The 144,179-nt window shown below is 42.8% G+C and overlaps 2 protein-coding genes and 1 long non-coding RNA gene across 9 annotated transcripts; 2 read left to right on the plus strand and 1 right to left on the minus strand.

The window, feature by feature from the left end:
• The first annotated feature begins 15,466 nt into the window (after window positions 1-15,466).
• On the plus strand, window positions 15,467-52,589 carry GXYLT2 (glucoside xylosyltransferase 2). 6 transcript variants are annotated; one of them, XR_012678599.1, is made up of 9 exons: window positions 15,467-15,870; window positions 28,169-28,352; window positions 30,433-30,564; window positions 38,061-38,312; window positions 42,961-43,084; window positions 45,195-45,367; window positions 48,185-50,079; window positions 51,765-51,789; window positions 52,219-52,589. XR_012678599.1 is itself a non-coding variant. In XM_075183473.1 (7 exons), the coding sequence occupies exons 1-7, from the start codon at window positions 15,620-15,622 to the stop codon at window positions 48,365-48,367; spliced, it is 1,299 nt and encodes a 432-aa protein (XP_075039574.1). In that variant the 5' UTR covers window positions 15,467-15,619; the 3' UTR covers window positions 48,368-52,589. The 6 variants fall into 6 exon arrangements, 2 of the variants coding, with proteins under 2 accessions (XP_075039574.1, XP_075039575.1); XR_012678598.1 differs by having other exon boundaries at window positions 48,185-51,789; XR_012678597.1 differs by having other exon boundaries at window positions 51,765-52,589.
• LOC142099704 (uncharacterized) lies at window positions 42,149-55,599 on the minus strand. The gene is made up of 3 exons (XR_012678601.1): window positions 55,311-55,599; window positions 52,623-52,667; window positions 42,149-42,396 (listed from the first exon to the last, which is right to left on the minus strand). It is a non-coding gene; the product is annotated as an uncharacterized LOC142099704 (long non-coding RNA).
• Window positions 55,600-65,266: 9,667 nt separating this feature from the next.
• PPP4R2 (protein phosphatase 4 regulatory subunit 2) lies at window positions 65,267-83,947 on the plus strand. Of its 2 annotated transcripts, XM_075183462.1 has the most exons (9): window positions 65,267-65,562; window positions 71,037-71,118; window positions 74,942-75,112; window positions 77,330-77,423; window positions 77,977-78,014; window positions 79,043-79,117; window positions 79,271-79,411; window positions 80,483-80,736; window positions 82,060-83,947. In XM_075183462.1, exons 1-9 carry the CDS (start codon window positions 65,529-65,531, stop codon window positions 82,371-82,373), a joined length of 1,203 nt encoding a protein of 400 aa, XP_075039563.1. In that variant the 5' UTR covers window positions 65,267-65,528; the 3' UTR covers window positions 82,374-83,947. The 2 variants fall into 2 exon arrangements, with proteins under 2 accessions (XP_075039563.1, XP_075039564.1); XM_075183463.1 differs by lacking the exons at window positions 65,267-65,562; window positions 71,037-71,118 and adding an exon at window positions 72,466-72,539.
• The last annotated feature ends 60,232 nt before the right edge of the window (window positions 83,948-144,179 follow it).

Genomic DNA, 144,179 nt, shown 5'->3' on the forward strand with positions numbered 1-144,179 from the left:
TCCATTTACAAACATTTGTGATACAAAATGGGTCTTGACTTCAAGCGCGGTACTGTGATAGGATGCCACCTTTGTAATAAGACGTTTCGTGAAATTTCATCCCTGCTGGATATTCCACAGTCAACTGTAAGTGATATTATTAGAAAGGGGAAGCGTTTAGGAACAACAGCAACTCAGCCACGAAGCGGAAGATCACATAAACTCACAGAGCTGGATCAACGACTGCTAAGGTGCATGGTCCGTAAAAGTCGCCAACGCTCTGCTGATTCCACAGCTGAAGAGTTCCGAACTTCCTCTGGCATCAATGTAAGCACAAAAACTGTGCAGCCGGAGCTTAAAGGAATGGGTTTCCATGGCCGAGCAGCTGCATGCAAACCTCACATCCCCAAGTCGAATGCCAAGCGTCAGATGGAGTGGTGTATAGCACACTGAGGGATATATTTACTAAACTGTGGGATTGAAAATGTGGAGATGTTGCCTTTAGCAACCAATCAGATTCCAGTTCTCATTTTGTAGAATGTATTAAATAAATGACAGCTAGAATCTGATTGTTTGCTATAGGCAATATCTCCAATTATTCAAACCTGCAGTTTTGTAAACATACCCCTGAGACTGGACTGTGGAGCAGTGGAAACGTGTTCTGTGGAGTGACGAATCACGCTTCTCTGTTTGGCAGTCAGATGGGCGAGTCTGGGTTTGGCGGATGCCAGGAGAATGTTACCTGTCTGACTATATTATGCCAAATGTGAAGTTTGGTGGAGGAGAGATAATGGTATGGGGCTGTTATTCCAGGGTTTGGGCTAGGCCCCTTATCTTCAGTGAAGGGCAATCTTAATGCTTCAGCATACCAATCATTTTGGACAATCTGTGCTTCCAACTTTGTGGCAACAGTTTGGAGAAGGCCCTTTTTCTATTCTAACATGACTGTTCCCCAGTGCACAAACCAAGGACTACAAAGACCTGGTTTGATGAGTTTAGTGTGGAAGAACTTGACTGGCCCGTACAGAGCCCTGTCCTCAACCCCATCGAACACCTTTGGGTTGAACTGGAACGGAGATTGTGAGCCAGACCTTCTCGTCCAACATCAGTGCCCGACCTCATAAATGCTCTACTGAATGAATGGTCACAAATTGCCACAGAAACACTCCAACATCTTGTGGAAAGCCTTCCAAGAAGAGTGGAAGCTGTTATCACTGCAAAAGAGGGACCAACTCCATATTAAAGTATATGTATTTGAATACAATGTCATTACAGTCCCTTTTGGCGTAATGGTCAAGCGTCCAAATACTTTTGTCCATATAGCGTATATTTAGCTTGCAGCTCTATAGTATATGAATGAATGCAATGACCAGTGTGTATACACTGAAAGCTGTTACTCTCAGCAAGGACCAGGTCATATATTATGTTATGTATGTTATTCTATTGCTGGACCCATGCAAAAGTAATGGCTGTTGATACTGAGGACATTTCCCATCTAGAGGTCTATTTACTATTGGTTATCAGTGAATTGTGATAGGTAACATTATGTATTGCAGCATAACGTTGCATCGCAGGTATGTACCAACACTTATCTTGTTCCTGTGCGATAGAGGATGGGGCTTCGCATTGGTCTTTACACAGATACGACGGCTCTACTGACTTTGTAAATTGCATAGCTTCACAGTCCTCATATTAATGTATGGGGTCAGTGCTCAGCATGGTTAAATGACTTATGGCAGGAGAAGTATATGATTTCTCCTGCACCAGATAATAAGTAGACGCATTAGTAACATAACTGTTTCAAACAAACAAGAGACAATTGCAATAAGATAAAGACAGCGCAAGCAAACTGCAAAACAGAACGACGGTGCCACCTGCTGGAGACATCGGAAAGGGGTAGTTCTAAAGTGGTAGTAGGTTGGACTTTGACGTGACATTACCATTATTGCACAAATTCTCCAGAGAGTGGAGAGTAGTCGTGGACTGGGTGGACCATTAAGGTGCACAAGTACAAAGCCAAGGCGTTTTGTGGTGCTCTCTCTAATATTATTATTATTATTATTGTTATTATTAATCTTTATTTATAGGGCGCCACAAGGTATCCGCAGTGCCGTACAGAATACAGACAGTGGACCATACAGGGTAGAACCATACAGAACAATAAACAAAAAATACCAGGACTTCAAAGCTCTAAACATAGCCTACACATTGAAGATGGAGCAGAAGAATAGGCAGAGAGACAGGAAGGAAGAGGGCCCTGCTCATGAGAGCTTACATACTAAAGGGAGGGCAAACAAAGCTCACATGCAGCATATATCCAATGTAGACTTTTCATGTTGTTTTCATGTGAGGCGGTGGCATCATCGTGAGAGACCAGTATAAAAGGCCGCTATTGGATATCCGTATAACGCACTTGTGCATTTTATGAAGACCAGACAGCAGCTCAACGCACTGATCACAATTCTTCTTTCGGTTTGAAGATCAGAGGAAAGTTTTATTGTACGAGGGAGGGAATTCCACAAAGTGGGAGCAGTCTGAAAAAAGTCCTGTAACCGGGAATGGGGGGATGTGATGAGAGTGGATGAGAGACGCAGGCACACTGACATATATTAGGTTCAGTTTAGTCTGAGGCCAGTTAACCTATCAGTGTGTATTTGGGCTGTAGAAGGAACCTGGAGGTGACCCACACAAACAGAGATTGCACAAACTGCAGATAGCAGCGTGGTTGGAATCAAACTCCGATCCAGCATTGAGCTCAGGGCCAACGCTATCATTTGGCTCACCTAGGGCACCAATGTATAATAAACACCTAAAATACAGGTGGAGTGACATTATGTCACTCATACAAGTTTTTGAATGCCCCTGAGGACTATGTGGTCCACAGGGCTTGTGCCAGCCCTGGTTGAGAGGCAACAATGCAGTATGGGCAGCACGGTGGCTCAGTGGTTAGCACTTCTGCCTCACAGCGCTGGGGTCATGAGTTCGATTCCTTACCATGGCCTTATCTGTGTGGAGTTCGTATGTTCTCCCCGTGTTTGCGTGGGTTTCCTCCTGGTGCTTCGGTTTCCTCCCACACTCCAAAAACATACTTAGGTATGATAGGTTAATTGGCTGCTATTAAATTGCCCTTCGTCTCTCTTGCTCTATGTGTGTGTGTGTGTTAGGGGATTTAGACTGTAAGCTCCAATGGAACAGGGACTGATGTGAGTGAGTTCTCTGTGCAGCACTGCAGAGTTAGTGCCGCTATATCTATAAATAGATGATGATATATATTACCCATTTATCATTTTTAAATCAATAGATGTCTCTCACACTACGCTATAAAATAGACATGACTAAAGGGTGGAGAAATCTTACGTCCCAGTGACTTTTTTCCTACAACAGGTGACAAAAATTATGTTTTTAGCAATAACTTTTGAATGAAGCATGGCCAAGCCGCGGGATTACCCTCGTTGTACCCAACATAAAGAGCCGTACAACCTATATTTTCTTTTCATAAAACATAATACTTCCCCTTTAATCCCTCGTCTGCGCCATTCTGCCATCAATAATATGTACCATATGTAATAAAGACAACTTATTGAAAAAGGATAACGCTTCACATGGAGCACGGAATGTAATCCTGCATCTTAAATGCATTTGTGACTTTATATCCTGTGATTTGATATTTCCAAGATTAATTTCAAGCTAAAAAAAAAAAAAAAAAAAAAAAAGCGCCCTCTCTACGGTAATAAATCCACTTAAGAGCCAAATGTCGAACTCCAGCTATGGTTCACTCCAGGTTACTGTCGTTTAAAAGCAGAGCACAGTCATATTTCTGTCAGGCAGAGACTTCTGGGGATAATTTACAGCAGGCTTCACTTTGGGCCTCCAGGAAGACGTCCAGACGTTTATCATTTCCAGCCAGGAGAATAAATAGTTATATCTGCAATAATCCACAGGTAAATATCCAGATAGGTAACGTGCTAATTTTCTTTCGTATAAGCTTAAAGTCCTGATGTAGTCGGCGACAGCTGTTATACCGCGTCGTCTGCCCCACACTGCTCCGCAAACTATCTGAGCTGCAAAAAAAAAAAATACTTTAAGCGATCCAGATGTTTGTGGGATTCATATTTCTGTTGTAAAGCCAAAAAGGCTTCCTGCCTGCGCACAGGTTTTTATCGTTCTCTTTTTTTATTAGCTTGTTTCGGGTTTCATGGTTCATGTAAAGGCCAAGTGGGGTCTAACTCCAAATGAATTTATGTATGTGCTTATTATGTATAGTTGTGTGGTAAATATTGTTTTTTTATTTTACTTTGTGATATACTAGCCACACATTTCAACAGGTTATTTTATTTTCTATATTAAATTGGCATAGAGTAAATTTAGGTAACCCGTGGTCTGCCAGCAATTCATGGCAGATTAACATTACAATGAGGCCCGGGATGGGCTCAAACCAATGGGCCCCCACTGCCGACCCATTCACCATTCCAAAATTGTAACAAATACTCTGGTATGCCCCCTGTCTGTCCAGAGATGCTACCCATTTAGCCGGGGTCACTCCCCTTTCTCTCCTCAGAATCTGGGACTGTCCAGCAAAAATAGGGATTGTTGGTGGATATGCACAACGCATATAATTGTCTTTCTTGTGCACGGTTGCACATAGGTTAACATTGCTGGCTCACAGCGCTAGGGTCATGGGTTCAATTCTGACCAGGGCCCTAACTGTGCGGAGTTAGTATGTTTGCATGTCGAGGCACAGCTGAGTTTGCGGTACTGTAATCTGTACTTCTTTTGCCATTCAATACACATTAAATATACATTTTTTGAAAACAATATAGCCTGTGTTACTGTAGTGCTCAATAATGGAAAGGAAACACTCCAATAGGTCAAGTGCTGCATATTATATTTAAAAATAGGGATCACATTAACATTACATGGGAGGTGATCACAGAATTAGAGCATTGAATGTCAGGACTGTTTTCTATCTACTTGACACGTATCCCGATCAGGAGCAGAACGTGTGTCCTCCGTTACATACACTGCATGACCCCTATAGCTGTTTACACATTAATTTTTATCATAGCATTTACTACAGCCAGATATAGCATGACATTGGCTGTGGCCACCTGTGTGACAGTGCATAGGGCTGTGAGCACCATCACTGCTCACTAAGGCAGTATTAGGAAGTAGTGCCCAGCATAGGTGCCAGCTCTGTGGGTGAGCACACCCCATATTTGTGCTGCCACTCATAACAGTGTATGACATTGTTCAGTCATACAGGGAGGGGTAATTAGAGGACCCCTCATCATTTAAAGATGTAGACTCTTATTGTGTCCAGCACACAGAGCTATCTTTTCCATTGGGCACGATGGGCAGGTGCCCGGGGGCCCATAATGTTGTTAAGATGGCCCTGCCAGCACAGTTTATTGGTTGTCAAACTGTTCATCAAATATAAAGTACATTAATTATAGCTAACATAAGCTTTCTCTCTCTCTCTCTCCTCTCTAGCTCTCCTTTACTCTCTCTCCTTCACACTTTCTCCTACTCTTCTCTCCTCTATTTCTCCTCTCTCTCTCTCTCTCTCCTTTTCTCTCTGATTCACTCTCTCTCCTTCACACTCCCTCCCACTCATCTCTCTCTCTTCTACTCTCTCTCTCTCTCCCCTAATCTTAACCTTCACTCTCTTTCTTCTATTCTTTCTCTTTTCTACTCTTCCATCTTTCTCTAATCTACTATTTTATCTCTCTCACCTTCTCTCTTCTACACTCTCTCTCTTCTACACTCTCTCTCCTCTCTCTTCTACACTCTCTCTTCTACACTCTCTCTCTTCTACACTCTCTCTCTTCTACACTCTCTCTCTTCTACACTCTCTCTCCTCTCTCTCTCTTCTACACTCTCTCTCTTCTACACTCACTCTCTTCTACACTCTCTCTTCTACACTCTCTCTCCCTCTTCTACACTCTCTCTTCTACACTCTCTCTCTTCTACTCTCTCTCTCTTCTACACTCTCTCTCTTCTACTCTCTCTCCTTCACTCACTCTCTTCTATTCTTTCTCTTTGGGATACAGTTGCAGGTTAATCCTCCTGTTTTGTGAAGGGGGGGTCACTAATTCTGTAAAACGGGCCTCCATCTAGACTAGTGGCAGATGTGACGTGGCTCTTCAGCTGTTGTGGAACTATATCAGTCTTATAGACTGATCTTTTTATAACAGCTGGAGAACCGCAGGTCATCTAAGTTGCTCTAGACCAGGCCTGTCCAACCTGTGGCTCTCCAGGTGTTGTGAAACTACAAGTCCCAGCATGCCCTTCCAGCTATCAGCTGGTTGTCTACCAGCAAAGGCATGCTGGGGCTTGTAGTTTCACAACACCTGGAGGGCCACAGGTTGGACAGGCCTGCTCTAGACGGAGGCAAATGATGTGCAGCTTCAGGAAGACTTACCAACAGCGCCCCCTTGTGAGTATCCTGCACACTATAGGGCTGTAACTTCTGTGTGTATGCTACAGATAATCCTAAATTGGGCTGTTATCTGGACATTGTCAACATTATCCAGGCATATTTTTACAATGTCAAATATGGTAAATTTGAGGTCATTATCTGGGTTAGTTCCACTCTGGGTGAATTGCTCCAGTACTGACACGGTAGGAGGAAACTACCTTCTCTAGAACCCCAGTATGTGTACAACCAATTATGCTAATAAGATTGTCTGGATAATTATATATTAGTCTTTCTTACACAGCCACATACACATGAACTCCTGCAAGGGCAGATCTCTATTTTGCCTATTTAGATTTAATGTAATAGTGTCCAGTGCAGACAGTAATATATACAGCACGTAGCAAAAGTATTCAGACCCCAATTCTCTAATTTTATTAAATAACAAATCCTACACTTGAAATTTTGTTCTCTGTGATATGTTTATTTCAAAGCATTGAAACCCCAAATATTTTTTTTTTTTAATATGACAGGAAAGAAAGCTGAAATTGCTGTCAGGGAGTGCTGGGACTTGTAGTGCCATTTTGGAGTTTTTATGTTTACCTCTTGGTAAGTTATCTCTCAATTTGAAACATGTCCTTATATAGGAAAAATATATGACCATAATATATATCTGTCTGCTCTTTCGGGAATCCAGGAGGTCTCACTCTAACACGGGAGTCTCCCGAGAGTTGCAGGAGAGCAGGTAACTAAGACACTCATGTTATACAAATGAGCAGCATTCACTTGCATGAATATCACAATGACTGTCACCAGATTTTGGCTGAACAGTGATGGTCCCACCGGTGGACCCCAAGCTAACTTGAGCTTCTGACATGACTGGCACATGGAAAGGGGGCAGCACGGCGGCCCAGTGGTTAGCACTTCTGCCTCACAGCACTGGGGTCATGAGTTCAATTCCCAACCATGGCCTTATCTGTGAGGAGTTTGTATGTTCTCCCCGTATTTGTGTGGGTTTCCTCCCGCATCCAAAAACACACTAGTAGGTTAATTGGCTGCTATCAAATTGATCCTAGTCTATTTTGTCTGTCTGTGTATATATTAGGGAATTTAGATTGTAAGTTCCAATGGGGCAGGGACTGATGTGAGTGAGTTCTCTGTACAGCGCTGCGGAATTAGTGGCGCTATATAAATAAATGGTGATAATAATAATACTATTTATCTTAGAAAATAATACAAATATTCCTGAAACATCAGCCCTGCAACAAAATTGTCATTTTGTTGCAGGGGACGGGGCCAAAACGACACGATTTGTGGTGAATTGCATCATTGAGGCTCGTTGGGGGCAGGATGCGGGAGAATTGCCTGTTCTCCCGGGAGTCCAGGAGACCTACCTGGAATTCGGGAGTTTCCTGGACATTCTGGAAGAGTAAGTAAGTAGGACTGTCCCAGAGCAGGGCTTTTGATGTATCCAGACAGGCCACTGTATCAATATGGACCACAGCAAATGATTTCAATTAGCCCAAGTTGTTGGCAGGAATAGAGGAAAGACAAAGATTGGGGAAGACTTTAGCTTATCTATAATGTATCAAAATATTATCCAATTATTTTCTCTGAGCCTTACATTGGGGAGGGGAGTTCTGATATTAGAATAAAATAAAATAGTTACTTTACTTTTCTAATTGGATATGAAGCAGAAAAATGCACTTAAGTGGAAAAATCAAACTTGTCAACTTTTGGCACCTCCAAAAGACCTTGGAGAGGAAAGCGCAGGGGCGTGGCTACGCATTTTGCATTATTATGGCCTCGCACCACCACTGCGCAATACCGTGACTCGCATCAACTCAACACAGCTACAGCCCCATTATGAGAGGCAGTGCACACTTAGACAACCAGCGTATTGTAGATGTACATTGAAGGTGAAAAAAAAAGGTCTGATGGGGATATATTTTGATTCCAAACTTTACATTAGAATAATGTTAACAGGAAAAATATCCTAACTAAACTAAGCTCAGTTTTGTATTGTCACCGAAAAAAAAGTGCATTTGTTATTTTGCACATAAATCATAGGCAAACCTAAGCAGGTTACCTAGTGCCTGGAAACCCCCCTCCAAGTCTGAGGCACTGTATAATTGAAGTGGCTGGACTCTGCCCCCGCTTCACACGGCTCTGCTTTAAAAGGGAGAGCTGCGTGCACCTAACAGTAGTGCACGCATCATGGCCCATGTATATTATAGGGATAGGAAGAGTTGGAGAGCAGCCAAGCACTGTCTAAAATTATAGCCACGCCCCCATGTACGCTGGTCACGCCCACTGGCGGCGTGGTGTGGAAACCCCCCTCTACAAATCCTGCGTTTGCCCCTGTAAATAATTATCCACATATTTTTGCATTCATTATTTTGAAAAAGAACAGCTATATTTTTTTTGCTCTGTCTGGATAGAATTAACATCCATAGACAGTAATAGGATAGTGCCCCCTACTGGATCACTAAAATTAATAAATGACATCACATTGAGAGCTGTTTCAACACTGTACTGTGTGCCATTAAGCATAACAATTATAAAGAGGGTGCATTTATTCACACAGGAAATTGCAGGCAGAGGAAAATTTGCATGTTGATTGAAACCACAGCTTTGTGTAGGCCAGTGACAGCCAGAGTTTCACCAGAGTTGACTTTTTGTTATCCAGTTCTGTCTATTGTTTACATTGTTATGATCAACACTGAAGGCAATTACTGAACAAGAACGTTTTAAATAAGCAAAACCTTGGGTGTGTCAGAAACAATGTTTTCTGTACTTTTCTGGCTCCTAAGATGTTCACTCTCTGAAGTTCAAATTCAGGGTTGTACAGAAATGATTAGTATTTGTTAATACAGGCCCAGCCGGTCCTCAGACCGGGCATTAAAGTTACCGTAGTATCCTGTAATGGACCCAAAGCTTAGGTGGGACCTTGTTACATGTTCGCAGAATTAAAAAACTTGGAAAAAGTATTTATTGCACTATGAAATCACACAATCAAAGAACCAATAGGTTTGTATAAGTAATAATCCCCAAAGAACAAGGCATGACCAGCCAATAATGACCCAGGTCCGGTCTCTTGGTCAGTAATGCCCCGTTCTAAGGGGATTGTTACTATTATGAGCTGATCCTGACCACGCCTAGGGGTATATTTGCTAAACAGCGGGTTTAAAAAAAGTGGAGATGTTGCCTTTAGCAACCAATCAGATTCTAGCTGTCATTTTGTAGACTATACTAAATAAAAGATAACTAGAATCTGATTGGTTGCTATAGGCAACATCTCCACTTTTTCAAACCTGCAGTTCAGTAAATATACCCCCTAGACTTGTTGGTATATATAGTGCACCAGTGATATCCAGGTTTTACTAGCGGAGAGACCTCCTGTACAGTTTGACCTCTGCAGCATACTGTGAATATACACTGCGTGCCATTTATGGTGAAGGGGATCTTGGTGCAAGTTGCGCTGTGATTGGCTGAGAGGACTGAGGAAGAACTACAGGAAGTGAGCCGGATCCTCCCATGCAGATGCTGTCTTCCATTCAGTGACAGGTTACATGCACGGAAATTAGCCAATCATCTTTGAGAGCTGCTCACAATTACAGTCACATAGCCTATAATGTAGATTATTGTGTATTTATGGTATAAAAAATGTGTGCTGCAAAAATACATTATTTTGGACTCTACAATGGGCCATATAAACAGCATGTCCACAGCACTGCATACTCCAAGACAGTATTCCGGGCTGTGTAGAGAGTTAATGCTGTTCTAAGAATGCCAGTCCGCGTTTCAGGTGGTGTTTCCTCAGGAAACTTCTGTCTCCGGCAGCCATGTGCCCGATGTAGGGTGCTCACAATGCTTATGGACTCCACCCGAATATCTTGGAAAAATTGTGCTTTTTTTAATGTTTGTGTCACAAATAGCACAGCAGACTCTTGTCAGGATGACACCAGGCGACGCTCTCTCTATCTAAACACAATTCACCTGCCTAGTCACCGGCAACTAGCTGGCATCGGTCGCCTCACCCTCAAGAACAGACAGTCTTTTTATCCTCCACCCAAACACTACAAGCCACGTGAGAGACCGAGGGAATTTAACCCTGTCTGCAGCCTGTTGCTACAGACTCCTCGGGTTTTCATCTATCCCTATACAGGAGAGGTTTCATAATATATATGCATAAAAAGGTAATGCTTTTCCTTCTTATTAGGATTCCAAGCTGTACTTCCCCCTCTTTTAAAATTGATAATATACTTCCAGGGAATTCTAGTCCTCCTGAGAAGAATTAAAACAAATTCTGCTAGTTGGTAGATCTCACCCTTCTGTAGACTGCGTCAGGCGCCGTATCCGCACTGACACTTGGTGCAGGAGACGGACGTCTGCACCTTCTCGACAGCCGCATTCCGTTGCCTAGCAGCGGGACGCTCCTTGTTCCTTGCACGCAATGCGTGCGCTTGCTGTGTTCAGTCGTGTCCCGTTGCTAGGCAGCGGGACGCTATCTCTGCTCACCTAAATCTCCATCACCCAATCAGGATGCACCTTATGGTTTATATAGCGCCCTCTGACACATGTTGGGTGCCAGAGTATTGGTTCACTCCTGCTCCAGCGCTTCCTGAACTTCTGATCCAGTGTTCTTAGGTCCTGACTCGGATTACTGTTATTATTCTCCTGTGTTTCAATTTGGTGCCTTACTGCCCGGCTGGTTTGACTATTTGGCTTGACCTGACTTCTCTCTGGAACCTCCCTGTGTCCTCCACCGCTCGGTTGGCTTTGACATGGATTGCCTGACTAATATATGATAACTCATCCAGCACTTTCAACATGCTTCCGCTATTCCGCTAGGTCCTAATTCTAAAACCGTGAGAGTAACAAAATTAAGTACAAAATATTAATGTATTTTTAAATTGAGGCTCCCCAGAAGGTTCCCCATACTCTCCAGTAAGTACTAGAAGGAATACACCAAATAGCGCCTGCAGACCTCCTATAAATTACTATTCTAACACTCACATAAATAAAAAGTAAGTTGGTCAATCAGTTTACAAGTAGCAGTAGTGCTTGAAAGGGCAGGGTTAACTGTGATACATGTATTATATATAACATTATAGAAATATTTTCTGGCCCCATGGGAAATATTTACTGTTCATGCAAAACTGTAGCCAGACTTTCCTGCCACTAGGTCCTTGATCCTAAGGCCTTTTTGATACACAGCTCATAGTTACGGTTGGTCGGGTTATCCCCCATTACGAGAAGTTGTACATAGTTCAAGTTGCAAGTTGAAGTCCATGTTCTTGGATAGGAGTCAACAGTGAATATGTAAAGAGCTGTTCCAGTTTAAAAGGGGAAAAACAATCTGGGATGGATACATACTACTGCCTTTGCCTAGAACTATAAAGAGAGTTATTTGGGTCTCCTTCCAAAGTATAAGTTGTTGTCACAGACTGTGAGGTGTGGGGGGCTCTCTGCACTGTTAGTGATTGACACCTGAGGTGCAGAGTCTAACAGGCCCCCCAGGGAGAAGACGATGGTCTTCACGGAAAGTCCCCTTCGGGTCTCAGCCCTCAGATACGCACCGATGGCCAGCAGCTGACTATGGACAGACTAGTAGCTAGAGAACGAGACACAGACGTGGTCAGGGGCACACAGAAGGTCAGGGTCACCAGCAGACATGACACATCAAAGGAGGCGAGGTCAGGGTTACAGACGGACAAATGCAAGGTCAGAGGAGCTGAGGTCGGTAACAGCGTTTCAGACAGGCCAGCAGACAGCAGGGACAACCCGGGTCAGAGACAGAAATAACCATAGGGAAAAAAAGAGGAGCACCAAAGCTCGACATTTGCTCAAGCACTGCAGTGTGCACTAAGCTGTCCTTTTAAATCCAGTGACTGCTGACATCAGAAGAGGGGAGAGAAGCATCCATTATTTATAAAGCATTTAATACATACTTGCCAACTCTCCCTGAATGTCAGGGAGACTCCCTGAAGAAGGGGTGATATCCCTCACTCCCTGAAGATTCTGGCATTCTCCTTGATGCTGAGCCAGTACAAGACGTGGTTGGCTTCGCCATCTGTGGCATGATGACACAGTTCAGATATTGTGTCCTATGTCCATGTATTGATGCCTATGGAGGTGGCCATTTTCATGGAGACCAAGATTTAATCAAAGAATGACAGGTAAGACAACATGACTTCAGTAATGGAAACAGAAATGTAAAAGACACTTCAGTCTCTAGAGATTCATTAGCTGCTTTTCTTTAACGCATAGTTGCCTACCCTCCTGTAATGTCCGGGAGACTCCCGCATTTCTGGGAGACCATCCGGGAGAGCAGGGCAACCTCCTGGTTCTTGCCCCGTAATAGATAATAGGTGGGGCTTAATGAAGCAAATATCGCATCATCATAGCCCCGCCGCCTGCTGTAATTGTCCAAAATTGTGACAATCACTTAGGGGGTGGGGCCAAAATGATGCAATGCACAAGCCACGCCCCCGCACACCCACCTCCACCGGGATCTCCCTGAAGCCAACGAGGAAAAATTGGCAAGTAAGATTAAATTATTATTCCATAAGTATCAAGGAAGCTTATCCAGACACCGCAGTGGAACTTACAATCTAATTTCACAACCACAGTCACACAAATATACACACACCAAGGCCAGGTTTGTCAGAAGCTTCTTACTAGTATGAAACCCACGCAAACAAGGTATATTATACAAACTTCACTCCATAAGACCCTAATCTCCAGCACAAGACAACAATGGTAACTGCTGTGTCATCCAATGTGCCTAGCAATGCTAACCACTGTGCTACCCAATGTACCTTAGCACAGTCAACCACTTTGCCGCTGTGTTGTAAAAATTTACTGTTCTACATATTAGAATGTGAAATCTATTCCTTTGATAATTGCCACTGTGGAAATATTGAGACATCTTACTGGAATCAACTACAAAAAAAGCAGAAACTGTCGAAAAATCATGATGCTGTAAATTGCACAACACACTGGACTACATGAAAAAACAGTCAGTATTTAACTTATGTACAAAACAGAATACTAATTTGCACCCCTTGCATTGTAACATGGTTTAGTCCAGGAGACTGAAATAAGAAGTTTCTCAAGTTAAGATCCTTAATGAATCCGGCCCAAAGACTCTATCTTGAGATATTTATATAAAAACGTGTTTCCGCATCACACACATCTGCGTTCTTTTAGCGTCTCGTACATAGCTGCCACACATTTACACTTTCAGGAGTGCTAAAGTCATCTAAAATGAATTACTCACTATCCCAACCCCTAAAGCTTCTAGGCGGCCCCTGGCCACTGACTTGCTTTTCCATACCAGCACTTCTAATTTCCCACTCCGGTAATAACAGTTTTCAGTTATTCAAATAAGACTGTCGGGTATTGCATAATGCTTAGCGGCTGGGGGCTCCGGGACGGTCCCATAGTGGGCTACCTTGGGCTGGGTCACTGAGCCACCTGCATTTTTTTTTTTTTAAAATGTTCCTAATAGGCTGATGAGCCCAGTCTTGTCCCCTGGGCTAAAATTTGGCAGTCAGCCCCTGGTAACACTCTAGTACAGTGGTTCTTAAACTGCGTGCAGCGATCTCACAGGGCAGCCAGGGCCAGTGGCCAGCAAGGCGAGGGACAACTTGGTAATTATTTTGGCTTAGCGGTGCCTTGAAAAAATTATGGAGACCCTTAGGGGGCCTCGGACTGAGAAAGTTTGGGATCCACGGTTCTAGTACGTAAGTGAAACTACTGTGGCACAAGACAGTGGGTATTATACTGAGCAGGGGAGGGCTGGCAGATATTAGCCCGGGTGTCAAGACTCGACTCCGCAACCTATTAGGATCATACTTGTCAACTTTTCCTCGTTGGCTTCAGGGAGATCCCGGGGAAGGTGGGTGTGCGGAGGCGGGGCTTGACAAATCGCATCATTTTGGCACCGCCCTCTAAACAAGTGTCACAATTTTGGCCAATTACAGCAGGGGGCGGGGCTAAGATGACAATATTTCATCATCATCATTTATTTATATAGCGGCACTAATTCTGCAGCGCTGTACAGAGAACTCATTCACATCAGTCCCTGCCCCATTGGAGCTTACAATCTAAATTCCTTAATATAGACACACACTCACACACAGAAAGACAGAGAGGGAGAGATTAGGGTCAATTTTGATAACAGCCAATTAACCTACTAGTATGTTTTTGGAGTGTGGGAGGAAACTGGAGCACCCGGAGGAAACCCACGCAAACACAGGGAGAACATACAAACTCCACACAGATAAGGCCATGGTCGGGAATCAAACTCATGACCCATTGCTGTGAGGCAGAAGTGCTAACCACTAGGCCACTGTGTCATTAAGCCCCTCCCTCACTTATTTATTGCGGGGGGCGAGAACCGGGAGGTTGCCCTGCTCTCCCATGAGATCTCCCAGAAATGCGGGTGTCTCCTGGACATTCCGGGAGAGTAGGCAACTATGCTTAGAGAAAAGCAGCTAATGAATCTCTAGAGACTGAAGTGTCTTTTACATTTCTGTCTCCATTACTGAAGTCATGTTGTCTTACCTGTCATTCTTTAATTAAATCTTGGTCTCCATGAAAATGGCCACCTCCATAGGCATCAATACATGGACATAGGACACAATTTCTGAACTATGTCATCATGCCACAGATGGTGAAGCCAACCACGTTCTGTACTGGCTCAGCATCAGGGAGAATGCCAGACTCTTCAGGGAGTGAGGGAGATCACCCCTATTTCAGGGAGTCTCCCTGACATTCAGGGAGAGTTGGCAAGTATGATTAGGATTATTTTAAAGGGAAATAAATGCAGGTGACCCAGTGGCCCAGCACAAGGTAGCCCACTATGGGAAGATGCCCCCCTGCCCCTGATACTTAATTATACTGATACAACATTGGTGTCTTGTGAATGACACAGTGGCTGCCCCCTGTGTGACCCCCCTGACAGACAGCTCACACATCCTCCCTGAGCATCAATGTATCACCCTGGTCTGAGGGAGCTCCAGCTCCACACATTACGGTAGGATCCCTCCCACCTCTGTGTCTCCTCTGCCCCCTCCCCCTGCCCTGACAATCGGATACGTGGTGCTGCCGTCCCGGAGCTCTCCGTTGGAAGCTTCGCATAATGCTGCACAGGGCGGTAGCCCCCAGGGGTGAAAGCCCAGGATGAGCCCGAGACCCCCCGGCTGACCCTGCACCATGAGGATCTCCAGCAAGCTGGTGGTCAGCTTGCTGTGCCTCGGGGGGCTCCTGCTCCTGTACCTCTTGCTGGGGAATGAGCCCTCTATCAGGGGCACCCAGAGAAGCAGAGTTCCTGTCCCCTCTGGACAGGGCAAGGTGCAGCCCACCACTCCGGGGCACTTCAGAGCCATCGAGGATCACATGCCCAAGAGAGACCCCAGACTCAAAAAGAAGAAAAGCAATGCCAAAGCCAGCTCGTCCAAAATGAGGTAAGAAACTATTTAAATGCAATCCCCTCAATGGCTCAAAAGAGGCTTCTTAGCTCTTTCAAAATTGAGGGAACATCTGCTGCACAACATCTTGGCAGACACCCTAATCATTCAGCATGGTGATTGACAGATATGACATTTAACTAGTCCTTGAGGAAGATGCAACTTTGCACAGATGACTTTTTTTTTTTTAAGTTATTCTGATTTCATGCCTGGATATGCAAAAAAAAAAAGAGAGCAGGAATCCAGTGAATCTCCTGCAGGACATGCTGGGACTTATAGTTCTACCACAGCTGGAGAGCCCGCAGTTTGTTCCAGTTTAGTAGTATTTCTAATCCTCCTTTGAAATATGCTTAATGCGCTCTTCCCAAAGCCCTGAAGTGTGTTTGATTGTACTTGATGTTCAATTGCGGCGCAGAGAGTGATTAGAGTTGCATTAAGTGAATTATTTGCTTGGTCTATGAGGAAGTGTATTAGTTTTAAATGTCCCAGTAGTGCCATCATTTTAATAAGAGCACGTGTTTGTTTGTTTTTTATTTGCTCATTGCCAAAAAGTTGTGCGCTGGCATAAAGTCCACATCACAATGATGTTACCCCTTTTTTTTCTATTTTTGTCTGAGCCAGAGCTGCACATCTGTGGATAGAGAGTAGCACAGCTGTCTTTACCCTGAGACTCCTGGGGGCTGGTTAACTAAACAGCATGGAGAATTAGCATTATAATTATACACAAACAAAGGAGGGTTTAGTCTACATACTATCACCTAGCTCTTGCGCCTTATTATTTGAAAGTTGTGTTTCCAGTGGTCATTGTTTTATGGATGAGTGATTCCGAGATGACAGCTCACATTGTGCAATGTATTTATGTGACCTGTAAAGTAAAAAAACTATGGGCGTAACTGTGAAAACTCCCTAATATCTAAGGACAGATCTACTTCTCCAGGTGCATGACTTTGGAATGTTTATCCCTGCTTTTAATTTTGCATTTACATTTATATTGTATTTAAATGTAGAACTCCCAAGACAAAACATTTTTTTAGTAAATGGGTCTCTGTGATCCAAGTTGTGGAACAGCAGGTGTTCAGTGCTAGGGGAGATACCCCTCTATTCCAAGTACCTGTGTACCCAATATTTCTCCAGGCATAACAGCTTAGAGAAACTTAAATGTACACAATGCACAGTGGAATGTTATTGATGCAGCCGATTGGACCAGCCGTCGTGTCTGCTGCAATGACAACCTTCCAGTGAGCAGTGTTTTTCATTTCAAATATCTCCAGGCTGTTATGCCTGGATAAGGATCAGATGCTCCTAAACAGCAGAGTTTCCCGCGTTCTTCTATTTGAGGTATTTATAACACAGTCGATAAATGTTATCAAGTCTAGTGGCAAAGACGTAACTAACATAAGTGCGGTGGAAGAAACTTTTATGGGGTCCCCGGCAGAGGGGGGGGTGGGCTGCCATCCCCATATGTATGTGACTTTTTCACCATTGGGTGGTACATGGGGACCCTTAAAAAATGTTTCTATGAGGTCCACAAATTACTAATTATGGACAACTAGGAATAATTCTGTTCACACCAAACCTGTTCTAATTTGATACCTATCTGTATGTGTTTCGTTCCAAGTTAAAAATAGTGTGTGCGTAAAAAGGCGACTGCGCTGTAAATGGTTTGATTGTAGTCCCGCGACTCTAGAGATAAACTCTTGGATGTGACCTGAGCTGCCTAGTAGGATAAATAAATGAAATAAAGGAGGGGAGGTTATTGTAGACAATAGAGAGTGTCAAACTATGTTTTATCCTCTTCTTAATGAGTATTCAATTAAACAAAGCACTTTTCAACCACTACGGGTGCTGACTATACGCCCACCGCCATATCTAACAGCTGTGGAGCAGATTCAGTTCCCTGTGATGTTCTTTACAACACCGCGGGGTGCGCACTACTACCGTTGGTACAGTCATTTTAACGCAGATTTTTGCAAAATCTAAAATCAGTATTGAAATTACCATGCTAGGGATAATAATGTGCATCTAATACCGTAGTAACAGTTGTAATAGTGCATGGAATTTAATTTCCCCCTATGTGTCTACTACACCAGCGCTAGAGACTTTAATAAGATCTAACACCGGGGGGGGGGAAAAGTATCAAGCTGAGAGTTTTTTGGCAGGTTTGAAAAACCAATCAGATTCTAGTTATCATTTATTTAGTACATTCTATAAAATGACAGCTAGAATCTGATTGGTTGCTATAGGCAACATCTCCACTTTTCATACCCGCCGGAAAACTCTCAGCTTGATACATTTACCCCCAGTACACTGTTTGCAGGTGGATGGGTCTTACTTTCCACTTTACAAAGGCATTTACAGGAGATGGGCCCTAGTTGTATTCATCGTCGTCTTCATCATCATCATCATTTATTTATATAGCACCACTAATTCCGCAGCGCTGTACAGAGAACTCATTCACATCAGTCCCTGCCCCATTGGAGCTTACAGTCTAAATTCCCTTACACACACACAGACAGACAGACAGACAGAGAGAGAGACTAGGGTCAATTTTGATAGCAGCCAATTAACCTAACAGTATGTTAATGGAGTTTGGGAGGAAACCGGAGCACCCGGAGGAAACCCACGCAAACACAGGGAGAACATACAAACTCCACACAGGTAAGGCCATGGTCGGGAATCGAACTCATGACCCCAGCGCTGTGAGGCAGAAGTGCTACGTATTCCAGTATAATGTTCCCTTGTCTACCCATTGGACTGATGCTTTTTTTTTCCATTAGACATAGGTCTATAATGTTGTTTATTTGTTTTTTTATTCTGTTTATATCACACACATGTAACATATTTATTACTCAATCCAAATACCACTTTCTGACATTTTATTTGTGTTTTATAAGGCAGTATAGATCTGTTAGTCATTCCTTACCGGGCCAAATCTGTAAAAGAATATTCACTGTTTGCGTCTACAGAAACAGATCGCATCTGCCAAAGTTTTGGTGGAAGGGTCAGTCTGTAATTATTTGGCTCCACAGAATTCTGCTAAAACTTTATGCTGTGCTGGAAATGTTTTAAAATTCTAATCCGTGGTCTTTTAGCCAGGCATTCCTGTGTTGCGGGATGAAAATTGGCCAGCTGGGTATGCCTGTGTATCCAATTTTAGTCCGCGTGTGTTATTTATTATTTTAATTTACTTATTTAATTATTATAATTTAGCTGTATGTGCTCTTACACACTGTAAAAAAAAATTGTTAAAAGAAAATTGCACGTGCCACGCTGAAGAGTCTATTGCGACAGAAACGGGTGTCTATGACGGTCAACTCAAATGCTGTCCTACCCTTATTAAAGTAACAGAGCAGCAGATCTCTCTGGAGTGAGTATGTCAGATAGAACACACAGCGGACTATCTTCCCCAGAATTCAAGTTATGTCATCCATGCAAAACACAACACCACAGCTTAGCTTCAAGTAGTTCAATACTTGAAGATCAAGAGACTGGACCAGTGTCCATTTTGGCCATTTATATATGGTGCTGGTTGGATGAGTTCTGTTCATTAGGCCAGTGGATCCCAAACTTTCTCAGTTCGAGGCACCCCTAGGGTCTCAATGATTTTTCCAAGGCACCCTTAAGCCAAAAGAATTACCAAGTAGTCCCCCGCCTTGCTTACCACCAACCCTGGCCGCTGCACCCCTGTGAGATCGCCTGGCACCCCAGGGTGTATTTATTTTTTACGGCTAGTAAAAGCATGTCAATGGGTATAGGAATGGAACCCACTGGTTCTAAAGACCCTATACCCACTTGCCCTTGGGGTCAGGAGCAGGGTAGCACAGCATCGTTTTAGATGCCCCCTGTTGCATCTACATGCGTTCACTGCAAGAGAACGTCTTTAGGTGAACGGAGTATTCTCCATTGATCCCACCCCTCCGACTTCAAATGCAAGCACTAGTTGGCTCCTCGTGTCCAAAGCTTGGGGCATCCAGCCTTAGGCATGTGGACTGCAAAGTTGCATCTCGTCTTTCTGCGCTGGGTCCTGTTAGTATGGTCAGATAATGGCCACACATGGTGATAGTGGTCATCTTCAGACCACATTTACTGACATGTCTGATAATGATGTGATCGATTTTGATTGGATTATTATCGCATACCTGACAACGTGCCTAATCGAGAAACTGGGACACTGATACACCGTGCACCAGGATCACCCAAACCGTAACCATTTGAGTTGAATAGATCGTGCTTCCTGAAATCGGTACAGTCGCATGAAGATGTAATGACATCGACCTTGGAACGCCCTTGCTGTACATCTCCTATGTGCATACCCCCTTCCCTCTCCGTTACGCCCATAAAATAGTAGGCTGTCGGAAGTGACCTTGCGTTCAAAGATGTATTGGATGTACTTCTGTTCACTAACATATAGTCCGTTTCTGGTCATGCTCAGTGCAATTTAATGTAATATTACGGCACGTATAGAGCCTATGGGCCTGATTCATTAAGGAAAGTTAAGCAAAAGTAAGCAAGTAAGGCAAAACCATGTTGCATTGGAGGGGGAGGTAAATTTAAAATGTGGGGACGGATTTATATTTGGGGTAGGGCATGTCCTAGGTCAACTTTAAATGTCAGTTTACAAATAAGCTATCAAGTATTTGTATGCTAGATGAACAAATAGCGAGTATTTTTCTTATGTGCAAAATAATAAACTAATATGCACCTCTTGCATTGTTGTGACATGGTTTTGTCCAGGAGAAAAATGAGTACTTTCCTTAAGGAATCAGGCACTATGTGTGTGGCGCGATACCAGGAATATAAGGCTTTCCTAGCTCACATTCTTTACCATTTCTATCGATAAGTATTATGGGCAGCACGGAGGTTCAGTGGTTAGCACTTCTGCCTTACAGCACTGGGGTCACGAGTTCGATTCCCGACCATGTCCTGTGTGGAGTTTGTATTTTCTTCCCGTGTTACCTCCAGGTGCTCCGGTTTCCTCCCACACTCCAAAAACATACTGGTAGGTTAATTGGCTGATATCTAAATTGACCCTTGTGTCTCTCTCTGTCTGTGTCTGTGTGTATATTAGGGAATTTAGACTTTAAGCTCCAATGGGGCAGGGACTGATCATCATCACCACCATTAATTTATATAGCGCCACTGTTTTCACGGCGCTGTACAGAGAACTTATTCACATGAGTCCCTGCGCCCATTGGAGCTTACAGTCTAAATTCCCTCACACACACACAGACAGACAGAGAGACTAGGATCAATTTGCGGAGGAAACCCACGCAAACGCATGGAGAACATACAAGGTAAGATAAGGACATAGTCGGCAATTGAACTCATGACCCCAGCGATGTGAGGCAGAAGTGCTAACCACTTAGCCATCGTGCTAACTGATGTGACTGAGTTCTCTGTACAGCGCTGTGGAATTAGTGGCGCTATTAAAACTGATGATAACGATAAGTACTGATTACATTTTGTCTTATCTCGCAGCTTTTTACCATTTTTTCTGTCAGACATGGGGAAATATTTTCTAAACTGCAGGTTTGAAAAAGTGGAGATGTTGCCTATAGCAACCAATCAGATTCTAGTTATCATTTATTTAGTACATTCCACAAAATGAAAGCTAGAATCTGATTGGTTGCTATAGGCAACAACTCCACTTTTTCAAACCCGCAGTTTAGTAAATATACCCCTTAGAGGTTTTATAATGCAGGCTCCTGCTTAAATCTGGGCCAAGGGAAGTTCTTATTTTCTGTGTATTAAAGACTGTACTGTAGGTCTGTCCTAAGTCTTGCTTCAGCAAAAATAATGGTGTTCGGTTTCAGTCCTACATGACAGTAACGTTTTTGGCATACAATATTTTTTCTTTATATTGCGCTAAGTTATAACATGTTTGGCAGAACCCCACACATCTTTGTTATGCATACTTCAGATATTTTTATAGGATACTGGCAAATTTGCTAAAATAGACATTTATGAGGTTCAGTTGTGCTTCTGATTATGACAGATTAAAAAAAAAGTGATATTAACTTAATTGGGAGTGTAATTGTGGTTAGCGTGAATTGAGAGCTAATGAACAAGTTCAATTCTGATGGAGGTGTTAGAATATACATTACTGTGAGTTATGTGAATAAGGGTTTCGGAAAATAAATGGTAATTTGCTGCTCTGTGCTTTTCAGACACTTCAAGTTTCTGTTCCGCATTGTTACTAAGTTGGCTGAACGTGTTACGTCTCTGTAGGTTTTGGCAAGCGGTATAATAGAAAATTGTACGAGTTTCCAATTTTCATTTAATACATATGTTTTAAAGGATTTTTTGAGCTTTTCACAGCTTCATAAGAGGAAAAGAGAAACACATTTTCAGCACGAAATTTCAAGACACAAAACTGTGAATACTGGTAAAGAAAATCCAATATAACGGTGTTCTCTAATACAGTCTTGGTAATGGGCTGTTGAGGTGACAAGGGGCCAAAAAGCAGGTAATATAAGCTATCCTCTATTCCTCATTATTGGCAAAAGCTGGATTGCTGCTTGTCCCTGGACTCAAAATCTGCTTCTCCTACCCCTCTGGTCCTTCCATAGTCGCCACACTCTGATTGCAGAAGGGAGCCTGGTGCGACCAATCAAGAGGGTCATTGAGCTGGCTACAAGGAAGGGTTAATTCTTCTATATCTTCCGAGTACTTCTACTGATCTGCTAATGTGATGGCTACAGAAGGATACACAGGTGATTTGTGTCCTGCTGTGCTCCCGTCTGCAATGAATGATTCAAAGTGCAGGATCTCAGTTACTGGGATGAACGAGGAGGAAGTTCTTGGTGTGTGAGTACGTGTGCGTATTTGTGTACGTGTGGAGGTGGGGGAGGTGGGAATCTTGTTCTAGACATATGCCTGTATGGGGGTAAAAGCAACCACGACCCCCCCCCCATACTTCACTCTGAAATTCAAGCCGGAACACACACATAAATATCCCAGTAACAACGTGACTCCCAGCAAGGAGAATACCATCTGTGGAGTGGGTCAATATGTATGCCGATTTGATGTTTCATTGTTTTTTCTGGATTATAGCCGTGTGCCTTCCAATATCCCCAATTGGAAAACTGGGCAAACTAGAGCACGCCCCCAAATCCATCCAAACCTCCTACTGCAACCCAAAACTTGTCCAGATTCACACAAGCAAAAGCCCATTTTCAGTGGAGCTATAAATTTGACTGTAGTCTACACCTGTTTAGGGCGCCAAACTTGTAATTGTTCAGTGAAAGTCATGGCGGGTGTGTAGTTGATGCCACAACTACGGACAGAAGTTGGGGACAGTGTAGTAATTATCTTAATATTGACATTATTAATCCACATGTGGATAAACTATATCATTAAAAGATCCCGAGAATATTTTGAAGGTGATTTCCATGACCACCACCAGGGTTGGGTATAGGTGCCAGCTTCATTTTTCCCCTGGTTCAATCTGTGTTTCTTTAAAATTTCAGTAAAAACAAAAACAAATTTGGACATACGGGTTTAAGATTGTTATACCGCAACCATCATTGTCTCTGTACCCCATCTATATATTAAGTCTTAAAAAAACCTCTCCAAACTACTTGAGCGTTTAATGTACAAATGCCTGTCTCACTTTCCTTAACTTATCCCCGATGATACTATGCACCGTCACAACTGTCCCAATCTCCACTCTGAAGCACATTTACTCCTCTTGTTTCAGCTGTGCCCTGTCCCACTTAGAATGTAAGCTCTCTAATGAGCAGGGTCCTCCATACCCTTTGTTGTCATGTCTGCACTTTTTTTGTCCACCTTGTATGTCCCTGTTTTATGTGCTTCCTGGTTTCCCTACTGTACGGCGCTGCGGAGCACTGCGGCGCCATACAAATCTACAATAATAATAATAATTTAGTCTGCCTACCTGTCTGCTATACTCGACTGACTCACTGGGCTGTCTGCCTCGCCTGTCTGTCCTCTGGTCAACATATGGGGTAGACATCTTGGCCAGATAGTGCTCTTCCATGATGGACTGTAATAGCAGAAAGACTCATTTAACGTATGTATGTATGTATGTATGTATGTATGTATGTATGTATGTATACCTCAAAAGAACATCACAAGAGTTTGTTGTGTCCGTTTACACAACAATGTGACTATGCTCAATTCTTCTCTTTGAACATAATTCTCTTCTAGTTGTTGAATCCATAGACACAAATCACCAGCCATCCCCCGTTTACCCATGCAGGGATCAATACTTTGCTGGGCCGCCTGTGCTCAGTGAATGACACTTGATAAACAGCTTGTCTAAGCAGACATGAGGCTAGAAACTCTTTATACAGCTGTAATTGATTGATCTGCCACAGGGCAAATGGATACAAATGCGCCTTTTGATTTTTCCTATTCCCTCCTGGTAATGGTTAGAAGAAAAGACACCGCACAAAATTGTAGCAGATTATAGATTCTTTGTGTGTGTGTGTGTGTGTGTGTGTGTGTGTGTTAGAACTTTTTCCTCTGCAGGTAAATCTGGAATTGTAACCCTCTCATCAATCAATTAAGTGTAAGTGTTGACATAGGTTTGCCCGAGAGGTGCTTGGGATGAAAGGTTATACGGTTTTATGAAGATTCTAAGACACTTCATCTTGGTCTATTAGACCATTGTGGATGTGGATTATACAGATCTATTATCATCATGCAGGTAATTGAAATCAGGATTTGTTTAATGATCACAGCAGTTTGACAAGTCCTATCACAGTCACATCTAATTCATGTTCAGGCAACTTTAGATGGAAATGTTTTTCGATACTTCTGGGGGTAAATGTATCAAGCTGAGAGTTTTCCGGCGGGTTTGAAAAGTGGAGATGTTGCCTATAGCAACCAATCAGGTTCTAGCTATCATTTTGTAGAATGTGCTAAATAAATGATAGCTAGAATCTGATTGGTTTTTCAAACCCGACGGAAAACTCTCAGCTGGATACATTTACCCCCTAGTCTGTATTGCTCAATTTCCCCGGAATAAACACTAAAATTCAAAAGATAAGGGACACGTTCTAAATAATGGCAAATATATAAGGCTTTTCTAATCTTATAATGCTATGAATCAGTCAGGGTCATCTTATCCCAGTTAACATGTACTAGAGCAGGGGTAGGCAACCTGCGGATCTCCAGGTGTTGTGAAACTACAAATCCCAGCATGCCCTACCACCTATCTGCTGGTTATCTACTGGCAAAGCATGCTGGGACTTGTAATTTCACAACACTTGGAGAGCCGCAGGTTGCCTACACCTGTACTAGAGTGTCATCCGATATCACTAAGGATGGACAGCAAATTCAGCCAGACAGTGTCTGCATCTGGGTTTTGTATGCTGCCACTGTCTGATCAGATAATTAATGGCGCACGGTCTGATCTGAATCCTTCAGATTTGCCCATACATGTCTATGTAACAGAAGACCGACTGCCCGCTAGTCGGTCCAAGCGGACTGGCTGATCAGCCAGGGTATGGCCACTAAGTAGCACCAAACAACTCGCACCACCAATGTTTTTTGTGCTGTGGAAAATTTAAATATTGGTCAAGTCAGTAATCAAATAAAGTTTCTTGCAATGCTGTGGATGAAACGCTGCTCTGTTTAATGAGGACCTTGCATTTCATTTGTACTAAGCTTAAAGATCAGAAAAGAATAGAACAGCTTCAAATCGTGGCTCTATTGTCATTTAAGGTATTAACTAATTAACTGTTGAACTCCACACAAAGGGCTCTGCAAACTGTGCTTTCTTAATAGTTAATCTGTCGGTGGAATGTCATTTTACAGTTCACACTAGTTGCTTACTGTTGTATTTTCAGAGCCTAAAGGGATTTTCTGAGGAGCATCCGTTTTAAGTAGGATGTCTGACTGGATGGAGTCTTAATTGTTTCCTTGACACTCTGTACAGTAATCAAAATAAACATTTCAGACAGAGATAGGCAAACACTGGCTCTGAAACGGCGGTGGAACTACAAGTCCCATCTTGTCCTACTCCCACTCCTACAGTAATGAGTAACTTCACTGTGTCAGGTATGAGTGTGCCTACACATCTGCACCTTACTCAGCGACGTTCAGAGTTAGGCTGTCTGTGGCTCGTCAGCTGTTGTGGAATACAAGTCCCAGCCTGCTTTCCCCTACAGAATCACAGAACTTTTTCCTCTCAGGTGTGTGTACTGCACTCTACAGCCGTCAGAGAACTACAACTGCTGGGACTTGTAGTTCCTTCCCTACTGAAGAGCAATGCAATGCCTTCCTCTGATTCTAGCTTCTGTTGTATTTTACATTGGAAATGTGTCTCATGTAAAGAAATCTCATCCGTCCAGACTAAACGTTTTTCTATTGTACTTCTACCCATCTATATATATTTTCTTTATTTTTTTCGTGTTGCTTCCCCTTAAGGGAAGGATGTCGGGATCCCTGGCCAAAGATGTGCAAGTCATTATTATAGCAACCGAGAGTATAGGTTCTAACACGCAGAAGTTCCCTTTAATAATTCATGTGGTTACCCTTAAAGGCTGGAAGGTAAATACTAATTCGCATAAATGAGTTCATTCAATATTTATACTCCTCTGAAACTGGAATTTAATTAAGACCTAAGTCTTCTCAACCCTTATTGATATATGGAGCTCCGTGATAATTGGAGAGTAGTAACCTTTTATGTCCAAAAGGCAACACACACACACTGATGTGTGTGTGTATGTATGTATGTATATATATATATATATATATATATATATATATATATATATATTCTCATTCCACAGCTCTTGTATATGTATTTAGTATATATTTTTAGTATATTTTTATTTTTTGGGAATGTCCTTTGAAGAATGAATATCTCACACCCCTTATCTTGAGAAACTTCTTATTTCAGTCTCCTGTTACAATGCAAGGGGTGCAAATTAGTATTCTGTTTTGCACATAAGTTAAATACTGACTGTTTTTTCATGTGCACACAAATACTTGATAACTTATTTGTACACTGAAATTTAAAGTTGATATTTGTGTGTTACATGAAAAAAACAGTCAGTATTTAACTTATATGCAAAACCGAAAACTAATCTTCACCCCTTGCATTGTAACATGGTTTTGTCTAGGAGACTTAAATAAAAAACTTATTAATTTAAGTTCCTTAATGAATCAGGCCCTTAGTCATCAGCCAAACAGCAATTGCAACAGTGACATCTACAGGATAAAAGCAGGATCTGCACTCTGAGCAGGAACTTAAACAATACAGATTTCACTGATATTAAAAACACATATATTAAAACAAAACGTTATTATCTAATGAAATGGCAACGTTCAAATATTTCATTTTATATAACACATTGGAATGTTCTATCATAGGTGCATTGTGTGTTATTTTTTCCATCGTGTCTTGTCCTGCATACTCCCCGTCTATGTTTATGTCCCTAGCGCTTCTCATAGGGAATTAGCCCCATCCGAGGTGCATTTCTCCAGTGCTCCTTGCCAAGTAAACAGAAGAGAGCACAGACAGGCAGTGCAGGGGATTTACCTGTGCGTGCACCGTGAGTGATTTACCCTCTTGTAACTTTGTCTTCCTCTGCAGGTCAGATAGACAGGGTTAGTGTCATCTTCCGCACAGCTTTGTTTTCAAAGCAACCTCTTCCTGTTTGTAACACAAGACCTCAGTTAACTGATGCAGGAGTAGATTAAAATACTAACCTGAGCCTCTGCCAACTTGCAGAGGAAGCCACATCTATTGCTTATAGGATGATACATTGTTGTTGGAGAATGGAAACAATATGCTGAAATATTTGGCTTAGGAAGAAAGTATCTGGGTCTATATGATCTTCAGCCGGTGGAATCCTGTCTGCTGTGGGCTGAGAAGGGGGGTGGATTGTACTAATGGTGTGTTCTGCAGCTCATTGATGTGAGTGTAAAGTAATTATCTATGTGTTACTGCACAATTATTTTGAATGCAGTTTTTGTAGCAAAAAAAAGAAGGGATTAAAGGTGGTGTATTGTACGCGGGGACCATTTTCTTGAACATTGGTTAGATTTAAAATGTCACAGATTGGAGGCTTCCATTAACCAACGAACAGATATTCAGTCTATCAGTTCACTAAGAATTACTGAAAGCATTGAGGCATGAGGCACTGGGCATTATTTCTTTTCATGTGCGTAAACCGCATGACCTCCAGAGTAACAAAAATCCAATGTGGCTTAAGGGCACTGAGTAGCTATTCAATGTATTATATCCACCTCTAAGGCTCTGCCCCGAGCCTGGCCCGCGGTACTGATATTCAGTGGTAACTCTCCTCCAATCTTTCCACAGGGTTCCAGAGCGGAAGCAGAAGGCGCCGGTGCCCGAGGAATGGATGCATCTAGCGGTGGTGGCCTGCGGGGATCGGGTGGAGGAGACGGTCACCATGCTGAAGTCTGCAGCCATCTTCAGCATTAAAAAAATCCGATTTCACATATTCGCGGAGGATGCGTTAAAACCAGAGTTTGAACAGAAGGTCAGTGAATAGGATGATAATCCCTAAATCCTGGTCGGAGAGAGAGAGAGCCATGATTAAGTTATAGGGGGTTTGCACTTTAAAATATATTTTTAAATCCCTTCCTTATGTTCTTTGGTTGGGGTCCTTCCCCATGTACCCTCACTGTTGGTTCTTATGAACAGGGATCGGGCAGCAGCATAACTCCCAACATTTGAATTCCTACAGTTGGGACATAATGCGCAGCACAGTGGCTCAGTGGTTAGCACTTCTGCTTCACAGCACTGGGGTCATGAGTTCAATTCCCAACCATGACCTTATCTGTGTGGAGTTTGTATGTTCTCCTCGTGTTTGCCTGGGGTTTCTCCAGGTGCTCCGGTTTCCTCCCACACTCTGGTAGGTTAATTGGCTGCTATCAAAATTGACCCTAGTCTCTTTCTCTCTCTGTCTCTCTGTCTCTCTGTCTCTCTGTCTCTCTGTCTCTCTGTCTCTCTGTCTCTCTGTCTCTCTGTCTCTCTGTCTCTCTGTCTCTCTCTGTCTCTCTCTCTCTCTGTCTCTCTGTCTCTCTCTGTCTCTCTCTCTCTCTGTCTCTCTGTCTCTCTGTCTCTCTGTCTCTCTCTGTCTCTGTCTCTGTCTCTGTCTCTCTCTGTCTCTCTGTCTGTTCAAAAAGGAGGTGTGATCATGTCACACACAGAGCGTGGCCCCAGCACAATGGGGCCCTGACCTCACACCGGGGGCGTATTGAGCCTCCGCTAACACCCTCTTCTCCCCAAAAAATGTGCATGAATTTCCGCACATACCCGTGGCGGGGGTACCTGACGACCGTCCATTGCTGCGCAGACCAGCAGTAAACAAGTTATAACTCCCAACAATCGGGACAAAGGTACCGACTGTTAGGTCGGTGGGACAGACCCCTAAAAGCCGTATGGTAGTATCTACATTGGGACATTTAAGGATGTATGCACTTCTATATAGCCAGGATCACTGCCCCTCACCTGTCAGCGATCATCGGGCAGGAGAGATCTATGCAAGTAAATCAAAGCCAGCTGACGAGACCCAAGGACTGCCGAATGTGAGAGGCAGATGGTGCGCATCAGCCACCGGTGCTTCTTTGGAAATTAAAGTTAGACATTTGTAATAAGAAACTTTTTTTAATTTCTCCAGAGCATCAAGGGACATTTTAAATCCTATACTTCATTGCATTTAAATGTGTAACACTTTAAAGTACAACCATTGTGAAGTTTCATCAGAATTGTTTTGCTTACAGTAAACGACATTAATAAACTTTCCAAATTGAGTCACAATTGTTGCCCTTTAATGATTAACTCTCTATACAAGCAGCCAGTACTCTGAGTACAGTGTCAGACAGCTGCTGTGACCTTGTATGACCTTGTCATTTGCTGACTTTGCTTTGCAAAACTGATAGAGGACTAAGCACCAACTACAGAATGAGGTAGATACATGAGGAGCGCAGATGCATTTTATAACATTATAAGACGGTAACGATGATCTTTATATGAGCCTGCTAGGCAAAGGAAATAAAAACAAACAAACATCAAGGGGTATATTTACTAAACTGCGGGTTTGAAAGAGTGGAGATGTTGCCTATAGCAACCAATCAGATTCTAGCTGTCATTTGTTTAGTGCATTCTACAGAATGACCGCTAGAATCTGATTGGTTGCTATAGGCAACATCTCCACTTTTTCAAACCCGCAGTATAGTAAATATACCCCCAACCAGATCTCTCCGATTTGGTCTCCCAGTATATGGCCAAATTTTACATTTATCTCGTTATTTGGGCCCTTTTGTGAGGCTAGTTTTATTTTGCGTTCAGAAGTCTAATAAGAGTTTGTAACACATCTGTGTATTCATATACTGTACATCCCTCTTTGGCAGTTGGAAATATTAAGAGCTGTAAGATGTATTGAATCATTATCTCAGGATTCCGACAGATACTGTTAAATGTGATTGAGTTGATAATGGAAACAGATTGATGCTTCATTTGCATATTAACATTAAGCAGAAAGGGCCTGACTGTATATTTAATCATTTTAGTTCTTGGAAGCAATAACACTGTGGTTTTTCTTTCCCTCCCAATAGCTTGACGACTGGCCACAGCAGTTATCTCGAAAGTTTGACTACAAGATTTACCCAATTACTTTTTCAGTTGGAAACGCTCAGGAATGGAAGAAATTATTCAAGCCCTGCGCTTCTCAGCGTCTCTTTCTTCCGGTAAGAGCGATGGGATTCAGATTCCATGATCTCCCCTCTGCATCTGGTCAGCTTGGCTTGTCTTTTATCTGTTTTATTCTGTCTCCCTGCAGCAATGAATGTGTTTTATACTTTAGCTAAGCTCCCCTGGCCAGCATATGTTTTTCTGCTTCTGATCTTCTTGCTGTGGGATGTTTTGCTCTTTAAAGAACTAGTCACAAGTTTGGTTACTCTGCCAGGAGTGCAGAGAGAGAGGGAGAAGGGCCGGCTCCCAGCGTCACACTGCGGAATACTGATTCCGATCCTTGTGTTCCTCCACAAGTAAGAATAGTCAACTTATTCAAAGAAGAAAGTGTGTCCCCGTGAGAGCCGGTGGGGAGAACAATGGGATCATTTAAAAGGTTGTGGTGAACTCGCAGGCTTTCTTGTGCTAGTTTTCTCCTGATTATTTGTGGAAACTGTTTTACAGTTGAAGCAGATACAAACTAAGTTATATAAACAAATTTTGAAACTTTTTTTTTTTTTTTTTTTTTTAATCTTTTTAGATACAAATTTTAAGTCTTCTCCACATAAAATCTTATTGGTGTTTTGTGGGGGGGGAAATAAAAGTCAGGATTTCTGGAATAAATTTCTATCACGGTACGTAAGTGAATTTTAATGTGTTAGTTACCACTTAAGTTTTTACACCACGCTTGTCAGTAACCTTAATGAATAGACTGGGTTAGCACACTGGCTCAGTGGTTAGCACTTCTGCCTCATAGTACTGGGGTCATGAGTTTGATTCCCAACCATGGCCTTATCTGTGTGGAGTTTGTATGTTCTCCCTGTGTTTGCGTGGGTTTCCTCCGGGTGCTCCGGTTTCCTCCCACACTCCAAAAACATACTAGTAGGTTAATTGGCTGCTATCAAATAGTCTCTCTCTCTCGCTCTGTCTGTGTGTGTGTATGTTAGGGAATTTAGATTGTAAGCTCCAATGGGGCAGGGACTGATGTGAGTGAGTTCTCTGTACAGCACTGCGGAGTCAGTGGCGCTATATAAATAACTGATGATGATGACTACTCCGATACCTTATGTAAAAGTTTTACACTAAAGATAGGTACACACTACAGAAAATTACTGCAGATGCAATTTCTGTAAAAACGAATGAGCATGCAGATTCCTGCGTACACACCTACATGATTTACCTTCATATCTGTGATCTTCATCTCTCATAACCATCATCATCATCATCTATTTATATAGCGCCACTAATTCCGCAGCGCTGTACAGAGAACTCACTCACATCAGTCCCTGCCCCATTGGGGCTTACAGTCTAAATCCCCTAACATACACACACACACACACACACAGACTAAGGTAAATTTAATAGCAGCCAATTAACCTATTAGTATGTTTTTGCAGTGTGGGAATAAACCGAAGCACCCGGAGGAAACCCCCGCAAACACGGGGAGAACATACAAACTCCACACAGATAAGGCCATGGTCGGGAATCGAACTCATGACCCCAGTGCTGTGAGGCAGAAGTGCTAACCACTGAGCCACCGGTCTGCCCGCATGTGAACAGTTCTATAGGAGATATAATTACAAGGGTTCTAGACGGGAGATAATCCTAACCATAACAAATCTGCAGTAAGATGCAGCTGCTGATTCATCCTAATTATCTGTCTCTGCAGTCCCCTTCATAAAATCCTATTATTATAAGTTGGGGTCTACGCTGGGCCACTTAATTCTGCTGGCCAGCTCTTGGCTTCATCATATAGTTTCCTGCAGCCAGTCACTGAGCTAAAGCAAATGTGTGTCCTTGTCTCTCTCTGTACAGCGAGGAAGGATGTAGTTTCCCTGCTGCAGAAAGGGCTGGAGCTTAAATATACTGCACATTGCTGTCGCTTAAATTGCTGCTAGAAAGGAACTCCAAGACAGAACCCGTCTGTCTCCTCGTTCCGTTCAGTGATGTCGTACACTGCACTGTGTTTTTGTAAACGTCCATGTGAACGTGCTGTGTGCAGAGGACGGAAGTAACACAACCCCCGTGTGAACAAACCCTGCTAGACTACATTAGGTGGTGCGTGTGTGTTATTTTACTTTTTAATCCCCAGATGGAAGGGAACCTAGCAGACACCATGACACCGGAGCTGTGTGTAGCAACAGAGGGGAGTTAGTTGTCACACCTGTTCCTGTGACTTTTTGGCGAAATCCTGCTGGTGTCTGCTTACTTTCCACATCACCTCCGCAGATTAACACTTTCCATGCCGCAGCGAGCGATTGCTTTCACTCTGTCCTACAACACAGAGTCTCCTACTGGTCAGTGGTAAAGACAGGAGCGGGTGCTACCACTTGGTGGACCTAGACAGTTGCCCAGGGCACCAAAGGGTAGGGGTCACCTAAAACACTGACATAGTGTCACTCATCCAGTGTTTTTAAAGCCCCCGCGAAGCTGTCGGCTGCTGCTAGCTCCTTGTCTGTGATGGGCTGGCAGTGTGGCCAAGCGCCACTCTCCCACAGCGGACCAGTGGATGCCACGGCCACCTCCAGCCTGCTATGGTAAGAAGAGGCAGGGGGGGGTATTCTGATGGGCGCCTCCTATAATGCCCCCCAGAACTAGTGCCAGCTCTGGGTAAAAAATGATCTTGTCTGGGCATGCCAAACTGAAATTTCACTGAGGAAGGACCATATGGACTAAGACGACCCTCAGTGAGGGCCTTCTTAGTCCTCTCGAGGGCCACACACTTTGTGGGAGGAAATGTTGCATTTCTGTAATAATATATTAAAAATATGTTTGTTTTTTTTAAATGGAAAGCGTTGTTATAAATTATTTGCAGATTGATCCATTTAATAAGATATTATTTATAATATATTTATATATTATACATTTTAAACAGTTTTCCACTTTCAGAAGACTACTTTATTGGCTTCTTTATACCCTCTTGCAACTTTTACTAAATACTTTGCTTTATCTTTCTGGCTTCCTCTCTGTGCTTTTAGCTCTGTATTTATATAATCAGGGGGAGTGGTCTATTTTCGTTGCCCCGGGATACTGCACTAAGCTGCTGTCTAAATACAATTGTATCCAAAGCAGACAGCACAAAACACCAGGGTAGTACAATGACCCCTTCCTGATATAATGTATATAGCAAAAGTTGCAGGAACACTTGTGCACTCAAAGAATTAAAATCATCCAAACTAGAGAAAACTCATTTAAGTATCACTGGCCCATTAATAAGTAGATTTTTCTATCCAGATCCTGGGTACAGTAATCGTACATCACTGCACGGGTGATATCTTTACTGCTACAGTTCCTATTAAATACACAATTTAATTTGATCAACGATCTGCGACAAGTAAAAATATCCCAACGTGCGGACTATGGATTACGAATGAAATTAATAGGAGTCTTAAAATATCTCTGGTACATAAGAGTGGAAGCGCATCCTTCCGTTGGGGTGTTATTAAATGTTATGCGGTCGTCTGCCATCCAGGGATTGATGCTGGGAGAAGATTATAGCTGGTGGCGAGTCGGAGATAATTACGGATTGCATTGAAGTGTACTGCTTGGCATAGCAGCTGTTACGCTGAGTGCGCAAAGGTTAATTGCAGTGTTTCCCCAGTAATGTCGCACCCTTTTATCTGGCTCCATAGTAAAAAGGAAAAATGTGTTAGAATATCTCACTCGTCTGTCTGCTAAGCACCAAGAACTTAATGCGTTTTTCAAAATATTCAATTTAAGGTTCAAGGTGTTTGATTATCGTTGTCACCCTGTTCTAATGATAATTGTTGTTTTATATTTTTTTTATTGCTGCTGGGTGTCACATATATTTGCCAGCCGTCACTAGTTTCTAGGGACGTCCCCGTGTTTAAAGGATTTGTGCTCCCTATCTTTCAGTAAAATTCCTTTTATTCTGCATATTGGACTCAAGCCTTTAAAAATGAATGTTTGTTGAAAAGGAACATTTAAAATAGAAAAAAATGACAGTGAGATCAAGTCCCGGGGAACGTGTCATTATGAGATTTGTAGTGCCTCAAAGTTCTTGTACCCTGTCCTGTGAGTGACGCGGTTACAATTACCTGCTTAGAGGTAGAGTGTACCTGACCATTATTTTAACTTAGTAACTATAGACCTATATATTGCTGATAATGTAATTGCATAATAATTTGACATTTGTTTCCTACACCAGTATCCCTCAAAATATGACAATATAACAAAATATGACCGTTGCCCAAGATGCTATAATGCATGTGATTATAGTGAGGGAGAGGAGAGATGGGGGGAGAGGAGAGATGGGGGGGGGGAGAGAGCGAGATGGGGGGGGAGAGAGCGAGATATGGGGGGGGGGAGAGAGCGAGATATGGGGGGGAGAGAGAGCGAGATATGGGGGGGGAGAGAGAGCGAGATATGGGGGGGGAGAGAGAGCGAGATATGGGGGGGAGAGAGAGCGAGATATGGGGGGGAGAGAGAGAGAGAGATATGGGGGGGAGAGAGAGAGAGAGATATGGGGGGGAGAGAGAGAGAGAGATATGGGGGGGAGAGAGAGAGAGAGATATGGGGGGGAGAGAGAGAGAGAGATATGGGGGGGGAGAGAGAGAGAGAGATATGGGGGGGAGAGAGAGAGAGAGATATGGGGGGGAGAGAGAGAGAGAGATATGGGGGGGAGAGAGAGAGAGATATGGGGGGGGGAGAGAGAGAGATATGGGGGGGAGAGAGAGAGAGATATGGGGGGGGGGAGAGAGAGAGATATGGGGGGGGAGAGAGAGAGATATGGGGGGGGAGAGAGAGAGAGATTGGGGGGGGTGAGAGAGAGATGGGGGAGAGAGAGAGATGGGGGGGGAGAGAGAGAGATGGGGAGAGATGGGGGAGAGAGAGAGATATGGGGAGAGATGGGAGGGGAGAGAGATAGGGAGAGAGAGAGATGGGGGAGGGAGGGAGAGAGAGAGATGGGGGAGGGAGAGAGAGAGAGAGATGGGGGAGGGAGAGAGAGAGAGAGATGGGGGAGGGAGAGAGAGAGATGGGGAGGGAGAGAGAGAGATGGGGGAGGGAGAGAGAGAGATGGGGGAGGGGGAGAGAGATGGGGGAGGGGGGAGGGAGAGAGAGAGATGGGGGAGGGGGAGGGAGAGAGAGAGATGGGGGAGGGGGAGGGAGAGAGAGAGATGGGGGAGGGAGGGAGAGAGAGAGAGATGGGGGAGGGAGAGAGAGAGAGAGAGATGGGGGAGGGAGAGAGAGAGAGAGATGGGGGAGGGAGAGAGAGAGAGAGAGATGGGGGAGGGAGAGAGAGAGAGAGAGAGATGGGGGAGGGAGAGAGAGAGAGAGAGAGATGGGGGAGGGAGGGAGAGAGAGAGAGAGATGGGGGAGGGAGAGAGAGAGAGAGATGGGGGAGGGAGAGAGAGAGAGAGAGATGGGGGGAGGGAGAGAGAGAGAGAGAGATGGGGGGAGGGAGAGAGAGAGAGAGAGATGGGGGGAGAGAGAGAGAGAGAGAGAGATGGGGGGAGGGAGAGAGAGAGAGAGAGGAGAGAGATGGGGGGAGGGAGAGAGAGAGAGATGGGGGGAGGGAGAGAGAGAGAGAGAGAGAGATGGGGGGAGGGAGAGAGAGAGAGATGGAGGGGGGAGAGAGAGAGAGAGAGAGAGAGAGAGTTGGAGGAGGGAGAGAGAGGAGAGAGATGGGGGGGAGGGAGAGAGAGAGAGAGAGAGAGATGGGGGAGGGAGAGAGAGAGAGAGAGAGAGATGGGGGGAGGGAGAGAGAGAGATGGGGGGAGGGAGAGAGAGAGATGGGGGGAGGGAGAGAGAGAGATGGGGGAGGGAGTGAGAGAGATGGGGGGAGGGAGAGAGAGAGATGGGGGGGAGGAGAGAGAGAGATGGGGGGAGGGAGAGAGAGAGATGGGGGAGGGAGAGAGAGAGATGGGGGGAGAGAGAGAGAGAGGATGGGGGGAGGGAGGAGAGAGATGGGGGGGAGGGAGAGAGAGAGATGGGGGGAGGGAGAGAGAGAGAGAGAGATGGGGGGAGGGAGAGAGAGAGAGAGAGATGGGGGGAGGGAGAGAGAGATGGGGGGAGCGAGCAGGAGAGAGATGGGGGGGAGAGAGAGAGAGAGAGATGGGGGGAGAGAGAGATGGGGGGGAGAGATGGGGGGGAGAGAGAGAGAGAGAGAGAGAGAGATGGGGGGGAGAGAGAGAGAGAGAGAGAGATGGGGGGGGAGAGAGAGAGAGAGAGTGAGATGGGGGGGGAGAAGAGAGAGAGAGAGAGATGGGGGAGGGGAGAGAGAGAGAGAGAGAGAGATGGGGGGGAGAGAGAGAGAGAGAGAGATGGGGGGAGAGAGAGAGGGGGAGAGAGAGAGAGAGGGGGGGAGAGTGAGAGAGAGAGGGGGGGGAGAGATGGGGGGGGTGAGAGTGGGTGTGATGGGGGGAGAGTGGGGGGAGAGAGAGAGAGATGGGGGTGGGAGAGAGAGAGAGAGAGATGGGGTGGGAGAGAGAGATGGGGGAGAGTGGGGGGAGAGAGAGAGATGGGGTGGGAGAGAGAGTGAGAGATGGGGTGGGGAGTGAGAGAGAGAGAGAGTGGGGGGGAGAGAGAGTGAGAGATGGGGGGGAGAGAGAGAGAGAGATGGGGGGAGAGAGAGAGAGATGGGGGGGAGGGAGAGAGAGAGATTTGTATAGATAGATATGCTTGTGTGTGTGTGTATATATATATATATATATATATATATATATATATATATATATAATATATTCCAGTTGAGGATCCAGTCAAATGTAATAACAAGAGGTGTTTATTCCATTCCCAAAACACCTTCTGATACTACATTTGATGGGCTTAAATCCTTGAGTGCCGCTTCACGTGGAACTTCTGTTTAGTACTTCATATCAGAAATACTGAGAAGGGCAACTGGGTAATTTGCAACATTTTAGTGGTGCCTGGCTCCTGGATTTTTGTAGTGGTTGAATTGGAAATTTAGAAGTGGTGGCAGGGACATTGTAAGTGAACGCCCTGTAGGAGAAGCGGTGGTATGGCATAGTACTGTATTTCCCTTTCATACAGATACGTTTTCAGCATTACCTTAAAAAAAAAAATTAAAACACCATCTGCCCTAGTACTTTAGTGGGATTCATTCCTCTCTGATCTTTGCCATTCACCCAATTCAGCAGTTTCCAGGTTCTTATCAGTATGACGCCCAGCTTCTCTAAACATCTTCGAGCACCATGGGAGGGATCTGAGACACTTGTTAGAAGAGATAAGACAGATCCTCAATTAATCATTCAATCAGGGGCTGGCTGGAAATTACAGCCAGACTATCATATCCCTCCTCCGCTGCTCATAGATATGGACGGAAGTTGAGCAGATCTCCTCACCGATAGGAAGGAACCTGCTGAGTTGAGAGAACCCGTATGGGTCCTTACCAGTGTGTGATGGGATGGTAGTGGGTTTAAAAACAAAACAACACTAATGGTAGATGAAAACCCCTTTTAACTCTACATTGCAAATGCACATTCGCAAAATGAAAATCAACCTGTTTAACACAACTGTTCTTAATGAGCAGATGATCCTACAAGATGTGGACTCCTTGCTGTACGTAGATACCGACGTCCTGTTCCTGCGGCCTCTGGATGACATCTGGGCCTTCCTAAAACGCTTCAATGACACCCAGCTGGCGGCGATGGCTCCGGAACACGAGGTCCCAAAGATCGGCTGGTACAGTCGCTTCGCTCGACACCCTTTCTTCGGCACGACCGGAGTCAACTCCGGGGTCATGTTGATGAACCTGACTCGTATCAGGAAGCAGCAGTTCAAGGTAATAGGGATGAAAGGGATCTTACTCGGTACATCAAAGTGTACGAGATAAATCAGAGGCTTAAATAGGCAACAAAAATTGTTCATGCTCTCGTATGAAATATTCCCGGGACGGATGAGTGAGCTTAATATGTCTGTCTTGGAGGGGAGTAGGGGAGTATGATCGAAAATGTGACATGTTAATGGTGTCTACCACGGACAGGAGAGAAGGATATTTCATGGAAGACAAATAATGGAATCAGAGGCTTAATAGCAAGGACTGTTAGTAGAAGAAGAAATACATTACAAGGACTATAAAGTATCCAAGCCTCAATTATAGAGGTCAGTGTAGAACAGTGGTTCCTTAAAGGCACATTACGCCAAAAATGCTGATTTGGAAAACACTATAAACAGGATCTGCTTTTGATGATACGGTCATGTTTTACAAATATTGTGTCCAAAAGTTATTACGTAGTAATGCCAAGATAATATGTATTGATAACGTAAACAGTTTTTTTAGCGATTTGTAACTTTTTTTCCCCGCTAACTAGTACAATTTTCAGCAGTCCCAGACCTGACAGCGGTGATGTGGATGCTAAAGATGTGTATTCCTCAAACCTCGCTGCTTGCTAAATTTGATAGTCTGAGTCCCTCTTGTTAGTCTTAATTGCACCAAATTCTCCTGTCGTCCTCTTAGTGTGTGGGGAAGGGAAAGGCAAAGTAATTATAGTAATGGAGTATTATGGAGACGGACTGGAGCATTTCCAAATTTTCACCCCCAGCTAGTGTCACTCGGATGTAGATATTAATAGCTGGATGCCAGCTACGGCTTGTGGGCACAAATGAGAGTCAGTGGCTTGTTTAGTAAAATTGATGGGTGAGCAACTTTCTTGCTTTGGTCCCCTCCTGTCTCCTGCCCCCGGCTGCTCTCCTTTCATCCCAGTATATTCTGTTGGTTCTGCTCTGATGTCCACATTGCTGCCAGGTAAAGCCACGGCATTAGGGCAGTAGTTCCCAAACTTATTCAGTTCGGGGCACCCTTAGAGTCTCCATAACTTTTTCAAGGCACCCCTCCAAAATAATTACAGAGCAGTCCCACTTTATATCTAGTTGGGCCAAAATAACGTAATAAGTATTTAGGTCAAGGACAGAAATACTTAGTAAGTTGTTTGCAAAACTAATATACATAAATCCAAGGGAAAATAATATTTTTATATATTTTTTTTTAAATTATATTTCTGTCAAAGAATAATTTACAACTAATATTAATAGGAATAATATCAAACAAAATAAAACAATAACATGTACAAAAATCATCACAATGTGCCCGTTCACGATCACACTGCGCCCTCCTTCATCCGCACACTCTGCGCCCTCCTTCATCCGCACACTCTGCGCCCTCCTTCAATCTTCTGTCTCTCCATTGCTGTTTCCTATCACCATTTCCCCTCCGTTTCTTTACTTACCATACTTGGCCTTTTTTCTTCTATTTCTTCAGTCTTTTCTTCTGCCGTCTTACCAATCCAGCGGAGCCTGGGACCCAGCATCCTCCTCTCCGCTTCTCACTCAATATGCTGGTGACACACGCCCGATATTCAGTGAGGAGGGAGGAGGATGCTGGGTCCCGGGTGCCGCAGGAATGGTAATTTTTTTTAATTTTTTATTTCATGGCCACGGCACCCCTGTGAAAGCACCGCGGCACCCCTGGGAGCCATGGCGCACACTTTGGGAACCACTGCTTTAGGGGATAGCCTAGAAGGATATGAAGTGGGTGGTTTAGGGATCGGCTAAGTGGGGTACAGTTAGACTGCAGGACAGACCGGGGATAGGGTTAGGCTTAAGCTGCACTAAGTTAGGGCTAGACATGATGTAAAGCTACCAATTACATGCAGGCATCCAACAGGAACTCCTCCACATTCTAGTTAATGCCTAGCAATCAGATGACCCCCCCAATGCTTTAGAGCAACTGTCCTCATGCTAGATAGCAGGTCTTATTTAAAGCTATCATTTAATTAATGTCTGTTAAACACATGAAAACTAGCACGGCAGATAGCCTCCCAAGGATGTAACAAACTGTCTTTAGGTTGACATTCTGTGTTCGCACAAGTTCTTGTCATTCCTAAAATCCCATTAGCTAAAGTATTGACTAAAAGGGCTGCCATGTATTTGGTAGTACCCAAAAGTCTATTCTCCTTTTGCAGTGGTTTATTTGCATATAGTTCCTCGGGGGTGGAGCTTGCAGATCTGTCTGATTGTTATAATGAGACATATTTGTATGAGTGGAACCTGTTCAATCCAGTTACTAGACCCCAAAAGAACTAGTGTTCCCAATAGGCAATTTATCATGAAAAATGTATCTATGACTTCAATAAGTGGCAGCTTTTGTATAAAGTTTCTCAGACATCAGATGTCCACGTTTTTATTACAATACACGTTTTTATAAAACATTTTTGTGCTGAAAAGAAGTTTTGTTTTGTTTTTTCTTCCAGTTTTAACTATTTCTCTGCATTACACATGTACATTAGGACTGATTGTACAACACTAAGTAATATGTTGGCACTATAAAACAAAAGGAGGACAACTACTGCAATAAACCAATGTACATGATCCAGAAAGCCTGACTACAGAAGCTGATAAAGTACATACGCAGTACTGTAAATCAGAAGCATTGAGCAGGTCACTCAGCGCTACATTGTGGCAGCGATGTTCCGGATCGGTGGAATCCTCTCTCAAGGTGAACACCAGCGCTCAACAATAGGGAGATCTACAGCGCTTTGCTCTGCTCCCGTCACTGTTATTTACTGTTATTCGGAAGATAATAGTCTACTAAATGCTTCCGGCCCGATGGGAGATAACCAGTGTATATAAATCATCCCAGCCAATTACAGGCTCTATACCGTGGTGCCACTCTGTAATACATAAAGGGTTGTTTACGCAGCCGCAAAAACGCGGGACGCTTTCTGGTGTCATGTGCTGTTTTTGAGGCTATTTATAGGGACTATAAAAAGTATTCACCCCTTTGACATTTTTCATTATATTTTTTTTATAGATCATGGAATCACAATTGATTTATTCTGGAATTTGTACCATTGAGAAACATAAAACACTATTTGGGGTATATTTACTAAACTGCGGGTTTGAAAAAGTGGAGATATTGCCTATAGCAACCAATCAGATTCTAGTTATCATTTATTTAGTACATTCTACAAAATGACAGCTAGAATCTAATTGGTTGCTATAGGCAACAATCCACTTTTTCAAACTCACAGTTTAGTAAATGTACCCCTTAATGTCATATTAAAAACTTCTGAAGATTTTTCCTAATTACAAATAGATTACAGACGATTATTGATTGCATGATTCTTCCTCTGTATTAGTCCGTGGTAGAAGCACCTTTTAGCTGTAGTGAAAATACACAGTGCATATATAGTTTTGTGGGTGGCATTGTACACAAGCCTCATGGTGTATGTCACTGTGTGTGTGTGTGTGTGTGTGTGTGTGTGTGTGTGTGTGTGTGTGTGTGTGTGTGTGTGTGTGTGTGCGCGCGCGCGCGCAGGGGCGGACCTAGATGTAATTTTTAAGGGGGGTGGGGGCGATTTTGCATGATCACGCCCCTCCTTCATTCAGATTGGCTGGCCCCGGAAAACCCCGCTCACCACCCGCGATTGGCCCCGCCCCCTCCATCCGCCTTGATCGGCGTCTTGGACCTAAATTTAAAGGACTTGTACTGCTAGGGGGGGCGATTTCCCCGATCACCCCTCTGTATCCGCCACTGTGTGTGTGTGTTTACAAAAGCCGTGCACAGCAGTTAGGTCTCCATTGCTGATTTCTCTTGATGTGATCACAAATAACCGTTTGCACGGCCCCATTTATTAAACATACTTTTCTGCATATTCTGCTTTTATTAATACAACAGGGCAGCCATATTGTTTTCTCTGGTTAGATACAAAGGGCCTGAATCATCAATGCACACATACTGAGCATCCCGTGCGTTTGCTTTAAAACGCAGATAAATCAGCACTGGGTACTCCCGAATTCAACATGGAACAAGTCTGAAGATTCTGCTGTCCTCTGGTACACAAGACACAGCAGAATACGTCCAATACCTGTGTGGATTATAAATTGCGCAAAAAAATGCACAGAAAAAAGTATAGAATTAATGTCACCAGTTAATAATACAAACATTAATAATAAAACAGTAAAAAAATAATATTATTTTTTATTTTATTTTCTCCCATGAAATACATTTATAAGGCTGTTTTTAATGTCTACTGAACATAAAATAAATATTTACAGTTACACATGTTATAGCATGCATATGAGACTGTCATCACTAGTACTCAGGACTTAGACTAGCCCTGTAGCTGGAGCAAGAGATGCGGCAGAAAAACAAGTAACTTTGAGACGGCCAAAGCTTGATTCGGACTTGGCTGCATTTGGCTCTCCCTTACTGTGCTTTGACTACAGCTGAACGCCCCTTCCTCGCCCCGTTCGCTCCCCGAAATCGTAGGCTGTATTAAGTGTCATGTGCGCTGTAAGCCGGAGTGGACAGGCCCGCGTTTACTGGCGTACGGTCCGGTTCTGGGCTTGCGCAGCGTGGTTTTGCATACAATACGTTCAAACTATATGGATCCATTTTTTTCTTCTTATTTTTTTTTATTCTTTTGTAGAACGACATGATCGAAGCCGGTCTGACTTGGGAGGAGATGCTCCATCCGTTGTATCAGAAATACAAAAATTACATCACGTGGGGAGACCAGGATTTACTTAATATTATTTTTTATTTCAACCCAGGTAAGTGTTTGTGAATAGAAGAAGCACCTAACCGGTTTAAGAGTAATACATTTTTACAGTCGGCGTACGTTGAACCCTTAGCAAATTATCTGGATAGACGTGTCACAACCCTATAATTATGCATGGATAGTGGGCACCGGCAGACAACTGGCAGTATTGCCAACAAGCATGCCCCTGTTGTAAGATTGCTAGTAAAAAAACTAATGGAGTAATCAGCCATATAAGTTCCCTATAGACCATAGGAGTGATATTTGTATACAAAACCAGCAGCATAGGAATTTAAAGGGAATGTTGACACGATCCATCCATCAGCGTAGTACTTGTAAATATTTAAAAATTTAGTTTCTATACTAAAGTGTTACCATTTGTAAAATAAGAGTAGTTCTTTTGGCTGGAAAGCTTACTTGTTAAGTCTCCGCTGCTCTATTGCTGTGCTTCACCTAGTCTGACATCCGTGAGGTCTGGTTGCTATGGCCAGAAATGCATAGCAACAGGGCCACCCAGAATTTAATATTGATAGCGATATTTCGTAAGTAGTCAGTGATCAGATAAGATATATCATAACGGCCGGAGAGACATTAAACACTCGCACAGGTGGGATGAAGTATATGCTCTGAGTTTATCAAAACAAATCATCATCTATTTAGAATGTTTCGAGTCACGTAGACAATTTAGCACCGCGCCAGCGTGAAACACGAAATCCAGCATCAGCAAATATTACAAAGAACACAGAAAGATATGCATGTCCTGTGAAACCGTACATAACTGTTACAAATCATAGTTGCAGTTCTTGCGCGTCCTTGAAACTTGTTAATAAAACTAAAAGTCAATTGTGACTTGCGAAGCTGGAGGCCTGAACAATATTTTTCTGAACAAACCAAGTTAACTCTTTCAATATGTAATAACTAAGTGTTTCACATACTGAAATAGTTTAAAGTTTGCTATTAAAAGTTTAGGTGGGCATCTCTTTAATTAGGTATCAACTACCCCAGTATAACAATGAAAATGAAAGTATATGAAAATTATCACTAATATTGTTAATTTGTGTTTATTGTTAATTAGTGCAGCTGTCTTTGTAAATGATAGGAAGCAAATGTTCCCTCTAAACTGATCATTTTGGAAATGAATGAGTTATAAGAACTCCGCCTGAAGGGCTGATGTGAGTGAGTTCTCTGTACAGCGCTGTGGAATTAGTGACGCTATATAAATAGCTGATGATGATGAAGGGCGGGTTTGAGAATCCGCTTTTCAGTGCAATCCAGCAAATGGATTTTTCTGAATAAGTTCAGTTTTTAACACCGTCCCGTCCGGTTTCCTCCACTTAAGGCGGCCACACATGCAGCAATTACTTCCACCAGCATTTTGGTTTTTAGAGCAAATCAACTGCGGAACACGGTATGAACTGGATCTGTCATGTCGATGGCGACTCTCCCAATGGCCTCCCGAGTACTTGTGTGGGCAAAATGGACATTGATCTGCCTGTGTATAGCAATAACAGTGTTAGGAAGCGTACTTTACTACAGGAAACACCAGTGTAACTGGAAAAACAGAGGTTTCATTATTTTGTAGAGATTTATTTACAATATATTATTAGAAAGTGGAGAAAAAAAAAATATCCAGAATTTTTATCAATGGAAAAAACTAAGTTACGGTAAAGCAACCTCAGGGACAAATGCAGGATTTGTAGAGGGGAGTTTCCACACCACACCACCAGTGGGCGTGGCCAGCATGCATGGGGGCGTCGCTATAATATCAGACAGTGCTTGGCTGCTCTCCAACTCTTCCTATCCCCATAATATACATGGGCAATGCTGCGTGCACTACTGTTAGGTGCACACAGCTCTCCCTTTTCAGGCAGAGCCGTGTGAAGCGGGGACAGGGTCCAGCCACCTCAATTATACAGTGCCCCAGGCTTGGAGAGGGGGGTTTCCAGGCACTAGAAACCCCCCCTCGGTTTGCCTATGAACCTGTATTCAAAAGGATTGACATAGCCATTTTGTAAGGGCTCTTCTTTGAGAGGGGGAATTTGTCAGTATTAATGCATCTGTAGTTTTGGGTTTTTTTGTTTGTTTGTTTTTTAATTTTCTGCCATTTTTGTTTTGTATTTCAGAGAACCTGTTTGTGTTCCCGTGCCAGTGGAATTATCGCCCCGACCACTGTATGTACGGCAGTAACTGTAAATCTGCAGAGGAAGATGGCGTCTCCATTCTCCACGGCAACAGAGGCGTCTACCACGACGACAAGCAGCCGGCCTTCAAAGCCTTCTATGAAGTGATCCGCGATGTAGGTTTCCTTTTACGACCTGTTTTTGTACCATGGCTCCTCTCTCTAATCTCACGAGTATGACCTCTATATAAGTATATAAGACAGATCACCCTATGTTATGTACGTTGGATAGAATTGTATTTACGGAGCACTTCTCTGTCATACCCAAGGGCATTAAAAATAAACAGTGGCTTGGATTATCAAAAGGCCGTGGTAGTGATAGTTGCAGGAGGGTATGTTCAAACCAGTCTTTGATATTTATATATGTCAACGCTTGTGCAATACTGAACTGAATAATATACATGAAGTAACTGGAGTGTTTAAACGTAACTAAATATGTCCACAATGCTCTTTTACCTAGCTGTAGCAGGCTGCCATGTTGGGAGGGAGGAGCTACCCTAAGCAGGCAGGGAGTTACTGGCAGCTAGGCAGACTTACTTTGTAGAAGCATTGTGAGGATTGCTAGATTCATACACAGGTTTGGGCCAGTTAGATCACAGTTCTTCAGATTAATGCGTCCTTAGTTTTTTGTAGCTATATCAGATATCACTAACACTGTCCTAAAAGTGTTGGAGGCCTTTCAGCCGTCTGTAATGAAGTGGGAAGAGAACAATTTACTTTTTATGAGCACTGCAGAGAATGTTACCTTAATACTGAGCAATGTATTTTACTTTCATTGTTTATAACAGAAAAAGTCAATGTTGGGGGTTTTAGTGAAGATTTAGAATGAATCTGTTCGTTTACATTGATCTACATGCTCGGGGATCTATCTTATCTGAAGCACCAACATATTCTCTTCTGCTTTTCTACCAGCGCTTTGTGCATGTAGAGTTAATGATTACACTTCCCAGAGCCAGGAGCTTAACCAGTTTTGTGCGGATTAGGACAAAACCAGTTCACTCTCTTCCTCTCCTTGATCTCCTATGATGCACAATCTCTTAGCTAAATTGCTCATCTAGAATAGTACTGATGACCATTTGGAGGTTATTCTTCTTATTAAAACTGGGTACACACTACAGAATTTTCCACCAACTTTTTATGCCGATCGATTTTACACCCGATCGATGGTCCGATCGCTCGGTCCATGGACTGCATACACACTAGCCTTGGTTTAGGACGATAAAGGGAAGAGTGGACGTCCTGTTAGCGACTTTTTACAGCCACGTTGTCGTGAGCAATGACTGTAATTTCGTACTCACTGTCGTGGATCGGTGGGAAGTTTATACACACTACACAGCGGAAACGAGATTGGAACGAAAATATTTAACGGTACGACCAACCAAATGAGGCGACAATCCTCCATTTGGGCAGACTTTCCACCATCGTGTCACTGCACACACTGACCCGACTTTTGAACGAGCGGTCGTATGTCGGCTGGTTGAGCCGATTATTGGACGAAAACCCTGTAGTGTGTACCCAGCTTTAGTTAGACAAACTCAGTGTTTATCACAGAAAGGTACATACTTAGGGTTGATTTAAGATCTGTCTCTAGTGCAAAGTGTCAATGATCTCTTACAAATGCAGTGCATAGGGAAACAGCAAACAGCATTTGTCCTAATCATCCATTGATCACTATTTTGACATGTTTAAAATGTGCTCAATTCCTGTTGTGGATGCAGGCAATGCGTTAAGGGCCTATGTTAAACCCCCCCCAGGAGTACGTCGTACCTCTGGTTAAAGAATGACTAGTTGCTACATTTTTAGAAAAAAAAACTTGTATAAGGTTTAAAATGACTTTTCCACCTCCAGACGACTTTGACTTGTCTTATGAATACCCTTCTGCAATATTAAAAAAATTTTGGGTTTGTTTTGTAAACCTTTATGTTACTAATCAGATACAGTTGTTTAATTTAATTGACCTAGTATAGCACAAAAATGCTGGCCACTGGATACAAATGGGATACTACTGACAACAAACATAAACAGCTCTGTCTGATGGGGTAAATGCCAGGATGAAAAGCACAGCAGGAAGTTGTAAAGATAACGCATTATATTTAGTAAAAGTTGTAGCAAGACGTGCAAACTGATAGTAACATGAAGGTAGAAATATTAATCCTTTATTAATGGGGTTTTCTATCCAAATATAATAGTTTGTTTGAGGTTGATCGTTAAGTAACGATGCACTTGTCATCTTGTTGGGTGTGTAATACTGAGTAATTTTTCAGCAGTATCTTTAGATGGGTTAGCCATTGGGGTCAGGCACCAAAAAGCTGAGCTTCTCGGAACTTAATCAAATTGCCCAGACTGCAGTCCCCGTGGGGTACTATGGTGACTGCGGTTTAATGTGGTAATTTGCCTAATGCAGGAGATATCATCATCACCATTTATTTATATAGCGCCACTGATTCCGCAGCGCTGCACAGAGAACTCACTCACATCAGTCCCTGCCCCATTGGAGCTTACAGTCTAAATTCCCTAACATACACACATACAGACTAGGGTCAATTTTAATATCAGCCAATTAACCTACCAGTATGTTTTTGGTGTGTGGGAGGAAACCGGAGCACCCGGAGGAAACCCACGCAAACACAGGGGGAACATACAAACTCCACACAGATAAGGCCATGGTCGGGAATTGAACTCATGACCCCAGTGCTATGAGGCAGAAGTATACGATATCTCTACGCTGCTGTTTGTTTTAATAATGTGAGAAAGACTTGTATACAGTAGCTCCGAGCTATTGAAGTTTTTGTGGAACTGGCTGAACGAGCGAATAGCGCGTCAGTTCTATGGAAACTCTATAGCTCTTCTATAGTATCACTCGCCAACACATCGAAAATATCCGTTGTTCATTGCTCCGAATAAAAGTTGTTTCTTTTTTCTTTACCCGTGCAGTACCCATTCGATGGAAATCTTTTTCAATCAATGTATTACCCACTCCAGACAAAGTTCCTGGAAAGTGTCCACACGTTATGCGGCAGAATACCGCAGGTTTTCCTCAAGCAGATCGAGAACACGATGAAGAAGGTGTACGAGAGGCGGGTGATTGTCCACGCCGGATCGCGAGTTAGAATCTGAGAAGTTATCCCGCGGCAACGGAGACCGTTCAGCGATTACCGAGTGGAAGTCCTGGTCCTATGGACATTATTTCAAATAAATTGTATAAAGACAAAGTTTTTATTGGTGAACAGTGAAGTGGAAAACTATGCAAAAAATAACAAAATAAGTGGCATAAGTTTGGATTACAGTATTAAGAGACTTTACGTGGACATATATCAAGCAATCCGGCAGAATTTCCTCAGAGACCAGCAAAACCTGGGGACTGGCTGCGTCTTGCTTGACATACCAAAAATAAATCTGTCAAACAGAATTATACATTACAAAGAATTTCGATTCCGTTTTTAGGGAATGTATCCATTTTTAATACACTTTTTTTTAATATTTTGGTTCTCGTACGTAACAGAGCTGTGGTATCCCCACAAATGATCGTGCTGCCTTTATTCACATATGATTCTTGGCCCAATCTCGCCTGGATCCTGAGAATGGACATAATGGCTGCAGTTAGCTGAGTCAAAGGATGGAAATGCTGCAAAAAATTGGATTGTGACAGGGAAAGATCATAGTTTTATTAAACAGGAGCTACTATACTTATCAGTTGTGGATTACATGTCATTATTATAATGCATTATGCATACCATCCAGTGTTCCCAAATAACTATAGACAAAGTGGGCGTGGCTTTCTGGGGTGTGGGCGTGGTCTTCTGGCATGTGGGAGTGATCTGTTAGACTGTGAGTGTGGTTGGATAGGTCATGACCTGTGGTTCAAAGGCGTGGCACATTTTATCAAGGTTTTTTTTTCTTTTAGTATTCGGAAAGGTTTGGAGATATGCTAAAGTTAGTGTTTATATGGTCTAGAACAGTGATGGTTAACCTGTGACACTCCAGGTGTTGTGAAACTACAAGACCCATCATGCCAGTTATCAGCTAGTTATCTACTGGCAAAGCATGCTGGGGCTTGTAGTTTCACAACACCTGTAGTGTCACAGGTTAGCTATCACTGGTCTAGAAGCCTCCAGATTAAATCTTAATTTATGGAATAAACAGATTAACTCAAAAATGAGCTTTAATCAGGCTAGTACAAATTAGGTAAAGAAAGCAAATATCTGCAGCATTTTTGTTGCATTTGGACCATGTTATAAAAAAGTTCTTAATGAGATATAAATGTCCCTTGTTGAACTTTAAATAAAAATTAATCTAAAATATGGTTTACAATGAATTAATGGGATCATACGTGCAGTAACTGGAACTTCAACACTTTTTTTAGTTATCCAACAGAACCAAGGCCTTGTAACTAAGTCCCTGCCACCAAGGCAAAAAAATGTGGCTGTTTTTTATCGCGTACACTACTACGGACCCTCGTCTCCACTTTTTCACAGCGTGCAGTAATTGATAGTGCTGTGACTACCGCAGGAAATCCAATACTTTCTCACTTAGCCGACATTGTGTAATGCTGATGAACTGCGTTGTCCTGAAGGGAGGGCAGATTAAAATGTTTGTTGTCAAACAGGTTATGAATTAGTGCCAGTGCAGTCAGGAGCCTGGTATTGATCCACAGGGAGTTGGCACGTGCGGGTGAGATGCCTACGAGAGCTGTGCTTTAAATGTAATGGAATAACGCAGCAAGAAAACACTGCGCAGGGTCTGTAGCGGACACGTTACAAAGTAATACAGCCCATTGATATGAAAACCGTTTATAGCCACCGCTTATGGAAGCTGCGCCGCCTTTTCAGGTATTTGGGTATGATTTGGCAGTGAGCCATGTTGTCGTTCCCTACCCCTGTTTATATTTCATAGTCAAGGCCCGAAAACTCCTAATTCACATTGCAATATTTATCACAATGGCTGGGGAAATCGGAGCAGAGGGTGGTACATTGCCCACAATCCCCGGGGTAGTGATATGAGCCAATCGCAAAATATTTACATCCAGTTCTGGGATGGTTTCACCAGCCCAATGTGTCTGCTGCCTCGAGCACCCCGCTTAATCACAATATATATAGTGCGATGCGGAAAGTGGGTACCATAATATATTTTTACATTTTTTTTGTAATAGGCATTTTATTTGTTTTATTTTTTTCAGATTTTCTATACGTATCTAATTTCATGTCAGAGCATATGTAATTTTACAGAGAACAGCTTGTTAATAATACTTTAATTATGATGCGTGAAAGCTCAGATAAAATATTACCCATAAATTTCAATGCAACAGTGCCCCTAGTGGCTAAATTATGAAAAATGCCAAGATGAGTAACCTGGCAGTAACGTTTGAATAAAGCATCCCACAGTACCTCATTTTATTGAGAAATTAACTCTGTGAAGTACACAACATTTGCTGCTTTTTAAGCTCTTAAAGGAAAACTATAAGCGGTGGGCTTGCCAGCGTTTGTACCTGGGGGTAAGCAATAGGCCTATAGGCATGATTAACAGTCTAGTAGGATTAGACGGTCAGGGTTCTAAATCCACTGTTTAAGGCTTGCAAGAAAATCTGCTTATTATTAATGCTGCTCTGGACCAGCGAGATCAATTGTTCTATTAGTGATTGTACGTCCTACTGCAGCAATGAAATACGGTTTGACAGTGTCTGCATAATTTTCTCCCATTCCTGACAATAAAGCCCATTCCTGACAATAAAGCCCATTCCTTCCGGAGATCTGCAGCCTGCCTGGTTTCACCAGTGGACTTTTTTTTTTGCCTTATGTTTGAGAGAAACCGCTTATCTCGATAATCCCTAAAGAAATCAAGCACTGGATTAGGTCTTCAGCCGGAGCGAATAGTAAACTGACAATGAGATACTGGAACCTCAGTTAATGTATTTTGCAGAAGGATTGGGTGATTTTATTACTTAAGTGTTCCTGCCACTTAGCACATTAACACGTCATTAGGGGGTAGATTTGCTAAAGCTCTTAAAAGTGGAGGTGTTGCCCATAGCAACCAATCAGATTCTAGCTGTCATTTTTTTTAGAATGTACTAAATAAATGATAACTAGAATCTGATTGGTTGCTATGGGCAACATCACCACTTTTACTTTTTAGAAGTTGTAGTTAACTCTATTCCCCTGTCTCAATGGAAGTCAATCTGAGCCTAAAACAAAACACTTTAAATAACAAATGTAGTTTTGAGCATTTCTTCTATTCATATATTGAAGTGTTTTTAATTTAATTAATTTTGTCCATCATATTATCTGTCCTATAGAACAAGTAGGCATTTTCACAAAGTTTCTTAGAAAACAGGTGTATCTCTGTGTTGCATCACTCCGAATCAGAAGCCCCAGTCAGAGTGATTGGCTTGCAGTCTACTAGTTCGTAGAAATGTTTTGTACGGATTGGTGGATTCACACAGACAAGGGGGCGTGACCCATGATCGTGAACATAACTGGCATGTTTTGCTTTGCTTATTGAGCCTTTTGCTGTTTTTCAGCACCTGTTGATCACCGATAAAGAGGGTAAGATACTACTCAATCTAATTTTTTAACCAAGTTGCAGTGAAAAGTCGGTGTAAGATTGAACAGTGCCTTTTACTTCATACCTCGTGCATGAAAAATTAAATGTTGGGGGTTTGGTTGTCCTAGAAGTTAAGTCACGTTAGGGTAAGTTGTAACATCCACAAATGTACATGTTTTTATATTGTGTTTTAGGTTTCTTTAAGTACAGTTATGATTCATTTTAAGGTTTCAACATCAATATTCATTTTGGTAACTGGTAACAAAACAATGTTGCTATGGCTAGCAGCTAAATACAAATTAGCATGTTTTCTTTGTTTGTATTTTTGTTGCCTTGTTCTGTATTCACATGTAGTACATTTATACTGGATCTGTAAAACTCTTGTCTTGGCTTCCTGAGGTAACTCTGCACTAATTGTTTATGTCTCCCAGGGAGATAATCATCATTGAACTACGTAGACTTAAAGACTTGTGGGTCTGACGGATACAGCGCATTGCTGGCTATTGCATTGTGGATCCGGCCTGTACCAGATAGTGTACGTGAGGTGTACCAGTCACCTGATCACATTGGAAGCGGCCATTTTGTTAGCTGACCAAAGATTAATGAGATTGCTGCATATTGGTTCACTGGGAACTGATGTAAATTGTGACTCATGAATTGACAAAACGTCTAGCTCCATTGTATGTAGGTAGCGAGCACACGTTACATCTTTATTCTCCGTTTTGTTTTTCTACCATTTGCATTTTGTATAACATCTCATCCGTGTTACATATGGACAATAATACAAATGTTGAACAAGTAACGTTATTGTCTTGTGTTTTTTTTTTTTACTTACTTTTTGTGTTTTCTTGGCCTGTAGTACATACACCCCCAGGGGCAACTGAAACAGATTGAATGGAGATCTTAACTTGATACGTTTTCATTTATTAGTAAATAAAATTAGAGAACATCTGATAATTGATGAACGTCTAAAGGTATTCATTTTATGGCTATACAGTTGTATCGCATGTTGTATTATAAGAATATGAAGTGATATTGGGTGTTATGCTGAATGTTGCACCCAGCATGCAGACCGTGCAGTGGTACTGTGCAGCTTTACATGCTGAATGTTGCACCCAGCATGCAGACCGTGCAGTGGTACTGTGCAGCTTTACATGCTGAATGTTGCACCCAGCATGCAGACCGTGCTGCTTTGTGAACCTTTTTATCTTATTATACTCTCCCATCTTCGTGATCTCACCACACTGCCTTTTGTAGCTTTTAAAAGATTTGACCACTGACTCGGTTGATGCACCAGTGCATGTGGTTCCTCGTGGCCAGACATCTGTATCACAGTTGGGTACCAGTAGTTCTCTGGCCCTGTGCGTCAGTGCAGCAGTATGGCACTGGTGGCACCCAGGGCCAGCTGCCAACTCCAACATGGCGGAAGAGTGGGCAAAGCTGCCTCCGTCACCTACAAACTCGTGAGAGTTTTTCTGTTCTAAAACGTTACATTATCAAATCACAGTTAGTGTAAAGTGATTCATGATTCTCTAGTTGCATTTACTAGATCATAATGACTTCTTAATAAAACTGCAAGTAAAGGTTGTATTACGTTGGCGATAAAAATGGTGATAAACAGAAGGTAAAAAGTTAACTTGACTTTAACCGCAAGTTTACTACCAGTTAATTAAGTTTAAGTATCACCACTAGTATCGCTGGTTTATCGCCACTAATATCATAGTTTACTGCCTCTTTTATCACTAGTTTATTACCACTATTATCACTAGTTTACTGCCTCTTTTATCACTAGTTTATTACCACTATTATCACTAGTTTTCTGCCTCTTTTATCACTAGTTTATTACCACTATTATCTCTATTTTATCAACACTGGTATCACTAGTTTATCATCACTATTATCACTAGTTTATGGTTACTTATCACTAATTTATCAACACTATTATCACTAGCTTATCACCACTATTGTCATTAGTTTATCATCACTTATCACCATTTTATTATCACTAGTTTATCACCAATATCACTAGTTTATCACCAATATCACTAGTTTATCACAACTGTTATCTCTATTTTATCAACACTGTTATCACAAGTTTATTGTCACTATTCACTATCATCACTAGTTTTATCACCACTATCTCTAGTTTATCAACACTGTTATCACCACTATTATCACTAGTTTATCACTAGGTTATCGTCACTATTATCACTAGTTTTTTACCATATTTACATCCAGTTGAGTGAACTGCGAACAAGTGTGAGGATGTCAGAGGAGCTCAGTTCGATAGAATTTGGAACTTGCTCCTTTTAAAGGGCCTCTACTTAAAATCTTTCCATCCAAACCCGGTTGTAGTAAAGTCAGCATATCTGTATACTGCCTTAAGAGTTATATCATCCATCAGCATATAGGAATCTGACCGGTGGACCCATTCTACTGCTGTTGGGATGAGGAGGACCGCCAGCGGCCTTTGATCACATGCTTCCGTAGAGAACACTTCTATTTCTATATAGCTTTATCAGAAAGAAGAGAAAAAGAGAACATACAAACTCCACACAGATAAGGCCATGGTTGGGAATCGAACTCATGACCCCAGTGCTGTGAGGCAGAAGTGCTAACCACTAGGCCACTGTGCTGCCCATAATACTTATAGATAGAAATGGTAAAGGATGTGAGCTACGAAAGCCTTATATTCCTAGTATCGCGCTACACACATAGGGCCTTATCCAATTTAGGCTTTCGGCTGTAAAGTTCCAGGCAAGCGTTGATATTGGTCCAAATGTCCTTCACCACAGATGACAGTGCATATTGTGAGACCAGATTCAGGTTTGGGGTTTTATCTTTTAATGCATTGTACATAAGGGCCAGTGTGTGCAGTTGTCCCTTTATACAGCACTATGAACAGGAAATGCAAACTACTGACACAAGTATTGGGTAATAAGGAGAGAAACTCAGAATTAAAGACCCAGGTGATGGTCAGATGCTCAGCTGTGACTGATAAAAGTGATATTTATATGTTTAATTTGTAACTAGCTGCAGCTGCTTAAACACTGGTACTTTTCTTGCCAAGCATGTATTATGTTAGGCTATGTATGGCAGCATTCTGCAGGACTAAAATACTGAGGATTGTGTTGATAATTCACAGAAATTATTTTTGCACCTTAGACTGACTTGGACAGAGCAGAGGTGAGTGTGGAAAGTGTCCTACTACCTTATGAAGAAGGACGTTGCATACAAAGCTGGGGCTCACAGTAGGCAGACCCGGCAGCTGCCTTGGGAATGTGAAGGACTTGGGAGAAGGAAGTACTAGCTGCACAGTACCACTGATCCAGCATTGAATAGTGCAGGAATAACAGTATAAATCAGTCCCTTCAGTTCTGCAGACGTTGTAGCAATCTCCAGATATGCCCCAGCTCCATGTTCCAGCAGAGTATAGTGAAGTAGCTACACAAACACACTGAAAGTGGAAAAATGCAGTTCTGGGTGTTAATGTGACACAAAGTACACAAAAAAGTGTTCTTACCTGTATGTCCAACACAAAACACAGCAGCACTGCATTAGGCATACAAATCCATACACTTATGCCCCATGATAGAGTAGAGGAACGGCTTGACAGTGTTAATAAATGAGAGTCACATTATCATATACCTATACAATACAATGTAATTAGGTGTTATATATCAAAGAGAGAATAGTGTCCTCAGAAGGGCCACACAGAGGAAGGAGGGATAACACAGAGCACTCCCTCCTCCTCCGGGTATGCCATGTGACCTCTCTGCACAGTGCTCCCTCCTCCTCCAGGTATGCCATGTAACCTCTGCACAGTGCTCCCTCCTCCTCCAGGTATACCATGTGACCTCTCTGCACAGTGCTCCCTCCTCCTCCAGGTATACCATGTGACCTCTCTGCACAGTGCTCTCTCCTCTGGGTATGCCATGTGACCTCTCTGCACAGTGCTCCCTCCTCCTCCGGGTATGCCATGTGACCTCTCTGTACAGTGCTCTCCCTCCTCTGGGTATGCCATGTGACCTCTCTGCACAGTGCTCCCTCCTCCTCCGGGTATGCCATGTGACCTCTCTGTACAGTGCTCTCTCCTCCTCTGGGTATGCCATGTGACCTCCCTGCACAGTGCTCCCTCCTCCTCCGGGTATGCCATGTGACCTCTCTGCACAGTGCTCCCTCCTCCTCCAGGTATGCCATGTAACCTCTCTGCACAGTGCACCCTCCTCCTCCGGGTATGCCATGTAACCTCTCTGCACAGTGCTCCCTCCTCCTCCAGGTATACCATGTGACCTCCCTGCACAGTGCTCCCTCCTCCTCCAGATATACCATGTGACTGCTATGTTTTTTCTTTTGTTTTGTATTTTATTGTTGATTGATCTTTTTTAAGCCTTTACAAGGTGTGTGCTGATGATCATACATACCTCCAACCAGGGCCATCTTAACAACATTATGGTCCCCCGGGGCAAAGGAGAGCACTGGGTCCCCTACCTACACGACCACTCACAGGAATAAAAATGTAAATTATCGATAAAATTAAGCTTATATTTACTGTTACCTACAACAAATTCTGTGTTTAAACATAAAAAAAATGCTATACTACAGAGATTATTCCCAAGTAAATTTAATAGTAAATCGTATGTTTGGGTTCAGAGCATTTTGTACTATGTTGAATGGGACATATTGGAACAGAGATGTAAGTGAATTGGAGTAGGAGATGGGGCAGGAAGTTCAAGGAGCAGAGGATCTGGTTTTAGCCCTGGTTGGAACAAAGGAAGAGCCAGTGAGACTTGGGGCATATTTACTAAGCTGCGGGTTTGAAAAAGTGGAGATGTTGCCTATAGCAACCAATCAGATTCTAGCTGTCATTTATTTAGTACCATCTACAAAAATGATAGCTAGAATCTGATTGGTTGCTACCCAATCTAGCCCTTGGTCTTCGGCATGGACTTACTTTGTCTAATAGGAAATATTGATATTGAAGAATGTGATTTTTTACTGTTATTAAAACGTTGTACTGTATTCCATATTGCCCTGGATAAATATTTAATTCATCACTCAGATAAAAATATCGAGGGAGATTCACTACTCTGGAATAATTTTTCAGCGCTGTTTTATTTTTCTATTTTAATAGGAAATATTGCCCTAGTTATGTCTGAAATTATTCTATGTCACCATTTGAAGGATCTCATTCTCAAAATCTAAAATACAGTAAAACTTTATCCATTCAAGTAACTTACATTTCAACGTGTCCTCTTGTGACCAGTGTATTGATGGTCATAGATATAATACTTTCTATTGGTCTTATATATAATATTAAAATATTAATAAAATCCCAGGGTCTGATTTACTATACTAACTTGGTAGATGTATGTTTAGATCCATACAGTCCAACCAGGTGTGGAGAAACGCTGTTTAGTTTCCAATCCTAATTGGACAGAATTGAAACTAATAATGGATTCCACAAAAGTGTTCGATGGGGGGTCCTGGATCTGTCTACACATAAAGTACCCTGACTAAGCTAGCTCTTGAACTTCATCTTATTTGACTGACCCCTGCCATCACATGCCGTGCGGGACGACTTCTGATCTGAATAATTTAAGGTAATTTATTGAACTTACCTTCATCGCCTTGTTCTCCGATTGCAGCCCTCCTCTTCTTTATTCTTTTTCTCTCTCTTCTGAGTCCTCGCTGTGTCATTTGCTAGTTCTCTGCTCCTCCGTGCTGCGCTCCTCAATGAAAATAACAATTCAATGCGAGCGCAGCACGGAGGAGGGGACCAGGGAGGGAGCCGGATCACCACCTGACCGCGTGACCGCAAAAGGTAAGTTGTTTTGTTTTTTTTTTTCAGAATTTTCTATTTTACTTAAGAGCCCTGCCTGGGGCCCCCTTGCCTGTGCCCCCCCCCCCCCCATCCCAGTCGAAAAGACGGCCCTGCCTCCAACTCTACATGATCAAAAAAACAGCAATACTTTATGTATTATAATGAGGAAACAATAGTTCAGAATACTGAACAGAAGTAACAAAATTGTATTTGTTTTCCTTGATTTTGTACCTTTGTACTGTAATAAAGGAACTAATCATGGGCCTTTAGTATCCTTGTTATATACAGTAGGGGATAAGGGATAGATCCATCAAGTTGTATACAGCCAATATGAACTGTGAGCATGGCTTTGTCTAAATCGAACAGTGTTTGTCCGGGCAATAAAATGTATGAAATTTTTTTAAATCGCTATAAATTCAAAATACAACACAGCCCTATCTAACAAGTAACCCAATATAAAGTACATTGAGCACTCTGGTGACTGTTATAAAACGTATCCAAAATCCTAGGAGGCGGCTTTAATCACATTAAAAAATATGTGCAAATTGGGGCTTGGTTTATCGAAAACATAAATACTGTCTAAAGCAAGGTACAGAAAGTGTCCATAGCCTTCTAAAAAGGGAAAGTAGAAGCAACCAATCAGATTCTAGTTATCATTTTCTAGAGTGTACTAAATAAGTTATCATCATAAATTACAGCTAAAACACACAAATAAGTGTCCCGGTCATCTCTAACACTGCAACTCAGTAATCATCTGTGCTTTCTTGATCAGTATATTTTATACTTGCCAACTTTTCCTTGTTGGCTTCAGGGAGATCCCGGGGGAGGTGGGGGTGGGGGTTGACAAATTGCATCAGATTGGCCCCGCCCCTAAACCATTGTCACAATTTTGGCCAATTACAGCAGGGGGCAGGGCTAAGATGACACAATATTTGTGTCATTAAGCCCCCCCCCCCCCCCCCCCCCCCCCCGCCCGGGGGCGAGAACCGGGAGGCTGCCCTGCTCTCCTGGGAGGTCTCCCAGAAATGTAGGAGTCTTCCGGACATTACAGGAGAGTAGGCAACTATGCGTTAAAGAAAAGCAGCTAATGAATCTCTAGAGACTGAAGTGTCTTTTACATTTCTGTCTTCATTACTGAATAATTTAAGGTAATTTATTGAACTTACCTTCATCGCCTTGTTCTCCGATTGCAGCCCTCCTCTTCTTTATTCTTTTTCTCTCTCTTCTGAGTCCTCGCTGTGTCATTTGCTAGTTCTCTGCTCCTCCGTGCTGCGCTCCTCAATGAAAATAACAATTCAATGCGAGCGCAGCACGGAGGAGGGGACCAGGGAGGGAGCCGGATCACCACCTGACCGCGTGACCGCAAAAGGTAAGTTGTTTTGTTTTTTTTTTTCAGAATTTTCTATTTTACTTAAGAGCCCTGCCTGGGGCCCCCTTGCCTGTGCCCCCCCCCCCCCATCCCAGTCGAAAAGACGGCCCTGCCTCCAACTCTACATGATCAAAAAAACAGCAATACTTTATGTATTATAATGAGGAAACAATAGTTCAGAATACTGAACAGAAGTAACAAAATTGTATTTGTTTTCCTTGATTTTGTACCTTTGTACTGTAATAAAGGAACTAATCATGGGCCTTTAGTATCCTTGTTATATACAGTAGGGGATAAGGGATAGATCCATCAAGTTGTATACAGCCAATATGAACTGTGAGCATGGCTTTGTCTAAATCGAACAGTGTTTGTCCGGGCAATAAAATGTATGAAATTTTTTTAAATCGCTATAAATTCAAAATACAACACAGCCCTATCTAACAAGTAACCCAATATAAAGTACATTGAGCACTCTGGTGACTGTTATAAAACGTATCCAAAATCCTAGGAGGCGGCTTTAATCACATTAAAAAATATGTGCAAATTGGGGCTTGGTTTATCGAAAACATAAATACTGTCTAAAGCAAGGTACAGAAAGTGTCCATAGCCTTCTAAAAAGGGAAAGTAGAAGCAACCAATCAGATTCTAGTTATCATTTTCTAGAGTGTACTAAATAAGTTATCATCATAAATTACAGCTAAAACACACAAATAAGTGTCCCGGTCATCTCTAACACTGCAACTCAGTAATCATCTGTGCTTTCTTGATCAGTATATTTTATACTTGCCAACTTTTCCTTGTTGGCTTCAGGGAGATCCCGGGGGAGGTGGGGGTGGGGGTTGACAAATTGCATCAGATTGGCCCCGCCCCTAAACCATTGTCACAATTTTGGCCAATTACAGCAGGGGGCAGGGCTAAGATGACACAATATTTGTGTCATTAAGCCCCCCCCCCCCCCCCCCCCCCCCCGCCCGGGGGCGAGAACCGGGAGGCTGCCCTGCTCTCCTGGGAGGTCTCCCAGAAATGTAGGAGTCTTCCGGACATTACAGGAGAGTAGGCAACTATGCGTTAAAGAAAAGCAGCTAATGAATCTCTAGAGACTGAAGTGTCTTTTACATTTCTGTCTTCATTACTGAAGTCACGTTGTCTTACCTGTCAGTCTTTGATTAAATCTTGGTCTCCATGAAAATGGCCACCTCCATAGGCATCAATATATGGACATAGGACACAATTTCTGAACAGCGTCATCATGCCACAGATGGCAAAGCCAACCACGTCTTTTACTGGCTCAGCATCAGGGAGAATACCAAACTCTTCAGGGAGTGATGGAGATCACCCCTATTTCAGGGAGTCTCCCTGACATTCAGGGAGAGTTGGCAAGTATGGATTATATTTCTGATAGTCAGAGTCTTTACACCCACTGCTTTTAAAAATCACTCTTGCGTGCTCTGTGACCCCTTAGATTAACCTCAGTCACTATCTCTGGCAAATGAGGGTGATTGATGGTTCAAATAGTCAGCCTTCACCAGCAGGAATTCTGACAGCTTGTCCTGGCTTTTCTCAATTCACCCATGACGTGATCCAGCCACCTCCACTCACAGCCATGAGGTGTAACTGACAGGAGACTCGGGGAGAGACAGGCACATGTGAGGAGTAAAATTGAAGGGAAAGTGGGTTTATACAGATGGAGCCTCTCCTGCATGAATAACCCCTGGGTTATTTTTTAAAAAAAATCATTGATTTAAATCCTCATTAAAAAAATCCAGGGTTTTAACAAGTTTTTAATGGTAATTGGCATACTGTGCAATATGGACCATAGTCCTTTGACCTTTCATTAGCTGCTCTAGTAATAAAAGGTCTGTACCTATGGCTATTGCTTGCTGACCAAATTTAATTATAACTCATGATAAAAAGAGGTACAGGCAACAGAAAAGTCCAGACAAGAAACAGATAATTCCGGAATCTAGAGAGAATGACCAACACCGCACCATACCATACCACACCAGTGTTTCAAGTTCAGAGAGAAAGGACAGCTGAAAGAAGTAACTTATCACCGTAAAAGCAACCCCGTTTTATGACCTCTTGGTTGACCACGATGTTGTGTCAACAGTGGCACCAATAGACTGGTGAATAATGCACATTGGTTCAGAAACTGTAGCTGGTAATGAAAATATCATAGTAGCAGTAGAGCAATCGCTAACAGCCGCAGCATCATCAGCTTCAGTAGAAAGAATATTTTCCACATTTGGGTTGGTGCAGTCAAAACTGAGAAACCGCTTGGGGTACTGACAAAGCTGCAAAACTTGTGTTTCTTTTAAAAGTGTTCAGTATACCTAATGTGTAGGCTCATTCAGATTTACAAATCAGGCAATTGCCAACTATTGTAACTTTTAACATCATTGCTGTTTCTTTCCCTTTGCAGTTTGCTTTGTGATTTGTGTGTAGTTTGCTGTGCCATGCCATGATTGGTGACACTGTCAAGTCATTTAAATTTAATATATTAAAGATACAGTATTTTAAAAGAACTTTTGTATAATTGTTTTTACTTGGTTTATCTGTTTACTTGATCATTTTTTAAAAAAAAAAGTTAAAAAATCTGATTTAAATCAAAATAATCTGATTTTTTTTTTTAAAAGAATTTAGCATTGTAAGAAGCACACACGACTTGCTCAAGTTAATTTATTGTGAGCCAATGAGGAAGAAGATGTGTTTAATTTATATCCCTGAGGTGGTGCTCATTGTTGGGAAGATTGTAAGAAGAAACACACTATAGATAATTGTCACAAACGCCCAGCCTGTCCCAGATACAGCAATCTGAACAGCTGGACGTGACTTGCGTCACCTTAGTCACCTAACAATGAATACTCCTTTTCTGTCACCACAAAGGATTTATTATGGTGTCTTTACGTTCACCAGAACCACTTATTAATGTTTTACACTTAAATCACATACACATGTAGCATGAGCCTCCCGGAGCTTCGTACGTTCACAAAGAATAACGGAGAATACACTAGATTAAATGTATTTAATCTGAAAAATGTTTCCAAGGCTTATTTACAATAATGAATAACAAGACATACAATATGTTACACAAATGAGTTTCAGAAAATAAAATAGGAAATAAAATCAGAGTTACTCCTTACTAGTTAAGACCTGATGTGTGAGGGAGCACAATTGAGAAGGATGGGACATTTCAGTCTTGATAGACCCCCTCAAAGAAATGAACACTAATACAAGAGGTATTTAAACCATTTCTTGTTGGTTGTTCACCCCCCACCTTAGGAATTTAATTTTCACCTAAGTTAGATGGGTACCAAAATGACACAGGGCTTTCGAAGTAAATTATGGATCTCTTGAGACCTGGCATTTCATAAGACCTGAGTTCTCACCTCTGCTCATTTGGCCTGGCTAAGTCTAACTTCTCTGCATACACAAACTACTCAGAGATCTTATCTGTCTCTGGGCCTGGCTACTTTCAAAAGACCATTGACACTTGCTTAGGTCAGACTCAGGTCAGTTACCAAATACACTTTGAAAGGTTACATAAAATATTCACAGTGTTATACATAAATTCAGCAGAAAATAACAATCAGCGTTACGTGACCTCCTCTGCACAGTGCAGGGAGTCCACACATCATACCCAGCGGAGGAGTGGAGTGCAATGTGTTCTCCCTCCTTCCTCTGTGTCGGCCCTTTTGACGAGTTGAGGGCCGATCCTGCGGCTCCCTAGCTACTTCATGTTGCCCATTACTGATTACTGAAAATTCTAGCTAGAACCTTATTGGTTGTTATGGGCAACCACTTACCTTTTTTGAAGGTTTGATAAATCAACCCTTTTCTCTTTATGATAGGTAATGTACAAATAAAGGGCATTTTGGTGGTCAGCAAACATAGTAGTACACAATTTCGATGTTGAGGACAAAGCTGCAGCATAGCTAGTGAGAGCCCTATCTGGGTCACATTCTGTAGTATAATGTAGAGCAGGCCTGTCCAACCTGCGGCCCTCCAGGTGTTTGTGAAACTACAAGTCCCAGCATGCCCTTCCAGCTATCAACTGGTTGTCTACTGGCAAAGAGTGCTGGGGCTTGTAGTTTCACAACATCTGGAGGGCCGCAGGTTGGACAGGCCTGATGTAGAGTAATGTCTGCTTATAACATTATAACAAGCACTAAAACATTTTAGATAATAGTGGACTATCCCAACTAATATTTCCAGCAATGATTGCTGTGATTGTTGGGAAGCCACATATGGTTTCAGGAATTGAGTGATAGTCCAATCTAGCAAAGCTGTGATTTTGTCTTCCTAATTATTATTATAATCCTTTATTATTCATAAAGCACCAACATATTATGTAGCCCTGTACATGGTAAAGATGACATACAATAATATGAAAGAGAAGGTTAAAAGTGCCTTGCTCAAATGTGCTTACAATATAGAACATGTGAGGAACAAAGGATACATAGTATAGGTAGTGGATTAACAATTGTAGATGATGATGGGGAACTTTTGTGCGGGTACTAAACTGATGCAAACAAATATTAAAGCAACCATTGGCGACTGGTATTCCTGTGCAGCTACTGGTGTGGTTGGAATCAGGCAATGATGAGCAACAGCCATGAAGTGTATCAGGTTGCCTATCATGGGAAGAAGAAGAGACACTGGATGGAGGAGACAGGAAAGACAAATCAATTGCTTTAGAAATGTGAAGACAGTCAGCTCTTGGCAACTATAACTGTTCTTCACCATTCGTCGCAACTGAGCCGTTCTCTTTGGGTTCTGGAAAGACTGTTGCTATTGTGCTACATGGGCACTCCTGCTGTTACCTGCCAGCTCGGTGTAGCTGTGTGCCTAATATTTTTCTTGGGCATCGTGCTCACTGCTGGGCACAGAACCAGGACACTTGAGTGGGAGGTAATAGTAAGGCACAGAGCTGATCTAACATGCAGCCATCTGAAGCTGTCATATCCAATATCTACTGATACATACCTGTGAACACTACCACTAGGTAAACTGGTATTGTAGTGTAGTATGCCGTTGAAAATGGGGCTTGGGCACACCACAAGCGCTTCACCCACTCAGCTGGAGCGGAACACACCTCCCGACAATCCGGACAAAAGTTCTTAATGCACTTAGGGGCCTATTTATTAATTAACAGTTTTTTGCCCCGTTAATTATTATCTGTCATCGCAACAATGACAGACAACTGCTTGACTCCATTTATGAAAAAAGCAACTTGGGGAGTGCGGATCCGATAGGAGGCAGTCCCGGCGATGACTTTCCTAATCCGTAAACTCTGCAGTCCCGATGCGTGGAGGCTGGAGAGGCTGTAGGGGGGATATGTAGAGGCTGCAGAGGTTGTAGGGGGGATGGCATGGGTGCTAGAGAGATTGCAGGACAGCTTGGACGTTATGGCCACTTTTGCCCACCTGTGCCATGTCAGCACTTGCTGGTGTGGAACAGAATGCTGCCAGGGGAGGGACAGAGGACTGGTAGATATGTTATTAGTATACTAGGCAAGTCATACATATGTTCCTTTCCCAGGCAACGCGGGGGAACGAGGGGAAATAAATTTATAACACAGAATTTAATTGCTTGTATTAGACAAGAGGACCTCTTGCAGATGTCCAAGCTTTTCTCAAAATGATGGCATCACAGAGGTGACAGGTCCTCTTTAAAAATTAGGTAGAAACGATTAGTATCAAGAGGACTGAAAGGGTCCACTGAAATAAAATGAGTTCCCTTTAAGTTAGCACTGGTTCCCAACTCCAGTCCTCAGGGACCCCTAACAGTGCATGTTTTCCATATCTCTTTGCTGGAGCACAGGTGTATTCATTATTAACTGACACATTTTGAAAGATCCACTTGTGACCTGTAAAACCTGCACTGTTAGAGGTTCCTGAGGACTGGAGTTGGGAAACACTGACTTAGAGGTAAGTAACCTGTGGCTCTTCAGCTGCTGTGGAGCTACAAGCACCAGCATCAGAAGAATCAATAGCTGAGGAATCACAGGTTACCCGAGCCTGTGACTGGCAGAGCTTGCTGGGACTACTAGTCCCACAGATTACATAACATACTGGTTACTGAGAACCATTTGGATAGAGAAACAACTACAGATACTCCAACGTTCCTTATTCCATTACGTCATTTAAATCCCACCAATCAGAAGGCACCCGGCAAATACAGGCATCCAATCGCCAGGCTCCTCCAGCTTTCCCTGACATTTCGTGCGCGTCCCATCCCCCCCGTACGTGCGCGGCCCCGCGAAGCACCCGGTAGAGAAGCGCGTCGCCGCCTCCTCCCTCTCTCGCGCGCTCCCGGTGACGTCACGAGCGCCATATTGGACGGCGGCTCCTGTTCCTCGTACCCGAAGGTACTTCCGCCGCCTCTGAGGCTGATACCGGCTGCAGCGAGGTCCCTTGCCCGTATTCCTGCCGGAACTGAAGAGGAAGGTGCCCCGAGCCAGGGCAGAGGGGGACTCCGGGGTCTGGAGGTGAAGGTGCGGCGAGGAGGCTCGGGAGGCACCGGTGTGCGACATCCCCCTTCCGGCCATGGACGTCGACCTGCTCCAGGAGGCTTTAAAAGGTTACTATCAGCCTTGTGCCGCGGACTACGCTGTCATGAGGGAATGGGATGGTAGCTGTATGGTGGAGAGGCTGTAAGGGGGGATGGTGTGGAGGCTGGAGAGGCTGTAAGGAGGGGGGTGGTGTGGAGGCTGGAGAGGCTGTAAGGAGGGGGGTGATGTGGAGGCTGGAGAGGCTGTAAGGAGGGGGGTGGTGTGGAGGCTGGAGAGGCTGTAAGGAGGGGGGTGGTGTGGAGGCTGGAGAGGCTGTAAGGAGGGGGGTGGTGTGGAGGCTGGAGAGGCTGTAAGGGGGGATGGTGTGGAGGCTGGAGAGGCTGTAAGGAGGGGGGTGGTGTGGAGGCTGGAGAGGCTGTAAGGAGGGGGGTGGTGTGGAGGCTGGAGAGGCTGTAAGGAGGGGGGTGGTGTGGAGGCTGGAGAGGCTGTAAGGAGGGGGGTGGTGTGGAGGCTGGAGAGGCTGTAAGGAGGGGGGTGGTGTGGAGGCTGGAGAGGCTGTAAGGGGGGGGGTGGTGTGGAGGCTGGAGAGGCTGTAAGGGGGGATGGTGTGGAGGCTGGAGAGGCTGTAAGGGGGTGGGGGGTTGTGTGGAGGCTGTAAGGGGGTGGGGGGTTGTGTGGAGGCTGTAAGGGGGTGGGGGGTTGTGTGGAGGCTGTAAGGGGGTGGGGGGTTGTGTGGAGGCTGTAAGGGGGTGGGGGGTTGTGTGGAGGCTGGAGAGGCTGTAAGGGGGTGGGGGGTTGTGTGGAGGCTGTAAGGGGGTGGGGGGTTGTGTGGAGGCTGTAAGGGGGTGGGGGGTTGTGTGGAGGCTGTAAGGGGGTGGGGGGTTGTGTGGAGGCTGGAGAGGCTGTAAGGGGGTGGGGGGTTGTGTGGAGGCTGGAGAGGCTGTAAGGGGGTGGGGGGTTGTGTGGAGGCTGTAAGGGGGTGGGGGGTTGTGTGGAGGCTGTAAGGGGGTGGGGGGTTGTGTGGAGGCTGTAAGGGGGTGGGGGGTTGTGTGGAGGCTGTAAGGGGGTGGGGGGTTGTGTGGAGGCTGGAGAGGCTGTAAGGGGGGGTTTGTGTGGAGGCTGGAGAGGCTGGAAGGGGGGGGGGTTGGCATAGAGACTGGAGAGGCTGAAAGGGTGGGGGGGTGGAGGCTGGAGAGGCTTTAATGGGGGGGGTGGAGGCTGGAGAGGCTTTAATGGGGGGGTGGAGGCTGGAGAGGCTTTAATGGGGGGGTGGAGGCTGGAGAGGCTTTAATGGGGGGGGGGGGGGTGGAGGCTGGAGGGGGGGGGAATGGTGTGGAGGCTGTAAGGTGGGGGATGGTGTGGAGGCTGTAAGGTGGGGGATGGTGTGGAGGCTGTAAGGTGGGGGATGGTGTGGAGGCTGTAAGGGGGGGGATGGCGTGGAGGCTGGAGAAGCTGTAAGGGGGGATGGCGTGGAGGCTGGAGAAGCTGTAAGGGGTGGAGGCTGGAGAGGCTTTAAGGGGGGGTGGAGACTTGAGAGGCTTTAAGGGGGGGTGGAGACTTGAGAGGCTTTAAGGGGGGGTGGCGTAGAGGCTGTTAGGGGGGGTGGAGGCTGGAAAGGCTGTAAGGGGGGTGGGGGGATGGTGTGGTGGCTGGAGAGGCTGTAAGGGGGGTGGGGGGATGGTGTGGAGGCTGGAGAGGCTGTAAGGGGGGGGGGTTGTGTGGAGGCTGGAGAGGCTGTAAGGGGGGGGATGGTGTGGAGGCTGGAAAGGTGGGGGGGGGGTGGAGGCTGGAGAGGCTTTAATGGGGGGGGTGGAGGCTGGAGAGGCTTTAATGGGGGGGTGGAGGCTGAAGAGGCTTTAATGGGGAGGTGGAGGCTGTAAGGGGGGATGGCATGGAGGCTGGAGAGGCTGTAAGGGGGGGGGTTGTGTGGAGGCTGGAGAGGCTGTAAGGGGGGGGATGGTGTGGAGGCTGGAAAGGTGGGGGGGGTGGAGGCTGGAGAGGCTTTAATGGGGGGGGTGGAGGCTGGAGAGGCTTTAATGGGGGGGTGGAGGCTGAAGAGGCTTTAATGGGGAGGTGGAGGCTGTAAGGGGGGATGGCGTGGAGGCTGGAGAGGCTGTAAGGGGGGATGGCGTGGAGGCTGGAGAGGCTGTAAGGGGGGATGGCGTGGAGGCTGGAGAAGCTGTAAGGGGGGATGGCGTGGAGGCTGGAGAAGCTGTAAGGGGGGATGGCGTGGAGGCTGGAGAAGCTGTAAGGGGTGGAGGCTGGAGAAGCTGTAAGGGGGATGGCGTGGAGGCTGGAGAAGCTTTAATGGGGGGGGGGTGGAGACTTCAGAGGCTTTAAGGGGGGGTGGTGTAGAGGCTGTTAGGCGGGGGGTGGAGGCTGGAAAGTCTGTAAGGGGGGTGGGGGGATGGTGTGGTGGCTGGAGAGGCTGTAAGGGGGGTGGGGGGGGTGGTGTGGTGGCTGTAAGGTCAGTGGGGGGATGGTGTGGTGGCTGGAGAGGCTGTAAGGTCAGTGGGGGGATGGCGTGGTGGCTGGAGAGGCTGTAAGGGGGGGGGTTTGGCGTGGAGGCCGGAGAGGCTGTAAGGGGGGGGTTTGGCGTCGAGGCCGGAGAGGCTGTAAGGGGGGGGGGGGGGTTTGGCGTCGAGGCCGGAGAGGCTGTAAGGGGGGGGGGGGGTTTGGCGTGGAGGCCGGAGAGGCTGTAAGGGGGGGGGGGGGTTTGGCGTGGAGGCCGGAGAGGCTGTAAGGGGGGGGGGGGGGAGTTTGGCGTGGAGGCTGGAGAGGCTGTAAGGGGGGGTTTGGCTTGGAGGCTGGAGAGGCTGTAAGGGGGGGGGGAGTTTGGTGTGGAGGCTGTAAGGGGTGGTGGGGGTGGCGTAGAGGGAGTGAGGGGGGGTGGAGGCTGGAAAGGCTGTAAGGTTGGTGGGGGGATGGTGTGGTGGCTGGAGAGGCTGTAAGGGGGGTGGGTTGGTGTGGAGAGGCTGTAAGGAAAGGGGGTTTGGCGTGGAGACTGGAGAGGCTAAAAGGGTGGGGGGGGTGTGGCGTGGAGGCTGGAAAGGCTGTAAGGGGGGTGGGGGGATGATGTGGTGGCTGGAGAGGCTGTAAGGGGGGGGTGGTGGCTGGAGAGGCTGTAAGGGGGGGGTGGTGGCTGGAGAGGCTGTAGGGGGGGTGGAGGCTGGAGAGGCTGTAAGAGGGGCGGGTGGAGGCTGGAGAGGCTGTAAGGTGGGGGGTGGAGGCTATAAAGTGGCTGATTTTGAGGGTGAGCAGCTGAGGAATGGTTAGGAGGCTGGTTTGTGTGTTAAGTGGTTGAGGTTCTACAGGGTGTAGGGTGGCTAATAAGAATGCTAGAAAGTGGTAGATAAACATGGCTATTTGTGTAATGTTGGAGAGCCTATTATGTGAATGATTTAGAAGCTGTTGAGGAGGTGTAGACCTGTTGCTCTCCAGGAGTTTTGAACCCACAGTTCCAGCATTCATTGCCAGCTCTTGTCTAGCAAAGCATGCTGGGGCTTGTAGTTTCACAACACCTGTAGAGCCACAGGTTTTCCAGGCCTGGTGTAGAGCCTGAAAGGTGCACCTGTCAGAAGGTTGGGAAATGGCTGATGGTGAGGCCTGAGAACAGGTTTATATCTTCTGCAGTAAAACCATCATTTTAGTTTTAAGCTGCTACAATGTCTTTACCAGTTTATTTGTATTAATTATGTTCCTGACAACAGTGGAATGGAGACTGTAGTAAAGATGTCGGATTTACTCCTGGTTAGTGCTTTAAGTGCGTTTTCATAACTCTTGTGTATAGAGGTTGACAGGGCTTCAATTACGAGTAGTGAACGGACTAACAGGGGCCTCTTGACTTTCTTGTGCAAAGAGGGACATTTGCCTTGTTTCCTGCAAAGTAGTTGGAGCAGGGAAATGTGCTCTGCTGCTGTTTTCCTGTAGATTATAGTGCTATAAAGAACTTCCTTAGACTTTTAGTGTGTTGGGAGTCTGCAGACATCCACTTCATGGACTTGGTTGATTGACTTCCGGTGAGTGTTCAGCTTCTTGGAATGAGGAAAGGCAATATCTACCATGATGGGAAGGGGTGTGTTTCCCTTGGTTTTGTAAAATGTGTTCCATTGTTAGTGTGAAGTTGTCATGTTTTGTATGTCTAGATTGTCAGCTCTTAAGAGCAGATTGGGACCATTTGGTTGGCTCACACTTATTACTTACAATACAGTTATGCAGTAACGTGTAACTGAACTTTAAATACACCCTAATGATCTAATATATATAGATGTTTTGTAACGATCACAACATATATATGTAAAATTCCTATACCGCTATTTCTTGTTTTTAATTTTGCCGCCTTTTTTGCTGAAAAGCAATTTTTCAATAATTGAGTTTTCGCTGAGTACGCAATTATGCGTAGTGTAACATTTCCCCATGGTGCCTTGCCCTGCATTTGGCCCCAAAGTAGTGATCAATAGGTCAGGGGACAGCATGCATTGCTCTAGCTTCATAAGACAATGGCCAAAATTTTTGGCCTGTCCGATGCTTGACATAAGTAGCGTGAGAACTGAAAGTGATCAATTGACTCCAAGGCCTGTCCATGCTGTGTCCCCCATTCAGTACAATGATCCATGGGCAGTTGCCTGTGAATTGGGGGTAAAAAAAAACAAAACAAAAACCTGCTTCACCACCTGAAAGTTATATACAAACCTCAACATCTGAGGACATGCAGTGCCCACTTCTTGGTTTTTGGAGTCTATGAAAACATTCTGCATCTACTTATGAAGGTAGTCCGATAAGACACAGGGTGGGAGCAGTAGAAAGTCACATGAAGGTTCGACCTACCATTGTCTACTGACCACCCTCTCTGTTCTCTAGCACAATCCAGCTTTTTGCTGCCACAATGCCCTCCCGCAGCTCTGTTTGTAAGAAACTACTGTGGCTTGTTGTGTACATCGAGTTATGTCATGACTGTGACATATAGCCCTAGAACATGGCTTTTTGTGTGCTAGTATAATGGTGCTTTTACACCGGACTCAATGATTTACATTTCCTGGTTTGAATTATTCATGTCTTTTTAAGTCTGTTTAACTTCTTTCTATGTTTAAATGTTCCTTAGCCTTAATATTTACATCCAAGTATGTTGCTCACTTGGCCAGCTTTTAGTGTTATTGTATAGCTCCGTTTAGTCTTTCCAGAGTGAGCTACGTAGGGGGAGGGGAAGCAGATCTTTCCTCCTGCATTTCATTCAGACTCCATGTTTTCATGCACTCCTAGGACAGTCCATTTTGACAACAATATTACTGGGATTTGCAGTGCTCAAGGAAGCGTGGGGTGGTTATAATAACTTAATAAATCCTCCTTTACTACGCTATTAACACTGCAGTTGTGTATTTCACTTTATAATGCATTGTCTTTCCTGACAGGTGGCAATTGTATTCCTCTCTGCGTCCGGCTTTGTTATGGTGCAAACGTTTCATTATTTGGGCAGGGAATTGGTTTCTTAATCCTTCTTGTCCAGATAGCCATAAATAAGACTAAACTTTTTCTCTTTCTTCAGATTTTGAGAAAAAGGGGAAAAAAGAACCTTGTCCTGAACTGGATCAATTCCTTTGCCATGTGGCGAAAACCGGGGAAACCATGTAAGTGTGAGACCTAGCAGCTGTGTTGTGAGTATTGTTGGCGTTCAGCAACTCTCGCTGGGGCCTTTTCCTGCATAAGCCATGTCTGCCGCGTTCTGAAGCTTTGACGGGCGTTGTGGCTAAGAAAGTGAAATGCACGTAGCTGGGTCAATTTTTCTTTGCTCATCAATTGGCCACAAGCAATCTGTGTTTGCTTTGTTCTTGATCCTTGTGCAGCCTGTATGGAAAGCACGAGCGTGCAATTATAAAGTAAAGGTGGAGTGTAAACTGTTGGCCTTCTTGCCTATACCTCTATTATATATGATTATAGGTTATATAATATGGAAGCACTTTGGCCGAATTGTTCTGAAAATCAAAAAGAGAAATAACCAGGAAATAATTCCTGGTGATAATCTCCTACCTTCACTGAGAAACACCGCTAAACAATGTTATGAACGGAGTCAGGAGGAGAGTGCTTTTAAAATGTTAGTTAATGTTGCTGGGTTTAGGGCTCCAAATTATGGAAAAGTCCCTTATCCTCGCAACTCGAGTTACAGAAAAATATAAGCGAAGATTTAGGTCAGACATTGCCGTGAGTCCTCACGGCATAAAATTTAATTTCCCCGTAAAAGTCTTAAGTCCCAAGCGGAGGGATTGATAAATTGATGCCTGTATTTTTTTTACTTCTGTGTTTTGTTTTGTTTTCTCTCCCCTTTAAAATTGAGCTACATCTGCGGTCTGTATTCTAAATGCAACTTACAATATTAATCTACTTCTCTGGGTGTAGGCAGTGCCAGTGTGTGTAGTCGGATATTGCTTTCCAGCTCTGTCTTGGAGTCCTGCCACTGTCATCCAGAGACTGTAAAGATAATCGTTCTATGCCATTTTAATATTTAATCCAACCACGTAACCCTAACAATATATACTTTTTGTTTTCTTGCCTTTATGTGCTTATAAACTGCTAAAATAATTGGACAAAAAAAAACACTTTACCGCTTCCAAAAGTAATTTATCAGCAAATTAAGAATGTTGCACAAGCCAATACATTAGTTGCTTGTTGCGAAGGTGGATAAAGCCTTTTTTGGTTTATACCACAATTTTTTAAGTTAGGGGGATTTATTGTGTCATTTTTATGTATTGCAATTTCTTCCTTTCTTCGTCCCCCCTCAGACTAGCCAAATATTGTGGGCCAGCTTCTAAGGCCCTTGCTGTTTACAACATAGCACCCCCTGAACTCTGCATTGCAAAAGCTGCCTGGAGAATTCACTCTGTTGGAAGGAAGCTACAGGTTCCCGACTTGCAGAGCAGTTCTTGGGGACACACTAATGTAATACTGTTCATCTCGCTATATGGAATCGCCTGATGAGAATTGTGGTGTGACCTGCCACTCATTATTGGTTGGACCGTGGTGTCCATCCAATTGGTTGAATCCATCTAGCAAGGCAAGTTCCGCCGAACTCTCGTAAGATTCCTGCTAGTTAAGAGATGGTGCTTAATTATAATAACCCCTCTCCGAAATTCATGATGGGTTTGTAGCGCCCTTTAAAGAAGATTTCTGGCAGTCTGAGCTGTATAGAAAGACGTTAACTAAACCGGTTTAAAAGATGAGGTAACAGGTAAGTGACGGCCTAGAAGGGGGCTGTACATGTGAGACGCTGCTTGATGGAAAAGATTGAGAAACAGTCAATGGGTTTAGTTTGGGTGGACGACATGAGTGGATATACCCCGACCATGGCCTTATCTGTGTGGAGTTTGTATGTTCTCCCCGTGTTTGCGTGGCTTTCCTCCAGGTGCACCGGTTTCCTCCCACACTCCAAAAACATACTGGTAGGTTAATTGGCTGCTATCAAAATTGACCCTTGTCTCCAATGGGGCAGGGACTGATGTGAGTGAGTTCTCTGTACAGCGCTGCAGAATTAGTGGCGCTATATAAATAACTGATGATTTATTGCACTGTTCTAGAGACTGGTCTACAATATATGGCCGTAGTGGTGAAGGAATAGAGAAATGCAGATGGTGTGAAATAGGTGCTAGAAGAGCAGATCAGGGTTTTGGGTGTTTTTTTTAGTCCCCCCAAAAGTGTATATTCATTGATGTATGTCTTTTTTTTTCTTTCTTTAATCTGCCGTCTGCACATCTAGACGGCTGTATTTGTGTGGATTAAAAAAGTTTTAGATTTGGACTTTTCATAGTCTGTCTTGGGAACAAATATCCGGTTTCAGATATTAGATGCTATTTGGACCTTGAGACTAGTGAATTGCTATAAAACAGTTTATATAAACACTGTGCTAGAGATCTAAACAAGGGGAAGTAAGTTCGTAATGTTTTTAATACTGAGACTGAAGTGAGGTCTTCTATGCTGATCTCTAGGATGCTTGTGTTGTGGATTTGACTTTGAAATCGGGGTGCAAATTGCAAAAATAAAACCTCATTGTGCTTTGGAATGCTTTTTAATTTTGAAAGTTTGTAAGCCACCTCCATAAGTCCAACGTCTGCTACGGAGGGAGCTACACGGTAGCCTCTGCTGTATGTGAGTGCCCGGGACCCTACTAAATACACCCAGTTGAGGGACTCCCACCAACGTATTGGTATTTGGAAGGGAATTGGTAGAAATCATATCTTAAGTGGAAAATTCCTTTAAGCAATAAGAAAGGGGAGGGGGGTTATAACGTTTATTTGAAATGAACCTAAATGTGACACCTAATACGTTCTTCTCCTTAGGATCCCCCTGTGTTTTGGCCTTTCCATCAGCGCTCGCTTGCAGTGTGAAAGTTCATAGTCCTTTTGCCTTGACTGAGCTCTGTTTTGTATAGTGAAATGTTTTGGAAACGTTGTTGGCTGGATGATGTCCAGGAATTGCTTAGCAACAATGACTGTTGCCCAAAGTGCCGGACTGAGCTAGCCGGACGATGGGGAGGTCTCGTAGAGATCTGTCTGCACCCACTTAAGTTTACAAATGTCCTTAAATTTCCTTTCAGCAAAGCTCATCTACTTGGGTATAAGTAAATATTGATGCATACAACCTCACTGACATCACTGTTTGTGCAGTGATTCTTGGTGCAGACTGACACAATAGCTTTCTGTTTCTATATGTGGGTTTTATTTTATTTTTTTGTTTTGGAATGAGACATTAAAGTGTCCCATTAGTGCTATAGCTAGCATTCTATTTATGTGTAAGGCAAGGGGTCATTATTAGAATGGCCGCCTCTCCCTGTACCTCCTCAGTCGAAATCAAGCTTGCAGTGTGTATGCGCCAGATCACTTACCTGGGTGCTACTGGTCATTGCCATATTTGTGGTTTCACACAGGCTGGTGAAATCTGGCTGATTACAGTAGCAGAAAGGAAATCCTTAATTGTAGGTTGTAAGTAAATCCAGCGGTGTTGGGTGTGCGTTTGGAAGCTCCACTGAGTCATAAATATTTATGTTCTCTGCAGTAATTCCCCTGTAATATGATTATTTATTTATGGTTTTGTCAAAATAAAAACACTGTTTGAAAATAAACTACTTCACAACAAACAAGTATAACACCTTTGTTGTTACAATCAGTTGCTAATGAACATATTCCTATCACTTCTACATAAATACATTGCAGTAGATTTAACTAGTTGCTTTATGTGGGGCACTCTTTTGGGAGAAGGTGAACCGATGACCTTTTTAGGGCCAAGATGTCTGACCTCTAGGAGCAGTTTCTGTACGCTGTATGTGGTTCTTATGTTGCTTTATAGAATTGCTCTCCTTCCATTAGAACGAAAACAAGAATCCAACAGTGTGTGTGTTTGTTACCGTGTTCATATGTATGAGTTCTTTTGTGTTTAAATAAAACTTCTTGTTTGTTGTTGTAGAGTCCAGTGGCCCCAGTTTAAAGATTACTTCATGTTTAAGCTAGAGAAGGTGATGGATGACTTCCGATCATCTGCCCCAGAGCCCAGGGGACCTCCTAACCCCAACGTGGAATACATCCCTTTTGACGAAATGAAAGAGAGAATACTCAAGATTGTTACTGGTTTTAATGGGTAAGTTCATCGCAGCGTCCTTGTTTATCACTTCTCCGTATTTGAACCTTATTGTGGATTTGTTCTGGTAGTTGTACACATTAGCGCTTCCTAACGGGATTCTATCTAAAGCATTTTACCAGAACGGCTGCACTTGGAAATAATTATGTTGTATATTTACCCTTTTAGTGCTTTGCTTTTAAATATTTAATGGGTAGACAAAATCATCATTGTAACATGGAAGTTTGAGCCTCCTTCTTGATCTGGTATAATATCTGTATTATAGTAACAGGCTGGTCTGGGATTTTATGGTGTGCTATAGGCCTGTCCAACCTGTGGATCTCCGGGTGGTGTGGAACTATATGTCCCAGCATACCCTGTCAGTTATCAGCTGGCTATCTACTAGCCAAGCATGCTGGGACTTGTAGTCTCACGACACCTGGCGAGCCACAGGTCTGGAATGTGTGCGGCAGTCTTTGGAAGACATTAATGGAAATTGTTCTACAGGTAATGACTGTGTTGTCCACAGGAGCTAATTTGAGTTTTTGGGCATTCAGCCACTAACTTTGCATTGATTCACCTGTGTACAAGCAGTTGTTGAAGCATGAACTTCATTGGTCAGTGAGATTTGGACTTTGGCAACAGTGTAAATACTGCACAAGATGGATCTATCTCTGTAATGTTCTTTATCCTCCGCTGAGATATCACAGCTGTTTTTAAGCATTTAGTTTGAAACATTTTGGGTTTCGGCCAGGAACCCTGATTGCTTCTATTTCCATTTATCCTTTGCAGTTTTAGGGGACTGTTTTGGAAGACAGATAGTTACTTGCACTAGAAGAGAGAATTATGTGAAACTTTTACCAAGAAGAACAATATCCCCACAACTTCAATCCATCATATATTTATTTTACATGCAGTTTAGGTAAACATTTTTAGGAACTAGTGATATCATTGAGGCATTAGGTGTTTACTAAAGCTGAGTACACACTGAAGAATCAAACGATTGTACCTATGACTGAAGGTCCGATCAGTCTGACGATTCATACGTACACACTGACACGATTTACCTTCAGATCTGTGCTCTACATCTGGTCCTTCATCTGGTCCTCTAGTCTTCAGAGTGACAGCACAATATTCATTCATTCACTACTGTCACACTGATTAAAACTGCCTTGTTATAACTATCCACGTCCTAATGAATTTCGTTAGCTTCTGTGACTCTGAAACTAAACATTCTGTCTCAGAACGAACAAATAAATTATTCCTTCTACAGCTCTCTCTACATTTATTCACCGGGACATTCATCGCTAACATCGGCTGAAAAGAGCCCAACTCTGTAAACTCTATGGAGATCGTCAGCATGAGTACATACACACTGCATGATCGGTTGGTGATATTAAACAGTACGACCAACCAAATGATACGGTGATCGGCACTTTGGGACGACTTTAGATCATCGTGTCACTATACACACTCACACGATATCTGACCAAACAGTAGGATGTCGGCTGATTTGTTCAATTATTGGACGAAAATCCTGTAGTGTGTACCCAGCTTAAGGGTCTGGTCTAGACGGACATTCATACACTACTGCCGTGTATAATGAACTTGGCTATGACATTACATTCTTGTATGGTTTTTATTACACCGCAGTATTAACTGACAGAACAAAACAAACAATTACATGCAATACACAGAATAAGAGGCCTGTACTGTGCAGGTGGAACTCTTCATTATCACCTACGACTGTCCCTGCCGTATAGAGACCGTTGACCACTATGGTGTTAATGTTCTTATTGAATTGACGAGAAATATTTGGGACAGCCCTGAACATGGCCGCCTCTGCCACACGTGCCCTTTAATCTGACTGGATTAGACTCCTCCCATGAACAAAGCGGATTGTCTGTTTAGCTCTTTGTAAACTTGGTCAGCACAGTGGTTAGCATTGCTGTCTCCCTGTGTTTGCATAGATTTCCCTCAGGGTGCTTCTGTTTCCTCCCACAGTTTACAACCATACTAGTAGGTTACTTGGACTTCTGACTGAAATGGACCCGTGTGTGTTAGGGAGTTTAGATTGTAAGCTCCAATGGGGCAAGGGGTTGTGTGAGTGGTTGGTTACTCTGTGCAGTGCCGCGTAATATGATTGGTGCTATATAACCGATAATAAGTGTTAATTAGTGCCATACATTTCAATAAGTGTTGCAAGTAACAATATTTTCTTGCTTCCCTTTTTCCAAGGACACCGTTTACTATTCAGCGGCTCTGTGAGCTGGTTACTGATCCCCGCAGGAATTACACGGGCACGGACAAGTTTCTGAGAGGAGTGGAAAAGGTAATTTTAATGCTCTTACTACTTTGATAGATAAAACTCCAAATTTACATGTTCTTATGGGTCATGTGACACTTTATTCTGCAATACGCCAATGCCTATAAAGACTGACAGCTAGGACACTGCACACAGTTCTTATAAATACAATAACTGCATGATCACCAAATGACCAGATACTGAGTAGGTTTCCCACTTAGGTATAAATTGTGCTTACCTGGTGGTTCTGGCGCCAGGCAGTGCTTTAGACTGGCACGTTCACTTCTGGGCTGGACAATGTGCCCACACATTGGGGGGGGGGCAGCCGTTTAATTGTAGACCGCCCCCCCCCCCTCCCACATGGTATACAGTCTTACAGTATATGTTTATAAGAATACGATGAGGCTCCCATCACAGCAGGTACTGTCTATGTGACCCATCTGAAAACCACATGCGTATTTGCAGGCTCATTGGTTACCTGTGAGTCTTTTGAACTCCATGGGAAAAGATGTCAGGACCCACAATGTTGTCCCGTAACCTTCCTGCCCAGGACTTACAGAATGTCCTCTTTCTCTTGCAGAATGTCATGGTGGTCAGCTGCATATATCCCTCTTCCGAGTAAGTATGATGTGTTCTATTACACAGGGTATTGATGTTATCTGTCTATGTGACATTCATGTTGTAATATGTATGTGAATATTGGTTTCCACCTCTTGGAGTGGTTGAAGTGTTTGTGTACAGCACAGTGTATGTGCCTTGGGCTCTTCCGTTACCAGTATATTTTATAAGGGAGGCTGATGTAAAGGGACCTTTATGGACGTGTTCACACACAAATTATCTCTTTCCCAGCATTTGAAACTACTTTGTATTTGACCATACTTTTTTTATTTTCCTTCTTTAAATGGCAAGTTGACTTTATTTTATACTAGTACATTGCTGTCTTTCTGTCACTCGGTGGATAATAATAAACAATGAGTATTAGGCACCATGAAAATAGGATTATTGGTTTGGTTATGAAGGGGTGAAAATCCTTGAGTCATTAATGGCACTTCTTGGTAGACTCCATTGTGGGTGATATTAAATTAGTGCAAAGTACATCAGTGTCACGTGTGATGGGTGACGAGGGTTGGGAGAATGTAGGACGCTTTTTTTTGGTACTTTTTTTTTGTTTTTTTATTTTGTTAATTTTTTTTTGCATTAGGGGGATAGTTGAGAGGGTTGTGTGATCATGCCTAGTCTGTAATGGTGATATAATACTGGCTGGCCATCTTTTTATGCTGCTGTGGTGCGGTCATGGGTCTGTCTTCCTGCACTTGTCACCCTCTTACCTAGAGGCAGTCATTGGCTGAAGACTATAACTGTTATATACATGGCTGTATTGTGGGGGGGGTCTTTCTTATTGAATGTTGTGTTTGCTTTCTGGTACCTGGGAAACAAATGAACCGGTTCCCAGGCAAAGCGATGGGACTATAAACAGTCCACGACAGTGAGGTTCCAGCGCTGACCGGGCAGGCTGTGTATATACAGTAGGCAGTCAGCATTTGGTTAATAAACGACGCCATACATGCATAAAACCAATACATTTCAGGCTTATACTTGCTGTTTAAAAATAAGTAGAAGATTTAAGTATAATCATTTTCTCATAGGAAAAACAATTCAAGTAGCCTAAATCGGATGAACGGTGTGATGTTTCCTGGAAACTCCCAAAGTTACACTGACAGGTAGGCGTGTAGTGGACAGTAAGACTTGTATTAATACAAGTAGAGGTGTCTGTCTTGTATTATGACCACTTTTGCATTGTTTCAAGCTATTAATTCACACAAAGTTCATTAACCCATGAAAACAATTTTTTTTTTTTTTGTTTTGTCTCTTAGATCAAACATTAATGGTCCAGGGACCCCAAGACCATTGAGCAGACCGAAGCTTTCGCTCTCGAGCCCCATGACAACCAACGGTTTACCTGATGGTGCTGAAAACAAAGACTCTGATTTATTACAGAAAGACAAGACTCACAGGTTATTAATCACTTGTCAGATCTAAACCATTGTGTGATCCAGCATCTCCAACTAATCCTCCAGGGTTGTGAAGGGTTGAGGAATCCTCACATTAGATTACGCGTGGTCCCATGGAGTCCTGAAAGTCTGGTGCTTGTAGGTTCCTCCTGTGGTTTCAGAACCTCTGTTAGACATCAGATAGCGTTTTAGTGCTCTCTCTGATTACGGCCTTGTGCCCTCGTTATCAGCGGTGCCCTAGAAGGGAAAACTACGATTCCTCGTACGTTTATCCTACCGCTCTTAGTACCGATGGGGCATAGCCAAACCTATCTGCCTTGATATTATAATAATGTGTCTTGTATCCTCTGGAAGTACCTGGGGGAGGAGAAGAGCACTTTGTAGGAATTACACATAAGGAAGGTGAAGATTAGTCACTTGGCACTAAAATATCTTCAGACAAGTATGGGGTGGTGTTTTGTTTTTCTCTTGCCTCTTGTTTCTCCCTCACCGCTGTTCTATAGGAACAAGCTAAAAAATAATCCTCCCTCCAGAATGTAAAGTATTTACAGTACGTCAGAAACCCTGGTCATGCTTAGTGACCCCTGTGATGTTTTATTGTCACTTACTGGTTCGATCTTTGCAATTTAGTGCTAAGCCTATATTTAGCATTAATGACCTAACCTGGGCTGTATTCATTAATAGATGTAGAACAAAGCAATTGAGTCCATGGTAAATAATCCCTAAATGTTGGGAGTAGACTCTCTTGGATGGGAACGGTCAGTTTGATATCTTGGTGTTACAGATCTCCTACTCCCTATCTTCTCGTCCATGGTACAGCCCAGTGTTGGCTAATCTGTGACACTCCAGGTGTTGTGAAACTACAAGTCCCTTCATGCTTTGCCAATATATAGCAGTTTCTTGCTGGATGGGTATGCTGGGACTTGTAGTTTCACAACACCTGGAGTGTCATAGGTTAGCCAACACTGGCTTACGTGTGACTGTACTGGGTTAGAATACCACTCTATGCTCTTTCTATTGACAATCGCACACTTCCATATCCTGACAGTTTCTGCTTTTTTTTTCCCCTCCCAGTGACTCCCTGTCGCCCGATGATGGTTCTCCACCCAGCACTGTAAAGAACAAGCACTTGGAGGAAGATCCGGCAGAGGAGCACGAGGTGAAGAGACTGAAGTTTGACACCGAAGACGAGGAAGAGGAGCCCTCTGACAAGCTGGACTCCTCATCCAGCCAGTCTTCCAGCGACATGGCCGACGAGGCGGAAGCTGCACCGACGAGTGTGGATAAAGCAGAAGAGAGCTGTAATACGGAGCACTCTGCGGAAGAAGGTGGGGTCTCAGTCTTACGTTCTCCTTGTAATAAAAGGGTGAAATGTCAGGTGGCCTAAGTTGTACAGGCGCTGACAGGTGATTGGGGCTGTCCACAGCATAAGACAGTGTTACATGGCCCTATTTAAAATGTCTCGACTAGCTACTAGTTGAGCAGGCTCAGTGTGTGGCTGGCAAAGCATGCTGGGATGTGTAGTTCTACAATGGCCGGGGAGTCATCGGCTGCCTGTCTCGTACAGACTGAATGCATGTTAACTTATCCAGTAAAAAAGGAATAGTAAGTTTGTTTATTAATGACGTACTATAGAGCAATAATATACAATGGTAAAAGTAATCGAAGCAAATGTAAAATAGTTTATGCTCTAGATACTAGATTCTCAAAGTATGGAATATTGACCCCAGTGGGGCTGACTAAGGTTTAAGGGTTGCTACAGTTTTATTTAAATAAATCTTAAAATACATTTTCAATTTATTAGTATAATAAAAAAATGCAACCAACTAATCAGAAGGGTACTAAACTGATACTGAACTAAACCCAGACTAACTCTGAATCCGTTTCACTGAATCCAGGATCCTTTCTGGTGTTTGCCAAATACAAAGGGCTTTCAGGATTTAGTTTTCTAATATTACTAGGCTACTGTTATTTACAGAGCAGAACTGCAGTAAAAGTTTATATCCTTACAAAGAATGTCATGAAGTATATAGAAGTAACATGACGGTCAGTCCTGCTTTCTTACAGGACCCTTCCATCACACACACACACATCCCATAGCTCACAGCCAGGGAAAAGACAAAGATATAAATATCTGTTAATCCCGTCAAAGCTACATCAGTATAATTGAATCTGTACTGAGCATTTCCTTAATAGTGGAGACAGTCACTCTGATTATAAAACTGCTGCAATGTCTGTTCGTTCTCCGTCCCTACTATAGCCAGCATAGAGTAATATTATAAAGGTGCACTATGCAGACATCATGTAGACTAGTTTTAATTAAGGATAAACTCTAATGTAAATGTCCAGTGGGGCTTTAACTTGCCGTTTGAAAGCGTTACCTGTATTCGAAGGAGAGCGGCCCACTTGGAAGGAACACTTCCACTTGCTGGCGCTGTAGGGTATACGTCTTCTGATTGGACAGGATCTACGTCCAATCGGCTGCCGCATACATCGTACACACCTGTTCTAAGTGCTGAATGCAGGTTGCGATGTGGGGACTTCCCCTTTAAAAATAGCTTATAGTTAAAAACTAGGCTGAGCTGAAATGTTGTCTATAAATGGATGACCTGGCTTGTTTGTCACTGTGCTGTGTGTGTTCCTCAATGCAGAGTCTATAATGGCATCCAGCGAATCTGCGGCTGAAGCACCAGACAAGGACACCAGCGACTGCTTACCCACCAGCGAGGACCCCTGTGAGGAATCCAATGAAATGGAGGAATCGGAACAGCCCGAACCGCACAGCGCTTTACACCCCGAGGAGACAGCAGAGGTCACGGCCGCCACAAACAAAGCCGACACGGAGTGCAGTGAAACGGAGCACCCGGGAACTTTTGAGAAGTCCCCCGAAACCACCACCGAGACCCCTATGGAAAACAGTGAGGAAGCCTCAGATGCAGCAGAGGAACCTATGGAACAAGACTAATCCACGGACACCTATAGACACAGTATTTTCCAGACAGTTCTGTTTTTACACTGTATACAAATTTTACCTAATAAAGTGGACCTTTTAGTTTTACAAAAGGCAGGTTGTGAAACGCAAACTTTTCTGGAATAGAATCCGAGCTTTATTCCTCCCCAATTCAGAACTTTGAATCTCTACCCTCCAGGTTCTGTTCACCGCTGACTTGTTGGTTTGGTCAAATCAGTGGTTTGTGTATAGACTTTTTTTTTTTTTTTTTTTTTTTTTATTATTTTGAGAGGTTTTTAAACTGGAAGGTTATAATTTGGACGACTTTTTTTTTTTTTTTTATTTCAAGGTTTTCACATTTTGGTTAAAAAATTAAAAACAAATCCTATATGGCGTCTCGTCCCTCTTTCGTCATTTGACGTTCATTTCAGCTAAAGTTTAATCTTAATTAAACTTTTTTTTTTTTTTTTTTTTTTTTTTTTTTTTCTATTTTAAAGAGTCATATATGAACAATTTGTTTTCCTGTTCTCCCCACACTAATTTCTTTGGCAGTGAATGTGCTAGGCTATAACTCCTCCAAAACCTATGTTTTGGCTTCTCGACAACTTTTTTAAAGTGTACCCCTCCTTGCCTACTGACGGGCGCAGGCAGCCATTTCTGTGCCGAATCAGTCGGCGGAAAGGCAGCCTATGAATTCACTAGACATGACGTGGCCGAGGTGCGAGGCACGTTACGCCTCTATGCGACGTGACTTGATAGACTGCGTTCATGGTGCAAGTGGCTGCCTCCGCAAGGCTGGGAGAAGAAGTGCACTTTAAGAGTGAAAGACTTCTTCAGAAGATTAGTAGATGTTTAACATTCCAAGATACTGAATCACCATTTTTTCTTTTTATATATATTAATGTGTTCATTTTTTTTTATTTATGAGAAAATGCGCTTAGAAGCTACTGCATTTGATGCCGTTACAAACAGGTAGATACTTACAAACCTGGTTTCAAAAACACTCAAAGGGTACTATATCTTCTTTTTTTTTTTTTTCTTTTTTATTTTGTCGCTTGAGTTCAGAGATTTGTAATTACCAGAATATCTTGTTTCTTATCCAAGATTATACTGATGTATGCAATTACATTGCTCAGCTGTACGGAGAGGTAATATATTCATGTATGTACCTGGACTGAATGGCTGGATTTCTTGGGGTGCATTGAAAATACCCTGATTTGTATAAAATTTTTAAAATTAACAAATTTTTTTTTTTTGTTTGTCCTCCGCCTTTTGACAGCCAGTGATTCACCATCTTCGACCAGCTTGTGAAGCACAATTCTTGCTCTAACACGACGACATCTCTTTTATCGATCAGTTACTGTGTGTCGCGATTACTGGCTGCCAAGTTTCTACTGGTTTCTTTAACTTAATAGCTTTTTGATATTAGAATTTTTAAATTTCGGTAAAAGTAGATTTTGTAGGATGTAAACGAGTGTTCACTGCCTTTGTGGAACGTTATCTAATTGTATAATTTTCTGTGTGTAAAACTGAATGCTTTGAGCTTTCAATACAGTATTCATATGAAGCAATAAATATTTATGTTATAAGTGATGGAGTACATTTTTATCAAATATATGCACCGAAAAAATAAAAATAGATAAATCCTAAATTTGTAAAATGAGTGTAAAGTGCTTTATATCTTCTTAAATAGGGATCTGTTTATCTCACACAGCTGCATTTGGTGGCTTGTGATACCGCCTGAAATATGCATATAATAGGATTTAAGAACGTTAAATTCTTGAAGTTGACATTTATGAAACCTTATAAATCATTAATGAACCTAAGTAGGGGCTCATACCCACTTTTAAATGTGTTTTTAATGCATATAATGGGTTTGGGTTTCCAATGTTTATTTGATTATTTTAAACATTTTTTTGTTTTTCGTTTTCTTGTGTTACAAATACAAGTAAACACCACTTGGTATGAGGACTTAATCGGTGGTGGTCATATAGCATTGATGGGCATCAGTCAGCCCTCTCAGCCTTCATCTGCGGCCTCCAGCTCCTTCTTGTTTTATTATCGGATGTTTGTTATAGTGTGTAACATTTGTTTAAAATGCCTGTTGACATGTTATTCCAGATAGGTGTCTGTCTTTTATTAAAGTATTGTTTTATTAGTGAGATTAAGGGTAATGTGTGGACATTTTTGAAGGTTAGAGTGCCGTCAAAGTGGCCACTAAGTACATAGGCAAACCAAGGGGGGTGGGTTCCTATTGCCTGGAAACCCCCTCCAAGCCTGGGGCACTGTATAATTGAGGTGGCTGGACCCTGCCCTCGCTTCACACAGCTCTGCTTGTGAAGGGAGAGCTGCATGCAACTAACAGTAGTGCACACAGAATTGCCCATGTATATTATGGGGATAGGAAGAGTTGGAGAGCAGCCAAGCACTGTCTAATATTATAGCCACACCCCCATGCATGCTGGTCACACCCACTGGTGGCGTGGTGTGGAAACCCCCCTCTACAAATCCTGCGTTTGCCCCTAAAGTAAGTGGAGTATAGACTCATAATTCTCTAATTGTAAACATTTGAGTAACATCAAAGGCTGAACACATTTTTTTTTTTTTATATATATATATATATATGTTTGTAAAAGGATGTAAATTGTTTGGGGTTCACTCAATGACCCCATAACCACTAGCACTTATAGTCGGGAGCATTTCTGTTGCAGTTCTTCCGATGCTGCCATTTGCTTGTGTTCACGGTAAGTGAAAGCGTTGGGCTCAGTGTCCTCTGCTTAGAGAAGTTGTCACAAATACCATTCACAAATAGAGGTCTAGAACCAAGCACACTCACGCTATGATATGTGTGTTTGAGTTCTTCTCTACAGCTACAGAAAGAAGTGGTTTCCTGCCTAATATTGATGAGAACGGGGTTTATTTAATAAACTGATGTGAGTGTTGGAACACAACCACCAGATTCTGTCATGCATTTTATATAGTGTGGAAATTAAAGCGAAATTGCTTACAATGTGTTTGTTTTACATATGACGCTACTATTAAATGGAAAGCATTAGAAAGGCATTTATAAAATAGCTGTATGCCAACTTTATTGCTAAATGCTGCCACCTTTTGGTCACATTAAACCATAGGTCAGATATTCTTCCACAGAACATGTCTGAACAAGCTCAAATCACACATCATTGTATTTATATAGCACCACTGATTCCGCAGCGCTGTACAGAGAACTTGCATCAGTCCCTGCCCCATTGGAGCTTAGTCTAACTTCCCTAACATACACACAGAGAAAAAGACTAAGGTCAATTTGATAGCAGCCAATTAACCTACCAGTATGTTTTTGGAGTGTGGGAGGAAACCGGAGCACCCGGAGGAAACCCACACAAACATGGGGGAACATACAAACTCCTCACAGATAAGGCCATAGATGGGAATTGAACTCATGACCCCAGTGCTGTGAGGCAGAAGTGCTAACCACTGAGCTACATAGTGTTTTAGAGTGTTCTCTTTCCAATATCTAAAGCAAGAACTTTGTTTTGTATTTCTGATGCAATTTTTATGACTATAATTAATTGACCAATGTAGAAGATACATCATAGTGAGGGGGATGGGGGAAGAGTAATTAACTCTCCCAATGTATTCTGAACTTTGTCACTAATGTGATTATTTATTTATTTTTTAACTAAAGAACACAGAGCGTATGTTGAATATTGGTGCTGGTGTTGTATTTTGTTACACGGTGAGGCAATGTTCAGTACAATTGCTTATAATAATTGTCTAGAACAGTGATAGGCAAACTACGGCCCATGGGCCAGATCCGGCCCACTTAGAGGTTCTATCCGGCCCGCCAAAATATTTAAAAAAATTTCATTAAAATGTGCATAAAATTATTAGGGCCACCCCTGTGTGTCAGAACCTTCATTTTTATGCCTTCCCAGCTATTTCCTCCATTACACTTCATACTCCTTCCTAAATGGACACTTCATATGTCAATCACTCAAACACCTGCCCGCCCCCTAATGGCTGAAAGTCATGTGAGAAGAGATGGGCTGGGCCATATACTAAAGTGGATTTCGATTGGCTGCTGTGTTGTCAGTTAGTGGCTCACCAGAAAGACAACTGCAACAACCTGCTGAAATAAGTGGTGTCTGTACGTTCGCTGCACTTATAGAGGTAACACTGCTATATAACACCCTCCCGTCCCATTCAAAAAATTTGTATTATATATTTTGATATTTGAGTTTTTTATAAAATTATATTGGCCCGCCTAAAGTTTTTCTTTTTTATTTGGCCCGCTGATGAAAAAATGCCCATCACTGGTCTAGAAGGTGCCACAAAGCTCTGCAGCACTGGCCAATGAGAAACCAAACTCATAGAAACAACAAGGAAATGAGAGGTGGTCTGAGAAGGTACAGACCTGAAACAGCTTAAAGGGCCCTGCTGATAAAAGTTTATAATCTAGAAACAGGGCAATGTTGACTCCGTGGGAGCTGGAGGCACAGGATCTTAGCCCAGAGTACGTAGTATCTGGTGGGGGTAGGATAGCCTATATTGCAGAGGTGAGTTTTGAAACAATACTTGAAAGATGGAAGGGTGGGAGAGAGTCTGGTCAGGTGCAATAGGGCAGAGGGAGCAGCACGGGAGAAGTCTTGGAGGTGGGTATGAGAGGCTAGCAGAGAGAGGAAGCAAGGAGCATGTCAGGCAGATCTATGAGGGGGTGAATTAGAGTATCTCCTGATTAAATAAATGGGCTAGAGATCAGATTGGAGAAGGTTGCAGTAGTCAAGGTGGGAGATCATGAGAGAATGGATAAGTATTTGATAACTTCCTGAACATTGTGAGGGACTGAAGGTGTGAAGTAATGCTGAGGGCAGAGTCATGGGGGACTGAAGAGATGGTCAGTTGGGCACATGGAATAAAAGATGAGAGTGGTTAGGAGGGAGGAGAAGCCCCCCAGCACAGCCAGCCTCTATGTCTGCATACTTTTATGCATTGAGTTTCTGCCACATGATTGGCTGATTAGATATTTGCATTAACTAGCAGGTGTTCAGGTATACGTAAGAAAGTGGACAGTGAATGTTTATATATTAGGATCAATAAAGATACATACAATAGACAGTTTATTTATATAAATATTTATACATAGATTCAAGTTTTATTTTTATATTTATTTTTCTTAACTTTTCAGCACCCTGTACTTTGTTCAATGTTAAAAACCTGAAAATTAGCATTGTTCATGTATGTTTCTGTTAAAACACTTTATAAATATAAATAATAAACATTGTTTGTATTTTCGTCTCCCATGGTCAATAAAATAACATACCTTTACCTCTCAACTGTCCCCATTCCATCAGGATAGTCCTGATTTTAGGGGACTCTCCTGATCAGCCAGGAGCTTGTCACGGTATGAGGGACAGCTGGGACGTATTTCCACTCTTCACGTTACATACATGCTGTGTGAACCAGTTAGTGGTGGACTCTTTATATAAGGGAGGATGGGAGGGAGATGTAATTGGCTGAAGGGAAGTGCAAGATAGGCCCTCCAAGGTGCTGGCCACACCCACACATCACTGGCCACACCTCCGGTGGGACGGAACTTCTCACAATAAGCCCTTTATAATTTCAAGGACCTTGTGGCTCTTAATCTGGCCCAACCTCTGTTGATGAATACGGGTCTAGGTCCGCTCTGCTCTAACAGACAACACACTGCAGGATACGCCCAATACATATGTGGAATATAAAGTCGACACAGAAAAACAAAAAACAAAAGCAATGTCACCTGTTCTAGTTATAATTGACAAAACTTTAAAAAAATAAATATTTTTTTTCACTCCATAAACTACATTTATTTGGATGTTATTAATGTCTACTGTACATAAGATGCATTTATACAGTTGCTCCTGATTGCAAACACATGTTCTAGCAGCATATGTTGCTGTCATCACTAGTAATCAGCACTTACACCAGACTTGTAGATGGTACAAGTGATATGACAGAGTAACACGTACATTAGAGATGCCCAAAGCTTGAATCAGACGCTGCTGATTGCACTCCTCGAGCTTGGCACGCCCTTACTGTACACTGACTACGTGCATACGCCCATTTCCCTCACCGATCCGCCCCTGAAATTGTAGTCTGTAGTAGGGTCCTTTGCACTCGAAGATGATTTGGACGTTGCTGCACCCTGTGGCGTACGGTTTGTTTCTGGGCATGCGCAGAACCATTTTTCTCAGAATACGGCAGATATTAGCATTTCCGTTCCTTAATGAATCAGCCCTTTGTGTCTTATAGAGTAATATCTGAAATTCATCCCATAGTAAGGTATTTTCAGGTTTGTACCTAACTTAGTTATAACATAATTGTACCTAACTTAAATATTTGTCTCTCTCACTAACTGACCCAAGTGTGAGGAGGCCCCAAAGTCTCTCTATAACCTCTACCACTAACTGCCCCCAGGCGCGATTTGTCTGTTGGAGAGATGAGCTATACCAATATCATCATCATCATCATCATCATCATCAATCACTCCACATATCTCTTGTCACCTTCCTATAGTCCTTGATACAAATATAAGATAATCAGATACCAAAGGCTTTTGCAGTAATAGAAATAGAGGACTCCAGTTGTGGCTGGACTCTCTGCACTGATGGTCAAACAGAGGTTTATTGAGTTTGCTGGGACTTGCAGTACAGGAATATGGCCCATTCCTGATACAAAGTTACTGATTGAAGACAGTGAGAAAAGCCTCACAATTTGCTTAAAGTAAGAAATGGCTCAGTGGGTTAGTAGTCAGGTTCTTTACTTGAAATGATAGAGGAGGCTCTGGTTTGAATCCTCTGTCTAGTTTCATTTTAGTAAATTGAATGTTGCAGCAGCTGATTGAAGACAGTGAGAGAAGTATAAGTTATCTCAGCTGACTAGTAGTGAGGTGCCCATGGACAGTCATAGTAGAGGTCCTGCTTTGAATTCCGGGTGGTTTCTTTTCTAGCACGTTGCAACTGGTTGAAGTCGATGAGAAAAGTCTCTAAATATCACCAACAAATGTTCCATCCTGGTGGCGTAGTAGATCGGAGATCTGTTTACAGTGTATATGGATTCCTTGGTTTGAATCCCCAACCAGGTAACATTTAAGACACCTTTGATTTTACTCCAGGCCCCTTGATGGCATTGATAAAAGTCTCACTGCTCCTTACATCATGTACTAGCTCAGTTGGCCAGTGGCCATGATTGCTGACTGTGATGCTGGAGGTCCCAGTTCAAATCCCCAGACAGGTGTGATGGTCTTTCCTCTGCCATCAGCCTGCTCAGTGGGGGCTGGTTATTGGGTTCTCTCCTGGTGATGATGTGTTAAATTATTTGTCCAGCATTCTTTAATAAACATGGCTCTTGTGTCTAAAAGTACAACAGCCAAAGTTTGTAAAAGAGAACTCTTTCTTACAGTAGTCTATTCTTTTTCCAATGTTGATGGGAACTCTACTGTTAGTTGAGCCTTTTACCATTTGCCCATTATTCACTTACACTTACCTTCAATGTGAATAAAGACAGATCATCCTTCAGATAAGTAGGAAGACTCTTCTCAATAACCACCAGGTGCATCAACCAATGTACAACAGGGGATTTGAACCAGGACCTCAGCCATCTAACAGCAGGAGAGCACTTGGCTACTAGTCATCTGAGCCACCATATGGTGTCAGGAAGTTGGGAGACTTTTCTCAATGTCTTTAACAAGCCAGGTGTAAAATCCAAAGTACAAAGTACAAAGTACAAAGTACAAAAAGATACAGCTGTTTGTGCTGTGATTTGAACTAAGACCTGAACCATCTCTACAAGCAGAGAACCAGGATACTAGACCTCTGAGCCATCTTAAACTTATGTAAGCAGTTTTCCACAGTGTCATAATTTGTCCTTGTGCATCAGGCAAGGTAGTTAAAAGAAGCCTGTCTTGGGGTTCAAACCAGAGTCTCTACCATTAGCTGCAAACAGAGAACCTGGACATTAGCCTACAGAGCCAGCTTGCTTGCTGGGTATGGGAGGAGATTATGCTCAATGTCATCAACCAGCCTGGAACAACATCCAAGGTACTACCAGAATGCTGTCTGGGGGAACATAAACCAGGACTTCAAAATCTCTGTTAGTAGAGCACATGGGTACTAGTCCAGTGACCCAGCACAGTATCTTTAGGAGGTAAGACTTTCCTATATGTCATCTAAGTAAATGTCATCCTATATGTCATCTATGTGACATATCCTAAGTACTAAAATTATACCTGTCTGCAGATTCAAACCAGGGACTCTACCATCACTGGCAGTGACTTGCTAGGCCAGCTCCTACTTTTCTCACTATCACAAAGCAGCCTACAGACAAATCTTTCATGGTCATAAGAGATACCATCAATGAGCCCAGCTTCTCAATGTCATCAGAGACTAGTGCAACATACAAGATTCTAAACGGAAGTTTACCTGCAAAATCAAATCAGAGCCTCTACTACTGTCTGTGTATTCAAACTTGGACAGAGTTATCTTACTCCTTTCTGCTACTCAGCTAGTAGCTCTCCAAATATATATTATGCATTTGTGAATGGCCTGTATTAGTTTCTGCCACATGATTGGCTGATTAGATATTTGCATTAACTAGCAGGTGTTCAGGTATACCTAATAAAGTGGACAGTGAATGTTTATATATTAAGATCAATATAGATACATACAATAGACAGCGTATTTGTATATATATGTATATATATATATATATATATATATATATATATATATATATATATATATATATATTCCTTAAGTTTTCAGCACCCTGTATTTTGTTTAATGTTAAAAACCTGAAAATTAGCATTGTTCATGTATGTTTCTGTTAAAGCACCTTATAAATAAAAATAATTAACCATTGCTTGCATTTTTATCTTCAATGGCCAATAAAATCCCATTACCTCTCAACTGTCCCAATTCCATCAGGATAGTCCTGATTTTAGGGGACTATCCTGATTAGGCAGGAGCTTGTCCCGGTATGAGGGACAGCTGGGACGTATTTCCACTCTTCACTTTACATCCATCCTGTGTGAGCCAGTTAGTGGTGCACTCTTTATATAAGGAAAGATGGGAGGGAGATGTAGGTGTTTGGAGAGAAGTGCAAGATATACCCTCCATGGTGCTGGCCACGCCTACAAACAGCTGGCCACACCCACACATCACTGGCCACACCTCCGGTGGAACGGAACTTCTCATAATAAGTTCTTATCATTTTTAGCCTCAGGTCCATGTGGGCCATAATCTGGCCCTGTATTAGTTACTATAATTATTTTATGCAATGCTGTATAGCCAATATGTATTTAGTTCTTCACATCAGTCCCTATCTCATTACAGCTTACAATCTAAATTGGTAACATTCCAGGTAAAATTGTAGATACTTACGCACGAGGCTGTATGTTTTATCTGCTTGTGCGTGTGTGGTTTTAAAATTATAATTTAACCTGTATCTACACATTTTGGATTTCGGTAAGTTTTGTTAGACAACCCCTCTCCTGTTGTCTTTTTTTTTTTTTTTGCTGGCGGTGTTGTTCCCTGTGAGCTTCTTGTCCGAATATGCTTATTTATTTCATTTTTTAAGCTGAGCTTCCCATTTGGATGGGAATAAGCGTCCATCCAAATGGGGGGTACATGGGGAAGAGGCTTTGACCACCCTGCTCTATGCGTTTCCTCTCATAGTACAGCAATGGCAGTAAATGTGTTTGTGTGACTGCGGTAGTTAAATTAGTAAGTCCATTAGGGCAGAGATTTAAGTACCTGAAAGAAGCTCTAATTGCACAGCTCATGACAAATAACATGTATAAGGATGATTCTGCACAAATACCTAACACCACTAGAGGGAGCTGTGGGTTTGACAATACATAGAGGCTGGAAATAGTCACCTTATTCCGTAGTTTGTTTTTCCCTGTCTGGCTGACTGCGCTACTGTAGTCAATTAATGTAAATGTTACGGCACATTTAACCCTCCAGTTGTTGAACTACAAATCCCAGCACAAACAGTGACGAGCCACAAGTTTGTCTGCCTGTGGTTATGTGCTATAAGCATAACAGTGGAAAAAGAATATTATTTAAATGCCTGCAAGAAATGCTAAAAATATATTAATTTGTAACAAATATTATAGAAAGTGTGTTTTTGCTCTGCAATAGTATAAAATGGAATCAACTTTGCATTATAGCAGTGGCACAGTGGTTAGCATTGCTACTTGACAGCGCTAGGACCGTGTTAGATCCCAGTCAGGACACTGTGGAGTATATTCATATAGCCGCGATGTTCCCCCGACACATTTGCAGGTACTACATTTGCAGGTACTACATTTGCAGGTACTACAGTACCTCAACATTGTAGATTTCTCTTTGCCCCCTCTGTGGCGAGCGAAGACATATACGCAATGCTACATCGCCGTGGAGTGCCTTCGCGACCGTTACAGAGGCCTCCTGCGGCTAACTGAATATGCCCCTGTATATGGGTAGTTTGTTCTCCCCGTGTTTGTGTGGGTTTCCTTCAGGTGCTCCAGTTTCCTCCCACACTGCAAAAATATACACTGGTAGGTTAATTATCATTGGGCAAAACTGACCTGTGTGTGTGTGTGTATTGGAATATTTAGGTATAGATTAACTAATGCTTCTAAGAAGGAGACATGAAGTGTTGCCCATAGCAACCAATCAGATTCTATCTCTCATTTGTCTAGCACAATCTAGCAAATGGTTTCTACAATCTGATTGGTTGCTATGGGCAACACCTCCAAGTTTCCTTTTTAGAACGTTTAGTAAATCTTTTACTGTGATGACAAACACTTGCTCTTTGGTTCTCCCATCCGGTGCACATTTGAGAGATCAGATACATGTAAACAATAAACAGCATTTCTCAACTAGTTCAGAGTTTTTGTGGCAACTATCCTGTGCCCTTATGCCACTGTCTGTGGGGGAGGGGGAGCGGCTGCAGACCCCTCTGATAATTCTTATAAAAACATAACAAGCCAGTGACAGATCTCATCAAGGTAATCTCTATTGCTAATTCCCTGCAAGGTCTAATATAATAATGCCATACATGCCAACTCTCCCGAAAAGTCCGGGTCAGTCTCCCGGGCAAGCTGGCATTTCTCCCGCATCCCAATCTCACACCGAGAATCACGCCATTTTGGAGGGCGGGAGGGGGCGGGACGAGGCCAATCGCGTCATTTTGGCCTTGCCCCCGCGACGCAAACTACGTTTTCGCGGGGGGCGGGGCCAAAATGACACGATTGGCCTTGTCCCGCCCCCTCCTGCCCTCCAGTCACGCCCCCTCCGGGGGTTGGTAAGTATGAATAATGCCTAGCAAACTAATATAATGCAAAGATCTAATAAATTATTGATAATGCCACACTGTGCCACCGATTGCGCCCACAAGATGTAATATGCGATCATGTGCTCTGGCTGTCACAGGCAGAGCACATGATCGCAGGGGAATGATTCCTCCACCCCTGCAATCGCATTCTGGTGCCTGGCTGTCACGGTGACAGCCAGGCTGAAGACAGAGTAGCGGAGACCAGCGGACTGCAAGACAGCGGGCCCCCAGGTAAGTATGTGTTGCGCTGTTGTACCGGGCCCCCTGGTGAGCTCGGGCCCGGTACAACAGTACCCCCCGTATCCCCCTGATGGCGGCCCTGCTTACGGCATCTAGTACTTACAGCACATAAGTATTGTGGCATGTTTCAGGTTTTGCATCAGAACAGAACATTTTGCAGAACCGCAAAGTCTTTAAATTCTTTTTTTTTGCTTTGTCATTGCGCACCGTGTTTGGGAATTTGCAGTTCACTCGAATTATATGCAGTAGTTAAAAAACGAACTCGTCGTTAATTTAAAATCCGGCTTCGAAACTCAGCTCCATTTGGCTTTTCAAAAGGGTCACAACAATCTTTGTCACTCATTTCGTTATCACTAAAATCAGAACTGTATAGCAGAACCGTGGCATGAAACTGCGCTACTGAGGGTGAAGTGAGATGTCACACCTGCGCCCAGGATCGGACTGGGCCACTAGGGGGCCGGGCTATCCCCCAGTAGGCCCCGACCCTGATTGCTCCCCTCTTTGTTAGTGGGGGGAGCGGCTAACTTTAAAAAACAAAACAAAAAAAAAACACTCACGTAACCGCGGCGGTCCCCGACACCTCTCTGCTACGTTCGCACTGAATGTCGGGCATGACGTCATCACGCCCAACGTTCAGTGAGGAGCGGTGCAGAGAGAAGTCGGCAAGAAGAGGGAAAACAGAAGACAGAAGAAGAGAGGAGAAGAAAGAAGCCGATAGAAAAGGTAAGTGCAAGAATGGAAGCAAGTGGGAGCACAGACAGCATGGCAGAGAGTGAGAAAGGGCAAAGTCAGCATGGCAGAGAGTGAGAAAGGGCAAAGTCAGCATGGCAGAGAGTGAGAAAGGGCAAAGGCAGCATGGCAGAGAGTGAAGGGGGGGCAAAGCAGCATGGCAGAGTGTGAAGGGGAGGGCAAAGTAGCATGGCTGAGTGTGAAGGGGGGCAAAGCAGCATGGCAGAGTGTGAAGGGGGGGCAAAGCAGCATGGCAGAGTGTGAAGGGGGGCAAAGCAGCATGGCAGAGTGTGAAGGGGGGCAAAGCAGCATGGCAGAGTGTGAAGGGGGGCCAAAGCAGCATGGCAGAGTGTGAAGGGGGGGCAAAGCAGCATGGCAGAGTGTGAAGGGGGGCAAAGCAGCATGGCAGAGTGTGAAGGGGGGCAAAGCAGCATGGCAGAGTGTGAAGGGGGGCCAAAGCAGCATGGCAGAGTGTGAAGGGGGCCAAAGCAGCATGGCAGAGTGTGAAGGGGGGGCCAAAGCAGCAATGCATAGGGTGATGAAGGGGTGCCCGGAGAAGGGGGGGCGGAAAAGCAGCATGGAGGGCGCAGTGTGATCATAAGGGGGCACAGCATGGTGATGAAGGGGCACAGTAATGTGTGTGTGATGGCACAGCGGGCTTGTGGCAATGTAATGTGTGTGTGGTAGGTGGTGGCTAACTAATGGGTGCTATTTTGTTTGTGGCATGATGGTGGAGCAATTTAATTTTATAGTGGGGACTATTCATTTAAGATGGGGTGGTTTGGGGGCTATTAACTGAATGCAGGGCTGAGTCTGAGGAGCATGAGGTTTATTTATTAAATGTGAATATGAGTTATTTAATGGCAGTGACGGTTGCGGGAAAAGGTATATTTATTATACGTAAATGCAATTAATTTATTGCTGGGGCTGTCTGTAGAGAGGGAAATAGGTTTATTTATTAAATGGGAATACTATTACTTTAATGTTGGGGCTGGAGGAAGGTCTAAGTATTAATTGTGGGTCCTATTGATTTAACGCTGGGGCTGGTTGGAATTTTCTAAATGTGCTCATTTTTTTTTCCAAATAGGGCCCCCAACATTCCAGGATCCAGACAAGCGGCAACTAAAGAATCCAGCAATCACAGGTAGTGAAAGTGACAAGAACAGGTAGGACAGTCTGTCAAATGTTCTGAGTCTAGTGGGACAATCCCGATTTTTGGTGACTGTTCTGCCCAATCTAAGGGGCAGTTCAAGACTGTGCATTCTTTACATGCTACTCTATGGTGCTAGCTGTCCTTTGTGGGCTGACCACTCCCTCTCTAGTGTCTGGTCTCGCCTCTATGATGGCTTGCCACACCCCCTCTGGTGGGCCTCTAGCATTGCAATCCCCCGGTGGGCCCTTCAGACCCCAGTCCGACACTGCCTGAGCCTGTCGCCATCCTTGTCTTATCCTCATTCGCCCGCCCACGGAGGACTCGTTGTCTTCATCCTTTACCATGGGAATAAGTCAAGATTAAAATCTTACTACATTTTTCTATCATGATTTGTTTTTTACTTTGTAGAGCAACTATATTTTAAAATTAATTTCAGTTTATATCTCTCTCTGACACAATTTTGCACCCCCAATAATTTTGTGCCCCCTGAAAAGGGTCACGCAATAGGCTGCAGCCCGGTCAGCCTATTGGATAATTAGGCTCTGATTTGGGGCAGCATTAGGAAGACTTAAGACCAATTCCCAGAAGGCAACACGTGCAAAATTTTGCAACAGAATGACAGTAATGAATACTTGAATAATAATTGCATTAAGCTATTGTTTTTGTTTCCTTTACTGTTATAAATAGTAGGAATCCGGGCTGCTTGGAAAGTTATAAAGCTTTCAATTATTTTTTTTTAATAGAAATAATTGCTGAATAAAGAGTTTCTGGCAGATATTCAGCACGGTGGGGCCCCGGCAGACCCCGGAGGATTCCACGAATGTTTAGTGGCATTCCTATAGCAACATCTGCAAAGAACATTTGCCTGGAATCTGACATGATCTAAACGCTTGAATCGCTATGTGGAGGTCAAACGATGTCTATTCTCTGTATTCAAAATCAGGGAACCGAACAACGTTCTGCCGGCTAATGTGTCTTACCCAAAAGTGCTTTGTATTGTAGAGGGGTTTGTAATGACGTACAAATATTATAACGGCTTGGGAAACGTTATATCCACCAGTGTAATATATGACAGTTGTAACAGTGACTGTAGATAAACAAAGACTCCCAATCCTATGTTCATTTCTGTCAAGAGGTTGCCCAAAAATGTATCTATACATTATTAAATAAATATTATTATCAATATTTATTACCAATTAGTACAATAACATAGTTTTTACTTAGATTTTTTTTTTTTAAATAAAAAATCAATCTGTGTTAAATCTCTACTAAGGCAATCTATAGAAAAGAACGTATGGTAGTTATACTAAGGCAATCTGTCATTTAAAAAAGGTTCACAAGTTTAAAACAGATACCATGGGGTAAATGTATCAAGCTGAGAGTTTTCCGGCAGGTTTGAAAAGTGGAGATGTTGCCTATAGCAACCAATCGGATTCTAGCTGTCATTTTGTATAATGTACTAAATAAATGATAGCTACAATCTGACTGGTTTTTCAAACCCGCCAGAAAAATCTCAGCTTGATACATTTACCCCCATGACTTCAGAAATTAGCATGAAGGCTTTTGTGTAGTTCATGGGGAAAGGGGGGGGTGGGGTGGGCAACTGCCCCCTCTGTCCCCCTGGTTCCTACACCCCTACATGTACATACATACCTGTAACCTTATAGAGCCCATTCCCCTTATATTATGGTTTGGCCAATCACAGACAATGCAGCTGCACTCTTATAATACCTCCCCTCACTACCTGCACATTCTATCTTGGTGTATAAAGCTGCAACAATGTTCTGGGAGAGTGTTTGTGTCAGTTTGGGAAGAAGCAACATTTGGCTTCTTTCCCCTTATTAATGGTGCATGGACTGCTATGTACCGTTGCCTATCCATATTATAAAGGACTGCTTTGTATCTGATGAGTATCCATTGCCTGTACATATTACATAGGGACTGCAGTGCATGAACCAAGAATTTAATTATTTAAATGACTGTGTCACCTAACCAATGAGACTGAAAAGAATCACCTGCCTTAATGCTATTCTCAGAAATTATTTAATATTGTTTATTTTAGTACTCTGATTAATTCTAGTTATATCATTGTTATGGACTTCTACTCTGTGAATACTCCACAACTTTTAATTGATGAAATGTATTTTATCATCCGCAACAATGTTGTTATAGAGCTTGTTAATAAGAAATTGTTTAAATCAGTTTAGTCTCTCTTCCACTGTCATTACTTCCTCCCATTCTCGGTTACAGGACTTTTCTCAGGCTGCACTCACTTTATGGAATTCCCTCCCTCGCACCACAAGACTTTCCTCTAGTTTTCAAACCTTTAAGCGTTCTCTGAAAACCCACCTCTTCAGACAAGCGTATAATATTCCTCTACCACCCTCTTAATCTCCCTAGGTTACCCTACTACCACCCTCTACACAGCTAACACAAGATAACAACCCTCTGGCCAACATAGTTGTGCGACTGATCACACAGCCCACTAAATACTTTGCAACCTTTGCATTCTAGCTGGACAAATATTCAATGTGATGTAGCACTTACCATTGTGTACCAAACCATTGTCCCATAGATTGTAAGCTTGTGAGCAGGGCCCTCTTACCTCTCTGTCTGTCTGTATTACTCAGTATTGTTTTATAACTGTTTGTTCCCAATTGTAAACCGCTATGGAATCTGCTGGCGCTATATAAATAAATATTGATGATGTGATCAATATGAAATCAGTTGAAGACTGAATTAGCTCAGTGCTTGTCCATCATTTCTTGATCCGTTCCCTGTCTTTCATCAAATCAGAATTCATGGCAAAAGAACGATAACAACATCGCAATGTTGGTGGGGTCCTCGTTTAACCCAGAAGTGGGGAGCTCATGTCTGCGTTGCAACTTTTATTGGCCTTACGGCTATTACTAACCTTATGGTGTCTTGGTCAAGTCTTGAACATACCACTGTCCACCTAGAATGTTAGAGTAATATTTGAAGCCCCTGTTTTCCTTGTGGGTTAATGACAGTGTGTTATCCTGAACTCCTTTCTTGGGTCAACCCCCCCGCCTACAGCTCAGGCTCTTTCACCCAATGCTCCAATGGGTCAAACGTTGGCAAACAGTAAAATAGATTTGGGTCGAGCAGCGTACTGTACTGTTACCAGGGATGAGATAAATGGGCGCCAGATGACCCCATTTGGATAAAACAAACTAGGTAGTGTATTGACAGTCGCTTGTACACATCATCCAGCTTTTCTCTCCAGTACCTATCACTTAGTTACATGTGCCGGTAGAATCACTTGTCATAAGACTTGACATTTTCATGTTGTGGGACTGTTTCTCTCTCACTTCTCTGCCTCTACATGGGTGTGGTCACACTAGTATCATCATCATCACCATTTATTTATATAGCGCCACTGATTCCGCAGCGCTGTACAGAGAACTCACTCACATCAGTCCCTGCCCCATTGAAGCTTACAGTCTAAATTCCCTAACACACACACACAGACAGACTAGGGTCAATTTGTTAGCAGCCAATTAACCTACCAGTATGTTTTTGGAGTGTGGGAGGAAACCGGAGCACCCGGAGGAAACCCACGCAAACACAGGGAGAACATACAAACTCCTCACAGATAAGGCCATGGTTGGGAATTAAACTCATGACCCCAGTGCTGTAAGGCAGAAGTGCTGACCACTGAGCCACAGTGCTACCCACTATTATACTCATAGCCTCCAAGTACCGGCTTTAGCTCATTTGTTCTGCTATGAACTGCCGTCCTGAACCTCCTAAGTGACTCTCCAAAAGAGTACCCAAGCTCACGTCCTGCCCTGACCATACACTCGGTCTCAACACTTCATGACTCCCATCTTTCTCCGGCATCACCGATCTTTCTCTGTATTCCGGAGCCTCCCTATCGTAAGTCTCACACAATGAAGTATGAGCGGTGTTTGCTGGAGTGGCCATCACTATAGACCAGACTCGGACCCGTACAGCAGTTGCATTCACTCTCCATCTCTCAAATGAGGAAAGAGTTGAAGGGGTATCAATCTTAGACTGGCGAACAGACTCTCCCAATCCAACATCATCTACCCCTACAGAATCATAGCAGCAGTATAGGAAGAGTTTCTTGCTTGTGCTCATTCGTAGCCGGATATTAACCAGTGTCTGGTACGCTGATTTTCATTAATATCCTGAGGTTCAAGTACAACATTTGCATACTGTACTAAACAATAATAGTTTAACGATATCAGCTCGTTAGATTCATGTTTACATACACAGTTTTGTATATAAAGCAAATTGAGTGGAAAGGTGAAATTCTCCTAGTTAATGCAGCTTTGTGGCAAACATTTCTATTGTTAATGAGTATTAGTTTTTTAATTGTGCACAGGCAGCAAATTATTTACATTACATTCTTCCCTCTGAATTATCTTTACTGGTAACAGCAGCACAGCTTAACAAAAAAAGTAGTCTAATGAGTTTATTATAGTCTGCAGTTTAATTTTCTTCATGGCACAAAGTACACAATATTGTAAAAAATGCAGAATTGAAGGGTAAGATTACACTCTCTCATCCACCCCTCTCTCTCTCTCCCTCTCTTACTGTACAACCACAGTCATATGTAGCTGCCTCTTCACTGGTCAAGTGGTTTAGGGGCTGTTCTTAGTCTCCTATCCCTGTTACCCCCTCTGGATCAGCCACCAGGTTCTATCTTAGTGCTGTCAGACACAGGCATAGTAGCGCAGTACAATCTCCTGGTGACAGATGAATTGATATCGGAGCTCTGTTACCTGTCTCTCTCTGATGAATTAAACTTTAATTACATCTTTGCTCTCCATCTTAAGCTGGGTACACACTACAGAATTTTCCACCAACTTTTTCTGCTGATCGATTTTTACATGCGATCGATGGTCCGATCGCTCGGTCCATGGACTGCATACACACTAGCCTTGTTTTAGAAGATAAAGGGAAGAGCGGACTTCCCTTTAGCGACTTTTTACAGCCAGGTTGTCGTGAGCAATGATTGCAATTTGGTACACATCGGTAGGAATTTTATACACACTACACAACGGAAACGAGATTGAAACGAAAATATTTAACGGTACGACCAACCAAATGAGGCGACAATCGTCCACTTGGGCAGACTTTCGACCATCGTGTCACTACACACACTGACCCGACTTTTAAACGAGCGGTCGTATGTCGGTTGATTGAGCCGATTATTGGAAGAAAACCGTGTAGTGTGTACCCAGCTTAAGTTCTTGGTTCCATTAATTTAATTTGAGATATCAAATGATTAGTCTCCAGAGCTGACACTTTTGCCGACTGGAACTCCCACTCTGTCTACTCACCACCAGCAGCGTAGGCAGATATCTGTAGAGTGTGCAGAGTCACAATCTTTTCAGTAGATGGTTATGAGAGATGAAGATCACAGATATGAAGGTAAATCGTATAGTTGTGCACGCATGAATCAGCCTGATCATCCGGACTTTCAATCGTTGGTAAAAAACGTTTCAGAAATCGAATCTGAAGTAATTCTCTATAGTGTGTATACAGCTTTACTGTGATTATTGTACAAAGCTACGTCTGGGTGGCGTTATTCTTAAAATAATAGCTGTTATAGGGACACCTTTTGTCTGGTAACTTTGCATTGTTTAGTTGATAAAGTTGATCGTCATTCAAGGTAACGAAGTGAAAATGTTCTAGTAATCTCGATTCTCTTCCAAGTACAAAGTACAATTGTGCATCATTTGATCTATATCCTGCTGTCATGTACTATATTACATTTTCCCCATGTATTATTTTTGTTATATTAGGAAAATGGTCTTGGCAATTATTGAATAGTATAATAGTATAAAAACCTTTTTCGATTTCACAAAGAAAAAAAAAGTTATCTGCTTATGGCCAAGAGGCAACTGAGATGACATAAAACACACAGTATATGTCGTTACACAAAATAATTCAAACTAACAGGTTTTACTGAAGAGCTGAAGACTGGGTGGATGAGCTTAAATGGCAATTAAAGGAAATGCAATTTAAGAAAATATTTCCGGAAACACTTTCATAGTGAAGAGATCCTCACAAATAGCGGATAAGTGGGATAAAGAGATGAAAGAAGATGAGATGCTTTATTTTTTTTTTTATCCAGAAGAACTTTTATATTTTCTAAACTAGCCAAAAGAAAACGAAACACACACAATACGACAAAGAGGAAATGAAACGGAGATCATAAAACAGTTTTTAGACTATTAAGTCATAAAAGTAGGAAAAGCCAGAACTCAATTTAAATGTAACAATTTGCAATGTTTTCTTAAATGTATATTTTGAGTTGCGTGTACATTAATATATGTTTAGCGCAAAACACTGCAAGGGGGGAATTCATTTGACCGCGGTAACTTTAATGCAAATTTCTGCTCGTGGCTCTCACGTTACTGTAGAAACGGTAATAATGCACAGGCCGGCTTACTCGTGAGTTAATTTAATGCCCTCCTAAGACTTACGCCCCCGATCAACCGCTCCAGAAGTAGGAGAGCGCAAGTACAACTTACTCTACACTCTACACTCCGCCTCTACTGCGCAAGCAGAAATCACACCGAAGCTGTGTTGAATTCCAAGGAAAAGAATATTAAAGAAATCTCAGCCAAATTATCAATACACTTGGTTAAAAAAAAATCCCTTAAGAAAGAAAAATAAAACGATGTATTTAGTAAAAGTTGCCAAACAAGCCAATAAATTAAAGTCATCCGCAGGTGGACAAAACCTGTTAGAGCTCATTGCATCCATATTCTTCAATTTAATAGTGTTACTATTATTTAGTCAAGGAACAAAAAGTTTTATTTATTGCCACGGTCTCTCCGTGGTATCCTGGAATCATTACAGACAGAAGCTGACGTATGGCTGCTGTCTAGATAGATGTTTTCTCTTTCATTTTTTGGTGCCTCTTCCATACTTAACCTACATTACGCCTGTGCCCCGTTTGTCAGACTTCTAGTGCGCTAAGGAACATGATATGTGTTTGGAGACCTCCGATGTGTCTTCTTGTATCTATCAAGAGAATATAATGTTCTTATTAAGGTTTCCTGGCATTTGACGCAGGTGGAAGGTCACCAAATGGGACGGGAATGATTCACCCAGTTTTAGAGGTGCCCTACAATGACTCAGGATGTTCCTTGGAGAGTATGCAATACTCAGTATTGATTTCTGCAGAATGATGACATTTTGAATAGAGATCTGTCATGTTCCCTATCTTTTTTTATTGTCGGTCGGTCCCATAGTGGGCTACCTTCGGCTGGGTCACTGGGCCACATGCATTTTTTTTCCTTCAAAATTTTCTAATAGGCTGCTAAGTAGAGTCTTCCCCCCCCCCCCCCCCCAAGGTTAAACTTTGTCAGCCCTCCCTGGGTCTTAGGCCAAGGGGGCGTAGTGCTTAGCACGGCTGCCTCGCAGTGTTGGGATCGGTTTTTACCTGGGCCCTATCTGTGTGGGCCTTACATGTTTTTTCCTCCTGGTCCTCCCGCAGCCCAAAAAACATACTGGTCGGTTAATTGGCTGCTGACACAAATGGACCAAAGTTTGTGTGGGAGACAATTTAGACAGTAAGGTCCAAAGGAAAAGCAACGCATGCGAATGATAAAATATTCTCTGTACTGCGCTGCAAAACATTGTGGCGCTATATGAAGTCTATCTTCAAACGTAGTGAGAAAGCTTAGTAGATGTAGAGGTCATTCCAAGGAGATTGTGCAAGGGTTAGGGCTCAGCACGTGGCGTATAGCACCTCCAAAGGGGGCGTGTCCTATTCCTCCAAAGGGACATATCTACATATCTAGCTCCACCCATGGGCGTGCATCATAGATCATCATCATCAACAGTTATTTATATAGCGCCAGCATATTCCATAGCGCTTTACAATTGGGAACAAACACAGTAATTAAACAATACTGGGTAATATAGACAGACAGAGAGGTAAGAGGGCCCTGCTCACAAGCTTACAATCTATTATATATATATATATATATATATATATATATATATATATATATACCCTTTGTGGCCCCTAGTTATGCTAACTTCGTTGGATGACGTACATATTTGAATAGTATTTTTTCCGCAGAGTCGTGATTATAGCAGAATTGCGGATGTATTCATGGAAGTACTTAGACAGAGCCCATACACATTAATAGTGCATGAATAAGAATGAATAATTACTAATTTCCCTTATTTGCAAAATTAAGTCAACGTTATCGTTTCAATAAATCTAGGTATGTGTATCTACAATATGGCATTTCTGCAATATGATAATATTATAATTTTTTTAGTAACTTAGCACCTGCTGCACTGTACTGAAAGGGAATACATCAGAAGAGACGCCAAACAGCGACTTAAGGGTCCTCTATAGGTGGCGATTTTGATGGCCAATCAAGTTGTTTTTTTGGCACTTTAATGTACATATATAAACATATTGGAAATAAAGTATAATCGAGTCCCAGCGTATACTGGTACCTCTTAATAAATGCTAGATTTTAAAAAATAAAAATAAATCTATAAAATAAAATATTTTTCAAAACAAGATTTTTTGTTGCTAAGTTAAATATAATTGGGTAGAGGATAATCACACACTGCTCATGATTAATTCCTATTGGTATGTTAGGTTGTAGTTCCACAGCTGAATGTTAACAGACAGAACAAAGCACAGCAGCTTGCAGCAAAGGGCAGTTTATTAAACAAATGTCTGGTCCCCAGTTAATTTTGTGATATCGTAACTAAGGATGAGCACAGCTGTGCTCCAACCCCGTCTCTAGTAATAGGGTCCTGTTTGGCTTCTGCGGAAATGTCACGTCAGCGGCTGAAGCGACCTGTGTTTGATGATCTGGTCTCCAGGGTCCTTGTTTGTTGTGGACCTCCTTTGGGCCGGGTAAAACCCCCCGTCCAAAAAAAGATGAACCAACCGGCTTAAAATTTACATAAAGCCGCGGTAACGACGCGTGTAGCAGAGACGGTGAATGCATCATATCATAGCATCCATCAAACGGGTCGTAATGTAATCAGGCGACACAAACGACATCACCTGCTGTGAATCCTCCGTAATCTTTATTTATGGACATCATAATGTACAGTCGTGCTGAGATTGGAGAAAGTTCTCTTGAAGTTCCGTAGTGGCATTGAGGGAGCACAACGGATAATTGGGGATTGGAACCAGAAACGGAACATATGAAAATGTTTAATCCCACAGATCTCCGCTGACATCTATGTCTGGCTAATGAGTGGCTTAAAGCAGAGTTATTTTTTATTTTTTTTTGCATTTTACAGAGAACAAGGACATTGGTGCTGGTAATGGCCATTATGTAGGATCCCCGCACTGGTCTTCTGCATGATATTGGGATTACATAACAACACAAACTAGATCCCCTAGCTCTAACATATTCATAATAAAAGCAGAAATCTTAGTTGCATACATCACTGTCATGGTCCTTCTACTAATAGGATGTATTTTTGCACTCGTATCGCCTGATGCTGAGGTGGAAGCGTAAAATCCGCACATTTGCACTGAGCAAAACGAAACTGCACGCATCTGCGCCTACACGGAATTGCAGATATTTAGACTTGCACCTGTTTGCCCTGGGCTTGATCAACCAATAGGCAGACCAGGCTGCAGCCTGGGGCGCTGGAGCCAGGGGGGGCGCAGCGTCGCTGAGATGTTTTTTTTGTTTTGTTTTTTTCTAAATGTGGCAGCCGGAGTCATCAGGACCGCTCCTGGTCTAAAGGAACGGTCCTGACTGTCACTATCACATGACAGGCAGTCTGGCAGCGATGGCTGCTCGCTGCCTGTCAGTGTGGCTGTGGGCGCTTCTTACTCTGGTCACGTGAGATCAGGACTTCCACATCTCACGTGACCAGAGTAAGAAGTGCCCACGGCCACACTGACAGGCAGCTAACAGCGATCACTGCCAGACTGCCTGTCATACACAGCGCTGAAGAGAGGACTCCAGAGCAGGTAAGTCCGTTCTAATGTCTCGAGGGGGAGGGGCGGCAGATGGGCAGGTGAGGTGGCTAAAGGGAGCAGGTGAGCAGGCTAAAGGGGGCAGATGAGATGGCTGAAGGGGGCAGGTGAGGTGGATGGAGGGGGGGGGGGGGGGGGCACTACTGCTGAAATAGCCTAGGGCAGCCGGAACCCTTAATCGGGCCCTGTGTTTGCCACGCGAGAGACGGCACTGGGGAGGAAAGGAGCAGTCTAACGTAGGCTAAGTGAGGTAAGGGCGAATGTGGCCGAGACAGACCAGTTTAGAGACTCATATACACCTGTCAGAGCTGCTTATTTTACACATGTTAGAGGGCCAATGCAAGCTGATGATGATGTCATTCACCAATGCTCGCTGCTTCTGATTGGCCAATTGCAAATTCAGCCTAAAGCCTGGCGCATATGCAGGGGTAGGCTGGGCTGGGGGTCAGGGGGCCATCTGCAGATTTCATGCAAGATACCCTATGCAAATTGGTGCACATCCCCCCCAATGTCGTGATGCAATTTTTTTTGCATGCAGAGAAAACCCCCGGCTGCTTTTCTATGTAACACACAAATACCAGGCGGCATTATTTAGATTTAGAGCATTTCTCCCGGTAGCACCATATGGTGTTACCAAGCTGCAAAGTTCCGACCTTCTAGCTATATTTACTCTCAGCCATAAATAGGCACTATGTATACTAATATGCTTCCATTTCTACCTTAATTTTTTTTTTTTACTATTCTTTTGAAGTCTTTACTCTATCTCTATACTACTTTTCCCATAGGGGATTACAGGACGGAACAGCAGAGTTTAAGAAAGAATTGGATTATAAACAAAACAGATATTTATAATAATCAGTTATGGCCAACACCATATTCATTTATCACACTGCGCACTGGCAATTAAAACAAATTGTCTTAAGACTCAGAAAACAATTATAACCGTAAAAAGCAAATTGTTTATGTCCGTTAAAACCTGCTGAGATTGTCAACTGGAATGGTGATCCTCAATGTGAAAATTAAAACTATTGATTTTATCCCGCCAGTTTGTGAATATCAAAGGACTAAGTTGTGTTGGCGTTTAGTGGTCTATATCCCCCGAGGTCTCCATGTATATAATCCAAGCAAAACAATCTCAGCAGCACACAATTAATTGCTTCATCCCAAAACAAATATGCACATTAATAATCTAGAAAATACGAGTGTATTTCATGGGCGCCTACTAAATATCACCACAGTAATGAATCTGGTATGTATATATCCTATTGTATTATGTTCTACTATTATGCAGAGAAAAAAACCCAACTAATTAACATTTATTTATATTCCTACAGAAATAGAGTTAATTTTGCAAATATGTTTTTTTTTGGTCTCTTAAAGGCAGAACAGAACACACTATTTATGTCCTTAATTAGAGAGACATTAAACTATAACTATCCCCAGTATAGTAAATCAATAGGTCTCGTGGTTTTTATGCATCTCAGAGACTATGGACAAAATCTTGTCCATGTCTTTCATCTCCTCTCCACTATTATCTCTTATTCCATATTATAGAATGATTGGCAGCTGTTACAACCCCCATGTTACTGTTAGCAGTCGTGGGGGCCGCGGGCACCGCCGCGACTCTCACCTTCCTCCTGCAGGAGTCCCGGCCATCGCTATGACGTCATTTCCGGGATCTACCCGACCGTTGCCAAGGCAACGGCCGGACGCCAACAGCAGTAGCGCCGCGTCCCGGCGGCTGGGGACAGCCGGGCGCGTGCGCAAGAATAAACAAGCCTGTGGGCTAACTAAGTAATTATTACTGTCAGTACCCCTGTCCATGTGACTTAGTGTCAGGCTCTGATTGGCTGGTACCGGTATTTAAGGCAGTGAGGTCTGCAGCCTCACTGCTGGTTATAGCTTCTGCTACCCAGTCTGCTGACCTGCTTTGTTCCTGTTCCTGTCTATTGAACTTCTACTGATCTCCCGTGTATGACCCTTGGCTTGGATTTGGACTTCGCTTGTGTATCCCGTGACCCTGACCCTTGGCCTGTTTACCGTTTCTCCTGTTTGCCTGTGACCCTTGACCCCAGCCCGTTATCTGGACTTGCTACCTGCTGCCGGCCCTTGACCTCTGCGTGGAACACAATCCGCTTGCCTGGGTTCTCCCCAGCCGGTACACACTTCACGACCCTCTGTCAGTCTGCAGCCCAGTCTGTCCCCACTATCAGGGGCTCCAGTGAACACCTGATTGGCAGAGTAGACTCCGGGTTGTGTTGTGCCGGCTGGAGGGGTTCCTAACAGTTACATCTATTCTTAAGAGTTCAGTTTTACGGCCCCCAAAAAGGGGCTTGGCTTCCAATGAATGTGGCCATGATTACGGGTCAAACCATGTCTCGAGGGGGGGGGGGGGGGTTGGGGGTGGGGGGAAGCTTATTTTGTCCTGATTTCTTAAAATGTCAGATGTATAAACCTGTTATTGTCTTAATTTATTACTGAGATTAAGGGCAGTGTTCGGCCCCTTTGAAGGTTAAAGGGCCACACCATGTGGTCACTGAAGTGTCTCAGGTTGCCCATTAGTGGTCTAAACCATATTCAAGCTTCTTCTAACCCTTTCCAGCAGCACCTCTTACCTCAGCTTGAGTAAAGATCCGTTCTGATGGGTGGACTTGCTGACATTGAGCTATTATATGGTGATAAGAGGACGTGTTTATATATCTGGTGTACAGGTGTTATTGTCTATAAAAACCAAACAATGCAAATCAATAGAGTTCAAGATACCCACATAGCAGTACATGTAACATGGAAAGTTAAGAAGTCTGATAGTAACAGTGGGTTCTATAAGAACACGTTTAGTTAGGATATGGAGTATCAGGGACGATTTTAGACCAAATGGATCCATAGTGTAGAAGGGGGGGGGGGGCGGGTCATCACACCAATGTCTGCAGTATATACACACACAGTGGTAGAAGTGGGGGTGTATACGGGGGTATGACTTACCCCCACGTCTCCTACTGCCTTCATTGTAACACTATCAAATTCCATTCACTTACATTCCCATTACATTTTCCACACCACCACTTCTGAATGTGCACATCAACCACTGTATATATATGTGCATTCTCAAGAATAATGGTTCAGGCCACAAAATGGCTGCCTCCACTGTGTGTAGATGACTGGTCCAATATAATGTTCCCCACAAGTCATGTGGCAGCCATCCAATCTTTTTGTATGAAATTTGAATTCCTACTCTCCAGATAATATTACTGCCTCTTGAGTTTTTTAGATTATATAAGTATGTAGTAGTATTTTAGAACTTCCATAGCCAGAGGATTGTAATTACAGACAGTTTTAAAGGAGGTTTGTCTTGTGCACAGAAATTAAAGAGGAAAGACATGCAGAGCGGATGTCATTACAAGCAATTGGATTTTCACTTAATAATTTACAAAAAAAAAAGTAAATACTGAAAATCGCCCCCTGAAGGGCGGATGGAACGGCAAAGAATAACTAAGAAAAGACAACACGTTCCATGATTTTTTTTACATTTCTGCACAAAATGCTGTCTAAAGGACAAAGAAAAGCCATACTTAGACATGTTCTTTCATATGTGGAAACAGTGTTAGATGTTGTGTCGCAATGACCCAAGTACAGGATTAGATTTAATTGGTCTAACACAGGAGGAAATTGAGTTACAAACAGTTCAAGGTTGATAAAGCGTCTGGTCCAGATGGAGTCCACCCATGTGTGCTGAAGGAGGTAAGTTCAGTTACAGATAAAACAGTAGTTATTATATTTATGGACTCTATATCAGTATTGGTTCCAAAAGACTCTTGTGTTAAAGATAATTATGAACAAAATTGAATCCAAGAAATAATATAACAGTCAACCTGACCTCAGCCATGGACTGATATTTGAATTGATTTTAAAATATTTTATACATAAATGGTATCTAATATATATAAGCCTAGCGGCGTGTGTTAGTGTGTGTGTGTGTAAAAAACTATTTTCTCAGAAAGGGCTCATCCAATTGACCTGAAATTTGGTATACTGACATCATTTGACAAAAAAATTAAAATAGTGAAGTCAGTTAACTTCCATCATCCCCCCTTCCCCCTGTGGGAGCGGTAGTAAAGGCTAAATTTACCAGTTGAGGGCTCAAACACTTGACCGTGTGGGTATTTATTTACCAGAGCCTGTGTTTGGTCATGGACAATTGTATGTCGCATTTTCACGAGTACGGAGAAGCAGTGATGTGAAAGTGCAGGTTATGAATACTGCCCTTCAAGGAAGACTGATTGAGCACAGCGATAAGGTGTTTAGCAGAAACGTTGTGTATCGAGAGGTTTTAGAACAGTAAGACGATGGAGATTAAGGATGTGGCGATGGAGATTAAGGATGAGGTGATGGAGAAGAATGATGAGGTGGTGACATGTGGACAAAACCACGTTAAAAAAGGGCGCATGCGTCGGGAAGTAACGCTCTTCCCCTGAGGAGGCCTGGCCTAGCCCCAAATGCATGACAAGCACCTTTTTAACACCTTAAGTAGCTTGATTTGACTAGAATGCATGAGTATCATGCACGGGTTAACTTGTATATAATAAAAACCCAAATCATAACATAGGTTATCACTTGTTCTCATTAAATGATATATTATAGCCTGTCAGCGTCCATCAAGGTTCAATTCTTGGCCCCCTCCTTATCTCCCGGTAAACTTCTTCCCTTGGTGATCTCATCAGCTCTTTCGGCCTCCAATACCATCTATATGCTTATGGCAAACAGATCTTCTCCCCAGATCCCATCGCGTCTTCACTTGTCTTTCTGTTACTTTCTGCTATTTCCTCTTGAAAGAACCTTAATATGTCTTAAACTGAACTCATTGTTTTCCTGCCCTCCCGATTCTCCTCCCCTCCGCCCTTTACCCATTCCCCAGTTCTGCAAGTTCGCTGTCTAGGAGTTACGCTCAACTCCTATCCTAGACTCTATCTAACAGGAATTGCAGAGGTACATGTTCTGCCACAATCCGTCTCCTGATATCGCCATTGGTCGGTACCGTATTTTGCGGAAAATTGTTCTGTGCATTCTCAGAAACGGATTATATGCCAGAGAATGCAAGTGTATGCAATTCATCTTTGAACGCAAAACATATTCCCAACAACCTACGATTTCAAGTGCAGAATGGCAGATGGAAAGGAGATTCGCTTTTACTGGAATACGGGTGTACTTCCGTGCAATTTCGTTCCAATTTAGAAAAACGCAAATGGCTCTACTGTAGCTGTGAGCGGAAGATACCTCCCAGCCCTAAATTCGGGACTGTACCAATTTAAATCGGGACATTTGGAAGATATGGCCAAATCTCATTTTGCCCCATTATTGCAACAGCTTTGCTCAAGTGCCAAAAATTGATTAAGGGAAGATAGACGAGAACGATAATACACCCCTTGTCCCTTCCGTATAGGGATGTTTTCGTAAACAATGAATGCCACTGGAGCATTGAAATCATGGCTGATCTATAAGGTGAACCTTACATGATAACATTATTTACTGGCTTTTAAAAGATCTGTTCCCTTTACTTGGCCTGTCTAATGTATTTCGAGTATTTTGTTATAATCAATGTTCATTGTTGTATTTTTGGTTGACCTTGCCCCAGGAACGTTGGGTGAATGTGACCCACGTTAGTGATTCCTGTCCAACAGCCTGTACACGTTTGGTTTTAAAAGGGAAAACTTGTGGTTGGTACAGACTAAATAGCAAAAAACAGAAACCTGCAAGGAAATTAAATCAACATAAAATCATTCCTATCCCTGAATTGTTTCCCCTAGACCTGTGCTCCCATTGCTTATATGGTAAACACAGCTTTGTTGATGGTGTTTTAGTGTTAATGTGGGATTCTTAGTAGTGGAGCGATTTCATATTTGCCATTTCCGATCCGGATCTGTTTAAATCATGCCCCTATCAGACTACATCACCTCCAGATCTGTTTTATTTGAACATAAACAGGCATATACCTCTGAGGCTAAATCTGACAGATCCAGCCATATGGCAGTATAGTGCGATGGGGCAGTGATCACATGCTCGGACAGTTACCTCATCACTGGGTGTTGACCAGGATTGGCAGCTGTTCGAACGCATACAATTTGTAGCTAAATAAGTCTAATACTGCCAAACTGGTTATCAATATTGTCTATTTGCCTATTCTAAAAGAGTAGGAATGTCTGGAATGTCTGTGAGGCTCCTGAATTTTGGGGAGTCCGCTCAGATGAGCGTGCGCCCTCTGGGAGAGGCAGGGGCCTAACGACGTGGTTTGCATCATTAAGCCCTCCCCCTTACCACACAAAACCAATAATCGCAACAGGAGGCGGGGCTACGGTGACATTGCAATTATTTACCACACCCCCTCCAGGGACCTCCCAGGGGAGACAAATGGATAGTTGGCAAGTATTTAATATTGCTGTGTCCATGTGCAACTTTATACTATAATCAGTTGCTATATGGTGCAGCACGGTGGTTCAATGGTTAGCACTTCTGCCTTACAGCACTGGGGTCATGAATTCAATTCCCGACCATGGCCTTATCTGTGAGGAGTTTGTATGTTTTCCTCATGTTTGCGTGGGTTTCCTCCGGGTGCTCCGGTTTCCTCCCACACTCCAAAAACATACTGGTAGGTTAAGTGGCTGCTAAAAATTTGACCTTAGTCTGTGTGTGTGTCTGTGTGTTAGGGAATTTAGACTGTAAGCCCCAATGGGGCAGGGACTGATGTGAGTGAGTTCTCTGCACAGCGCTGCGGAATTAGTGGCGCTATATAAATAAATGGTGGTAATAATAATATAAAGGTTTTGTGAAGGTCACAGAATCTCCTTATGGTGTTATCATAATGTGTTGTACGTGATACAAAGCAGCACTGCGCCACACACAAGGGTCCCATGAATCATATGTCACAATCTTTATTCATTCCGTTTTCACGTTGACTGTACGTACTATGGCTTCTTGTGCAATCAGGAAAAATTATGGGACACAAATACATAACTCACATACACACAGAGGCCCCAGTCACCATGGTGCGTTTCGAGGGCCAGGCTTACAGATACTTTGCAGGCTTGTGGTCAGTGGTAACAATGTACATAGCGTCATAGGGAGAAAATTAATTTTATAGTGCTGCCTACTATCTTTACAACCTACTTAATTATTTACAAGTCTCCTTATTTTGTCTTAAAATAATGCTCCTTGGGTCCTTATTTATGTCTTAATTAAGTCATGAGAATAAGGAGACATTGGCACTATCTTATTTCATGTGCCATATTTGTGCATTTTAATATTCTAATTACGTTAGTTTATGTCCGTGCATAAATGGAATTTACCGTTCCAAATGCAGCTAAACAATGCAAAAAGGCGAAACGCTGAAAGTAATGACAGCTCCGGTCTCAGCTACTTCAGAGAACGTGCAAAAATCAGGTTTTTGTGTTGTCCTAAAATTAAGCTCTGTAGACACCGGCTAAATAGGAATTGCTCCCAAAATATACAGTCTTCTACCCTTGAACTTCATTAGAATATTTTGTACAACAAACAAAACCAAATTTTTGGGAGTTAACCCACATCTTCTGTGGAACTCTCTGATCCTCCACGTTCTCCTCCTCAGGAGGAACAGAGCTTTCGCTTCTCTCGCAGTTATCACACTTGATACTTTTAAAATTGTCAGGATTGTGCAAAATAGGCGCATGACGTCTCGAATTTTTTTTGTAGTTTTCCATGCTTGTAAAAGACCTCTTGCCATTCATAATTCCACAACTTATGTCAGAGGATATTGACATATTTTTGCATTGTGTTAGCAGAATTGCTTATATTGGAAACCTGGACACAGAGCTAAGTGCAGTCATATCGCATTGTGTGTGAATGCGAAGAGAGTTAGAAAATAACATGATCAAAATCATATGTCACTCCAAAGATGACCACCGGTACTCTGTGTGTGTGTGTGTGGTCATCTTCTGACCACACTAATGTGTTCCACACACCGCATCCGGTTTGGCCACTGACACACCAACTTCGTATGTAATTGAATTAAACACTGACCCCATTGGTGGTGTCCAGCAGGATCAGTGTGGTGTGAGTTATGGTATGTACAGTAATACTGTGGGGCTGGGTACTTGGCACAGGGTCACTTAGTTGGGTGTACTTAGTAGTGGGGGCAGATAGTGATGAGACCCCCTTAGGGTGTTGAGGGTACTTAGTAGAGATCTAATGAGACCTCCATAGCGCTGGGTAAGGCGTTGGGTGTACTTAGTAGTGGGGAGAAATTGTAATGAGACCCCCTTAGCATTCGATAAGGCATTGGGTGTACTTAGTAGTGGGGGCAGATAGTGATGTGACCCCCCTTAGCAATGGGTAAGGCATTGGGTGTACTTAGTAGAGGGGGGATTGTAATGAGACCTCCTTACCACCAGGTAGGGTGTTGAGGGTACTTAGTAGAGATCTAATGAGACCTCCTTAGCGCTGGGTAAGGCGTTGGGTGTACTTAGTAGTGGGGACAGATAGTGATGAGACCCCATTAGCACTGGGTAGGGCGAACCTGTTATGGGATAGGGAACCTATTTACAGTAGTTACACTGTCTGTTGACCATTTTAAACAAAATATATTATTATCATTACACAATGTCGTACATAGAGAAGATAATGATAGATATAAGTAACATACAATGACATATAACAGATTGCAAATGTCCAAATGAGCTTACAATCTACGATAGTAAAGGTAAAAAAAATACTTTAATAAATAATATAAAGTTACAAATTTCCCCCTCATTTAAAAAAAAAATCTTTAATAAACCGAGAAGTGTTTACAGACCCTCTTTTTTTATGTTTAGTCAATTGAAGTTAAAATACATTCACAAGAAAAATCACAAGTGGGGCTTTTTATTGCCAAACAAACCTGACTTTCACAATGAGAAAGTTGCAATAAAAATTAACAAATAAATGAAAACTTCTAAGTCAAAAATGTTTTTTAAAAATGACAATTTTTTTTTATCTACATTAATTTTTCATAAGAAAATTTGATACGTTAGCATTCGGCTGTTTTCAAAACCCTTTATTTATAGATATAATTATTTCTTTCAATTAATCATTTAAGCACCATATTCGCAAGAAAATAGTTATATTTTGGCAGATAATAAGCCCTTTAAGGCCCTTTAAATACTTCCATTCAATCTGAACATTTTAAAAAGCTGCTGCTTAGTAAACTCTGTGAAATATAATTTTTTTCTAAAATAAAATCAAAATATTTTACGCTTATTACACAATTCTTGAGTCAGTCAAGATGAATAAAAACTTTGACAGCTATATAATCCTGTTCACTTTTTTTTTTTGGCAGTCAAGATTGATAAAAACGTTGACAGGTACATAAATCTACCGACTGAAATGTGATATTATCTATGTAATAATATATGACGTTATATCAGGGAATAATCCACATTTACGCTAATCTCACAAAAGATTCCTTTCCGTGACACGCTACCATTAATCTATAGCTGTAACAAAGTCATATCTGCTACTGTGTAGTCTCTCCCTCCCGACCATGGCCTTATCTGCGTGGAGTTTATATCTTCTCCCCGTGTTTGCGTAGGTTTCCTCCGGGTGCTTTGGTTTATTCCCACACTCCAAAAACATACTAGTAGGTTAATTGGCTACTATTAAATTGACCTTAGTCTCTGTGTGTGTGTGTATGTATATTAGGGAATTTAGACTGTAAGCTCCAATGGGGCAGGGACTCATGTGAGTGAGTTCTCTGTACAGCGCTGCAGAATTAGTGGCGCTATATAAATAAATGATGATGAAGATGATGATGTGTCCAAAATAAATAAAATATCTCATTATATCCCCGGTATCTTTCTCAGCTGCAGGGAAGGGTTAAAATTGAAGTGAAAATGATGAATATCCCCGCCAAGCAATAAATGCACAAAGCCGCCTCACCTCTGAACCCTAGAGCCTGTGTGAAGGTCAGAGATTATAGAGGCCGTAATGGTGATTTATACTCCCTGGTCTCTCCCTAACATACAGACACAGACATTCTTTGTCTCATTGCAAAGATTTTATTATTATTTTTTTTTGTTGAGTGGAAAAAAAAAAAGTCTTGTTAATTAATCCAGTTCTCATACGAATCTACGCTCTTTTTTTTTACGTGTGAAATTGTCTTATACTTTGGTAGGGGCTCATAGCTGAAATGGTATCCGCACAACCAGCTAGAATCTCCTGTCATCTCATGCATCCCGGGGAATTCCTCTTTGATACATTCCTGGCCCTTTTTTCTTTATTCTCTAAACGAATGAGACAATAGATAATCAGATAAACCGATGCTAATAAAATACTATGTCAGCGTTCTATACAGGTATGGGAGCTGCTATCCAGGATGATTCAAATTTGGGGTAATCTGGATAAGGGGGTTTTTCATAATTTGGGGCACCGTGCCTAAAATCTACAAAAAAATTAAAAATTACCCTTTTCTTTCAATACACTGTCCCTGGTACTCCCCTCTTCATTAGGATGAATTAGCAGAACTTATAGCAAAAACAATTGCCAATCATCATAATCAGCTATTTATACAGCGCCACTGATTCCGCAGCGCTGTACAGAGAACTCACTCACATCGGTCCCTGCCCCATTGGAACTTACAGTCTAAATTCCCTAACATACAGACACACAGACTAAGGTCAATTTGATAGCAGCCAATTAACCTACTAGTATGTTTTTGGAGTGTGGGAGGAAATCGGAGCACCCCGAGGAAACACACGCAAACACGGGGAGAACATACAAACTCCACACAGATAAGGCCATGCCATCTCTCTCTTTGGTTATCTCCGCATCCCCTTATTGACATCAGCTGCCATCGAACATGGGGAACAACTGTCCTGGATCTATTGCTGATAATGCTGCTGCCTAACAATAGCCACCTGCACTTTCCCCACCTATTTTTATTCCGCTGCCTTCTGTATCATGTGTTCGGACTTAGATTGCAAGCTCATTAGCGCAGGGCCATCTTCACCTTCTGTCTCACGTCATTGTACTTAAGTTGTATGTGTCAAGTCTTAATCCAGAGCTGCGTAATATGTCGGTGTTTTATAAATAAAAAGATAATGATATTAATCTTCTTGTCTTGTCCTCTGCCTTTTGGTGGAAAATGGATTTCTAACCTATGTACTTGTGGCTGGAGACTTGAAGTATGAAGTCTCCAAGCATAAATATATACTTCATGTATCAAATAAGTTTTGAAAATATAGTACTCTCCCCTCTCTATCTAAGTTAAAACAATACATTTAATCAAATAAAGAGTCACCTATATATAACAAGAGCCACCTATCAGAAGGAATTTTAACTAAGTGTTACAAGCTACAACAAACAAATCTGACAATGAAGAAGCTGGGGGCCACAAATGAAGGCTCAGGGGGGCAGGGGGCCACTGGTGCCCCCAGGGCCGTCCGGTTGCTGCACTCTTAAAAACAAACAAACAAATAAATAAACAGTTTACCCTTAGTGCCCCAGCGAAGCTGATGATTTCAACTCTTGTTTTTGCAACCGTACGGGGGCAGAAAGATGAATAACAATATTTGCAAATCATCTTATTGGCATTTGGAGGATATGAATTTAAACATGAGTGGACATCTCCCTTGAAGACCGTATTTATTAAATGAATTCCCTCATTATTCCTCGGAGCTCACTCATCCCTTCCGCGTTCCTGCCAGACTCCCAGCGGTATTGAGCACAATATATTTTCAGATATGTTATTACATCAGAATACCTGACTATAAATACAATTTCTAACCCTCCTCTTGCAATTACTATGTATTATTGCATTTTGGTCCTGGTATGGGGAATAAATGTCACTTTATAAAGGATGAGACCATTCCGCTGACTGTCTATGTCACCTCTCTGATTTCCACGTCCTCTATATTAGCTAATAACCTGTCACCCGGTGTGAAGCCGACTCTTCTACAGTATGAGATCTCTGTCAGTTCTAGATGTTTGGTAATAAAATGTTTGTTTGTAAAGCTGGTTGTGTTATAGTTAATATTTAGAAAAGGAAAGAGAAAGAAGTTATATTGTAGGTGCACTGACACTTTCTGATGATCGTATTGGATTGTAAATATAAGATATAACTTTTATTAAGTATTGGTTAAAATTAAGGGAAATATAGGTTAAAATAGATAAAAATACTCGCTATCTGTATATGTAATCTCTTTTAATATTAGGACTTATGCTGGTAAGGAATTATAATAGCGCTGTGGTAATTATTATATCAGATATTGCTATTGTTGGCAACCACATTAAGCTAACACTGAAACCTCCCCTTATGTTGAATTATTGGCTATGGTATTACTGATCAGTACCGAGGTTCGTGGTTAAAAAGGTGTAACCTATTAGCCGATAAAGTTGTAAAGTTTCTAAGTAATACGGGGAGTGAATTGCTATCTACCTAAAAAATACCACCGAACTGACTCTGGGTATATCGGGGTATTATATCAGCTGCCAAAGTGAGAGATATCAAGTTAACAGACAGCGAGGACGCCGACGCGCGTTTCGCTAAGGTCTGCTTTTTCCAAGGCATTAGTTATAGTTATAGTTAATGGCAACTGTTCTGTATGAAACCATATTTTAAACTGACGATACAAAGAAACGAACAATCCGATTGATAGAGCATCAAAATATCTCACAGTTCATATAGAGAATTATTACCCTCTATTTACAAAGCACCGATATACTATGCAGCCCCGGATCATGGCACAAAAACAAATTTCGTACAATGATATGAAAGAAAAGGTAAAGATGACTCTGTCCAAATAAGCTTACGATCTAAGATGAGTGGGGAATACTGAATACATAAGTTAGCAGAATAACAATAGTAGCTATTGGTGGGGATAGTGTGTAAGGCAGAAGCATTATTAGCTACCACTTATAAAACAGCCACTGGTGGTATATTTGTGCATCTTCAAATGTTGTGGTACAATTGGAATGAGGAGAGACAGTGTAAGGTAGAGATATGAAAGGATGTTGCGGACAGGGTTGGACTGGCCTGCCAGGGGGCTGGGCTATCTCCCGACCCCTGTAAACTCTGCCCCCTTCATTGGTGGGGGGGGACAGGTTTTTTTTTTTACAAAAAAAAAAAAGTAAAAAAAAAATATATACTTACCACGTCGCAGCGCCGGTGCCCCTTCTCTGTTTGCATTGAATGTTGGGCGTGGCGTCATCAAGTCACGCCCAACATTGAGTGAGGAGCGGCACAGAGAGGACCCAGCACAGAAGAAAGAAGAAAGAAGACAAGAAGAGAAGAAAAGAGATGAAAGAAGCCAATAGGAAGGTAAGTAAAAAAACAGAGACAAGGGGAGGGAAACAGAAAGGGACACAGTGATGAAGATGAGGGGGGGGCACAGAGTGATGAAGAAGAGTGGGGGAAGGCACAGAGTGATGAAGAAGAGGGGGGCGAAGGCACAAGTATTAATCATGGGTACTATTGATTTAACGCCGGGCCTGGTTGGAATTTTCTAAAGGTACCCATTTTTTCCAAAATAGAGCCCCCAACATTCCAGGATCCAGACAAGCTGCAACAAAAGTAAACCAGCAGCCACAGGTAGTAAAAGTGACAAGAACAGGTAGAAAAGTCTGTCAAATGTTCTGATTCTAGTGGGACAATCCCAATTTTGGCAATTGTTCCCCCCAATCTAAGGGGCAGGCCAAGTCTGTGAACTCTTTATATACACACTGCATTCTTTATATACTACACTATGGTGCTAGCTGTCCTTCGTAGGCTGACCACTCCACCTCTAGTGTCTCTCTGGTGGGCCCCTATCGTTGCAGTGCCCCGGTGGGCCCTTCATGCCCCAGTCCGACACTGGTTGTGAAGATCACTAAAAGAGGAGCTCAACCACCTATTGATTATCCGCTCATCAGCTCTAGTCCTGCTCAGATTGGGGCTCTGGCGATTCAACTCTAGGGGATCAATAGACCTGGGAAAACCATTAGGGAGCGGAACATTGGATGCTGTCAGCCAGTAATCACTCCATCGACTGCTCAAAGGTACGAAGTTGCACTTTCCCCAACTGTAGTGATAAATATACTCATAAAAACATAGGGATCTCTTTGTGAAACAGAGAATGGTGGGTCACGCAGGCTCAGAGGCTCCTTGGACTGGCTGGCGAAGTGGCAAGAGCTCTCTAACTGCTGCCAGCCGGTATCGCCAACGTGCTGAGCAACGCTCACCTGCTCCAGCGTTATTTTGTGCGTAAATCGGGGTGAAACCGGATTGTCTATTGCTGCGATAATAAATAGGCCCCATAGCGTGGATTGAATGTTTTATCAAATATCTAACCACAGCGGGTACTAGGTGGCAGGCGATGAGAAATATACATCCTCAACTATATTGATTTGTTTCTGTTCATTTGGAGTAACTCACAGACAACAATACAGAAATTGAAACCATGTATGGGTTCACAACAGGTGCTTAAAAGGTTGGGGTTATCCAGAAAGGAGAAAATACAGAGGAAATCCCTCAGCAAGACTGCTGTCAACCAGAAAAAGATCCGCTGTTCAACTTGTACATAAAAATGCAGAATCCTCAAGTTCCACACATTTGCAAATGTATGATAAGCCACCCGCCACGTCATGTCCTAGAGAGAAATCGTCACAAGAGTTTATCGAGATCGCATCAGCAGTTTGATTCTATTGTGAAATTGCCTTAAATGGGGCTGAGGAGATAACTGCAAGTTGTTTAACTCTACAGTTGCTGGGAGAGATCGGCTTCTTCCATTAGACGTATTATTAGGTGAAGATTGTGTTCCTTACACTGGAAATTGTTTATTGTACAGAATGACTGTTTCTTACACTGAGCTCAGAAGTCACGTTGCGTCTAGCCGATTAACCAGTTAGCAACTGGTTGTCTTTCAAAAGGTATTTATCCAGTGAAACCCATTTCACTGAAGCACTGTTGCCTCACTTCCCAGTGAGATATACTTATTCAGTGACCTATGTGTTGTAGTGATTTATGTTTGCATACAGCTGATATTGTTGAAACAAGATTCCTAAATTGTTATTTATTTTGTGACATGTTGCATAACATTACATATTGAAGGTCTCGTGGTATTATTTCCCTACACTACTGCTACTTATCTGCCGCTGTGGTAAAACCTTACTCCACAAGCAAAGAGAATTAACCTATGAGTTTATGCAGTCTTAGCTCTGTGTCCCATGTATAATTCCAACACTACTGGGAGGACCATTGCCTCTCTATTATACCACCTATCTTACACTACTTCTGGGGTGCTAACTAACTCCCATCTAATGCAAGTAATTAATTAATTCAGTAGGATGGTAGAAGCCATTTTCTATCATGCACTCTAATCAGGGCATTTTGCTTGTAACATGAATCGTTTAATTACATGTTCAGAATAAAATTTCATTCTTACAGTAAGATGGCTGTATGGTTTCATGTTATTGTTTATTTTTTTATATTGGTATTTAATATAATATTTATTCTTTATTATTATTAAAATAGCAATTTACCTGCTTTAACTATTGTATTTGCAAATGATCTATTACAATATTCAATTTATGATTTATATGTTTTTCCCAAAAAGTTTCTGCTGAAAATCCAGAATCTTGAGTGTATCACTCTCTATTTGCTACTTTCATTTAAATTTGTTTTTCTTTTTAACTTACCAGTTTAACCAAGGTGGGGTGGTCATTTTATTTGTCAATTATTGTTTATACTCAGCGCAGAATTGAATACTTATTTTTATGTTTAGTAGCATAACATTCCTCATGGTTACATGTTTATTTTGTAAGGAACAGAAAAAGTCTGCAGCGCCACAGTCGGCTTAGAAAAATCATACGAAAAATAAATCCTACATGAAAACAAAACTGTCACGGGTCTGAATGCCAGACCGGTTTAACGAGGAGTCTAACGAGGAGACGGTATTCACCAGAGACGAGCCGCAAGGCGGTTTGGGCTTAGCTGCGTCTTCCTCGCAGGTCGCGGCCCTTACTAGGAGTAACTTCTTAGCGGAACAAGCCAGGAGGGTCAGCAATGGCAAACAATAGTAGGGTGTCAGCTCTGTAGACGACTGGTTACCACTGGAATGGCGGCAGAAACACTTAGGAGGTGTTGTTCAGTAGTCAGCAGATTTCCACCGGAACAGAGGAGAAGCGCTGGTAGTAGAGTGTCAGCTCTGCAGACAAACAGGTGACCACTGGAATGGCGGTGGAAACACTTAGGAGATGTTTGTTCAGAAGTCAGCAGATTTCCACAGGAACAGAGTAGAAGCGCTGGTAGTAGAGTGTCAGCTCTGCAGACAAACAGGTTACCATTGGAATGGTGGCGGAAACACTAGGAGGTGTTTCTTCAGAAGTCAGCAGATTTCCACAGTAACAGAGTAGAAGCACTTGTAGTAGAGTGTCAGCTCTGCAGACAAACAGGAATAAGGGAGCCACGTCTAGCATGTAGGTAGCAACACAAAGAACAGGCACTGAGGATACAGAGGAGGTGCCTTTTAAACTTTGGAGACAGAATTCCAGCCAATGGGAGAGAGGCTGAGGAAATTGATAGAATGGGTCTGTGCATGCGCAGACCCGAAGGGAAGATGGCGGCGCCCAGCCCGGAGCGAGCCGACGGCAGGAGCAGGTAAGCACGCCGGGAATCGGGTATATGGCCCGATCGCCCGGCGTGTGACAAGAACGAATAAATATGAGGTTGATGAAGAAGGTGCAGACGTGAGACTGAATGTAGAGAGGACCCTGCTTGTAAGAACTTAATTAAAATACAAGTTGTCTTACATAAAAAAACTACTAAAATCTCAGAAACATACATTATATGTAAAAATTATCTTGACAGACCTTGAGACGCTTTACATTCTGTTTGCTATGTACATGTATAAAGATTTAGTAATCTGATACTTTAATTGCTCAAATACCACCATTTTATAATCAGAAATTATAAGTTTGTTTTGGCATCTTTAACTCCTCTTTCGTGTCATTGTATGCCATTTCTTTGTATCAATATGCATTTAATACACAGTTTTGTGCAAACTGTTGGAACTTTGTAAATAAAGGATGATACGACTATAATTAGAAATTTGCAGACATGAATGTAGTTTTATGTAACAATAACAGATCAGACTAATGATGATATCAATGTATCAGAGCTTCATGACTACAAAGAGCAAGACAGGATACACTTCAAAACTCATTCCTGCTACAGCTTCTCCTTCCACTGTGAATTGGTTTCTGCAGAGTAGTCTGTAGCCCCAGGGCTAGTACGGCAGATGCATCATGTATGTTATAAGAACGCATGCAGGAGCTGGGGCTATCCATCACAACGTGACAACACTCTGACACGAATACTTTCTTGTAATATTACCAGCCAGACAGCAGGAATCCCGAGGGGATTATAATGAAACAGCTCTGGTGTTCTTGATGAAATGCGTTTCTTTGCTTTAAGGTGTTTTTCCTCCTGAAATTTGGACGATTGCCACAGAGAGAGGAAGAAGGAATGTGGCTCATAAGAGAATAGACACAGAGCACGTAAGACAAAGAGAAAAGTAGCAGAAAGCCTGAGACAGACAGGCAGATAGATAGACAGACAGGCAGAGAGACCGACAGAGAGATAGACAGACAGGCAGAGCGATAGACAGACAGGCAGAGCGATAGACAGACAGGCAGATAGATAGACAGACAGGCAGAGAGACCGACAGAGAGATAAACAGACAGGCAGAGAGACCGACAGACAGGCAGAGACATAGACAGACAGACAGAGAGACCAACAGAGACAGACAGACAGACAGACAGAGAGGCCGACAGACAGGCAGAGACATAGACAGATAGGCACAGAGACCGACAGGGAGATAGACAGACAGGCAGAGAGATAGACAGACATACAGACACAGAGACAGACAGAGAGACAGACAGACAGGCAGAGACATAGACATACAGGCAGAGAGACCAACAGAGAAACAGACAGACAGGCAGGCAGAGAGACCGACAGAGAGAAAGACAGACAGACAGAGAGATAGACAGACCGACAGAGAGAGGGGACAGGCAGAGATACTAACAGAGAGACAGGCAGATCGGCTAGATCAATAGACAGACAGACAAACTAGATTGATAGGCAAGTTGACCTTAGGCTGGGTACACACTACAGGTTCTTCAGCTGATTATTGGGCCAATCACATGATAATCGACCGTTCGGCCTGATATCACATTAATGTGTGCGCTGCGACGATGAGCGATTATCTTTCCAAAGCACAATAAAAATCTTGTTTAATGATGGAACGATGTTGTTCCAATCCTGCAGTGTGTATGCACCCAGGACCGTCAGTGTCTCTATGGAGTGTGCAGAGTCAGGATCTTTTCAGCTGATGGTTATGACAGAGGAAGAGCACAGATCTGACGGTAAATCTTGTACAGCGTGTATAGTGTGTACACAGGAATAGGCCGCAATATCATTCCTAAATAAGGTATAAAAGTGCTCCATAATCCAAATAGTCCCAACACCTGAACTTCTTTCACATTTGTAAAGAGATATATAGGCTTATTTTACATTTGTAGTCCAGTGCAGGCTGTGGGATAGTCTTAGATCGGGCCTTTGCATGTAATACTCAGTAATTTTGCAGGGACCTGCAGCTTGGACCTGTTTATGACCTGGCTATAACATATGTATATACTGTGTATATATATATATATATATATATATATATATATATAAGTAGTATATGAGTACCCATTTTATGAGGTACAACTGCTAGTTAATGCAAATGTCTACTCAGCCAATCATTTGGCAGAAACTCACGGCATAAAAGCATACAGACAGGGTCAAGAGGTTCAGTTATTGTTCAGACCAAACACCAGAATGGGGAAGAAATGTGATCTAAGTGACTTTGACTGTGGAATGATTGTGGTTTGGGTATCTCAGAAACTGCTGATCTCCTGTTATTTTCATGCACAACAGTCTGTAGCGTTTACAGAGAATAGTCCACAAAACAAAAACCATCCAGTGAGCGTCAGTTCTCTGGGCAAAAACGTCTTGTTAATTGGATAGGTCAGTGGAGAAGAGCCAGACTGGGTGACAGTAACTCACATAACCATGCAATTCAACAGTGGCATGGCCACTCCTGCCAGCTAAGGACAGGAAAGCGGACAGTGGGTACAGGCTCACCAAACTGGACAGCTGAAGATTGGAAAAACGGTGCCTGGTCTGACAAATCTTTATTTCTCCTGCGAGATGGTAGGATCAGAATTTTGTGTAAACAACATGAATCTATGGATCCATCCTGCCTTATGTGAACGGTGCAGGTTGGTGGCGGTGGTGTCATGGTTTGGGGAATGTTTTCTTGGCACACATTAGGCCCCTTAATTCCAACTGAGCATTTTTTATGCCTACCTGAGTATTGTTGCTGCATCCCTTTATGGCCACAGTTTACTCATCTTCTAATGGCTCCTTCCAACTGGATAACGTGTCATGTAACAAAGCACACGTCATCGCACACGTCATCTCAAGCTGGTTCCATGAACAGGACAATGAGGTCAGTGTACTCCAATGGCCTCGGCAATCACCGGATCTCCATCCAATAAACTTTGTGATGTAGTGTAATGGGAGATTCACAGCATGAGTGTTCAGCTGAGCAATCTGCAGCAACTGCGTGATGTTATCCTTTTAGCATGGACCAGGATCTCTGTCTATCTGTTTACAGCACCTTGTTGAATCCATGCCACAAAAAATTCAAGCTGTTCTTGCGACAGGTCTTTGAGTTTGGTGAGGATAGAGAGAGGGAATCTGCCTCCCCTCTTTTGAAGGTGCCTCCAGACAGTGATGGCCATGATGATGGTCAGCGAATCCCAGTTTCCCACAATGTAGCTGACCTCGGCAGAGGTGAACCACTTTGAAAAGAAGGTGCAGGAATGAAGGATGTCCTTGTCTACAGTCTAGGAGACCACATCTCCTGCTCCACTCTCAGATGTGTCTATTGTATAGGCCCAACTGGAGTCAGATACTGGAGTATGGGCTCTGAGGTGAAGAAACATTTCAAGATGTCAAATGTCTGTTGTGCCTGGGAGTCCATGTGTCCTTAGGAGCCCCCTGTTTGGTCAAGACGGTGATAGGACAAACTTCTTGAGAAGTTGTGGATAAAATATATGTAGTAGCTGCTAAACCACACTAACCTGTGGATCCCTCTGTGCACTGTATAATCAAGCACAGCGGAGAGCTTCTCCAGTTCCATTTCTAAACATTGTGTTGTAATGGTGTCACCCAGGAAGGTCACGCTGGACTGAATGAAGGAACACTTCCTCATCTTGGTTATCTAGGTCTCTGTAATACCTCTCTCACACAATATTCCTCCAAAAAATATCATCATCCAGGTAGATGAAGACACATGTCTCCAGTAGGTCCCTAAATAGGGAATTTAAATATACCTAGAAGACAGACTGTGGCACTGCATGGACCAAAAATCATGACCCAGTGTTCTTCGTATCCATTCTTTGTGTTGAACGCCGTCTTCCATTAGTCAAACTCTCGAACAGGGATCAGGGTCTTGGGGAACCGTCTTTCTTTAGCACAAATAAGAACCCTGAAGTGGGGTCCTGGACTCCACTCACTCCAAGTTCTCCGGTGGTCATAGCCCTTGTCTCAAGCTCAGACAGTGGGTATGTCCTCTAACCCTGGTTACCTCAATCTTCAGGCACCGGTGTCACAGTAGCCCTTACACCACTACTGCGTACTGCTCTTCATTCAGATTGGCTACATGTTGACTCCACCTCCCACTCCTGCAACTTAATGGACGACAAATTGAAATATTATGTTCTACTGGTAAAATCGTAATGCCCTGATTGGCTACAGGATGGTCTCAACACCTTATCTTCTGGTTGTTTGGGTGTCACCAATTTTTAACAATATATATATATATATATATATATAATTATATAACAAAAACATACTAGTAGGTTAATTAATCAAACTTGACCCTAGTCTCTCTCTCTGTCTGTGTGTGTGTGTGTATGTTAGGGAATTTAGACTGTAAGCTTCAATGGGGCAGGGACTGATGTGAATGAGTTCTCTGTATAGCGCTGTGGAATCAGTGGCGCTAGATAAATTGATGATGATGATGATGATGATGATGAATAGGTGACCTAACCATAGTCAAGTATACCTGGAATAGTGCAAACATTTTAAAATAAAGGCTTGTAGTATGCTTGACTTCAGGTACAAATAGCATCTATTCATTTTTTGCCATATTCTACTTTGATCTGCTTTTGTTGTGCTTAATTATCTCTTTAAGTTTGAGGCTCACGAACCAGACAAACCCTATCGAATTTCAAATTGGTTCAAATAATTTGAGCATCTGTAGACCTAAGCCTACTTTAAAGGGTCCACGTTCATTTGCTCATCTAATACGAACTTCTGAAATCTCACAATTAAAGCCTGCCAATTTCTTTTTTTATTGCAGATAGCGCAAATTACTTTTTATTGAACGTTGCGGTTGGAATCATCCTTTGCTATTAATAAGGATGCAGCTGCTTACACAGTAATGATCGGTGAAAGTTTATTTAATACGTCTTTGTTCACCTGGAATATGTAATATGTGAGGGATTTGCTTGCTGCATTCCTGGAGCCTTTAATTAAATGTTTTCCCAGGGGTCTCTCATGTAGCATTGTACGATATTTGGCTGCTGCCTGCTTTTGCCATTCTGCAAACATGTTGGGCTTATTGGATGGTGGGTCCTCAGGGAGTAATACGAGCAGAGAGCCAGGATTGTCTAGGATGAGAAGCTGTTTGTGTTTTAAGCTATGTGTGAAAATTCCTCTGTGCGGTACAATCACTGTAGGATAGATGCGATGCACAGGTGTGTCGGGACTAAAACAACAGATGGCGGATTCTTTGCCAAGAGATTTGGTGACCAGGTACAAGTACCGCATCGGGAACATGCTATATCATTGACGGGAAAAAAAAACTATTATTAAAAATGTAACGTGTAACTTGTAATGCACACCACAACCTGGAACAAAAGGTCCTATTGTTCTTACAATTAGGTATATTAGCTTGATTCCTATTTAACAATAAGGTCATTATGCCGTTTTACTCAGCTGAAACATGTTTATTACAATAACAATTATTGGGAACAGACAGACAGACTATTTAGTAGCGGGATTGTCTTTGGCTGGAAAGGTGTTTGTATATCACATTCTAATAAAGGACTTGTCTAGTTGGCTGTTGGGGCAATTTACGACTTGGGAAAAAGAGGCGTCGCATACTCTTATGTATAAATGTACCTATTTGTCCGCTAGGGGTATACAATTGAGCTTGTCCCCATTATGCATTTTGACATTCATATACACTGATGCTTTACGCAATATTTCATGGGCTTATTGTCCATTACTGATAGGCGCCTGCTGGCAAACTTAACAATGTCCCCTCAAAGTACTGCTCATTGTTGCACCATCCACTTACTGGATTACAACTTTTACATTTTTCACCTAAAGTACCGCTGAGGCAGCAGCTCCTGACATTATTGGGCAGAAGGGGCTGGCAAATTTGGCCTGGGGGACAAGATTCGACTCAGCAGCCTATTAGGAAAATTGGAAAGGGAAAAAAATGTAGGTCACCCAGTGACCCAGCCCAAAATAGCACACTATAGGACCCGCCCAGGGGGCGAACACCCCCTGCCCCTGTTATTGGGGGTGCCTTAAATTCAACTGATACAACTCTACAGATTGGTCTTTCACTTGCGTTGGTTAGTACATGCATATTAAAGGATAACTCTACTTAAGAAGTAAAACTCACCAGTAAATTTAGTTTATCAAGTAGTATTTCCATGTAGTGTTTTATTATTAGCTTGGGTGTTTATGTAAGGGGTAAGAGGGTCAGTTGCCGCCTCAGGCAGGAGAATGGCACAACTTTGGTACAAGGGGAATATCTATGGTATACAGGGCCGGATTAAGGGAATGGAGGCCCCTGGGCTAAAGGGCCCCCATTCCCCCGTGAGGCCCTCCCCTTGTGAACCGCCCCTCCCCCCCCGACGTGCTTGCCTCCTTCTCCTGTCACTGTTGTCCTTCCACGGCGCGCTGTAAGCTCCTTACTGAGATCACATCACACTCTCACGAGATCTCCTCAGTAAGGAGATTACTGAGCGCCACAGAAGGACTACAGTGACAGTGCTCAGCAACATTGATCGGGCCGGGGGCCCGATCCCTTATTTTTGTTCCCCTTTCTCTTATTTCCCTCACTGTGTCCTTCATACTTTTGTTCCACCTTCTCTTTACTTTCTTATTATGTGCCATTGTGCCTCCGTTATATATACTTACCTTTCTATTGTCTTTTTCTCTTCTGTCTTCTTCTTTTCTGTTCTTTTGTCTATACTTTCTTCTCTGTCGCGATGCTCCTTTCTGCTCCTCACTGAATATGGCGTCGGGCGTGATGACGTCACGTCCGACATTCAATGGGACAGAGCAGAGGGGAGACTGCCGGGAGCCAACGCGGTCATGTGATTTTATTTTTCATCTGTTGTTTGCATTTTTTTCCCCTAAGGTGGCGGACTGAGGAGGATGGCAGGTGGAGGGGAGCGCCCCCTCCGCCTTTCCTACCCCGTTCATCGCCGGCATTGGAGGGGCCCTCTGGGGACCACTGGGCCCTAGGCAGTTGCCTAGCAGTAAATCCGGCCCTAGCTGGGTGACCTCTGTGGCTCAGTTGAAAGAGGGAATTTTCGAGACCCGATGGCGACGATACACATACACACACACACACGCATATATCACACACACACACACACACGCATATATCACACACACACACATATATATATATATATAGATGACAATTTAGAATTTAGTACATCACACTACAAAATAGTGTTTAGTGGTCCTTTAACTGCATAATCTAAGATAATTACACTCAAATTCTTGCTAAAAAATGTGTCAGCTCCTTAGTCAGTAGACTTCAATATCCACATTATCTCCTATTGCACAACATCCGCCAGACACCAGACTATTTCACAGATAGCATTGATCTCTGTGAAAAAGGTTACTGCAGTCGTAATCCTACTTATTTCTCCGAATGGATTAGTTGACGTTTAACGGGTGTCTCGGCAGCATTTTTAGGATTTAAACTTAGGTCATTAGGTGTAAAATATAAATTGCTCAAAAAAAAAAAATGTCATCTTGAAACATTCTCAAATATGTAGGTAATTATTTCCAAGCCATGAAAGGTGGTGATAATTGGTATGGTATGTAACATGATTCACACCCTCCTAACAGCGCCGATTGTGTATGGGATCAAAAAGATTACGAACCATTGTCAACTTCTACACAGGTCGACGGAATGTTGTTCAATCCAATTAGATGACTCTGCGGTCATTGTCCGACTATAGTAACCATACTAACTCTATGGGGGGTTATTCAATTAGCATCCATGGCTGCGCTTGTAAAGTACCATTACGGTACCGCAACATTGCACGGAAATTCACAACGTTGCGGTACCGGGAACTGTGCGGCCGCGTGTAATCATGGTCGCGAATCCTAATTGAATACCCCCCTATGATCTTGCCATAAGGTCATAGCACCAAATGGTGCGATTGCTCTGTGCATAGGCCCCCTAACGCTTAGTATATAGCTTGCCGAGTGCCTCCATTCCTCCCCCACCACATGACTCTGCCTGCTATGTTCATCCTTATCATATAATCACATATGGACAGGTCACTGACTCCCACATGATTTGCGCGATGACTTGCTCTGTGCTGCTGTGAAAATTCCGATGATGTGATTGGCTGCTGGTGTTCTACTTCTTCCCTCTTCAAAGATAAGCAAGAGATTGGAATTGACAACAAAAATATGGTCAGACCTTAGTTAAACACAACTTAGAATTACCTACAAAATGTTTAAGCCTCCATCTTTGATGGGTTCAGCTGTGGTAAAAACTTATAAATATTGTACTTTTTTTATTCATTATTTTTATAGCAGGTATATATTCCATAGCATGGTGGCTCAGTGGTTAGCACTTCTGCCTCACAGCATTGGGGTCATAAGTTTGAATCCCCAGCATGGCCTTATCTGTGTGGAGTTTGTATGTTCTCCCCGTGTTTGTGTGGATTTTCTCTGGGTGCTCCAGTATCGTCCCACACTCCAAAAACATACTGGTAGGTTAATTGGCTGCTATTAAATTCAGGGGCAAACGCAGGATTTGCAGAGGCGGATTTCTACACCATGCCGCCAGTGGGCGTGACCATCATGCATGGGGGCGTTGCTATAATTTTAGAGAGTGCTTGGCTGCTCGCCAACTCCTCATATCCCCATAATATACATGGTCAATGCTGCATGCACTATTGTTAGTTGCACGCATCTCTCTCTTTTCGAGCAGAGTTGTGTGAAGCAGGGGCAGGGTTCAGCCACCTCAATTATACAGTGCCCCAGGCTTGGGTGGGGGTTTCCAGGCACTAGGAACCCCCCCCCCCCTCGATTTGTGTATGAAATTGACCCTAGTCTCGGGCTGTGTGTGTGTGTGTTAGGGAATTTTGACTGTAAGCTCCAATGGGGCAGGGACTGATGAGAGTTCTCTGTACAGCGCTGCGGAATTAGTGGAGCTATATAAATAGCTGATGATGAAGATAGCTCTGTTAAGAAGCTTCCAGTTTAGAAATCCACGCAAGCTTCAGGGTCAAATTTAGTCATAAGCCAATTATCTAACCCGTATGCCTTAGAACCATGGAAGGATATCCATTCAAACATGGGAAGATCATACAAACCCCACGCAGATAGTGGGTCCGTGAATTCGGTTGGCCTGGCAAACGTTGCTCAGTTTATAGCCAAATCAGTTTCAGCTTTTGCTGAACAGAAAAAGTAGCCAGTGAACACTCTTTGTTTCCATTCATTGACAATACTATTGCTAGTAACTACAAAATCAATTGACCTTCTTGTCATCTGCTAGTATAATTAATCACGGAATCAGTTTATTTCTTTCAGCAGCATGGAGCAAAGGACATTTTATTGCTAGTAATTTGCGGAGACCGCTGGGTGTTGTAAGCTCAGTGGGAAGTTGAAGTACGGACAAGTTTATTATGCCAAGTCTCCGGTCTGCACAAACAGTCTAAATAAGGTCCATATTAATATTCCTCAAATGTAGCAACTGAGACATTGTAGAATGCAAATGAGAGGGAGCCGGAGGAGGCAAGAATGTGCAGGGAATAAAAAAACTGTATTACATTAGCACGGGCGATCGGTGGGTCCTCACAGGTTATAAACAGCCACAGGGCACCTGTATGCTCCAGGGTGGCATCCTGCCATATCACCCTTGGTGTCGCTGGTGCCCTGGCAGAGGTCTGAAAGAACAGGAGACAAGAACAGTCTCAACCAAACATCAACTGACTTCATGTCCCAGCTGGGATAAGGTTGCAAATCGAACCTCCCTCAAAACTACTCATCATACGTCCAGCGAGCTGATCCGCTTCGGATGTGACCCCATGGATGGTAGCAATATTAACAAATAATTCAGGAAGCTCCTCAGTGAAGTTTTAGCCCAAAATATATGTGGCCACAGAAAACACCTGTAACCAATTATCAAAGGTCTTAGTGACTTCAGGTTTCCACTCACTCCCCATCAAGTCACATAATTAAGAAAAATAACTGACCACACATCTACAAACTCGTTACGTCAGATCTGTTCTTCACCTCACCTGACATCTAAGTACCTTTAAAATCCAATACCATAAAAAGCTGACTCCTTATACACACTAGCAGGTGCGTGAGCAGACACCAGCCCAATTGCACAACTGTTTATTACCTGGGCAGGAAAAAGAGGTCACAAAGAGGGAGAGAAGGATAAAAGGAGTATAACCTGCCCAGTACGGGAAGCCCAACATTTAAAAACTCTCCACTCTTATAAGTATACCTCTACCAGCTGTATTCACTGTTCCTGGTATGTCTGATGGGCAGTAGAGAAGAAGTTACTGGTACCTACACTGGAGCAGGGTCCTTTGTGACATGTGACTGTTCTTCTGGTGGTGCTTGCACCTAACAGAACTCCGGTGGGATCTGCAGCTTATATTAGATAAGACTCCATTAAGAGGCCTTGTGCTGCTCCCATAATCCCCTGCAGACAGGCTACTGGACAGAGGGGATAGTGGTGTCTCAGGACATAGGTCAGGTGACTCCTCCACATAAAAAAAAGGGAGCTCCTCTTCTTCAGCGTTGCAGTCAGGTTGCGTGTTGACTGCAGCATCGTCTGAGGTACCCTGTACCGGGCAGGATGGACCAAGGCCTTCCATCATTTAAGTGGGGAACACGGCAAGTGTCCAGCAAGGAGGTGAAGTAATAGTTTGTGATGACGACTCAGTCAACAGGCAGCAGACAGGGGAGGCATGGCCAGCGGCAAGACAGCACTAAGTTCCCAGAGGTTTGCACCCTACAATCCTGCACTCTCTGCCACCAACAGGGCCTGCAGTACCACTTCTTCTAGGCGGGGTAAATCTTAGACAGGAAGGAGATGAGAGCACCAGGTCTTCCCTTTGCCTTCTCCCTGAGGAACCAATACCAGCAGCACAACTCTCGTCCTGACTTGATTCAATAGAGTCCTTGTCCACCTTTAGAGAAGTTAAGAGGCACCTGTGCTGTACTGTATTACCTAGAACACTGCAAACTAACCTTCCAGCACCAGGTAATAGTCCACCCCTTAAACCCCATTTATTTATGTACAACTAAAGTATATTGTCTCTTTAAGGGCTATGATTTTTCTTACATCTTAGGCTTTAAGTACATTGCATTCATCTTTTACTTGTGTTAAGCAGAAACCTTTGTTGAAAAGACCCCAGCAGCTCTCTGCATATTTTAGCTATAATTTCCTGAACTAATTGCACTCAGTGTCCTCTTCACAAAGGAAAATAAAACCCACCAGCTAAGAAGGGAATGGGGTCTGTGCCGTTACACTTGTTATCGGAGGCTCATTTCAACCCCTACTGCTTTGTGGTTGTAATTATACACTCATCCTCACACTTGTCCTTTTAAGAGGAGCCTGACTGCGATCATTGCTGCTGAATGCATTCATATTCTAACCAGTCTCTGAACACTGCTTACAAATTCTATGTCAAAGGCAATATTATTTTAAAGGAGAAACATTAGTTATGCAACTCTTTGTTTTCTAATTGTATGTAATATACAGGGGATTTCCATAGACATCATGTTCCCCTGGGGTGGCAAATGAAATGTCACCTTTTTCATCCTTTCCACACACTAAATAAAACATCTATCTTTTTATATCTCTCTCTATCTCTCTTTCCTTATCTTTCTCTCATTATATATCTATCTATCTACAGATTATACGGTATATGGACAAAAGTATTCGGAGGCTTGACCATTACACCAACAGGGACTGTAATGACATTGTATTTGAATACATATACTTTAATATGGAATTGGTTCCCCTTTAGCAGTGATAACGGCTTCCACTCTTCTTGGAAGACTTTCCACAGGATGTTGGAGTGTTTTTGTGGGAATTTGTGCCCATTTATTCTGCAGAGAATTAATGAGGTCAGGCACTGATGTTGGACGAGTAGGTCTGGCTCGCAATCTGCGTTCAAGTTTATCCCAGAGGTGTTTGATGGGGTTGAAGTCAGGGCTCTGTGTGGGCCAGTCAAGTTCTTCCACATCAAACTCATCAAACCATGTCTTTGAAGTCCTTGCTTTGTGCACTGGGGCACAGTCATGTTGGAATAGGAAAGGGCCTTCTCCAAACTGTTACCACAGAGTTGGAAGCATAGCATTGTCCAAAATGACTTGGTATGCTGAAGCATTAAGATTGCCCTTCACTGGAGATAAGGGGCCTAGCCCAAACCCTGAAAAACAGCCCCATACCATTATCCCTCCTCCACTGAACTTCACAGTTGGCATAATGCAGTCAGACAGGTAACGTTCTCCCGGCATCCGCCAAACCAAGACTCGCCCATCTGACTGCCAGAGAAACGTGATTTGTCACTCCACAGAACACATTTCCACTGCTCCACAGTCCAGTGTTGGTGTGCTATACACCACTATATCCGATGCTTGGCAATGGTCTTGGTGATGTGAGGGTTGCATGCATTTGCTCGGCCGTGGAAGCTCATTCCATTAAGCTCTCGCCGTACAGTTTTTGTGCTTACATTAATGCCAGTGGAAGTTCGAAACTCTTCATCTATGGAACCAGCAAAGCATTGCCAAATTTTACGCACCATGCGCCTTAGCAGACGTTGACCCCGCTTTGTGATTTTACGTGGTCTGATTGAAACACCTCAATTCAATAACTAACAGGTGTGGCCAAATACTTTTTCCATATAGTGTAAATATACACTACTATAACACACTGGGGCTTGGTACACTTGGTTTGGCACTGGTACGTCTGGATGGCCCGTCCCATGCCCATCAGGAATCTCACCCAGTCTCCGCTCACAGGAGATAGCTCCGCAAACTAGAAGTACGCCTAGGTGTGCAGAGAGGCGAAGGCATCTCCAGAGGTGCGCTAAGCAAAAGTGTCAATGATACATCATAGTGATGATGATGATGATGATCAATGTCCAAACTCCGCTTGCATTAAATTCATCTTTTCCATCTTTAAATACTGCTTTGTTTAGCCTGGCTTCTGGCTTAAATTCAGCGTCAGGGACATCAGGACTTTATTACAAGTGACAACATAGAGGCACAAAATGGGTCCCATTGAAAGTAAAGGACGACACTCAGAGATCAAAACTGACAAGCTTTTGTAGAGTGGATATACCCCTCGGCACAGCAAGGAGAGCCCCTGAAATTGTGCGATTCCAGTCCTTTGTCTAAGTCCAAAACTGTTGTTCTGTAAAATAAAATCACGCTCCTGCACTGCTCTGCAGAACTAGATGCACTGACAATCTCTACTTTGCAAGGAACACTGTTGCTCCGGTCAACTTCTCCTTTCAACTTCTGCAAACTTCTGCCCCACCGCAAACATCTTGCTCAGCAATCCTGACGCACTGTGAGCACAAACCTGATTTTGCACTACTTCAGTCCAACCATGCTCCTCACAGTGTCGGTAGCAGAAAACTCTGGCTCATCGTGTCTATATGTAGATATGAATCTTTTACTGATATACAGCAATTATTTTCTTTTTTCCCTTTCTGTTTTTTTTTTTGAATTTTCTGGATCGGGGATTTCAAGGCCCCATCCCTGTACGATGCGCATATACTCACCCATATAAATAGGGAGATATAGAGATATGTATTTGTCAAGGAACGATATTGGGAGCTTCACGAACAGGCGCAACACCAATAAATAAAAAAATGCCGGCCAAGGAACACATTAACCAACAAAAATGCTGGTATTTGCTGTAGGTTTGAATGGACCGTGCGGGAGGGCTGATCCTTAGAATTTGCTGTGTCAGTGACTTTAGTGTTTTGTGTCCACAGAAGTTATTCCAAGAAGTGCAAGCTGTCAGTGAGGCCATTAAACACCATATCAATTACAGGGGTTACACAAAAAAAGCTGCCTCCCTCCTCTCCCCTCTGTAGAACACGACTGAAAAGGCAAAGTGCACAGACAGGGCACCCTCTATAATCCGGGCCAGGGAACTGACACTTAGAGATATTTCACCAATGCACATTAGACGACCGGGCCTCCAATGGAACTAGAGAAGGAGGCCAACACCAAGCTTAGGCACCAAATTCCTCCTAAAATGAGGAATGCGGACTGAAAACTAGCTCCTTGGTTCCCACGTAGATAAAACGCTTCCTTGATTTCCAAGTCATTTATAAATTCCAGTTCTGTCGTGTTCTGCCTGGTCCGTTCAGAGTAATCGCCATGGCAGAGCCAATGAAATGTGAAGCATCTTGATGGCTGTTGTCCGCGCACTTTATTGATGTTTTCAACCTCATTTTTTGCCATTATTTTACCTATTTGCTTTTATTTTCTAACGTCCAATGAAGAGTGAGAGCGAGGAATGGGAGATCACAGTTAGCGGTGATGACTGTTGAATGGTCAGGTTGACATTGAGCACAATGGATGTATTCATCTTCTGATAAGGAAGACGGTTATACTGAAATAACGGAACACAATGTTCTGCTTTCATCAAGATACATAGTAAAAAACTCTCCAAACCACTGCTGAACCCCAAACCCCAAGGGCGCTGCAATACTATGTGTGGGATAATGGGATAAATTATTGTGGTTTCTTCTGATGTCTAATTAATAATATAGGGCTTTATTGTAGATTATTCAAATTTAGGGAGTACAATGTATTTTCTGTATGTATTGCTCTATAGTGGGCCTGAATAGCTGCATTTACTAGTGGGTACTGTTACTCAAGCAATACTTTGCTAGTATAGATAGAACAAGGTGATTTGTGCTGTACCATTGCGTCAGTCTGTCACATGACTATCAGTGCACTCAATGCACTCCATCTGCCGGGTTCCCCATCTCTTACACTTTCCTTCCCATTGTCCGGGCACCCCATCTACCACTTCCACCTTCCTGCTGCTGCACAGTTCACTACTGTCAGTCTCCCGATGCTGCCACTGGCCCCGTCAGAACATTTATCGTCACTTCTGACTGACATCTCCTGCTGCTGTATCTCACCTGCCAACACTCCTCTACCTGACTCTGGGCTGTCCTCCCTGCACCACTTTCATACAAATGGTGAAGAGGGATGATAGAAGAGAGAAGACAGAGGAGAGAGAAAAGAAAGAAGAGATGTAGTTCACTTTGACACTTTTATCTAGGTAAGTGTATGTGTATGTATGTATGTATATGTATATGTATATATATATATATATATATATATATATACACACACACACAAAAGTTAACCCGTGCATGATACTCGTGCATTCTAGTCAAATCAAGCTACTTAAGGTGTTAAAAAGGTCATGCATTTGGGGCTAGGCCAGGCCTCCTCAGGGGAAGAGCGTTACTTCCCTGGCAACCACCAACCACTCCCAACTGTCGCTTCTCCTTCAAGAAATATATATATATTTTTTAAAAATCTTTATAAACACTTAACAATTAACAAATTAAATTAACAAATTAAAAACATCTTCGTATACCAAATTTCAGCCCTTTCTGAGTTTTTTCCCCCACACACACTAAGAATTTAGTAGGTCAGTGTATAACTCCGCCCAGCAGGTGGCGCTGCAGCTTGGTTTTTTTTTCCACACACACAGACTAACACACGCCACTAGGCTTTTATATTATAGATAAATATATATATATATATATATATATATATATATATATATATATATAAATACACACACACATTATATATATATATATATTTTACATTTTTAGGATTATATTTCCCCCTCTAGTGGCTCATCTCTGGTGGCTGGCCATGCTCCTTCAGTGATGCGCCGTCACAAAGCATTGGCAAACACGTGCTTTTTCATGGGCCCCTACCATTGCATTCCCCCGGTGGGCCCTTCATGTCCCAGTCTGATAGTGGACCCGTGTATATATGTGTGTGTATGTTAGGGAATTTAGACTGTAAGCTCCAATGGGGCAGGGACTGATGTGAGTGTGTGCTCTGTACAGCGCTGCGGAATTAATGGCGCTATAGAAACCGCTGCTGCTGATCATGATGATAAGCTCCAATGGGACAGAGACTGGTGTGATGATTACATATTCTCTGTATAGCGCTGTGAAATAAGATTGGCGCTATAGAAATAATACTAAATAATAGAGCATGACAAAGATATATGAATATATAGATATATGATGGAACAGGAAAAATGTCACTAGGTAATTTTGCTCACACTGTGGGACTCCGTCCACTAGTTAGTAGAGTTTGATCTATGTACAGCATACTGAGGGGGGGCTGGTTAGTAGGAGGTAAGTCGGACGGACACTATTATCTAACGGACACACTCCTACTCTTAGATCTGTTCTTGGTGCTTCTAGATTCTGAGAAAGACTTCTCTGATGTTTGGATGCTCTGCGGCTCTCACCCTTTCATAAATGACCAACAATTCCCCCTTCCCAAATCAGGACCAGAAAGTGGTGAAGACCAGTGTATTGTTGTGTCTAGTGAGAGGTAGTGGTCAAAACCCACCTCTTCAGACAAGCTTATAATATTCCTCAACCACACTCTTAACCTCACTACATTACCCTATTACCACCCGTTACACAATTTCACACAAGACAACTACCCCCTGACCAACATTGTTGGGTGACGGGATCATTTAGCCTATGAGTCACTTTTACCTTTGCAGTCTGGCTGGGCTGAAATGCAAAATGTAGACTTAACCTCATGTGTCAAACTCCCATTGTCCCACAGATTGTAAGCTTGCGAGCAGGGCCTTCTCACCTCTTCGTCTGTTTTACCCAGTTTGTTTATTAGTTTACTGTGTTTGTCCCCAATTGTAAAGCGCTACGGAATATGTTGGCGCTATATAAATAAATGATGATGATGTCACTGTGGAGACGTGCCATGTCCCCTGGTGGCATATCTATCTCCCCTGAAGCGCTAGGCCATGCCCAACACTTCTCCTATCCCCTGAAGACACCTCTACTCTCCCTTGCCAGGTATGCTTGGCACCCATTCACCACTGCCCTGCAGCCGAGACGTACCTCCGAACATTCCAAAAGTCGGGATGATAGGACAGCCCTAAACTGCGAGCATTGGATGCATTTCATATATTCTATAAATACTTGTTGGTGTCCAAAATATTCCTATTTTCTATGCAATACTCAACGCCAGCACCTTGCAGATAGATCTTACTGCCATCCAGTAGACCTGTTTAATGAAGGGTGAAGATATCATAGATGATGAATGGTGGGCATTTGCCTACCCACAGTTGACCGGTTCTCTATCACAATTTGGGCTAATAGTGCTCATATTTTCATATGACAACCTCCAGTTCTGTACGGTTGGGGTCTGCAAAGCAGTTAGCACCTGTAAGCAACGTGCAGATATAGGATTTACATTCAGCCTTCTCCTGTTTTACAATAATACGGAAAAATAAACAGATTGAAATAATCATTTACCTAGGTAAGAATTCTGTGTAGTTATTACATGACAGATATGACAGAGGGTTATTACATATTTGTGTATTATTTAGAGCTTTTATAAAACATAAAAAAGGACATAAGCTAATATTTTCAGTTTACAATACAAAATATATTAAAATACAACCTTTAATTTAATGTAATTTACAAACTCTGGGAAACAGTCTATCAGGTATTAGTAAAAGTGTGAAAAGTTTGCAAGGAAAATCCATCATCATCAGTTATTTATATAGCGCCACTAATTCCGCAGAGGGGATTTGCAAGATTATCCCAAAAGTTGAGTATGTTCAATTTTGTCCAGAGGACAGCACAGACATTATATCATCATTATCATTAATTTATATAGCACCACTAATTCCGCAGCGCTGTACAGAGAACTCACTCACATCCGTCCCTGCCCCATTGGAGCTTACAGTCTATATTCCCTAACATACATACAGACACAGACACACACACACACACAGACTAGGGTCAATTTGATAGCAGCCAATTAATCTACTAGTATGTTTTTGGAAGGAAACCGGAGCGCCCAGAGGAAACCCACACAAAAGCGGGGAGAACATACAAAAACTCCACACAGATAAGACCATGGTCGTTAATTGAACTCATGACCCCAGTGCTGTGAGGCAGAAGTGCTAACCACTGAGGTGAAACATATATCTTATGTATCCATATATGTTATATCCTCTATGAATAAGACCTGGATATTTTTCAAATAGCATCATAAAGGGGGAAAAAATGATGTCAAACTTTGCCAGTGGGCCATCCCCCAAAGATATTGTATTGTGAGAGGATTATCACGCCTCAATAAAACGGACAAGAGAGAAGAAACAAAGTTACTCTGGGGAAGGGAAACAATGGCAACTGTACTAAGCTCGGCAAGCAGATTTACCAGCACTGTCATAGAAACTAGAAAATCCTATAACAAGAGTTATTTTCTATATTTATCCATTAATATTGACATGCAACAAATAAAATATATAGGGTCTGATTCATTAAGGAAAGTTAAGCAAGAAAATATAAGTAACTTTGCACCTGGGCAAAACCATGTTGCATTGGAGGGGGAGGTAAATTTAAAATGTGATGGCATATTTATAGTTGGGGTAGGACATGTCCTAGATCAACTTTAAATTTCAGTGTAAAAATAAAGCTATCAAGTATTTGTGTGCTAGATGAAAAAACAGCCAGTATTTAACTTATGTGCAAAATAATAAACTAATTTGCACCCCTTGCATTGTAACATGGTTTGTCCAGGAAAAAAAGTACTCCTTTTTTTAGCCTTCATCATCATCATCATCACCAATTATTTATATAGCGCCACTGATTCCGCAGCGCTGTACAGAGAACTTGCTCACATCAGTCCCTGCCCCATTGGGGCTTACAGTCTAAATTCCCTAATATAGACACACACTCACAGACAGACTCATACAAACAGACAGAGAGGGAGACAGACAGGCAGCCTTACTTTCCTTAATAAATCAGGGCTGAAGGATCTATCAACACAGGATGGGTAGTATCCAAAATTAAATTGATAACATGATTTTTGTTTATTGTCATGGCCATTTCCAAGCCTACAAATATCAAAAAATGAAACTCAATCACTATTTACAACACAACATGGCTACTGTGGGACAGGCTAGTGCTCCTAGTTTTTTGGGAGGTGTGTTGATCTATGGACCAGGATGAAAGCACCTCTAGGAATGGGGAACCTGGCTGGGAATTGAATTCATGACCCTTGCACTGTGAAGCAGCGGTACTAACCACTGAGCCACCATGCTGCACCAATGGTCTTGTGAACATTGCAAAATAAAGAAAAGGTAATTGCTATAATGAGGGGTCAGGACAAGGTTGTTTTGTTTAGTATTTTTTTTAGATTTCTTACAACGAAACTAATAGGTATAATTTGTGTTGTTCGAAATGCAAATTATTCTTGATAATAATAATAATAATAATAATAATTATAGAACAACAGAATGGATGTGGATATATTTGTGAAACCACTGATACACGATAAACGGATGAATATACTTAGCACAAACTATCAATTTTATTGAAAGTTAATATCTTCCACTTACTGACAGATTCTATTCCCCAAACGCCTCTGATTAACATACAAGAATTATATTTATTATTAATTAATACTCTGCACACCAGCTGTCTGCCCAATAAAAAGAGACATTACAGTCTAGTGGGTATTGTGTCAAACTGTCCGTTGTCTGGAGTGATGGGAGAGGACGTTTGTAATTGATAACTTTTGCAATATAAAGACTTGGGCACAGGCGGGAAACCAGAAACAAATCATCGATATATGTTAGCGTCACACAGAGCAGATTGTGTTTGTCATTGTGTTTGTCACATTGTGTGGTCGCTACTGTGATTTTTCAGCCAACCAATAACAGATTTGATATTTTAAAAAAGACAACACTGAATTGTGCCTTAAATCATGACTTATCACAGAAATGTGAACTTAAAAATATATGGTGTAACTTGCAAAAGTGGACCCACATTTGCCTATTTTTGCGTAAAAACAGCCGTTTGTCTTGGAACAACAGGAAAAGTGGAGGTGTTGTCCATATCATCATTTTGTAGAATGTGCTCAATAAGTGATAACGAGAATCTAATTGGTTGCTACGGAAACACCTCCACTTTTCCATTTTTAGAAGTTTTAGTAAATCCATCCCTTAATGTTGTTTTGTTGCCAGTATACGTTTACGAAGCCCACTGGATACACACTGCAAAATCCCAATATATACATAAATAATGTTATTCTTTAATTACTAAAGAATAGTTTTCAGCTTTGTCGGGGTGGCGTAAATAGAACAGGATTTATAAAAGACTGGTGAAGCCTTCACCTGCGATACTTAACACCTTTGGGGGTATCTATGGCTGTAACTCTCTAATACGTAGGGTGAAGCAAAAAAAAAAAAAAAAAAAGTCTATCGCTCTCTGATAAATGGGCCTGATAGAATCATCTACAGGTCAAAAAGATGAGAATGCAGCAATTTTAGCTCCTGTGACATCACTGGCCCTAATCCTGTGTATGAATCAACCAAACCACACGTGTACTTCTTCAAAGCAAGTCCGCCAATCTGTCAGTCATTCTGTGACTGCTGTTTTAGAGCTGCACTTCTCTCCTAGCATGGCCACCTACCACAGAGGGGTGCTAGAGAGCATGGTGGACTTTAGTTACGTATAAACGCCCCAGTTATGTAATGTACATTATTCAGCTCAGTCACACTCAGACTATTAGTAGGTAGCTACACTTCCTCTTTAATTAAACATGATTTGCAGGAGATTGTCGTGCACTAACGCCCACTTACTCTTACTAACCTACAAGGCCATCAACAAAGCTGCACCAACATACATCTCCTCTCTTGTCACAAAATATCTCCCAACTCGGCAACTCCGTTCTGCACAAGATCTGCGTCTCTCATCCACACTCATTACATCCTCCCATTCCCGGTTACAGGACTTTTTCCGGGCTGCACCCACTCTATGGAATTCTCTCCCTCGCACAATAATACTCTCCTCTGGTCTACAAGCTTTCAAGCGTTCTCTGAAAACCCACCTCTTCAGACAAGCTTATAATATTCCTCAACCACCCTCTTAACCTCACTACATTACCCTATTACCACCAGTTACACAACTAACCCCTGACCAACATTGTTGTGTGACAGGATCATTTAGCTTATGAGTCCCTTTTACCTTTGCAGTCTGGCTGGGCCGACTGCAAATGTGGACTTAACCTCATGTGTCAAACTCCCATTGTCCAATAGATTGTAAGCTTGCGAGCAGGACCTCCTCACCTCTTTGTCTGTTGTACCCAGTTTGTTTATTAGTTTACTATGTTTGTCCCCAATTGTAAAGCGCTACGGAATATGTTGGCGCTATATAAATAAATGATGATGATGATGATTTACTTAGATGCAGCAGGAAATTATTTGAAAATATTTGTAACTATAATTAACCCCTAAAGTCTTGATTTACTACTCACTCAGCATCCACGTCTAAGGCGCAGAACCAGGCGGTTATTGACCATGCCGAGTACAGGGCAGACGTCCCTTGACTTTGTGGAATGAACTTCAGCCTACATGTGAAGAACAATCTCTTTACACTGTACAAACCGACATCCCACCAAGATTTCTACCCATCCAGAGCGCTCCCAGAAGACGTCGGCGCTGCTGGTAACTACGCTCTATTTATTTTTCCCTAGAAAATGTTGTGTTTAATTTTGTTGATTATGTGCCTCACGTCCTACAAGGCTGCTAAGAGAAATCCCTGCTCTGAATCACAAGCTGTTTTATTTCCTACAGCTACTAATTTGGAGGCAGCGCAGATGCAGCTTTGTAAATAATGACAACATTATCGCTCATCAGACACC

This window comes from Mixophyes fleayi, chromosome 8, assembly GCF_038048845.1.
Source record: "Mixophyes fleayi isolate aMixFle1 chromosome 8, aMixFle1.hap1, whole genome shotgun sequence".
Taxonomy (NCBI): domain Eukaryota; kingdom Metazoa; phylum Chordata; class Amphibia; order Anura; family Limnodynastidae; genus Mixophyes; species Mixophyes fleayi.

Excerpts from the sequence above, each read along its gene's own strand:
- GXYLT2 (XM_075183473.1), top strand. The coding sequence starts at position 15,620 with ATGAGGATCTCCAGCAAGCTGGTGGTCAGCTTGCTGTGCCTCGGGGGG. Across the intron at positions 30,565-38,060 it reads CTCAGCGTCTCTTTCTTCCG|ATGATCCTACAAGATGTGGA; the intron begins GTAAGAGCGATG and ends CTTAATGAGCAG. Across the intron at positions 45,368-48,184 it reads TCTATGAAGTGATCCGCGAT|TACCCATTCGATGGAAATCT; the intron begins GTAGGTTTCCTT and ends TTACCCGTGCAG.
- PPP4R2 (XM_075183462.1), top strand. The coding sequence starts at position 65,529 with ATGGACGTCGACCTGCTCCAGGAGGCTTTAAAAG. Across the intron at positions 78,015-79,042 it reads TGCATATATCCCTCTTCCGA|GAAAAACAATTCAAGTAGCC; the intron begins GTAAGTATGATG and ends ATTTTCTCATAG. Across the intron at positions 79,412-80,482 it reads CAGAAAGACAAGACTCACAG|TGACTCCCTGTCGCCCGATG; the intron begins GTTATTAATCAC and ends TTCCCCTCCCAG.